This window comes from Hemicordylus capensis, chromosome 1 (assembly GCF_027244095.1).
Source record: "Hemicordylus capensis ecotype Gifberg chromosome 1, rHemCap1.1.pri, whole genome shotgun sequence".
Taxonomy (NCBI): domain Eukaryota; kingdom Metazoa; phylum Chordata; class Lepidosauria; order Squamata; family Cordylidae; genus Hemicordylus; species Hemicordylus capensis.
Window position 1 is genome coordinate 5,037,484 of NC_069657.1, and position 143,475 is coordinate 5,180,958.

The following is a 143,475-nucleotide window of genomic DNA, read 5'->3' on the forward strand; positions in this document are numbered from 1 at the left end:
CCCTAGCGGCTGATGGACAGACTACAGCTCCCATCATCCCCAGCTGCAGCTGGGATGATGGGAGTTGTAGCCCACCACAGCTGGGGAAGCCCGGGTTGGCCGCCTCCCAACTACAGCGTGCACGTGAGAAAGGCTGCAGCAGCAATGCCAACAGACAGAAGGAACCCAATCTGGCTGGCGCTGCAAGCCGGTCCCCTTTACCGCCAGGCCGGCTGCAAACGTCGTCGCCCGCCGCCGCCGCCGCCACGTCTCGCTGTTCGCAGCAAGGGCGGCGAGCTAAGCGGCTGCTGCTGCGGGCGGGTCTCCTGCGGCCCCTCCTCCTCCTGCTCTTGATTGACGCCTCTGCGGCCCGCCGGCTCCTCCCTCCTACTAGGAGGCTTCCTGCCGAGGCTGTTCTCGTCTCGGCCGCCAGGGGGCGAGCTGCCCGGGCAGGGAGGGAGGTCGGCCGACGCGCCTGCCCAGTCCGTCGGGGAGCGCGGCGGCCGCCGTCCAGGCCAGGGAAAAGCGGAGCGGCAGCGCCTGCTGCAGCCTGGAAGACCCGGATGTGAGCGCGGCGCGGCGGGCCGGGCCGGCAGGGAGGGCCGGGGAGGGGGCGAGCGGCGCCCCTCCCCCCAGTCCATCCCGGGGCGAGGAGGCGGAGGAGGAAGAAGAAGGGGGGGGCTATGCAGCCGCCGCAGCCGCCCCCCTACGAGTTCCTCAGCGAGGAGAACGGGCAGAAGTGGCGGGGGCTCCTCGTGCCGGCCCTGCGCAAGGTCAGTCGCCTCTGCCCCTGCGCCCCCCCCCGCGCGGCGTCTCCAGGGCAACGGGATCCTCCTCCCTGCCAATCCCCAGCCAGGTGCCCCCCGGCCGCGTCTTCCCATCCCCCTCGCCGCCCAGTTGGGTCACCTCAGGGAAAGAAGAGGGCGCCCCGGGGGCCCCGCCCCTTCTGGGGCCCCGCCCCGCCCTCTCCTCCGCCAATCGGCGTCTCCCTCCGCGGGGCCTCAGCCGGGGCGCGCCCCCCCCCGGCGGCACCCCTCCCCCCCTCGCAGGCTCCACTTCAGCCCCCAAGCCTCCCTTTGCCCGGGTGCCCCCCTGCGCCCCCAGCCCCACGACCAGCCCCCTGGGGTCGGGGCGCCTCTCAGTTCCTCTTAGTGGTCCCCATCAGTCTCCCCTCTAACAGGGATCCCCAGATGTGGTGGATGACAACTCCCAGCATCCCCAGCTGCAGTGGCCTTTGGTGAGGGGAGGGGTTATGGGAGTTGTAGTCCACCCCATCTGGGGATCCCTGTTAGAGGGGACACTGGTCCCCATCCCAGTCACGGGAGGCGTCTCTCCACCCCCCCCCCAATCCCCAGCACTTCCCCTCTCCTCTCCCTCAGCCTCTCCCCCACTCCCTAGGCCCAGGGCACTTTTCTAGGCAGCTGGGTGGCTCCTCAACCCAGTGTTGCCCTTTCAACTGTTGGGGTGCCCCTCTTCAAGAGGCTCTCCCAGGCAGCGAACCCTTCCGCCTCTCAGTTCTCCTCCAAGCAGCTGGATTTCCCCTCTCAGTGTCAGCTGCTTCCCATCCTCCTTCCTCACCTTGGGCCAAGAACTCCTTCCATCTGGCTTCAGTGCCCTTATGCTTGTTAGGGTCCTTCTCCCCACTCCACCCCCCGCCCACCCCTGGAGAAGGGAAAGGTAAAGTGTGCCGTCGAGTCGGTGTCGACTCCTGGCGCCTACAGAGCCCAGTGGTTGTCTTTGGTAGAATACAGGAGGGGGTGACCCTGGCCTCCTCCCTCGCAGTATGAGACGATGCCTTTCAGCACCTTCCTATATCGCTGCTGCCCGGTCTAGGTGTCTCCCATAGTGTGGGAAACATACCAGTGTGGATTCAAACTGGCAACCTCTGGCTTGCTAGGTAAGTCATTTCCTGCTGCGCCATTAGGTTCATAACCATGGAGAAAAGGAGATTTCAAATGGGATTTCCACATACCCAATGTGCAGCCTTCCCGATTACGGGAGCCCCCTTGCATGTCCATTTACATTTCCCTTCATCGCTGCTGCAAGATATTCCCCTTGAAGGATGGGGAAGCTTAGCATCTGCTTGCATGTGGAAGGTCTCGGGTTCAGTCCCTGGCAGCCTCTCTAGGTAGGGCTGAGAGAGAGTCCTGCCTGAATGGAGCAGCTCTCCATTCTGATATCTTCTCAGTTTTGTACATATAGATAATCTTGATTTTAACAGTGCACCTCAGAGTCCCTGTGCTTGCTCAAAGCATCTGAATACAACTGTTTTTCTATTGCGAACTTTGAATGCGCTCTGCAGCCCTCAATCCTTCTCCATCCAGACATAAGTGAATGCAGCTTCAAGTAGGATTGGGTAGAAATTGTACTGAAACTGTTAGCTTGATCTGAGTTGCTTGATGCTGACCACTGTTGGAGGCAAGAGGTGCTGGTTTAGGTGAGGTACTAAGTCAGGACCAGTATAACAGTTGGTAAGGCCTGCTCCTTGACATAGTTCCTTATGCGGACACCAATTCCTGAAATAGCTTTCTTAATCTAGGGTGGCTGACACTAATCGGTCACTAGTGGGATTTACCCTCAGTCTGTGGCAGAGATGGCTTGTGTTTTCTTGGCTCTTCAAGCAGTGGGTGTTAAGTAGTTGTTTTGTAACAGTGGTCATTTTTCAGGCAACATACACAACTCTCTGGATTGAGATTTTCCCTGTATACAAAAGTGTTCCATCAAAGCTGCCTCTTGAAAGAGGTTGTTGCATACCGTAATTCTGATTGTACCATTGTCCATACATATTTCTTTCTTCTGTAGTCTGTCTCCAAAACTGTGGGCCCTCTGAGAAAGGGGAAGGGAGGCAGGTAGCAAGTACCTTTTACAGTGTTTAAGAGAAAAGGCTGGGTGACAGAGCTGGAGGAACATGGGAACTTTTCAGATGTTCCAGATGTTCCTAAGAACATAAGAAGAGCCCTGCCAGATCAGGCCCAAGGCCCATCTAGCCCAGCATCCTGTTTTGCACTGTGGCCCACCAGATGCCGCTGGAAGCCACAGGCAGGAGTTGAGGGCATGCCCTCCTGCTGTTATTCCCCTGCAACTGGTATTCAGAGGCATCCTGCCTCTGAGGCTGGAGGTGGCCTATAGCCCTCTGACTAGTAGCCGTTGATAGACCTCTCCTCCATGAAGTTATCCAAACCCCACTTAAAGCCATCCAGGTTGTTGGCTGTCACCACATCTTGTGGCAGACAATTCCACAAGTTGATTATGTGTTGTGTGAAAAAGTACTTGGTTTGTTAGTCCTAAATTTCCTGGCAATCAGTTTCATGGGATGACCCCTGGTTCTAGTATTATGTGAGAGGGAGAAAAATTTCTCTCTATCCACTTTCTCCACACCATGCATGATTTTATAGACCTCTATCATGTCTCCCCACAGTTGTCTTTTTTCTAAACTAAATAGCTCCAGATGTTGTAGCCTTGCCTCATAAGTGTTCTAGGCTCCTGATCATCTTGGTTGCCCTCTTCTGCACCTTTTGCAGTTCTGCAATGTCCTTTTTTAGATGTGGTGACCAGAATTGTACGCAGTACTCCAGGTGTGGTCGCACCATAGTTTTGTATAAGGGCATTATAATATTAGCAATAGCAATAGCACTTACATTTATATACTGCTCTATAGCCGGAGCTCTCTAAGCAGTTTACAATGATCTAGCATATTGCCCCCAACATTCTGGGTACTCATTTTACCGACCTCGGAAGGATGGAAGGCTGAGTCAGCCTTGAGCCCTTGGTCAGGATCAAACTTGTAACCTTCTGGTTACAGGGCGGCAGTTTTACCACTGCGCCACCAGGGGCTCGTTTTATTTTATTAGCCGTTTTATTTTCAATCCCCTTCCTAATGATCCCTAGCATGGAATTGGCCTTTTTCACAGCTGCTGCACATTGATGAACACTTTCAAGGAACTGTCCACCACGACCCCAAGATCCCTCTCCTGGTCAGTCACCGACAGTTCAGCTCCCATCAACGTATTCTTGAAGTTGAGGTTTTTTGTCCTAATGTGCATCACTTTACACTTGGCAGCATTGAACCGCATTTGCCATTTTGTTGCCCAATCACCCAGTTCCATCTGTTTGTTTCTCATGAATATGTTGAGAGATGATACAGCTATGCCTCTCTTATTTAAGTCTGGGGAATTCTCATTTGTCATTTTGTTTGTTTAAATTGCCTTCAGTATTTGAATATTCTGTTTGAATATCCTATCTGGGAGAGGTAAACTTGTTTTTATAGGAAGCTCCCAGACTGCACGTGGATCAGTTTTCATAGACTAACAGATCTATGGACTCAGATTTCTATGGACTCAGACATTGCCTGTTCAGGCTTTGTCTTGCCTTCCCTCACCCTCAAGTCCAGATAATAGGTTTGCACAAAGCTTTGTAGTAAGTTTGTGTGCATATGTGGCACTAATTAATACACACACACACTCACACACACTACATGTTGCTTTTTTCCAGTCCAAGTCTGTTGTTTTTCCCCAGTCCAAGACTGAACTATGCAGGTGTTCTTGTGATGGCTGCAGGCATATGTAGGCCTGTAAAATTTTGTTGATGAGAGAGACAGCAGGGTGAGGGTGCTCCTAGTGCATCATTAAGGGATGCGTTGAAAATAAATTGGCAGATGGATAGGCGTTTTCCTTATTGTTTTTATCTGATTTTCATGTTGTTTACAAATAGGATGCCACCTGTAGTTGACAGGCATATCTTACCTCTCCTGCATCGTCTTGTGTTTTGTTGTATGGTTACCTGTAAGTCCCTCTGTATTTGGGATTGCAGTGTTCTGTAGAATAACAGTTGAGATCTTAATTTATACTTTTTGGCATACTGTGCAATCTCTCATCAGGTTGAGACCTGATCCACTAACAGTGTAACAGCAAGCATTGCATTTCCTTGGCCTATCCTGTAGGCTTCAAGAGGTTCAACAGTAGCCAGTTAAGCATGAGTCTGCTGACAGAATTAGTCTCTCAGCAGGTGAGTAACAGAAAGCAATATCGTCATTCTTCACACTCACATTTGAAGTTAACTCTGTTTATACTAAACTAAGAACTGATTTTGTGCCTGGCATTGCTGTCTTATTTTCAGGAGGTGTTCAGTGGCATTTTGAATAATTTGAACGATCAGAAAGCTACAACTGGTCCAGAATGCAGCGGCTCCTTTACTTATGGGTGCCAGAAAATATGACAGAGTAACACCTCTCCTGCAGTCATTGCACTGGTTGCCTATTCGCTACCAAGTTCAATTTAAGGTCCTGGTTTTGACCTTCAAAGCCTTGCAGGGTTTGGCACCTGTTTACCTACAGACCTGCCTCTCCTATCTAGTTACATCCCGTCCGGTCAGATGGCCCTTTTGTCAGTCCCCAATTTCCGAGAGGTTTGGGGAGCTAGAACCCGTGAAAGGGCCTTCTCGGTTGCTGCCCCACTGCTCTGGAATTCCCTTCCCCTGCAGATTCGTTTAACTCCTTCTTTGTCAATTTTTAAATCTTTATTGGAGACTTTTCTTTTTCGCCAGGCTTTTACCCTGTAGTTTATCTATTTCCGCCCCCCCCCCCGTTAGTTACTTTAGTTTTATTTAGAATCTAATTTTAATGCTGTTTTGTTTTGCATGTTTTTGTACACCGTCCAGAGTCTTCGGAGTGGGCGGTATATCAAATGTTTCAAACAAACAAACAAACAAACAAACAGTAAGACAGGCTGCTATTCACCAGAGGAAAGCCCCAAAAGCACATTAAAAACCACACATAATTAAGTGTCCAAACATTAAACATATTAATGTTTGAAAACCACACATCATTAATTGCCCAATGAGCTCAAATTCTTTTAAAGGCAGACTTTAAAAAAATTAATAATTAAATTTGTACACCGCCCCAAACATCCATCTCTGGGCAGTTTACAGCAAAATGAAACCAATTAAAACCTTAAAACAACCTAAAATCACAAGTCAGGTTAAAAAGCTTGGGTGAATAAATGTATCTTTAAAGACTTTTAAAAAGCTGTTAGGAGATGGGAGGTTCTTATTTCAGCAGGGAGTGCATTCTGGAGTATTGGGGTGGCAACAGAGAAGGCCCATCCCTGCATAGCCAGGTGAGCCGGTGGCGACTGCCGATGAACCTCTCTGGGTGCTCTCAGTGGGCAATGGGGCTCATGGCTAAGAAGACATTCTCTTGAATACCCTGGGCCTTGCTGTTTAGGGCTTTATAGGTTTGCCTGGAAACATTGGTATCCAGTATAGTTCTTTTAATATAGGAGTAATGTGGTCTCTTTGAGATGTCCTGGTGTTCTCAGGAGCCAGTCCGTATGCCCTTCTCAATAGTAAGATTGTCTGTTGGGTGGTTACCATATTAGTTTGTCTCGGAGGTACCAAGCTTGCAGGCCAACTTTTTTTCTTAATATCCTGCTGATTAACAACTTAGATAAATTGAAAGGTAAGAACTCACTGAGGCAAAAGAACATTGGTTGTAAACTTACGCAAAGTTACTCATGCTTCGGTCCCCTTGGAGTCAGGGACGGACATCTGGATCAAGGAAGCACATGCATAAAGAGGGACAGTGAGGACTCAGATGCGGTCCAGGCGTATCTCCCTGGTCTCCCTACATTTGGAGCTCTTGCCCAAGTGGGCAAAACATCCCCGCTCTGCCTGCACTCCAGAAACACTCTGGAAGAGAGGAAACATGTAGCTGAGGGTCAGGGATGTGCTTCCTCTCTTCCAGAGCGTGTGCAGAGCGGAGATGTTTTGCCCACTTGTGCAACAGCACCACAGAGAGAGAGAGACTGGGGAAGTTGCACGCAGCCCCCATTTGTGTCCCTGCAGTGCCTCTTCACACACACACACTTCATTAGGTTGTCAGCCAATGGGATTTATGCATGCATACATGAAAACTGAGTTGTATCCCTTATTTCTTTTAAAATAGCTTTACCAGTTATAGTAAATAGATTTCTTTTCACCAGCATGAAATGTCAGTATGTCAAAGGAAGACTGCAACCCTATGTCTTCTTAGCTAGGAGTAAGCGTAATAAGCTCCATCAAACACTTACTTTACTGGCTAAACATGCATAGCGATCACACTATAAGATGACAGGCCAAGAACCCATTGTCCGTGGATCCTGAGATGTCTTGAGTCGGCATGATCGTTTTCGGGAGATATTAGAAGAGGTTTTCATTTCACTTCCTCAGTTTTGTATTCTTGCAAAACTAGCTCTACGGCAGCATGGCTGTTGTGTTCACATATTTTTAATCTTTTTTGAACAGTTGAATAACACACTGGAATCTACTTGCACCCAGGGGAAATCTACCCTACACCGTCTTTTCAGCTGCCAGAGACCTAAAACATGGAAGCTGTAAAGGCTTGATAGAAGATGGCAGGGATGCACAGGGTGGAGAAGTTCATCGGGGGAAAGTTATGCAAATAAGGGAGCATGGGAGAGGCACAGTATGTTTTTCCCAGCTCATCATTGGCAAACTGAAAATGAAATGAAAGAAGCTAAACTTCCAGAACGCTGCTTACAGTGGATGCCACAGAAGTACCTAATATGATAATTAACTATACCACTGCCTCTCCCCAAAGTTTGATCATTTAACCTTATGTTCATCATCTAAATTCTGTATCCTCCTCCTTGATGATGTGTCTTAAAGCGGGATCATGGCTGGTGGCTTAAATAATTTCTGAACTGGTTAGAACATTGGAAATAATATCTTTGTTCTTATGTAAGGTATTATTGAATTATAACGTGCTTTGGCTTTCCTGTGTTTTTTACTGAGACCTGTTTAGATTCTTTGATTTCCCTGTATCTCTCTGGATTTGGTAGGCTGAAAAAAAGAGTCATTGCTAACTTTATTCCCATTCTTTAGAAAATGGGAAGCAATGAAAGGTTCCATGTTAAACATGTTGCTGAATGAATTATTTGCAATTATTTGCAAGTTGTAGCCCCAGACTTGACAATATGATAGAGGTGGCTCTCCCAGCTCTTTTTACGTTTCCATAAAAAGCAGCTGCAACAGATGCGCATGTGTGAGATTTGGATCTGGACAATGGCACTTAAAGAGTTAACCTTTCTTCCACTTACCATCTTCCTATGAAAGCCCCCCTTCTAAAACTGCTGTTTGCCCCATTAGGTAAAACTCATAGATATATGTGTTTTCCCTACCAAGGTAAATTTGGGAGAAACCAGACTCTTGGAATTAAGACTCAGAGTTTGCTATTACCAATGGCCGACATACTAACAGTGTACTGATGGAAGAGTGTTTTCCAACATGCAGGGGGAAGAGGTGATATTCACTGATCTCCCCTTCCCTCTGCAGCCCTCTGTGCTTTGCAACAAGATATCCTTGAGGGTTGGGGGACCCTCAGGGACTTGTTTCCAGGAGGCACTAGGCTACTGCAGAGGGAAGGGAAAAGTGGCAGAAATTGCCCCTCTGCAATGGAAAATGTTCTCCTGCCAGCAGGAGAACAGCCAGGATGTTGGACAGTATCTCTGTATCTTTTTCAATCTGCTTTCTGACTTTTTATTTCCCCCCCTGTGCTGGAGCTCATCAGTAGTGGATTAGACACTGAGCATGCTCGAGACAGGCCGGAAACAATTAGGTGCTACTTCCTCCTGCCAGAGGGTACCATCCCCAGTTGTGGTCCTGTCTGCTCGAGGTTTGCTAGGCTTAGAATTTTGCTCCTCATAGATTGCTACCTTTTCATTGATTTTCCTCCCTTTCCCTTAGTTTTTTCTCCCTTAGATTGTGCAAGAGCGGGAAGGGACCTGCCTTAGGTTTTTTGAATTTGAAAGTACCTTTTTTCATTTTGCAATTTGGCTGGTTTTGCTTTCATTTTTACTTGTTTGTTCTGTTTGGGCGCGGCATGACTTGGCTCTCTGTTCTCCAGTATGGAGTGAGCTCATGCTGAGGAACTCCTTCAGGGTTCCCTATTGGAAGGCCTCCGAGCCCCAGAGGGGGCTTCTCTGCCTTTGTTGCCCGAATGGTCCAGACTCCCCGTGACCGTTGCCAGGCAAGCCCAACCCACTCTGGCGGCTGCTGACTCAGTGGAGGCTGCATTCTTGCCCCGTAAAACTTTTAAGAAAGCCAAACACAGGAAGGAGCATAGCGAGCACAAGCCTAAGAAAGGTAAAAAGCTCTCCTCCTCCGTACACCTCAGCGAGCGCTTACTCATCAAGGCAGTGTGCAAGAGTATGAAACCTCATGCCAAGGACAGCGCGGCACAGTGATAAAAAAGGGGGAATGGTGACCATCGCCTGGTGGGTGACTCAATGGCGTCAAAGAGTAGCTCCCCTGTGGATGTTGCTGAGGGGGAACCGGCTTGCCCGTGCAGTCCCCCTGCATGGCACCCTGTATAGCTGGCTGGCAGCGGATCTCCCAAGAAAGTTCCTCTACCTTCTCCTTTGGGGCTGCAGGCTACTGTCTCTGGGATCCCGTCCTCCAATGATGCCATGTCCCTGGATCTCCGGCCGCCAGTGGCACCTTCAGTTAATGCCGCTTCTCGTGGCCCTATTACCCCCTCCCTTCCCGCCCAATGTTGCCGCTTGGCTCAAGGACTTTTTTGTGAGGGAGTGTGTTCCCCTCCTATCCCAGGCGCAAGCCCATCCACCAGATAGGGCTATGCCCCAGAGGCCCCATCGTGCCCTGCTTTTGGAACCAGCTGCTCCGGCCATACAAGCAAGGCCCCATGGGTGTTTCTCATCTTCGTCCCCTGATTCGAGCCCAAGGAGGGAGGCTATTCCCCTGCATGAGAGAGGACGATTTGTACTGTAGCCACCCAGGCTCAGACGCAAGCAATGTCATGTTTCTTCCTCTACCTCGGAGGATGAGCCTAGAGCTCCTAAATGCCCAGATGTCCCTGTCATATCTCAGCCATTAGCTCCAGCAGTACTGATGTTTCCACCCACTCAGCCCATTTCTGTGCCTTCTGTTTTTCCTGCTCCCCCACCCACCATCCTAACTTGGAATCTGAACTGTCTTATCCAGAACACATTTCCCCTAGTCAGACCAAGAGGAAGGAGAGTTGTCTGAGGAAGAAGCCACTCAGGTGGTTCCCATATCTCCTCACCTTTTCTACTCTGCTGACTTTGAGATCCTCTTATTCAAAGCTAAGCGGGTTTTTAATGATGTCACTCCGGCAGAGGTGGCGCAAACTTCAGAACTCGATCAGAATGTTTTTCCATCCTCCTCAGTTCCCTCCACCACGGTACCCTTCCCCAATCTATTCAAGCAGGTCATGTCGGTGGAATGGAAAAATCCGGCCTCTCTCAGACCTATTGGCTTTTACCCCAGAAAGCGCTATGCTTGTCCCCAGAGGTTATCTCCCTTTTGGCGGCTCCCTAGGTGGACCCTCCTGTGGTACAGATGGTATAAGGGACCTTGCTTAATAGTGAGTGCCAAGAGCAATTAATGTCTACCGAGGATAGAAAGTGCAACCTGTTACTTAAGAAAGTGCATGAGGCCTCCTCCGCGGTGATCAGGGCAGCCACGACTAACTCTATTTTTGCCAGGGCTTCCATTCTGTGGGCTAAAGAGTTAGTCTCTCTACTACCTCCAGGAAACTCTAAATTAAGACAAGGTATCAACAAACTAGCCAAAGCTGCTGTATTAATTGCGGACTCTAGCCTAGACTGCGTCCAACACGTTTCTAGGGCATTGGCCTCTGGTGTGGTTTTTTTACTCAGTTCCTTATGGCTAAAAAGTTGGCAAGTTGACTCTAAGTCTAAGTTTGCCCTTACATCTTCCTCCTGTACAGGCACTAACCTCTTTGGTCCCTCTCTAGACCAGCTTCTTGTGGAAACCAAGGACAAAAAGAAGGCTATGCCTTCCACCAGGAGGGATCAGTGGAGAGGTTTCCGTAACACCTTGTCTTCCTTTTGTAACCAGAGACAGCCTCAAACCTCTTCCGGCTTTCGCTCAGGGGACTTCAGAAATGCCAACTTTCAGGTTCATGAAGATATCAGTGGAGACAGCGTTACAGAGGATCTTCCAGAGCGCAAAACACCAGAACCTTCAGAGCCACTTCCCAACAGAACAAGCTGCAATGATGCCGTGCCCGTAGGGGGCAGGCTCCAGAGATTTGCCCTCACCTGGATGTCCACCACCCAGGATCAGTGGGTCCTGGAGGCAGTCTCTCAGGGCTACTCCCTAGACCTCTCACACATTCCTCCCGATTCATTCTTCATCACTCCATATTCAAAGCGAAAGGAGAAATATCTTCAAATGACCCTGGCAATCTGTTATCTTCTTCTGATTCAAGCCATCGAACCAGTGCCTTGGACACAAAGATGCTCCGGTGTCTATTCACTTCTCTTTCTCGTCCCCAAGAAGGATGGATCCTGGTGGGCAGTCCTGAACCTCAGACGCCTCAACAGGTTCATAACGAAAAAGAAGTTCAGGATGGAGTCTCTGCTGTCTATCAAAGAGGCAGTGTTGCTGAACAACCTCCTTGCCTTAGTGGACCTATCGGAAGTGTACCTGCATGTTCTCATCCTACCAGAGGACAGAAGGTTCCTACATATCTTCTACGACGGTCACCGTTATCAATTCAGGGCTCTCCCGTTTGGCCTCTCCTCTGCCCCTCAGGTGTTCACCAAGATAATGGTGGCCCTCATCACCCATCTTGGCCAACAGGGCATCTGTGTTTTTCAGTATCTGGATTATCTTTTGATCCGGTTGTCATCCTTCCAGACAACCCAGTCTCATGTCCAACTCACCTTGCAGTGTCTCAAGGACCATGGATTTCTTTTCAACCAGAACAAGAGCCACCTGCATCCATCCCAGTCACTCCAACACCGGGGGGCCATGTTCCACACGGTCCCAGCAGAGGTCTCTCTAACCCCCGACAGGCTTGCCAAGATAGTTTCCGCTCTGACTCCTCTCCTGAATGCCAGATCAGCGGCCCTGTTGCTCCTGGCTCAGATTTTAGGTACGATGGTTGCCACCATGGAATGCACCCCTTGGGCAAGGTGGCATTCCCGTCTGTTCCAATGGTGCCTCCTTCCCTTTCAGGATACCATCATGGCAGCGGCCCATCAACCAGTTCACCTTCCATTGTCGGTCAGGAAGTCTTTCAAATGGTGGCTCTCTCCTGCTCTGGAGAAGGGCATCCCACTGTCTGTCCCACAGAAAATATTGATCAAGATAGACGCCAGCCTGTCAGGTTGGGGCGCAGTTTGCGAGGGTCACCTGGCACAGGGCTGGTGGTCCACAACGGAAAAGAAGCAAAGCATCAACTGTCGAGAATTAAAAGCAGCCAGATTGGTTCTTCTCCACTTCCAGCACAGAGTTCGAGGCAGGCATGTCCTCATCCACACAGACAATACTACAAAGCCCACATAAACTGCCGGGCGGCGGGCATTCGATCCAGAGGCTTGATGGAGGAATCCAATCTCCTTTTCAAATGGGCAGAGGTTCATCTCCAGTCAATGACCGCTGAGCATCTCAGCGAGGTGAACAACCTTCAGGTGGACTGGCTCAGCTGCCAGTTGGTGGACCCGTCAGAATGGAGGCTCCACCTGAAATTCTTCTGTTAAATCTCCAGCCTGCTGGGCACTCCCCTTGTGGATCTAGTCACGTCTCCAACCAACACACAGACTCTACGGTTTATCTCAAGGTTCATGACTCCCCGGGGGAAGCCACAGACGTACTATCCTGTCCATGGCCCAGGGGTCTGCTTTATGCATTCCCACCAACAGTACTCAGAAAACTATGCCTAGAGAAGGTGGACATCATCCTGATAGCCCGGCACTGGCCCCATTGCTCATGGTTTGAGGACCTCATCAGCCTTGTTGTTCAGCCTCCCTGGCATCTCCCTCTGTGCCTCCTGTTGCAGGGGCCCATTTTGCACCCAGATCCGGGCTGGTTCCAACTTTGCGCCTGGAGGTTGAGCGTGCAAATTTGACAGACAAGGGATATTTCCCGAAGGTTCGGGATACCATCTTAGCTTCACACCGGCCATCTACCCAGCGGATCTATCAGGCTACCTGGGCAGCCTTTTCCTGATGGTCTCGCAGGCACTGCCTGGACCCAAGATCGGTAGGAGTTTCCGAGGTTTTGGCTTTCCTTCAGAATGGCTTGGACTTGCACCTCAAACCTTCTAGCCTGAGACAAGCTTCCGTGCTAGCCTCTGTCCTGGACATTTCTAACCTGGGTACTCACTCTCTGCATCTACACATTTCTCGTTTTCTCCATGGCACATCCAATCTGGCTCTGCCCCCGATCCACCATTTCCCTTCATGGAAACTGAAAAGTTCTTAATGCTCTTATATCACATCCCTTTGAATCCTTGGCTTCCATCTCTCTCCGGCTACTTTCCTATAAGGTCCTTTCCCTGGTAGCCATCACTTCCGCCTGCAGGGTTTCACAACTGGGGGGCCCTGTTGGTCCGAAAAGAGCTGTGTATGTTCCAACCTGATTCAGTGGTTCTGCGGTTAGACCCTACGTTTCTGCCTAAGGTCAACTCGGTGTTCCACTGCTCCCAAGATGTTATTCTACCCTCTTTCTGTCCCAACCCAACCCAAAGAGAAACTTTGGCATAATCTGGACGTCTGTCGGGCTTTGAAGTCTATATCAGCTGTACCAAAGTGTCCAGGTGCTTGGACGCCCTCTTTATTTCCTTTCAGCCCTGCAATCTGAGACACAAAGTGTTCAAGTCTACCTTGGCTGCTCAAATCAGAGCTTGTATCAGAGTTGCCTATGAGTCGCAGGTACTGCCCCTCCCTTGGGGGTTACAGTGCATTCCACTCGTAGTGCAGTGGAATCAGCTGCTTTCTCCACGCAAGCCCCTTATCTGAAATTTGTAGGGCGGCTACGTGGTCTTCTGCCACACCCTTTATTCGGCATTACAAGTTATCATCCTTCGCCTCTCCTCAGGTGTCCTTTGGCTGTAGGGTGCTCCAACAAGTGGTCTAAGACATCCAACCCTCCCTCCCTCCCCCCCCCCCCCGGTATTCTGCATACTGCTTGGGCATGTCCCACTACTGATGAGCTCCAGCACGGGGAAAAGGAATATTGGTCTTACCTGTGAAGGGTTCTTTTCCTCAGTAGCTAGAGCTCATCAGGCCCTCCCGGATGTCTGGTCTGGGAGTTCTTCTTGTCACACTTCTTGTACATCGTTTCAGGGGATGGGATGGTCTTCCGCTTTTGGGTGGAGGCAGCTCCTGGGGTTCTAGTATTAGGTCTTCTGCTTGTTATTGTTAATGTTTTCTCTGCTTCATGACTCCTGCTTTCCTCTTCTGGGTAATGCTCCGCTGACATTCCATCAGCCTTTTGCAGTTCTCTTCGCTGCAGTCCTAGAACAGCGGATGGCGCTCTCTGGCGGGAGGAACTAGCACCTAAATGTTTCTGGCCTGTCTCGAGCATGCTCAGTGTCTAATCCACTACTGATGAGCTCCAGCTACAGGGAAAAAGAACCCTTCACAGGTAAGACCAATGTTCCTTTTTAATTTTTGTGCAGGTTCAGCAGCAAGTCCATCCCAACCTTTCAGCTAAGGAAGATTCCCTCTACTACATTGAGGAATTGATCCTTCAGCTTCTAAACAAGCTATGCATTGCACAGCCACGGACTTTCCAAGATGTGGAGGTATGAATGGCAAAGCATGCTGTGGGGATGGCAAAACTGACTCTGTTTCTGTACAAAACAATGCTGGTTAGAAGAAAAAGGAACTTTAAAATCTCGAATATCATCCAAGATGAATCATTACATCTGTAAGCTATGCTAGAGAGAGCATGTTCAGCTTCCCTAAACTAACAGATTAGGTGCCAGAATTCATGCTTGCATAGTGCAGTGGCAGACATACAGAATTTACAAAGCCCTAAGTTTTAGAGATTGGCAGTATATGCAGTGGCCTTTATGGGAAGAATGCATTCACCAGTGTTGTTGCATAAGTTCCTGCCCAAATGGAGCATACAGAGTGTAGTGGGAGGGTGCTGCATTTGGAGAGCTAGTTTGCTTTGAAAAATGACAGTAAGCCTCCAAGTTCAGTGAGCTGCATAACTAGCCGTGCTTTACTGGGGTGGGACAGATACAGGAGAATTGATTTTTGGCTGCTTCCAGTGAGCCCTTGGAAGGATTATGATACCGGATATGCATATATTCTTGAGTCCTAATGTTTTACTGTGCTAGTCTGCTTCCCACCAGAGCAGGGAAAATTCACAGAAGAGCATTTTGGGAAGCAATTTGAAAGAAGGGCGGGGGTTGGGGGGGCGGTTTCCCTAGGAGCCAAGGGCAGGGCTGCATGGAAGGACTGCATTCAGTTCTGTTGTGACCACTGATAGGCCCTGGGTGTCTGTGTGTTCCTTGAGCTGTTTTCAGATCTCTTTCTTACGTTTGGGCAGGAGCGAGTTCAAAAGACTTTTCCTCACCCGATTGACAAGTGGGCAATTGCAGATGCTCAGTCAGCCATTGAGAAGCGGAAGCGAAGAAATCCTCTCCTACTACCTGTGGACAAAATACATCCTTTGTTAAAGGTATATTGTAGCAAAGGCTATCTGCTTAAAAAGAAAAAAGAAACCTGGTTGATTTAAAATATTATTTCTCTGCTCCTGGATGAGGAGATCTCATGTGGGTTATTCTTCCCATGTACTCAGGAGGCAGGACTATGCAAATTGACAGATGCTTTAATAGCCTGGGAAGGAGAACCCCACCCAGTTCGCTTAGTCCTGCATCCTGCTCCAGAGACAGCCTTTTCTTTCCTAGCCAAGCTTTCTCTTTTCTCTTTCTTACCTTTGTATATACATATTATTATTTTCTATACTTTCTCCACTATCTATTCATCTTTGTTACAAACAACAACACCACACACCACACACAAAACTCCACTTCCTCTTTTCTCCTCTCTCCTGTGTCTCAGCCCCTATGGCCCATATGCTCAAGAGGATCAAAATGTATCCTTCCCTTTCTTCCGAAGGGAAAACCGACCTCATCCTTCCCTCCCATAAGGAGACTTCACCAGAGCGTGGTGACTACCTGTTTGTTGACCACCAGCATGTCAACAGCCACAAGGTCCTTACCGGTGCATTTACAGGGAGAGGGTGGCCCGGATCACGGGGAAGGCCCATTGGGCATGTTTGGTTTAGGACTTCAGCCCAGGCTCAGCTGGCCTTCCCCACTGGCCCTCAAGGGCCCCGGAACTCCAACAGGCCTCTTACACCTCCACCGCGGCCTCTTAGTGCTGTGGTTGGAGTTCATGTCCCTGCTTCGCCCACCATGTGGCCTCCAATGTGGCCGCGCAGACTCTCTGGCAACGTCTCCATGGACCACCTGATGGAAGTCCTGGACCTCAGGCCGGACCAACCACAGAGGCTCCCTAGTGGAAGTGCCGCAGCCAGCACTCATCTGGCACCTCTCCATCACAGCACCCAGCAGGAGTGGCATGGCCATTAATCACCAGAAAAAGCCCACAAAAACAATTAAAGGGGACCAAACGAAGGTGGGAAGGAACCTCCTAGCCCATTCAACCAGAGCACACACCCCCACCCCCCTGGCGAGAGTCTGAAGGAGGAACACCTGATTCCCCATCAGAACCAGTGAAACCTGGGCCTTCTTGCCCGCCCACACACCCTTGTCCCTCTTACCACCCCCCCCCCCGGCTGCCAAATGCCCCTATACCTGCTCTCCCCTCACAAGTTCCACAAGCCTGATAGGCATTGTTTCAGTATATGATTGATAAATCCTCTAAACACTCTAAACATCGAGTCCAAGACAGGGACTCCTCCTCCTCCTCCTCCTCCTCTACTTCATCCAGCTCTCTTAAAAAAGCAAAGACGGAGAAAAAAAATCCAAGCATAAGAAATAATATGGACATAAAAAGGCAAAAAGGTCCAAGAAACAGAGTAAAGCCAAAGGGCTTCAAGGCTCATCTAACTCCTCAGCCATTTCAGTCTATGACTCCCCAGATCCACACCCTAGAGGTCTGATCTGGACCCACCAAATGTAAGACCTGTTCTTGAGGTGGAAATCCCAGATACAGTCCCAGATAATCCAGACACTCTCATCCGAGGGACAGAGGACCCAGATTCAGAAGTAGACTCTTGAGAAGGAGGAGAGTGATCGGATCACTAAAGCCCTGAATCATTCTCCAAGTCTTTCTGCCTTTTCATACCAGATGATTTCACACAGCTGTTCAACAAAGCTATCCATACCCTCAGGCTCCGGCAAACAGCTGCCCGGGAAACACTACAGAAGTACCCAAACAATAAGTGGGCACTTGTTGGAAGTGCCCGAACAACATGATATTTTCTTCCCTTTTCCAGATTGTTTTATGGATACAGTTAAACAGGAATAGGAAACACCAGAAGCAAATAGGAAGCCTGCTCCCCTCATTCATAAGTTGTATAGTTTTACTCACGAGGCTGCAGACATGTTTTAGGTTCCTCCCACTGATGCTCCCGTGATAGCTCTGTTGTCTGGTGCCATTCTACCTTGTGATGGGGACACCTCCCTCAGATACCCCAATGAAAAGTGGATGGAGTCAGCTCTAAAGAAGGGGCACGAGGCAGCTTCCTTATCTGTATGTGCCTTATGGCACAAGTGTCACTGGGTGGATGAGCTACTCCAGTCTCAGATCTTACTCGCCAAAAGCAAACACTTCTTAAAATACAAAAAGCGTAGGCTTTCATAGCCAATACCACATTGGATTCAATCTGTTTCTCTTCATGTTCCATGGCCTCTATGGTTGTAGTAAGGAGAAACTTGTGGCTTAAACATTGGCAAATAGACTCTGCTTCACACACTAAGCTGACTGCAGTGCCATATATTGCATCCAGACTATTTGGCGACAAAGGCCCTAAGGAAATACTTGTCAGCTAAGGACAAGTGGAAGGTGCTCCCCTCAGTCCTTTGCAGGGATGATGGACGCCAGCTACAAAGGCCCTCTCGTTCCTTTCAGCCCACCTTCAGACCAAGGGATAGAGACTCTAGACCTCAACATTCCTCCTGGAACAGACAACACAACAGTAACTTCTGAACTCCTAACCAACCACGCCAACCCTAACCCACCCTACCAGAGTCTAACCTCCCCCGCAAGTACTTCACTCCTTCCACTGGTGGACACAACCATCACGTCTCTCGAGGCAAGACTTTCCTGGATCATGCCAGAGTCATACTGATGACTGATCCCAGTCTGTCCGGCTTGGGGGCTCATTGAATACTCAACTCAAGGAAAATGAACTCCTCAGGAGCAGGCCCACAATATCAACTGGTTTGTACTCAGAGCCATCTTCCTAGCACGCCAGGCATTCTCCTCCAACATGTGTTAGTTCAAAAGGACAATATCACGACCAAGGCACTCATGAATCGCCAGGGGGGCACCAGGTCCAGATCTCTCCGCACTCTATTACTCCACTGGGTGAAGTCTTACTTGGCTTCCCTAACAGCTCACCATGTCAGCGGGTCTCTAAACACTCAAGCTGACTGGCTCAGATGCACTCGGCTGAATGGAGCCTCAACACTCATATGTTCCAACTACTGATACAAGTCTTGGGCCATCCTCAGGTGGATCTCTTTGCCTCACCACAAAGCTGACCAGGTTCTTCTCCCGATTCCCCTGCAAGGAAGTGGAGGCAGTGGATGCTCTATCCTCCCCATGGCCCTCGGTTCTACTGTTTGCCTTCCCTCCAGTACCAGTTCTCAGCCACCTATTATGCATAATTAATCTCCTCAGGGCTCAAGTAATCCTGGTGGCACCTCATTGGGCAGGCAGCCGTGGTCGCAGAAATACTATATCTCACCATTGGGGGTCCTGGTTCCTACCAGTCACTCTGGACCTTCTTCACCAAGGCCCAATCCTCCATCACAATCCAGTGTGGTTCAAGCTTGCCACTTGGTGACTGAGTGGAACATCCTGATATGCCATGGATACGCACATGATTTACTAGACACTATTCTCGCATCCAAAAGACATTCCACAAACCACATTTACTAGTCCACCTAGTGAGTTTTTCTCCCTTAGTGATGAAGTTAGAAACTCTCCAGGGAGGACTGCGGCCTGCTTGAGCTCCATTTCTTTCAGGATGGTTGAGATAATGGCCTCAAAGCTAACACGCTGAAACATCAAACAGCAACTCTTGCCAGTCTCCTTTCAACATCCTCTATGCAAGGTGTACACTCTCATTCACATCTTAAATGTTTCCTCAGAGACGCCACACTCTTTTCACCCCCTACTGTACACAGATTTCCATCCTGGGATTTACATAAAGTTTTATGAGTACTATATAAGGCACCCTTTGAATCCATACGCTCGATACTGTTACACCTTCAATCTCTTACGTTAGCTTCCCTCGTGGCCATCACATTGTCCAGATGTGTGTCAGAATTGCGAGCACTGTCCGCCAATCCCAACTTTTTGCATTTTTTCACTGGACTCAGTTAATCTAATTCCTGACTGACCCTTCCTTTCTAAGGTATCCTCTGTGTTTCACTGCTCTCAAGATACAGTCTTCCCATCTTTCTACCCTAAGCCCATCCACTCTTTGGAGAAAACCTGGCACATGCTTTATGTGAGCCACTGTCTGAAAGTGTACCTCTCTTGCATGGCTTCCTTCTGCTCCACTGACACTTTATTTGTTTCCTTTCTGCCTTCCTCGATGGGACAGAAAGTTTCCAATTCTACCATTGCCTGGTGGATTAAGGCCTGCATTGCATTGGCATATAAGGTGAAAAACCTCTGACTGCCTCTCCGCATCACAGCGCACTCAACAAGATAATGACAGCTGTGTTTCCTGCTAATGCTCCACTCTCAGAAATCTTCCAAACAGCCACTTGGGCTTCTCCATCCACATTCACTCAGCATTACAAGCTCAATTTTCATCATTCTTCTCAAGCAGCCTTCGGCAGATGTGTCCTCCAACAGGATCTTCTGTCCCAGTAGATGTTGATGCTCACCTGGGGCTCTTAGCTACAAGAACACAAGACCAGCCCTGCTGGATCAGGTCCAAGACCAATCTAGTCCAGCATCCTGTTTCACACAGTGGCCCAACAGATGCCTCTGGGGAGTCCACAGGCAAGAGGTATGAGCATGCCCTCCCTCTTGCTGTTGCTCCTCTGCAATTGGTATTGAGAGGCATCATGCCTCTGAGGCTGGAGGTGGCCCACAGCCACCAGACTAGTAGCCATTGACAGACCTGTCCTTCGTGAATTTGTCTAAGCCCTTTTTAAAGCCGTCCAAACTGGTGGCCATCACCACATCCCATGGCAAGCAGTTCCATAGATAATTATGCACTGTGTGAAAAAGTACTTCCTCTTGTAGGTCCTAAATTTCCCGACCCTCAGTTTCATGGAATGCCCCCTGGTTCTAGTGTTGTGAGAGAGGGATAGAAATTTCTCTCTGTCCACTCTCTCCACTCCATGTATAATTCTATACATCTTGATCATGTCTCCCTTTGGTCTCCTCTTTTCCAAGATAAAGAGCTCCGGAGGCTGTAGCCTAGCCTCATAAGGAAGGTGTTCCAGGCCCCTAATCATTTTGCTTGCCCTCTTTTGCACCTTTTCCAGTTCTACAATATCCTTCTTAAGATAAGGTGACCAAAACTGTACGCAGTACTCCAGATGTGGCCACAACATAGATTTGTATAATGCATGATATTAGCATATTTATTTTCAATCCCCTTCCTGATGATAATGGAATTGGCTTTTTTCACACCTGCTGCACATTGAGTCAACACTTTCAACGAGCTGTCCACCACGACCCCAAGATCTCTTTCCTGGTCAGTCACTGACAGCTCAGATCCCTTCAGTGTATATAAAGGTGGGGATTTTTGCCCCAATATGCATCACTTTACACTTGCTTACATTGAACCAGATTTGCCATTTTGTCTCCCACTCACCCAGTTTATAGAGATCCTTTTGGAGCTCTTCACAATCTGTTTTGGATTTCACTACCCTAAAAAGTATTGTGTCATCTGCAAATTTGGCCACTTCGCTTCTTACCTCAACTTCTGATTATTTATGAACAAATTAAAGAGCAGTGGTCGCAGTACTGATCCCTGGAGGACCCCTTCCTTCCTCCCTCCCTCCATTGTGAAAACTGTCCATTTATTCCTACTTTCCGTTTCCTGTCCTTCAACCAGTTACCGATCCACACATGAACCTGTCCCCTTCTCTCATGACTGCTAAGTTTACTCAAGAGCCTTTGGTGGGGAACTTTGTCAAACGTTTTTTGGAAGCCCAAGTCTTACTATGTCAACTGGATCACCTTTATCCACATGCCTGTTGACGCTCTCAAAAAAAACCCTCCAAAAGGTAGTGAGGCAAAACAGGCCCTTGCAGAAGCCATGCCTGTTCTCCTTCAGCAAGAACATTTCTTCTATATGTCTGGGCGTCTGCATCTATCTCTTTCTTTTTCTGCAATTTCTCTCTGTACCTTTGAACTTGTCTGCTATGACAAGTGGGTGGTTTTCTCCCCAGGCTGTTAAAGCTTCTGTTAATTTGCATAGTCCTGCCTCCTGGAGCATGTGGAAATTATAACCCACGTGAGATGCCCTCAAATTCAGCGGCAAGAAGAAGCCTTCACGGTGAGTAACCAATGCTCCTTTCTAATCAGTTTACCTGTTTCCCCCAGTCTCAAGTAAGGGTCGTTCAGGCTGACACAGCTAGGGATGTGCACGAACTGGTCCAAAGGCCATGCAAGAAGCGTGTAAACTGGTTCGTGCTGGTGCCAGTTTGAAGTTCGCCGGTGGAGGGTCTCCCTTTAAGGGTTGGGGGGTTGCACTTAGCCCTCTTGCTGCTTTCCCCCCGCTGGCGCTCCATTTAAAAAAAAAGTTTTCGGGGTGGCAGCATTCCTCCTTGCCGCCCCTGCCCATGTTGTTGCCAGGAAATACAGGAGGTACGGGCTGCCCGTGTGTTCGCCGCTGTGCGTGCCTGCCGCTCACATTGCACGTTGCGCAACGTGCGACGTGCGCGGTGGGTGTGCATGCACGGCGGCCAACACATGCGCAGCCTGTACTTCCTGTATTTCCAGGCAACAACAGGGGCAGGAGTGGCAGGGAGGAATGCTGTTGCCCTGAAAACCACTTTTAAAAATGGAGCGCTGGCGGGAGGAAAGCGGCGGGAGGTGTAAGTGCAACCCCACCCCCTGTCCTTAAAGAGAGACCCCCCACTTCCACCACCGACATTGAACCGTACCTCTGCGGTTCCGTACACATCACTAGACACAGCCTCAGGTCAAATGAAGTAGTAATAGAAGAGAGTGTTCCTAGGCATGTGCAGAGTACTTTACATTCCTCAGTGAAGAAACACAACCAGCTCCATTAATAAACAGACTGTCCACTTGTTTGATGGCTTTACAAAAAGCCACTATACAATCAGAAAGTGAAGCGTGGGTGGGTGGGAGGAAGTCAGAAGGGACAGAAAGGACCGATCTTTTTATCCTAAACAGAATCTTTTACATATAAGAAGTTGTTGTTCATAAATTCCCTCTCAAAGAACCAAGGCCTTTGGGTCTAGAATCCCTTTGCCAACCTGAAAAGTGACACCTGAAGCAGCATGCTTTTAAAGAAGAGTCCAACACTGGAAAGAACCCCCCAACAGCAAGAAACCACCAATCATTATATTTGAATAGCCATTCAGTGGCAGTCCAGTGGATTAAAAACCATGTACAACTTGCATAGATTAGTTTGGTTCAGCTCAGCAGGCACTGAGGCAGGAGGGTGGGCAGAAGGGGGAATGGAGCTGATTCTGAGAAAGCCCTCTTCAGAGGGGAAGGGGAGGGAGCCAGTAGAGGTTGGGGCTGCATCTTTCCCTTCCTGGGCGGGTGCAAGGGCAGGCGGGTGGGCATGTTCTGCAGTGGCGGTGGTTGCTTGTGCTGGATGCTAGTCTTCATATTATGGCATGGCCCCTCGGGATCATGCTGCCACCATCCTTTTCCAGCCAACGTGTCTGCTTTTGCTCATGTGAGTGCAGAATAAATGTGATTTTATACCCTTCCTTTCTCTCTTAATATTTTTGGAGGTTCTTGGTTATAAAATAGATTATCATGTGTCCGTCTACATTGTGGCTGTACTGGAATACATCTCCGCTGACATCTTAAAACTGGCTGGCAACTATGTTTTGAACATACGGCACTTTGACATTTCCCAGCAGGACATTAAAGTATCTATGTGTGCCGATAAGGTAAGGTGTCGACAGAGATCATGTGCTTATATAAGTCTTATAAGCATCTAGATTATGTTACTATAACTTTTAAACTGTTAAATAACTAATCCACCCCACTGTGATTAAAAACAAAAACACAAAGCCTTCTAATGTCATTTTTTGGAAAAGCAAATACCCTTTTAGGACACATTTATGTGTCATGAGAATCTGCACAGATATATTGTGAATATTTCCCCCACAAAATAGTAATGTTGTCTTTCTGGCTATGTTGAATCTAGTTTTCCCTCAATCCACTGTTTTTAGGTGTTGATGGATATGTTTGATCAGGATGACATTGGCTTGGTTTCTCTCTGTGAAGATGAGCCCTCTTCTTCTGGTGAACTCAATTACTATGATCTTGTCAGGACAGAAATTGCAGATGAAAAACAGTATCTGCGGGAGCTGAATCTGATCATAAAAGTATTTCGAGAAGCTTTCCTGTCCAACAGAAAGTTGTTCACACCTTATGTAAGTCAGCCTATTGCTAGGTTACCTGTTTTTCTATTTAAACGCTTATTTAAGCCCTTCAGCCATTTTCCTAATTGTAGCTCAAATGTATGGCAACAAGTCAAAAACATCTTCTCCCAACTTCTTCCCAGAAGCAGAAGGGACAGAACTGTCTTGGAGCCAAGACTCCTTTTATGGAGGAGAGTTGAGTTACCAAGACTAGAGAGTTAAATAAGCAAACTAAAGAGAGATTCAAGGAGAGGAGACATGTCAGACCCTTGTCAAGGGGAGGTGGTGATGCAAAATGAAGGAACGGCCAAGCTGAGTCGGGCAAAATGAAGGAGAAACAAGGCAAGGGAGAGGCAGAGGCCAGGGTGGTTTGCCAGAGGGAATATCTAACTTTGAAGCTTTTTAGGAGCCAGGCTGTGCTGCATGACCCATTCTAGCCTGTTGCTGTTAAGAGGATTCCTGGCTATTGTGGCTAGTCCCCTTACAAATCCTGGGGCCAGAGTTTGGTGGTGGAACCTAGGCCAAAGCCCTGCATGAAGTTCCTCCGGCCCCAACTTAAGGATGTGAGACTGATTTGGGTTTTGACAGGGATAGCAGCAGCATTTTAAGAATACAGTGCTCAGGGATGTGCACAAACTATGGTTGTGGGAATTTCAGTATTCAGAGGGACTCCTCTGTCACAGTCTCTAGAGTCAAGTAGTCTCTTTTGGCAATATCCACATGCCCTTTAAAAAAGGGAGGGCATTTTGAGTGACTGCTTCCAATCATTGGAATTCTCTACCTTCAGAGGTGAGTCTGACAAAGCCCAAACCCAATCATCTTCAAAGACAGAGTGAGGTCTTTTGATTTGAACAAGATTTTGTGGGAAATATATTTATTGTATTAATAAATAAAATAAATCTTCCTTTCTCCAGGGAACCAAAGCAGCTCATATCATTCAGACACATAAATGAAAAGTAGTGATGAAAAATTAATGCTTCACAACCACAATCAAACCCTAGTGTGCTGCAGCTGCAGTTGTAATGAATCTCCAAATCCCTTCCTATATGTTTCTGGGTGAAATACAAAGTGCTGGTTCTTGCCTATAAAGCTCTTAACAGCTTAGGCCCAGGCTATTTAAGAGAGCGCCTCCTTTGTCATAAACCCTGCCGCCTGTTATGATCTTCTGGAGAGGTCCAGTTACGGATGCCACCGGCTTGTTTGGTGGCGACCCAGGACTGGGCTTTCTCTGTGGCTGGCCCAGGGCTTTGGAGTATGTTCCCTACTGAAATAAGAGCATCTCCTTCTCTGTTGTTTTCAGGAAGACTCTCAGGACTCCTGTTTTCGCAGGCTTTTAATTAGAATTAATTTTAATAGTTTTAAAAACTTGTTTTAAGAACTATTTTATTATGTTGTTTTTATTGTCATGTATTTTAATCTGTAACTTTCAAATATTGTAAATTTTGTAACCACCTAGAGATTTACATATCAGGTAGTATAGAAATATGCTAGATAAATAAATAAAATAGGGAAGTTCTAAGCAAGCCCCACGGAAATGGAGCATCAGTGCAGAAGTTCTATACAATTCCCTCTAAAAGCAAAAGCCAATGCAGCTGGGGATTCTGGGAGCTGTAGTCAACAACATCTGGAAATCCCTGTTAGAGGGAACACTGGTCCTGTAGCGTTGCTGTGATTTCTTTTGCTTTACCCACACTTAGGAAGAAGGACTCCTCCAAAGATCAGAGTGGTCTGGGGACTATTTATATATGTATTTAAATATCTATATCCTGCCTTTTGGCTCCATGAGGCCCCCAAGGTGATTCTCAACAGATCAGTAAAACGATAAAGATGTCAATTAATTTAAAAATCTGAAAAAATAAAATAAAAACCATGAACAAGAACCAGCAGTCAAGGATTAAAAAAAAAAACACCCACAAAGGGAGAAATCAAATCAACCAAGCATAACTAAATAAAAAGGTGTTTATAATCCACTGAAATGCCAAAAGTGAGGGGGCCAGCCAGGCCAGCCAGGTCTCCCAGGTCAGGGGCATTCTCCTGTATCCCTGCTGGACAAATCCCTGTTGGGAATTAAGGCCCCTGATGATTGCAGTGGATGGGGAAATGATGTCCTTGGAGATGTGGGTGGCAGACTCATAAAAAGCGGTTGGGTCAGTGAGCTGTCTGTTGTCTTCCAGCCTGAAATGACCTATGTTATTATTTATTCTTCCTGTTCATTGAGTTCAGATCCTTGTATAGATGTATCCAACAGCTGAATGTTAGAATGAAGGTGGAGAAAAATCACATGCACATTCAGAATAGTTTTCTTTCTCTTCCCGCCTCATATACATATACAGGACATAGAAATGATATTTAGCAACATTGTAGATATCCACGAATTAACAGTGAAGCTCTTGGGGTTAATTGAGGATACAGTGGAAATGACTGATGAAAGCAGTCCTCACCCTCTGGCTGGCAGCTGTTTTGAGGATCTGGCGGAGGTGAGTTGGAACCACCGTTGAGGCTGTTATGCTGGGGAGCATGGCTAGTTCAAAGCTCTTGAAGGATAAAATGTATTTCTTTATTTTCAAAACTTCAACTGAATGATTAGCAATTAGCAGCCCTTTAAATGCAATTACCGGCTGCATTTAGCTCTTAACTCACTGCAAGCTTTCACTTAATTCACTCGGTGTAATTGGCAGTAAGCTTTTGAACAGCGTGATGTGTATTTGAGCCTAGGAAACTTCTTACTTGGGTAAGTAAGTAATTGCTCAAGTAGGACTTTTGATCAATTAAAGAAATCTTAGCAAATTAATTTTATGAGTTTTAGCTGATTAAACTTTCCGTCTAAATTTGCATATGGATAAAAATAATAGCAAAATGCAGGTGACAGGGAAGGCAGGATTGAACCTACCTTCCCCCTCAGGTGAGCAAAGAGCTCTTCTTCGGTGCCCCGGTGTGTGCCCACGTGATCTGCACTGCTCCTGGCAGTGCAGATTGTTGGAGGCCAGAAAACGGGTCCTGGCCTTCGGGTATCCCATAACGCACCACATGAGTGTGGTGGATTGGCAGATTCCCCTGTGAGTAGGATGCTCTAGGCACCTGACTCTGTGTGCGCTTGGGCTGTGTGCAACCCAGGCACACACAATCCTGAACCTGGGGTTGAGGGTCTGCTTGCACCCTCTAATCTTGGTTAAGGGCTGGGGTTAAAGGTCGGGCTATCAGGGCGGAAGTGCCAGGATCGGGAGCAATCCAGGTGCTCCACACAAGCAGCCCAATCCTGGCTGGGCTGCTTGTGTGAATAGTCTCAACATGTATTTTTCTCTCTTTAAAAAATTTGCTGCCCAGTTAATCTGGGGTGCCTTTTCCATTTTTTTGTTTAGTCCATTAGTCTGATTAATTGGTTAATGATTGCTTTCCTGCTTTTAGTTAGTTCTATTCCTTCTGCAAATATGTGTCTGTGCAAAACAGATTAGGTAGATGCTTTGCCCTACAGTGTCATTGGGTGCAATTGCTTTTTGGCTGCTGAAGCAACTGGTTGGTTGCAGTGGAGAACATGCAATCTTTGGCTGGGATTCCTCCCCCCCAGTTTACTAAAGTAAAGTCTGTTTGCTTTGCAGAGCTAATCTCTGCTACTTCCTTAATATGTGATGTAGAGAGTCTCAAGAGGTGTCTGTATTAAATGACCTGGAATAGACAGGGGGGAATTTATTATTTGTTTAGTTCGCATTACTTTTCAGTAAAACAGTATACTGTGAGGAGCTATTCATTTGCAGCAACTCACCATAAGGACACAGCACTTATTCCCTAAGTGATATACCTTGCCCTTTTGCACATTTGCACGGGTGGAGTAAAAGTACCCATTCCCTGTGGTGAGCTGCTACACACAAACCTGGTAATAATAGCATTGTAACTTGGGAATGATACAAAGCACCCAACATATGGAAGCAAAGCAGGTAAACTCGTATAGCATTATGCAATTATATTTTTCACACATCTCTGCTGGTGCTGTTGAAAGCACCCCAGTTCAAAATATATTTAAAGAGACCAGCACAACAGATACTGATGCACTAGGGGGATCCAACAAGACTTAAACTCAAGGCTTTTTAAAAATTAAGAATATCTATCAAAATATATATCTTAATAAAAAATACTCTGATGGTGAAAAAGGCCAGTTCCATGCTAGGGATCATTAGGAAGAGGACTGAAAATAGATATGCTAATATTATACAGGTTGAGTATCCCTTATCCGAACTGCTTGGGACCAGAAGTGTTCTGGATTTTGGACTTTTCTGGATTTTGGAATATTTGCATACTGTAATGAGATATCTTGGGCATGGGATCCAAGTCTAAACATGAAATGTTACTGTAAACTGCATTTATTATTTTAGGTTTTATTTAAAGTATAAAAACAAATAAGCATTGAATTTACGATAACTACAGGTAGCTGTAAATGTAATGAAAACTAATTGCGAGAAAATTTTCCATCGCCATGGTGGTTTCCGGATTTTGGAGCATTCCGGATTTGGGATGTCTGGATTAGGGATACTCAACCTGTAATGCCCTTATACAAATCTATGGTGTGGCCACATTTGGAGTACTGCGTACAGTTCTGGTCACCATATCTTAAGAAGGACATTTTAGAACTGGAAATGGTGCAGAAGAGGGCAGCCAAGATGATCAGGGACCTGGGGCACCTTCCTTACCTTAAGATCTTTACATGTGTTTGGACAATATCCCTATTTGCCCAACCTGCCCTGGGTTCTGTTCTGAAGACTTCCCACATCTTTTTCTTGGTAATGTTGACAGTCTCCACTCCAGCTAAAACTTCAAGAGACATTATTCAAATTTGACTTGATAGTGTCGCATTATTTATTTATTTATTTATTTTATTAAAACATTTTTATACCGCCCAAAACTTACATCTCTGGGCGGTTTACAACAGAATTACTGCTTAAAAGTTGGAGAATTAAAACTACTCCTGTTCTTGAAGCCCTGCGTATGATTTGCAGTTTCTCTAGATAATGTACATGTTTCCTTTCTGCTACTTTTCTGTGCATAGCATACTTTGAATGTTTACACTCTGTTCATAGGAACAAGCCTTTGACCCATATGAAACCTTGTCTCAGGATATCCTTTCACGAGTGTATCATGAACATTTTAATAACTTAATGGCTAAACCTGCTGTTGCTCTACATTTCCAGGTAGGAGGAAAAATTTATATACATCTTGTGGTTATGTACTACTACTGCTTCTTCTACAACAACTATACTATGTATTTGAATTACTCCTTATTCCCTGAATTGAGACTTTCCTTGTAGCCAAATACTTAGGTTTGCTTCTCTCTACCAATGTGAGATTCTGAGAAGTGAACAATTAAACTGAGTTTTCTCCCTCTCAGCCATGTCCACAAATTCAGAACCTTACCACCTACAAATATTGTACATTCATTCTCTGTTCTTGTTTAAAATCTGAAGCAAATAAAGCAACATGGCACAATGTTTAAAATCACCCTTTGTCAGTCTGTAATGCATGGGAATGCTGCCCAATCACTTTTTAAATAGTGACTAGGTGTACATGTTTTATTAGCTTCTTTGTGACAAAATACATTTCATTCCTTCCACTGATATTCAGACGCTTTTTAAATTCTGTCTTGACCCATGGCTAAAATGGAAATAAATTTGAACTGAATTGAAGAATACTACTATAAATCCTCATTAAAAATAATTTAAATCATTTTTTAAAGGAAGGAAGCAGAAAAGAGGGTGGGGGGATCAGACTCTCTAAAAGCACTGGAAAAATCAGTCTCTTCAGCCACTTAAAATGTTGAAGTAGGTGTGGGAGGGGAAGAGAAAAGCAAGAGAGAGAGAAATCTGTGCTGCATTCCAACTTGTTTGAATATTCATAAAACTCCTGACTTGCTTTGCCACCATGCCAGATTTGTTGAAGACCTCAAATGTTTTTGTGTTGCTCCACAGGAAGCAACTTAATTATAAAATCTCAATCTTAATCTTTATTAATACAGCCAATGGCCAGAATTACAAAAATACAATCATTTAGAATTAACAACTTCATTCCGAATAATACCACTGATATAACAGAATTTAGCAACATTGAGTAAATTCCCACCTTTACAATCCTTTAGAATTAAATTTAAATAATCCATTTCAGTTCTTCCTGGAAAAAAGTAAATTGAGGAGAGAGATATTTCTTCCTGATGTCACTATAAAATTGACAATGCAAAAGGACATGAGCCATTGAAACAATGGCTCATGTCCTTTTGCATTGTCAATTTTATAGTGACATCAGGAAGAAATATCTCTCTCCTCAATTTACTTTGTTTCCAGGAAGAACTTCTCCTGATCCACATGGACAAACATGGCATTCATACCTCCTATATCCTTTCCTCTTTTGTTTTTCAGATGACAGCCCACTGAAATAATGGTGTGTTTTTTTTCTCCTTCAGTCAATTGCTGATGGTTTTAAAGAAGCTGTACAGTACGTTCTTCCGCGGCTCATGATGATTCCTGTTTATCATTGTTTGCACTACTTTGAATTATTACAGGTAAGCAAATGTTCTTTGAAAGAAAGCAGAAACACAGCAGAGAACTCAAATCAGGTAGAATTTTTAATGGGCCCAAATCTGTTGGTGAAGTAAGAGTTTTCATGACACTCTGACATGTGTCATTCAATATAAATAGTGCCACATCTGTATTTTGTCATTTAAACTCATCTTTTTTTAATTTTGCACTGGAATTTAAAATAAACTTGCTCTGTTTGGCAGGTACTTACAACATCCCAAGAGGCAATAGTGTTTGTTCAGCTGGGTGGGCTAAGTCCATCTATAGAGAACCCCTTTTGCACATGAGCCCCATTGAAATGAATGCCACTTGCTGAAAATCATGTCTGTTTTGTTTCATTTATTAGGGGCTTATGCCTGTCTTTTAATCTTTAAATGCTCTGTACCATCTTCCTTTTTGAATGAGAGCCACATAATTTTCTTTCCTGAGTTTTAAGAGAATACAGGAGAACCCTGTTATTCATGGGGGTTCCATTCCATGGTGGTGGTGGGCAGATAGTGAATCCGCAGATAATGGGGCATTAAAGTGGTTGCAAATGGCGGGGGGGGGTTGGATTCCTGCACCGCCGCAAATTGCTCCCAAAATTGACACAGCGGGCCAAATGGAGTGCCCTACTGTGCTCCACTGCCCACAAGGAGACCAAAGATGCCTGCCAAGAGTAGAAAATGGGCCGAAAGTTGCTTTTTTTACCCATTTTTAAAAAAGAAAAGAAAATGATCTCCAAGGTCATTTCCCAGCCACCTCCGACTAGGGATGTGCACAAAACCGGTTTGCCTGGTTCGGTTTGAATTCGAACCAGGTTAGAACCAGGAGGGGGTGGTTCGGTTTTGGTTTTGCTCGAACCTCCCCCTGGTTCGAACCGGTTAGGACATCCAAAAATTGGTAGGATGGTACCTGCCACCCAAATCCCAAAGCAAGCGGACACACGTACGATTTTTTATGAATTTTTGAAAATTATTTTTATTTTTCCCTCATAGGGTATAATGGGACTTGAACCAGCCCATTATTCCCTGTTGTGGAGCACCCATGGGTGCCAACAACCACGCAAACCCTGAAGCAATTGGACACCCCTGTGATTTTTTAATGAATATTTGAAATATTTTTAATTATTTTTCTCATAGGGTATAATGGGGCCCGAACCAGCCCATATCCCCTATTGTGGAGCACCTATGGGCACAAAATTGGGGTGGGTGGTAGACAACCAGGGATGCCTACTATCCACAAAGTTCCAAGGCAATCGGACACTCCTCTGATTATTGGTGAATTTTAAAATTATTTTGGAATTCCTCATAGAGAATAATGAGGATTGCAGCAAATGTATAGCTTCACGTCGGAGAGAAAGGGGTGTCCTAGAGCGGAGTGTGGTGGGTGGTAATTCCCAAGGTGGGCAAGGAAGCTATCAGAATTATTTGAAAGGAATTGGGCAAAAGGCTGATTTTTAAGTGATTTTTGAAGTTTACGCGACTGAAATTTCTAAGAAGAAAAAGAAGAGTCAGGCTGGATTGAGTCCCAGACCTGTGCTATAATCAGAACCTCCCAACAAGCCAGAAGCTGACAAGAAAGCACAGAGGACTCCGAGTAGGGACCAGTATAGAGTCAGGTAGTAGATATGTTTTTCCAGTTTTTATTTTCCCTGACCTGCTCTATTAATAACTGTTTTGAATTTTTATTTTTTTTGCTGCAAAAGTAATGTTTTAATTGAACCAATTTTTCTAAAATTAATATTTCTTGTTATAAAAAAGAATTAGAAGCTTGTTGATTGTCTCCACCCCACGTCTATAAGCCTTTCTACACTACCGAGGGCTCTTTCTGTGTCTGTGTCTGTGTGTGTTTAGGGGCTGTTGTAGTGGACCCAGCTATACCAAAAGTCCACTTGGTGGCAGCAGTAAAAAGGTTAGGAGGAATAGAGGGCTGTTCCTCCACATGAGCTGTTCTTTCAGTAAAGGTTATCTTGATCCTTGCTCTCTTGTCCTGACTTCCGAACAGGATGAAGCATTCTTTGCTTTCTGAGGGTCTTACAAATGTTTAGAATTTATTCCTCCTCCCACCAACCCACCCCCTCATCCTAAACACATTTTCTTCAGTTTAAACAAACCTGATATCTCCAGGCTTTCTTCATATCTTTCATGTTTTAGGTTGCATTCACCACCTGGTGATACTGTATATGTGATGAGGATGCATGAGCCATATATCCCTTCTCTTTTTTCAAGATGAGTGATACTGGGAGTATGCCCAATCTCCCACCATCCCTTGATCTTAAAAAGAAGAAGGTGGTAGTGGTGGAAGGATTGTGGAAATAGGGGTATCATATAGTCATATTCTGTTGCAAGTGCTCTAGGTGTAATGGAGGAAATAGAAATGTCACTTTTCTTTTAGCTGTTTATTGATTTCTGATGAGATAGTAATGGAGAAAGATTTCTTCACCACTGTCAGATTGGCCCCAAAATGGGCTTGAAGCCTGTGTTCTGTTAGATTTGTCAGCTAGATAGTCCGGTGCTCTTGATATCCCATTTTGTCACTGAGTTCCATTTAAAAAAAACCAGGGTGCAACATTTCTTTTATAGAGAGGGCAAATTTGCTTGGAATAGAGTGTTACAGCCTGGCTCATCTCCACATTACACACATTTACCAGGGTATCAACAGGCCCACCAGCCATGCTAGCAGGAAAATCCTCCAGCACCATCAAAAATCCATTGGGATCCCTCAGTTTCCAAGGGCAGGCCATCCAAATAGGCCCCTCACCCCTGAAGGGTTGGGTAAATGCTGAAAGTCCAAACCCAAAGAGGTAGTGATCTGTCTGTGACATAATGTTAATTTCCCGCACCTTCAGATCAGTCTGGATTGGATCCTAATTTATACGAGTGGAATGAAGCTCATGCAAGGAGTCTACCTGGTCCCTTTCTCTTCGCACCAGCCTCCTGTGCCTCCCTAAAAGCCATTTTTGAGGACTGAAGAATACTAAACCGAATGGAGGCATCTTCCATGAGCAGAACTTCCTTTGCATTTTATTTTTTTTAGCAAGTCTTTAGTGCTTGAGGATATGTGGGTAGTGTCTGGTGAAATTCCAGAAACTGGGGCTTCAGTCCATCCTCCAAGTCTCTTCTCTCAGGATAGCAGGTTGGATCCTAATGTGTGTGAGCAGAATGAACTGGCACAAGGGAATCCTTCCCCTGCACCAAATTCTTTCCCAAGAGTCCCCTGACACTCATGAGAGTACTGGGTGGGGGAAGTGCAGAGGGTAATTGTGGAGAGGAAGGTCAGGGAAGTTCTTCTGCACAAGTGTCATTTGATTTGTGCAAGATAGGATCCATCTCTTTATCTCTCAATAGTAGCCATGAGGGACAGATTGAAGTTGCAGCTTCTGGGATTTCTGAGGACTGCCCGTGTGTCCTCAAGCTCTAAGGACTTCTTAATTAAAAGAGAAAATATCAAAAGGCCTAGAATCTTGAGAGGATGATTTTTTGTGTTTGGGACAATGGTGTAGCAGTCTAGAATGTACATGGCTTTGATGTTCACCTTCAGCCTCAGGCTAATCACTCTTGGTTACTTGTCTGCTTTGACATACAAACTGGGTCAGGGATGGCTGAGTTTATGAGCAGGCTGTTAAAGAGTAACTCATTTATCCAGTGGGAGCGGCTTGGGGTAGTTGTCCTGGAAAATCTCATGCAGTTTAGATTTTTGCTACCCGCCACAGCAGTAACTCATGCTATCAATGCATGTCTTTGTCCTATCAAAATATCTGTAACTGTCTCCCTCAATCAATGTCTCTATCCTTTCAGCAACTGCAAGAGTGTAGTGAAGATGAAGAAGACTGTGAATGTTTGAAACAAGCTATTACAGCGCTCCTTAATCTCCAGTGTAGCATGGAACGTATTTATAACAAGCATTCACCTAGACGCCGGCCAGGGTAAGGAAATTAGTCTTGGGGTCGATTTGGCATTCACAGTTTCTTAAGGTGTGTACCTACATATAAACAATGTGTTTGGGCAATATGTCTACTATGCATCTGTACACAAGGAACCTATACTGGCTGTTGCTCGCGGTCAACCATACATTGTGGTTGTGAACCACCTTCTGTATGGGGCAGTACAGAAATGTGCTAAATAAATAAAATAATCCATTCAGGGGCAAAACACAATATACTAATATATAGTATTTGAAAGGCCCCATTAGTCTGGGTAAAATACGGCTCTTAGGTTTTGAATGTACAAGAAAATAAAGTTTGTGGTGTTGAGTGTGTTGATGTGTCCTGCAGTCAAAATAAATACATGTTTGATAGCTTTTCCAGTTTATAACTGCCAACATTGGAAAAACTTAAACCTAACAAAGTTGTGCTTTTTAGGGAGCCAGTATTTTGGTTCTACAACCGCCAGGTAAGAAGCAAGCATCTGGCCATAAAAAAAATGAATGAGATCCAGAAAAACATTGATGGCTGGGAAGGGAAGGATATTGGTCAGTGCTGTAATGAATTCATAATGGAAGGGACATTGACCAGAGTTGGAGCCAAACACGAAAGGTATATATTCCTCTTTGATGGTTTAATGATCAGCTGTAAAGCCAACCATGGACAGTCTCGGCTCCCAGGCTACAGCAACGCAGAGTACCGGCTTAAGGAAAAAATAGTCATGAGGAAAGTCCATATCGTGGATAAGGATGACACAGGCGAATACAAGCATGCCTTTGAACTGGTTTCCAAAGATGATAACAGCATTGTGTTTGCTGCTAAGTCTGCTGAAGAGAAGAACAACTGGATGGCAGCGCTGATTTCCCTGCAATATCGCAGCACCCTGGACCGAATGTTGGATGTGGTGCTGTTGCAGGAAGAGAATGAACAGCCTCTGCGGCTGCCCAGCCCAAGTGTCTACTGTTTTGCAGTGGAGGACTCAGAGGAGAATATTGTTTTTGAGGATAACCTTCAGAGCAGGAACGGGATTCCCATTATCAAAGGTGGAACTGTGGTGAAGCTCATTGAAAGGCTAACTTATCACATGTATGCAGGTAGCCTTTCCTTCTTTCTACTTGTCAGATTTATTTATTTATTTAAAATATTTCTATGCCCGCCCAAAACTTGTGTCTCTGGGTGGTTTACAATTAAAATCATGTAATACATTAAATCAATTACCAATTAAAATAGTTTAAAAGATTAAAAACATTTAAAACCCAGGATTAAAATGATTTAAAACTATAAATCTAATTAAATTTGTGGCAACGTTTCATTACATGCTTGTTTGAAGAAGGGAACAATATTTAATTCTATCCAAGGTTAGAGGTGCTTAATTTGATACCATATTAAACTTAGTCTCTGCTTGTCTTTCTAGATCCTAATTTTGTACGCACTTTTCTTACTACATACCGCTCCTTTTGTAAACCACAAGAACTCCTAGGTTTGTTGATAGAACGGTAAGTTAAAAAATACATACCCTCAGTCGCTTTGTTTCACTTTAACATTGCTGTTATATTTGCCATAAGAAATCCTGCCACACTTCTGGTGGTGTATGCAATTAATCTATGTAAACACTGGCACATTAATTTTGGAGCAGCCTGTTCTAAGGACTAGCTTGAACTATTCTCCAGGGTCCATTAGGTGCTTAACTAAGGAATGCTTTTAAGCCTTGTATGAACAAATAAAGCTACTGAAGATTGGTTCTCCTTTGAACAAACTATTCCAACTGGGCTAGTAGACATGAAACGAGAATAGTGGAAAGAAAAAATGAAGAGAAGGGAGGTGCAAAATTTGGCCTGTAATCAGCCTAGCCTTGTTGGAATCCTTTGGATCTTAGCTTTTCAGTTCATTTTGTAAATACCCTATCTATGAAGAAGGAATTGAAAATGAGGGAAAGAAGGTGCAGAAAACATACTGTGTTGCTGTTTATGCTTTATAATGTCATCATGATATTCTGAGAAGCGCCTTTAAACAGCATCCAGATTGGCTGAACTAAGGCTTTTGCTTATCCCACCCAGCAGGTGGGAACAATTCTTCTCTCCAGCAGCAAATGCTGCACGAGGCAGGAGTAAAAAATAGGGGACTCGGCAGAAAAAGTTCAGCAGCATTTGAAGGGAAGGGAAAGCCAGGAAGAGCAGCAGTTGTGGTTTTTGTGTGTGTGACCATCCCCAGATTGTCACCTTTACCATTTTCCTACAGCACTGGGCATTCCATTCCATTCGTACAAGATGTCAGATCTGCTGATTATACATTGAGATACGCAGCCAGCTGTGATCTTGCAGCGAAACATGGCATGTACAGTGTGACCCTTGGTGCTGAATAAGGCTCCTACCCCAGTGTAGAAAGCGGGTGCCAGAACATTGTAATGGCTGAGATCTTGAGGGAGTGGAACCTCTTTCAGAGCTGTAAAGAGAGAGAAAAGCCTCTTGACTCTTACTATTTAAAAATATTTTACAGAAACCAGACTATTTCTGGCTATACTGTTGTTCACCTTTCAAATTCTTCTTCTTCTTACTAGATTTGAAATCCCAGAGCCTGAGCCAACGGAAGCTGATAGGCTGGCAATAGAAAAAGGGGAACAGTCGATCAGTGCAGACCTCAAAAGATTTCGCAAGGAATACATCCAGCCAGTGCAACTCAGGTTTGGGCTTTTTTCTCTCTTGTAGACTTCAGCTATAGCATCAGGTGGGGAAACACAGGGGTCGTGAGAGCCCAGAGTTCATCTTGTAGGAAGAACTTTGCTAAATCAGTTCAGTTTAGGAGTTCATCGTGGCCATGGCAACTATGGGCCTATCCCAATTAGTCCCAGGACCTATGCATATTGTTGGCCACATGCTGGATTTTGTCTTTTGCTCAGGTGGGGGGGGGGGGTGTTCCATGGGTGGGGTCTTCTGTACTTCTTCAACGTGGTCTCTGTGCTCAACACGATTGGGCTTTGCGCCTGCACAGAGACCTTATTGGAGTGTCTCCAATCTGAAAGTCTTCTCTCTGAAATGGGTTGTAGCCCTGCCCCCTCCAGTGTAGTACACATGTGTCTAGGCAGTCCTCCTCAGTCTTTCTTTGTCTGCCGACAGATTGACACCTTCTGTGAGTTGCTCCAAGCTTTTTTAAAAAAAGATATTCCCTACTATTACCCCTTCTTTTATTTCACTTCTCTCTCGCCTTTCCTTTTGAGTTTTTATTTCTTTCCCCACATCCCGCCTCTCCCCCCGCCCCTTTGGGCCCCTTCTTCCTGAGCTTTCCTTTTTGCTTATGGCCAGTAAAGTTACTTTGCGCACTGGGAGCAAGCATCTGTTTCATGGGCCTTGCCAAAGCAAAATAGGCAGCGACTGTGTCCAATGGTGGAGGGGAGCTTAGCCCTGCACCAGACACAAAATTTAAAAGTTTGTGTCTGGTACAGGGCAAAGCTCCTCTCCACCATCGGGCATAGTCGCTGCTTATTTTGCCTTGGCGAGGCCCATGAAACAGATGCTTGCTCCCAGTGCACAAAAGTTCACCAAGCAAGCTAGGAAAAACTGCGCCTCACGCCTTCATTCCTGGCTCTGGGTACAAGCACTAAAATCCTCTCAGGCCTTGGGAATGCAAGCCACATTGCATCCCTCCCAACAAGACTCGGGCTTACAGCCCCCCTCTTCCACTCCCTCTATTGGGGGTGCGGCTGCTCCCAGTCTCCGGCAGCTTGCAGAGCCCACGGCTCCTAAAATGTCCGCCTCAGCCCTGACGGCCTCTACTATCCCGACTACAAGTTCCACTGTTCCTGGTCACTTGAGCTCAACCGCTCCTTTTTGCTTAAAAGGAAGAAAGAAAGAAAACCTCGTTAACCTCTGCAGGAGCCTCAAGCCACAAAAAAGCAGCCTGCAGCCCAGGAACCAGCTCCTAGACCTAAAATTCCCAAAAGGTCACTTTGCAATCTGACCACTTATTGCCTCACTCGGACCCAATTCTCAATACCGAACTGCATTTTTTAATCCAAGGAACAGGCAGACCCAAACAAGCTGAATGACTGTGCTGAATGACTGTACTGTAGAACAGTTGGTCTTGGAACCAACCAGAGAGAAGGCGACCTTGGACTTAATCCTGAGTGGCACCCAGGACCTGGTGCAGGATGTGAGCGTCATCGACCCTTTAGAGAACAGTGACCATAGTGCGATCAAATTCAGCATACATGCGGGGAGAGAATCGCCAAAGAAGTCTTAACACAGACACTTTTAATTTCAGAAGAGGAAACTTCTCCAAAATGAGGAATATGGTGAAAAGAAAGCTGAAAGGGAAAATCAGGAGAGTCACTTTGCTCCGGAATGCATGGAGTTTACTCAAAACCATAATAAAAGAAGCCCAGTTAGATTGTATACCCAAAAGGAGGAAAGGTACCAACAAGACCAGGAGGATGCCAGCAAGGAAGGAGGCCATAAGTCAAGGAAACCATAAAAGGGAAGAAGACTTCCTTCTGAAATTGGAAGGCCTGTCCAAATGAAGAGAACAGAAAGGAACACAAACTCTGGCAAAAGAAATGCAAGGTGACAATAAGGGAGGCAAAAAGAGTGTTTGAGGAATATTTAGCTAAAAGCATCAAGGGGGATAACAAAAACTTCTTTAAATACATCAGATGCAGGAAACCTGCTAGGGAGGCAGTTGGACCGTTAGGCAATGAAGAAGTGAGAGGGATTATTAAGGATGATATGGAGGTTGCAGAGAAGCTAAATGAGTTTTTTGCATCCAGCTTCGTGGCAGAGAATACTGAACATATACCTGTTCCTGAACCAGGCTTTTTGGGGATGGAGGCTAAAGAACTGAGTCAGATAGAAGTGACAAGAGATAATGTTCTAAACTGTCTGGAAAAACTGAAAACTAACAAATTGCCAGGGCCGGATGGCATCCATCCAAGTGTCCTCAAAGAACTCAAATGTGAAATTGCCGACCTCCTTGCTAAAATATATAACTTATCCCTGCAATCAGGCTCTGGACTGGAGGACTGGAAAGTAGACAATGTAACACCGATTTTCAAAAAGGGATCCAGGGTTGATCCAGGAAATGACAGGCCGGTTAGTCCGTTCCAGGCAAATTGATGGAAAGCATCCTCAAGGATAAAATTGTAAAGCACATAGAAGAACAGGCCCTGCGGGGAGTGAGCCAGCATGGCTTCCGCAAAGGTAAATCTTGCCTCACCAACCTTTTGGACTTCTTTGAGAGTGTCAACGAGTGTGTGGATCAAGGTGATCCAGTTGACATAGTCTACCTGGACTTCCAAAAAGCTTTTGACAAAGTTCCTCATCAAAGACTCCTGAGGAAACTTAGCGGTCATGGGATAAGGGGACAAGTACATGTGTGGATTGCTAACTGGTTGAAAGACAGGAAACAGAGGGTAGGTATAAATGGAGAGTTTTCACAATGGAGGGAAGTAAGAAGTGGGGTCCCCCAGGGATCTGTACTGGGACCGGTGCTTTTAAATTTATTCATAAATGATCTAGAAGCAGGGGTAAGCAGTGATGTGGCCAAATTTGCAGATGATACCAAACTCTTCCGGGTAGTGAAATCCAAAATGGATTGTCAGCAGCTCCAAAAGGATCTCTCCAAACTGGGGGAGTGGGCGACAAAATGGCAAATGCAGTTCAATGTTAGCAAGTGTAAAGTGATGCACATTGGGATGAAAACCCCCAACTTCAAGTATACGTTAATGGGATCTGAGCTGTCGGTGACTGACCAGGAGAGGAATCTCAGGATCGTGGTGAACAGCTTGTTCAAAGTATCGACTCAATGTGTGGCAGCTGTGAAAAAGGCCAATTCCATGCTAGGGATCATTAGGAAGAGGATTGAAAATAAAACTGCTAGTATGAGAATGCCCTTATACAAAATGATGGTGCGGCCACACCTAGAATACTGCATACAATTTTGGTCACCACATCTAAAAAAGTACATTATAGAACTGGAAATGGTGCAGAAGAGGGCAACCAAGATGATCAGGGGCCTAGAGCACCTTCCTTATGAGTCAAGGCTACAACACCTGGGGCTATTTAGTTTAGCAAAAAGATGACTGCGGGGAGACAGGATAGAGGTCTATAAAATCATGCACAATGTGGAAAAAGCGGATAGAGAGAAATTCTTACCTACTTTATTTATTTATTTATTTATTAGATTTATATACCGCCCTTCCAAAATGGCTCAGGGCAGTTCACAACATGATAAAAACAATTAAAACAAATCAACAAAAACTATTAAAACACAATAAAACAGCTAAAAGCCCTGAAAATCAGGGCAACAATTTAAAACAATTTAAAACAGTTAATCATTTAAAACCCTGGAAGGCCAGGCCAAATAGGTAGGTTTTAAGGGCTCTCCTGAAGGACGGCAGTGATCTCAAATTACGAATTTCTGCCGGCAGTGCATTCCACAGCCCAGGAGCAGCTACAGAGAAGGTCTGCCTCTGTGTCGCCACCAGACGAACCGGTGGCAACTGGAGTGGGACATAACATGTCTACATAACACTAGCACCAGGGGTCATCCCTTGAAATTGATTGCCGGGAAAGCTAGGACCAACAAACGGAAGTACTTTTTCATACAATGCATAATCAACTTGTGGAATTCTCTGCCACAAGATGTGGTGACAGCCAACCACCTGGATGGCTTGAAGAGGGGTTTGGATAACTTCATGGAGGAGAGGTCTATCAATGGCTACTAGTAGGAGGGCTATAGGCCACCTCCAGCCTCAAAGGCAAGATGTCTCAGAGTGCCAGTTGCAGGGGAGTAACAGCAGGAGAGGGGGCACACCCTCAACTCCTGCCTGTAGGCTTCCAGTGGCATCTGGTGGGCCACTGTGTGAAGCAGGAAGCTGGACTAGATGGGCCTTCTTGGGCCTGATCCAGCAGGGCTATTCTTAAGAATTGGTTCTTCTGGTGATTCTGTCTATGCCCTGGTGGATACCTGGAACAGGGAACTTTACTTGGCAGTAGACACAATCACTCCTAAGCGTCCTCTCCAACTCGATTCAAAAGTAGCTCCATGGGATACAGAAGAGCAACAGGAGCTGAAGTGGCAAGGTAGATGACTAGAGCACAAATGGAGGAGGACTCATTTTAAGTTTGATAAGATACAGCATAGAGCCCATTTGAAGTAGATCCCTGAGAGTCGCCTAGTCTCTGAAGCTATACTAAAAATAATAATCAGTATTGGTGTGCAATCTAAGGGAAGTTTTAAATTTTATCAGGTACAAAATATAACTTATCAAGAGGTGGGCGAACCTTCATCAAGGTTGGCATAAATATGTCGGTTCTTCGACGTGGTCTCGTGTCTTCTAAACATATGGGCTATGCGCCTGTGCAGAGACCACGTCGGAATCTAACCAGCTCGATTTCTCCTGTTTTGGGCTGTTACCCAGCTGCTATATGTGGCTGAGCCACGCCTCATCCCCTGAGTCTTTCTTTGAATGCGCTTCAGCGAACATAGTGGTGTCTTTCCGCTCAGCAACATGTTGGCTCTGGTAGTCTGGCTGTTTTTCTCCTGTTTTCTTCTACTTTCTCCGTCTGACCAGATCCGGTGGTTAAAAGTTTCCTGAAAGGTCTGCAACACTTGTTTCCAGACGACCCGGTCATGTCGCTGGCCTGGGATCTGTCCATGGTTCTGGCTGGTCTGCTGAGGCCGCCCTTTGAGCCTTTGGCTTCTATTGACCTTCGTCTCCTGACTTGGAAGGTCACTTTTTTGGTGGCTGTTACCTCTGCCAGGCGGGTTAATGAGTTGTGGGCCCTGCGGGCTGACCAACCGTACCTGCTGTTCCATAAGGACAAGGTGGTACTCAGGATGGGTGTCAAGTTCCTGCCTAAGGTGGTGTCCATGTTTCACCGCTCGTCCCCACTCACTTTGCCCGTGTTCTTTCCGAATCCTTCATCGGATGCAGAGAGGCAGTTGCACCGTTTGGATGTACATAGGGCTCTGTCCTTTTACATACAGAGATCTGCTGAGTGGAGGAAGTCCCCCTCTTTGTTTTGTATGATGGGCCGCAGAAAGGGCTTTAGGTCTCTGCCCAATCCATGTCCCGGTGGATATTCTCCACTATTGAATTGTGTTATCAACTGGCCTGTAAGCAGTTGCCTGCCCCTGTGAAGGCTCACTCTGTTAGGTCTGTGGTGACCTCTGTGGCCTTTGATCGGGCGGTCCCGTTGGACACTATCTGTCAGGCAGCTGCTTGGGCGTCACCCCATTCATTTATTCAGCAATATGCTATCGATGTTAGAACTCGTAATGATGCTGTATTTGGCAGGAGTGTCCTGCAATCGATTTTCAGTTGAGCTGCTTGTCCTGAAATAAATTATTCCTTGTTGTTTACCTGTTGCCTTTGTTTTCCCTCCTCCTCCTTGGGTGCTTGCTTGTTATGCGCCCATATGTGTAGAAGACAGACCATGTCGAAGAACTACAGGTTACTCACCTCTAACGTTGGTTTTTCTCCCCTTGTGAAAGAATGCACGCTTGAGAAATGCACCTTTGCTAAAGGTCCTTGAAAATGTAATGTCTGAAGGTTCCTGCCTTTGCCATAGCTGAGTGCCTGCCACATACTGCATACCTCTGTCCCTGAGAGGACATCTTCTGGGAAGATCCCATACATCACACCTCCAAGACAGATGGCAGCTTGCGTGGTTGTTAACAAAATGGTTTTCGTGGCTCTTTAAACAAAATTCTGATTTTTCAGGCCTGCATTTCTTTCTTTCCAAAGTAACATGAAATGGTGCCTTAGGATTTCCTATAAGAATGAGAGTACTGTGGTTCAGTTGGGTCTTGTCTTCTCTTGAAGATTAAAGCCATTCTGGGAGAACTCTGTGCTCAGAGTCTCTGCCTCTGTCTCTGCAGAGGGTTTTCCATTTTGTTTGATACAGTAAGGGCTTACTTCTTTTTTTGAAGGAAATGGCGTTGTAGTGGCTTCTCAGAAAATCAGGAAATGCCATCGTCAGCCTCCACCCCCTGGTACTTGTCCTTTTACTGGTTACACAATCAGCCTGTCTCAGTCTGTGGGTTTGTAAAAACTGAAATGGTGATATGTCTGTTTCACCATGCCCTCCCCTTTCTTTAGGATATTAAATGTCTTTCGGCACTGGGTGGAACACCATTTTTATGATTTTGAAAGAGATCAGGAGCTACTTGATAAATTGGAAGCATTTATTGCCAGCGTGAGAGGTATGTGACTTAAGTGGAACTAATTTTGTTTAAACTCAAACTCTTCATTTCAGCTGTCTTGTAGATTAGTGCTTGATTTCTCACATTCAACTTGATAATTCTGAGAGATTTCTATTCCTTTTTTTATTAATGTGTAATATATATAGGTTGCAGAGTTCATCTTTTCATGGTAAAGAAATTGAATTTTAGCACAGAGTTGTGATTTAAAAAACCCCACACATGCCTGTCTATTTCTAGTTGTGCACTGCAATCCTGACTAAGCGGTGTAGACTGCTACCACATGAGCATGATCTGCTCTTCTGCTTTTTCTAAGAATGTTTGGCTTGGATGTAAAACATCAGATGTGTTCTGATAAGCACATGAAAACTATTCCAGGATCTCCAGATAGCATTAAGCAATAAGGTCTTGTCTTCATTTGCTTTGCAGAACCAGTGTTGGCTTAGAAAATCTGTTCCTTTCACATTTTTCATTTTTGTAAACTTGCCTTTTTCCTGACTTAACCCTCTTTTAGCAAGGAAGGCTTGCTGTATTTCAGGCTTGTTAGCAAATGAATATGTGCCTTTGCTAAAGCATATCTAAAGCATCTGTATGGACTTCTCAGCATGTCTAATGTCTTCCAGGCAAATCCATGAAGAAATGGGTGGAATCCATTGCCAAGACTATCAGGAGGAAAAAACAAGCTCATGCAAATGGCGTTAGCCACAACATAACTTTTGAGAGCCCCCCACCCCCAATTGAGTGGCACATCAGCCGCCAGTTTGAGACATTTGACCTCATGACGTTGCACCCCATAGAGATTGCTCGGCAGCTGACCCTCCTAGAATCTGATTTCTATAGGTAACATGCTGTTTTGTTTCCTGGGTCACATAGTTTGAACAGCAAAGCCCTCTGTTCTTTTCAGATTTATTTAAAACACACTTTAAATGGTATAAAGCAGTACTAGAAATAAATATAGACTGAAATGACCACATACCTGCATCTACCTAGTGAATATAAGCCCTGATATAAGCATTTGTTTGTGTTATTTATGTCATGTCCCAGTGGAGTATGATGTACTGGTGGGGCATAGTGGCTGGGCTGCGCTGCGAAGGCAACAGGCCATAACTCAGGGATGGAGCACATACTTTGCATGCAGAAGGCCCCAGCTTCAGTTCCTGGCATCTCCCATTCAAAGGGTCTTGGGTGGCAGAGGTGGGAAAGATAGCCTGAGATCCTGGAGAGCCACTGCCACTGGGAGGAGACAGTCCTGGGTGGCATTGGCCATTACCCTGACTCACTCTAGAGTAGCTTCCTCTGACCCAGGAAGTTCCTTGTTTCAGTCTTCAGATCTTCTGCCTTCTCCATCAGCAATATGAGGATAGCCATACTGATGTAGTAGATAGGTTAGTGAGATAGTATGTGAAGTACTTTGTAGTGTTCAAAGTACTATGCAAATGCTAAGCATGCAAAATACTAGTTGGTCATTTCTAAAAGGAAAGGATGAGTAAAAGTGTGAGAGAGTCCATCTTGCTTGAATAATCTAATTTTTAGTTGGTCCATACCATATGTTCTTTAAGTGATGCAAAATAAGTAGGATTTTTTTGGGTGGGTTTTTTTAAGGCCAGGGATGATGGAATTGACTAAAAGCTCAAATTTAGAAGACTCGGCATCCTATGATGTATGACAGACTTTCCCCCTCCCACCTTGACTATTGGAGAGTTGCCTAGAAAGATAAGAGGCAACGGTCCACAGCAGCTGACCACATGATCACAGTATTGCATGTCTAGGCCATCGAGTATTACCTGAGTAGCATTAATGCCTGGAGTCTTCCTCAGCTTCCTGAATCTGTTATTTCTCTCCTAATGTTTCAGGGCTGTTCAGCCATCTGAACTTGTTGGGAGTGTGTGGACGAAAGAAGATAAAGAAATTAACTCTCCAAATCTGCTGAAAATGATCCGGCATACAACAAATCTTACTCTTTGGTTTGAAAAGTAAGTGCAGGTGTGATTCCAAGGATTTATATTAAAAACCATTTAGGTTGCTGCTGTGTGAAGCTTAACTTTGAATTATAAAACAGATTTTGAATGATTAAAATTCTCACTACTTGTTAAGTCTAAACCTTCCTCAACAATACATGAGGGGTGGCCATCTCACCTGTTCCAGATTGATCTCATTACTTCATACAAAATAACTGGTGGCTTTCTTCCCACACATTTCTGCAGCAGTTCTTGTTTCCATCACTGGAAATAACTTTGGTTATTTGCAGAAGTAGAAGAATTTTGTAATCTGGGATAATAAACCATGTCCAACAAGGCTATCTATTCAAGTTTGTTTTGTACCACTCTTGGGTGGGAAGGGTGAGAGTTGCCCCCCTTTCTCTAAGGCTGTCCTTGTGAAAACTGCCTTTTAAGCTCCCTCACACGGGAAAACAGTTGGGTTGAGAGCTGTGCCTGCTCACAACTCTTCTCTGAGTTTCCATTTAAACAGCTTTCATGCCAGGTTCCCAATAACAGATTGAACAGGTTGTGGTTTGAGGGTGTATAATGTAACCACTTCACTGAAGCTGAGCTGGGTGTAGATCTGGTCAGTGCCTGGATGAGTGGTTGCCTAGGAACCTATGTAAACTGCCCTGAGTTTTGTGATGGATTAAAGATGGGATATAAGTGTGTGTGCGTGCCAGTAAATAAGAGTACATTTTAAAGAGTGGATTGTTGGCGCAATTACAGAGAGGAAAAATAAATGCTCTTTAAAAGTTCTGTCTGCACATGAGACTGATACTACTACTACTACTACTATGATGGATATTCATATACCACCCTTCAACCAAAGTTCTCAAAGTGGTTTACATAGAAAAATGAATAATACATAAATAAGATGAATCCCTGTCCCCAAAGGGCTCACAGTCTGAAAAGAAACATAAGGTAGATACCAGCAGCAGCCACTGGAAGGATGCTGTGCTGGGGTTGGTTAGGGCCAGTTGCTCTCCCCTGCTAAATAAAGAGAATCACCACTTTAAAAAGATGCCTTTTTGCTCAGTTAGATAGGTGCATCCTTTTGCTTGCAGACATAAAACAGCATCCAGACTAGTTAATCAGGACTAAGCACTATTGAAATCAGTGGGACACGTTATTCATTACTAACTTAAGTCTCATTAATTTCAATTTAGCCATGACTAATTTAGTTTGGATTGATTATTTATTTATTTGGTTGGTTGGTTGGTTGGTTGGTTTCTATACTGCCCTTCCAAAAATGGCTCAGGGCGGTCTACACAGAGAAATAATAAATAATAAATAAAATGGACCCCTGTCCCCGAAGGGCTCACAATCTAAAAAATAATAATAAGCTAGACACCAGCAACAGTCACTGGAGGTATTGTGCTGGGGGTGGAAAGAGCCAGTTACTCTCCCCCTGCTAAATAAAGAGAATCTCCATGTTAAAAGGTGCCTCTTTGCCAAGTTAGCCGGGATTAAGTTAGCAGGGATTATGTCTGTAGACTTTCTTTTGCACAACTAAAAATGGGATGCATCTCAATACTGGTGTGACATGAGTGATGATGTGTTGGAATAGGATCAGGCGATCCGAGTTCAAATGCCTGTTCAGTCATGAAGATGGACTTGGACAAGTCGCTCGCTAGCCTTATTCACACATTATGTTCAGTGTATGGACAGTCTGTGTACAGTGTACAACTGTGTTCTCTCTAATTTTTTTCATCTGTGTGTGGAATGAGTTTTGTTCTGGGCAGCAGTATCAAAGCAGTGTGTGCACACATGCATTTAGAGAGGGGCCTTCCTGATTCAACCTGAGCAGGATCTAAAATTTACTGAGTGGACATAAAAACAACTTGTGAGTGTGCGCATGTGTGCACACCTTAGAGAGAACACTGGTGTATATACAGATCTCTGCACACATACAGTTCTCACATTACGCTCCACGTATGCACATCAGTACACTTCCTATCTTTACCCTGCTTTGCAGGGGGCAGGTTTGTAACCGGGTTCACTTTTAAATGAACACATGCACAGTCAGTATACCTGTACAATGTGATGGCTGAATAGGGTTACTCTCTTGACCTCACCTTGTGATGATAAAATGGATAAAATGTTAGAGGTTATTGATTTTTACCCACAATAGGTAAAACAGCAGAGCACTAAGGAATGAGCACACACTCCAGTTACAGAGTAGGTAGCAGAGGATGGTTCGAATATTGCAGCTATTTAAAGAAAAGACATGGAGATCCTTGTATGACTAAACACTAAATATTTATTGGTTAAATACACTTAGATAGGAAAGATCTATCTCTAATCTAAAGGACTACATAGTGGATAGGTAAGGAGAGAGAGAGATATGTTTCCATCTGCTCTCTAGGAGGAAAGGAAGGATTGTGACTCAGCACAGGAAGTGGTGCAGAGTCAGTTCAGGGGTCATAGAGCAGGGACAGAGAGGGAGACCCTGACTCACTGTCTCTACTCCCAATGCCCCTAGTGGTCATTAGGACAGTTGGTGCAAAAGGTCAATGCACTGGAAGTTCATCTCCAACATAAAATCCCACTGTATAGCACACTAAGCTCCTTGGAGGAAGGGCAGGATACAGACATAACTATTATTACCTAGCAAAAATCTGTGAATTCTCTCTCTCATGAAATAGGTGTATAGTGGAAACTGAAAACTTTGAAGAGCGAGTGGCAGTGCTAAGCAGGATTATAGAAATCTTGCAGGTTTTCCAAGACTTGAATAATTTCAACGGTGTGCTGGAGATAGTCAGTGCAATGAATTCTGTCCCTGTGTACAGGTTGGATCACACCTTTGGGGTAAGCTTTGTGGTGTAACCATTGCTTTAAAACTAAAACAGCCCATGTGGGGTAGCTTCTGAAGTGTAGTACAAATGTGCATTTTTATTTTTTTTTGGCTTAAGAAAAGTATGTGCAGTTCTGTGAGAAGGAGGAGAGGGTAGAGATTGCAGTTTCAAAATAAAGCAAGGAAGTTATCCCTCAAGAAACAGACAGCAAAGAAGGTGAGAGCCTGGGATAACTATAGTAACGTCAGCATTTTTAAAAATTAAATGAAGAGTCATCTTAGTAGGTCATTAGAATGTAAAACAAGGCTGTAGCTCAAAGTTGTTGCAAATATTTTTATAACTCTTGTTTACTTTTGGTGATCTGCCAAACTGAGCCCTGATATATTGTGACTTTGTGGGCAGTCTATATTATAAACTTCTATATTGTTTTTCATATGTGATATTTTTTACTGTTTCCTTGTGTGTCATTTTCTTTATCTGAAAAAATAACTTTAGCAAGCTTTAGAGCTGACTGTGAAACCAAATTTGTTTAATAATCAAATAGGCAGAATGTAAAGTGTGGATAACAATAACTTTAATAATGTAGTGCCCGTGTGGTCCTGTGTACATTTTGAATACATAAAGAAATAAACAGAACAATAAAGTGTTATAAAGATTTTATTCTAGCTGGTGCTGACTTCAACCATCAACATTTCCTACAAGATAGAAATGTGGCTTTATTTCTTCTTCATTAATCAGGCACTGCATGAGAGAAAAAAGAAAATTTTGGATGAAGCTCTAGAATTAAGTAAAGATCACTTTAAAAAATACCTTGCTAAACTCAAGTCAATCAACCCACCTTGTGTGCCTTTCTTTGGTAAGTTGCATGACAGGTAGAGTTTGTTTGCTGTGTTTCTTTTAAGGAACATAATCGGAGGCGATCTCGAAGGTGTATCTAAGATAAATTTATTCCTGAATGCATTTTGAGTTAACATTTATTTATTTAGTACATTCCTTTACTGCTCCATACCAAAAAAAAAAGTGCCTGGGCAGTTCACAATCTAAAAACAACCTTTAAAACATTAATAAGATTAAAATAATTTAAGATACAAATAAAACTCTAAAATCTGAAGCTTTAAAACTATAAACTAAAAGCCTGACTTTATTCCCAAAGGTTGATGGATTCAGCATTTGAAAGAAAAACCAAAAAATGCACCATCTAGGTGCACTGGAAGATGTCTTGGATGGAGTCAGACCACTGATCTCCTTAGCTCAATATTATCGATTTGGAATAGCAGTGACTCTCCAGGATTTTAAACAGGGATCTTTCCCAGCCCTACCTGGAGATGCTGCTGGGTCTGAACCTGAAAACTTCTGCATGCAAAGCAGATGATCTACCACTGAGCTACAGGAGAGCTGGTCTTATGGTAGCAAGCATGACTTGTCCCCTTAGCTAAGCAGGGTCCACCCTGGTTGCATTTGAATGGGAGACTACATCTGAGTACTGGAAGATATTCCGCTTAGAGGATGCCATTCTGGGAAGAGTATGTAGGATCTGGATAGTGGTTCCAGACACTCTGACTTGGTATATGGCAGCTTCCTATGTACAGTCCCATTGAGTTGGTACAGTAGTCAGCATTAGTCAATAAGCTGTCTTGTGTGCACCTTTAAGGTCTATCCTTTTTTTTCTACTTTTTGTCCATTGAACATAAGAACAGCCCTGCTGGATCAGGCCCAAGGAAGCCCATCTAGCCCAGCATCCTGTTTCACATAGTGGCCCACCAAATGCTTCTGGAAGCCTATAGGCAGGAGTTGAGGGCATGCCCTCTCTCCTGCTGTTACTCCCCTGCAACTGGTACTCAGCGTCATCCTGTCTCTGAGGCTGGAGGTGGCCTATAGCCCTCCAACTAGCAGCCGATGATAGACCTCTCCATGAAGTTATCCAAACCCTTCTTAAAGCCATTCAGGTTGTTGACTGTCACCACATCTTGTGGCAGAGAATTCCACAAGTTGATTACGCATTGTGTAAAAAAGTACCTCTGTTTGTTGGTTCTAAATTTCCTGGCAATCAATTTCATGAGATGACCCCGAGTTCTAGTGTTATATGAGAGGGAGAAGAATTTCTCTGTCTCCACTTTCTCCACACTATGCATGATTTTATAGACCTCTATCATGTCTCCCCTCAGTCATCTTTTTTCTAAACTAAATAGCCCCAGGTGTTGTAGCGTTGCCTCATAAGAAAGGTGCTCTAGGCCCCTGATAATCTGGGTCGCCCTCTTCATTTTCTTTAAGCCATAAAAGGATGATAAAACTGTGACATAGTTTTAATAAGGCTTCCTCCTCTGTCAATTGAGGTAGTAATTTTTGTGCTGAATAATTGTCTTTATGGATTTTCAGGTGTGAAAAAATAAAGTAGTAAGGCATTTACACACTCCAAAAGCATTACATAAAGTGCTTCACTGATATTATTTAGCTGTGACCTTTACAACAGTTTTGTGAAGTTGGTCATTATGTCCATATTTATTATTTTATTATTATTTTTATTAATTTAATTTATATACCACCTGACTCTAAAGGCTCCAGGCGGTTCACAAAAAGACAAACAAAACCAGCTATCAAAACAGTAATTAAAATTTTAACATGATCAGAAATTACTGCAATTAAAAGTTCTAAACAGCAATTAATTTTTTAAAACATTCAGAAATTACTAAAGCCCTGGCTTTAAAAATGTTACTTTATTTAATATGAGAGCCGAAAGTATGCATAAGGCTACCTTGGAGGTGAGGTTCACATGGAGACTTCCTGGTTTGTCGCTGTCTTTCAGCCACTCAGTTACACATGAAATAACTTGATATCTCACACTCAGTTGATTTTTCAGAAGGCAAGTGCTGTCATTCTATCCTTTGTAGTACTGGTTGTGAAGAAAAAAGATGGCATGAACATGATGGTCTAAAACCCTTTTCCTTCCTTCCAATTAGGAATATACTTAACCAATATTCTGAAGACAGAAGAAGGGAATCCTGACTTTCTTAAAAGACAAGGGAAAGGATTAATCAACTTCAGTAAAAGGAGGAAAGTGGCTGAAATCACAGGAGAAATCCAGCAGTATCAAAACCAGCCTTACTGTTTACAGGTCGAACCAGATATACGGGTAATTGGAGCGAATCAGTGTGTGTTGTTGCGTGTGTCGGAAGGTGAAAGAGAATATTTTGGTGGTGACAGCTGTGGAGTTGAGGCTGGACTTGGTAGTTCCTTAGAGATCCATGTTCCGAGCTGTACTTGCCCTAGGTGTTTGTTGGAGAAATTAATAATGCCCAAGCGGAGCACAGGTCTGCTCCATTTGGGGCATTATTTGATCGGGTGAAGTGTCCATTGCTATCTTTAAATGGATGTTTGTTGAAGCGATGGGAAGCCCAGATAGGAGGAGGAATCAGCTAGACCAAAGGCTTGTTTGGATGATACATTTGAACCAGCCCCATTCACCACAGGATTAGTGATCATCCTGCCCTCTCTTCCGGTATGGTCCCCTTCCATGATCAGGAGAAGGGGAAAGGCATCCTGGGAAGGGGAGGGGCTGCGAGGGTGCAGTTGGCTCAGATGAATTGTCCAAATTGGCCCAAGGGATCGTTCACTGTTCTTCTCATACTAAGTTATCAATGGGATGCAGTGCCCCAAATCTTGAGACACCCCAAACAGTGTTCCCTCTAATTTTTATCTTCAGTGATTGGAAACAGTTTCGTTCTGGATGGCAGTTTCAAGGCAGTGTGTGCACACACCTCTCTCTCTCTCTCTCTCTCTCTCTCTCTCTCTCACACACACACACACACACACACACACACACACACACACACACCCTCTCTCCACACATCTACATGAAACCGCTGGGAGAGATCATGAGGAGGTTTGGTGTGGGATGTTATCAATATGCTGATGACACCCAGATCTACTCCATGTTGACCACATCAGGAAATGGCATATCTTCCCTAAATTCCTACCTGGAGGTAGGGATGTGCACGGAACTGCATGAGGCAGGCTCAAAGATGGCAGGGGTGCTGCTTTAAGAGTGGGGGAGGGTGCACTTACCCCTCCCGGCATCCATTTTTGTCAAAGCCCATCGGGGCGGCATTGTACCTTCCTGTCGCCCTATTGCCCCCGTTGTCTGGATATAACCGCTGGTGCGTCAGATACTTCCAGCTATATCTGGGCAGTAGAGAGGTATGCTGCCACCTGATGGGCTTTGACAAAAATGGACGCTGGAGAGGGGAAAGTGGCGGAAGGGGTAAGTGCAGCCTCCCCCACTCTTAAAATTAGACACCCCCTGCCGTCGAACTGGCGGAACCACCGGTTCCGTTCACATCCCTACCTGGAGGCCGTAATGGGCTGGATGAGGGATAACAAACAGGTTGAATCCAAATAAGACGGAAGTACTGACTGTCGGGGGTCAGGACCCGGGAGATGGTTTAGATCTGCCTGTTCTGGATGGAGTTACACTCCCCCTGAAAGATCAAGTACGTCGCTTGGGAGTGCTCCTGGACCCAAAGCTCTCTCAGGTTGAGGCATTGGCTAGGAATGCTTTTTATCAGCTTTGGCTGATATGTCAGCTACTTCCATTCCTAGAGGTGAATGACCTTAAAACAGTGGTACATATGCTGGTAACCTCCAGGCTTGACTACTGTAATGCGCTCTACATGTGGCTGCCTTTGTACATAGTCTGAAAACTACAGTTGGTACGTAGTCTGAAAACTACAGAATGCCAGAGCAAGATTGGTCTCTGGGACAACATGAAGGGACTACATAACACCGATTTTAAGGGAACTGCACTGGCTGCTGATATGTTTCCAGGTGAAACACAAAGTGGTGGTTACTCCCTATAAAGCTCTTAAGAGCTTGGGTCCAGGCTATTTAAGGGAGCACCTCTTTTGTAATGAACCCTGCCGCCTGTTACGATCTTCTGGAGAGGTCTGGTTACGGTTGCCACCAGCTCGTCTGGTGGCGACTCAGGACCTGGCTTTCTCTGGCTACCCCAGGACTTTGGAATATGCTCCCTGATGAAATAAGAGCATCTCCTTCTCTGTTTGTTTTCAGGAAGACCCTCAAGACTCTCCTGTTTTAATTAGAATTAATTTTATATAAATCTGACACATTTTATTGTCTTGTGTATTTTAATCTGTGTTTTTTAAATTTTGTACACTCCCTAGATATGTACATATCAGGCAGTATAAAAAGATAACAAATAAATAAATGCTGTGCTGCATTTATTTCTGCCCTCCGCTCCCACCTCTCTTCTTCTGCAGCTTATTAATCAGCACTGAAACTAGTTATTCATTACTAAGCACCATAAATATGCCCCATAAATATGGAAGGAAAAAGAAGTGTATTATATATTTGATTTTGTATTAGATGCTGCTGGCCAATTTCCTTTATCTGCTTTCTTTTTTTAATATTAATTGATAGTTAAAAGGGCCTTATAACAAAATAATATTTTTGTATTTAGTAATAAAATTAAATTATAATAAATTAAAGTTTTGTTTTATGAAAGAAAGAAAGAAAGAAAGAAAGAACTCCCTGTTGTCTATAAGTTTTATTTAAATTTGAATTCATCCTTGCTTTCTTGCTCTTATCCTGTAAAGACCGTTGGCTTTGGGGATGGAATCATTTTATTTTTTTAGCTGTCCAATACAAACCACTTTCAGAGCATTTTAGAACTTAAGAATGGCCATGCTGGATCAGGCCCAAGGCCCATCTAGTCCAGCATCCTGTTTTACACAGAGTGGCCCACCAGTTGCTGCTGGGAAGTCCACACAGGCCCTTGAAAAGAGGTATACAATGATGTCATACAACAAGTGCAGAGGAAGAACTAAAAGTGCACATACACTGATGGAAAACATGAAAATATTTAAAATATTAAATATTTTGCATGTAAGGCACATTAACCAAATATAGCAATTAAGATATTAACTCAGTTATATATATATATATATATATATATATATATATATATATATATATATATATACACACACACACACACACACACACACACACACACACGTATTTTTATACCGCCCCAAACTTGCATCTCTGGGTGGTTTACAATTAAAATTATTTAAAACATCAAATCAATTAAACAATTAAAATCATTTAAACATTAATGATGTTTAAACTTTTTGTTGTAAACCACCCAGAGACGTGAGTTTGGGTGGTATAGAAATTTTATTTATTTATTTATTTATAAAATAAAATAAAATAAAATAGTTAGCATTAAATCATTTAAAACCCACATTAAAAATTAAAACCATGCATCTAATTAAAAAACTTGGTGAATGAATGTGTCTTCAGTGCCTTTTTAAAAGTTGCCAGAGATGGGGAGGCTCTTATTTCAATAGGAAGTGCATTCCAAAGTTCAGTGGCTGCAATGGAGAAGGCCCATTCCTGAGTTGGTGGCAACCGCAAACGAACCTCTCCAGATGATCTCAACAGGCAGTGGGGCTCATGGCAAAGAAGACGTTCTCTTAAATACCCAGGGCCTAAGCTGTTAATACCCAGGGCTTTATAGGTAATAACCAGCATCTTGTATTTTGCCCGGAAACGTATCAGCAGCCAGTGTAGTTCTTTCAACACAGGAGTAATATGGTCTCTCCTAGATGACCCAGAGACCAACCTGGCTGCCGCATTCTGTTCCAACTGCAGTTTCTGGACTATGTACAAAGGCAGCCCCACATAGAGTGCATTGCAGTAATCCAGCCTAGAGGTTACCAGCATATGTTTGAGGTTGTTCATCTTAAGAAATTGGCACAGCTGGCATATCAGCCAAAACTGATAAAAATCACCTCTGGCCACTGCCTCAACCTGGGTCACCAGGGAGAGGTTTGGATCCAGGAGCACCCCCAGACTGCATACCTGTTCTGGGTGAGTGTGACCCCATCCAGAGCTGGCAGATCAAAATTGTTTCCAGAGTTCCAGCCCCACACAATAAGAACCTGCATCTTATCTGGATTCAGCCTCAGTTTGTTATCCTTCATCCAGCCCATTACTGCCTCCAGGCAGGCATTTAGGGAGGTTATGCCTTCTCCTGATGATGTTGATATGGAGAAATAGATTTGGGTGTCATAAGCATATTGATAACACCTTGCACCAAATCTCCTGATGATCTCTCCCAGCGGTTTAATGTAGATGTTCAACAACATTGGAGACAATGTGGAACCCTGAGGGACAACATACAAAAGTTCAGATTTGGAAGAACAACAGTCTCCAAGAGACACCATCTGGAATCTGCCCGTGAGGAAGGAGAGGAACCACTGCAAAGCAGTGCCTCCCAACCCCAATCCCCTCAGATGTTCCTGAAGGATACTATGGTCAATAGTATCAAAAGCTGCCGAGAGATCCAAAAAGACCAACCGAGTCACACTTCCTCTGTCAATTCCCAATTGAAGATCATCCATCAGGCTGACCAAGGCAGTTTCCACCCCATAGCCCACCCAAAAGCCAGTTTGAAATGGGTCTAGATAATCAGTTTCCTCCAAGACTGTCTGAAACTGGGAGGCCACCATCTTCTCAGTCACCTTGTCCAACCATGGAAGGTTGGAGACAGGCCTGTAATTGCTCTGAGGGATCCAAGGCAGGCTTCAGAAGTGGTCTAATGTTTGCCTCCTTTAGACAAGGAGGCATCCTGCTCTCCCTCAGAGTAGCATTTATAATCTCTGCCAGGCCCTCTACAGCAGCCTCCCTGCCAGATAGTATAAGCCATGTTGGACAAGGATTAAGAGGGCAAGTGGTAGGCTGCACCATTCTGAGCAACTTGTCCACACTGGACACCTTGGCATCAGACTTTTTAACAAGTGGAGTTAGAATCTAAGTTGGCCAGAATACGAGATATTTTGTCCACAAAAAACTAATTAAAAACTTCACAGTGAGTAATTGTTGGTTCCAAATATTGATTCAAGGGGGAAGGGACACACATTAGCCCCTTCACAACCCTGAACAACTGCCAGACGTAACCTTGTGGACACGATACGGGAGGAAAAGCATCGCTTCTTTGCCGCATGTATCTCCTGAGCATAGATCTTCAAATGTGCTCTATGTTGTAGTCTGTAGGATTTGAGTCGAGTCTTTCTCCACTTGTGCTCTAGTCATCTACCTTGCCACTTCAGCCCCTGTAATTCTTCCATATACCAAGGGGCCAGTTTTGAAGTGAGTCAGAGAAGACGCTTAGGAGCGATAGAGTCCACTGCCCTGGTAAGTTGAGTATTCCAATTCTCCACCAGAGTGTCAACAGGGTCACCAGCACAGCCAGCACTAAATCCCTCCAAGGCTTCTTGGAATCCTAATGGATCCAATAACTTTCTCGGGCAGAGCATCCTAATGGGCCCTTCACCTCTGCGGAGGTGGGTCATGGTCGTGAGTCCAACCTTAACCAGACGATGGTCCGTCCACGACAATGGGGAAATTACAGGAGTTCCCACCCATGGAACTCCACCCTGTTCAGAGTGAAAGAACCAGATCCAGCGTGTGACCAACATTATGTGTCTGACCCGAGGCTACTTGGGATAGGCCCATACTTGTTGTGGCTGCTATGAACTCCTGAGTCGCCTTGGACAAATTGGTCCCAAAGTGAACATTGAAGTCCCCTACCACCACAGGCCTGGGAGACTCCAACGCCAAGCCTGAGACGAAGTACATCAGCTCAGTTAGGGACTCCATTGGGCAGCAGGGAGATCGGTACACCAACAGAAATCCTAGTCTATCCATGGTCCCCAAACTTAGGTACACACATTCAATATGGTCAGACACTTCCACAGGGATCCTGGCAAGGGAGATATTATTCCACAGCCACTCCACCTCCCCACTCACTTCCCCTACCCTGCTCCTCAACAGTGTACCCTGGAAAGAGAAGCTGGGACTAGACTGGGCCACCAGCCTCCCCCAACCAAGTCTCTGTGATACATACCAGATCGGTCCCCTCATCCAGAATCAAATCATGGATGATTTCTGGTTTATTCTGGACCGATCTGGCATTAGAAAGGAGCAAGATGAGGCTCTGTGGGTGGTTGGCATTGCTTTCCAAGGTCAAATTGCTGGCAGGACAGCCAGAAGGGGAAACAGCAATTAAGTTATTGATTTCTCTTCCCCTGCAATGCCTTGCTGACCTGTTAACCTTACTTCTATTCCCCGCAACTCTTGGAATAGCTGCCTCATAATCAGTGGATACACCCCCTGTCTCCCCATCTCCAGACAGACCCAGACACATTAAAGCTCAACTCACCCAGGATTTTAAACAAAAGCCAGTTTAAAATAACCACTGACCTTTACACACCATGAGGGATCCTGAGCCAAACAACCTGACCCTCGCCCTCGTTATTCCCCAAAGAGGCGGCCCCCTTTGGTGTCGCCCCTTTGGTGGTAGGCCCAGAACCTCTGCTGGGCAGCCTGTTTCACACAGTGGCCCATCAGATACTGCTGGAAGCCTACAGGCAGGAGTTGAGGGCATGCCCTCTCTCCTGAATACCCTGCAACTGGTATTCAGAGGCATCCTGTCTCTGAGGCTGGAGGTGGGCCACATCAACCAGTCAGTAGCCATTGATAGACCTGTCCATGAATCTGTCTAAGCTCCTTTTAAAGCCATCCAAGCTGGTGGCCATCACCACATCCTATGGCAAGAATTCCATAGATTAATTATGCACTGTGTGAAAAAGTACTTCCTCTTGTAGGTCCTAAATTTCCCGACCCTCAGTTTCATGGGATGCCCCCTGGTTCTAGTGTTTTACTGAATCAGGTCACCTATGAATGATTTAGCACCAGGTTCCCCACGAATGTGCGGTGTGCTACAGGCGAGAGGCGGCCCCCTTCCGGCTGTGCTTCGCTCCTGAGGTGGTCGGCTCTCCATATTGAGCTGCCCCCCCGGGAGGGAGGGGCCGGCTATCCGATGCCAACCGAGGCTCCACAGTTCAGAAAGGTGCAGAAGGGGGCAACCAAGATGATCAGGGGCCTAGAGCACCTTCCTTATGACGCAAGGCTACAACACCTGGGGCTATTTAGTTTAGAAAACAAACGACTGTGGGGAGACATGATAGAGGTCTCCCAAATCATGCATGGTGTGGAGAAAGTGGATAGAGAGAAATTCTTCTCCCTCTCACATAACACTAGAACAGGGATCATCCCATGAAATTGATTGCCAGGAAGTCTAGGACCAACAAACGGAAGTATTTTTTCACACAATGCATAATCAACTTGTGGAATTCTCTGCCACAAGATGTGGTGACAGCCAACAGCCTGGATGGCTTTAAGAGGGGTTTGGATAACTTCATGGAGGAGAAGTCTATCATCGGCTACTAGTCAGAGGGCTATAGGCCACCTCCAGCCTCAAAGGCAGGATGCTTCTGAATACCAGTTGCAGGAGAGTAACAGCAGGAGGGAGGGCATGCCCTGCCTGTAGGCTCCCAGCAGCATCTGGTGGGCCACCTTGTGAAACAGGATGCTGGACTAGATGGGCCTTGGGCCTGATCCATCAGGGCTGTTCTTATGTAATTTACCCGGCACCAAAGTTATGCTGACCAGCCTGTAATTTCTTGCATCCCACCGGATCCCTTATTGAAAATTGGAGTCACATTGGCTACTTTCCAGTCCTCTGGTACACAGCCTGATTGTAGGGACAAGTTATATATTTTTGCTAGGAGATCGGCAATTTCATATTTGAGTTCCTTCAGAACGCTTGGGTGGATGCCATCTGGCCCTGGCATATTTGTTAATTTTTAGTTTTTGAAGACATTTTAGAACATCTTCCCTTGTCACCTCCAATTCACCCAGTTCCTCAGCCACTAAACCTGAAAAACTCAATTCTGGAGAGGGTATATAGTCAGTATCCTCCGCCGTGAAGACAGATGCTAAGAACTCATTCAGCTTCTCTACAATATCCTTATCCTCCTTAATAATTCCTTTCACACCCTCATCATCTAAGGGTCCAACCGCCTCCCTGGCAGTTTTTCTACTTCTGATACATTTAAGGAAGTTTTTGTTATTCCCCTTGACACTTCTAGCTCTATGCTCCTCAACCTCTCTCTTTGCATCCTTTATTGTGTCCTTGCATTTCTTTTGCCAGAGTTTCTGTTCCTGTTCTCTTCATTTGGGCAGGACTTCTGAAAGAAGTCTTCTTCACTTTTATAGCTTCCCTGACTCTGCTTGTTAGCCACGCTGGCATCCTCCTGAACTTGGTGGTACCTTTCCTCCTTCTTGGTATACATTCCAACTGTGCTTTTAGTACTGTGGTTTTAAACAAGTCCCATGCTTTCTGGAGTGATTTGACACTCCTAACTTTCCCTTTCAACTTCCTTCTTACCAGTCCCCTCATTTTTGAGAAGTTTCCTCTTCTGAAGTCCAACACATCTGTGTTGGACTTCCTTGACAATTCTCCACTCGCATATATGCTGAATTGGATCACACTATGGTCACTGCTACCCAATGGTTCTGCAACTTGCACCAGGTCCTGGGCACCACACAGGATTAAATCCATAGTCGCCATCTCTCTGGTTGGTTCCGCGATTAACTGTTCTAAGGCACAAATTTCTAGCACATCTAGAAATTTGGACTCTCTCTCATTACCTGAATGTGAATTTATATGTAGGTAGTTGAAGTCACCCATTATTACTGCCCTGTAGGGTTGCACGTTTTGTATTTTTTCTATTTCAATTTGTACCAAATCCAAATCAACCCCATTTTGTATTTTGTCCAAAACTAAGCCTCCGAATCACCCCGGTTTTGTTTTGTGTCCGAATTAATCCGAATCTGAATCTGAATTAATTTGGATTTAAAAATGGGTCACATGACCAAAAGAGTGGGTGGGGGTTATAGTGCCCAATGAGTGGAAGCTACTATAAAAATTTCAAAGGAATTGGGCAAACGGCTGATTTTTGGTGAATTTTTGAAGTTTGCATGTCTTTCAGATTTTCCCCATAGGGTATAATGGAGGTTTCAGGAAAAGTATAGCTGCGGGCGGGGGGTGGTGGTGGTGGTGGCCCAGAGTGGAGTGTGGTTGGTGGTAGTGCCCAGTTGGTGCAAGGAAGCTACCACAATTTTTTCAGAGGAATTTGGCAAAGGGCTGATTTTTAAAGAATTAATGAAGTTATGCGTCTTTCATATTTCCTCATAGGGTATAATGGAGGTTTCTGCAGTCCCATAACTCCACTTGAGGGGCACTGGGGTGGCCCAGAGCAAGTGGTGGTGTAGTGCACATGGGTTGCCAACCCATGAAGTACAAGGTTTTGTTATTCTAGAGGTGTTCTGAGAGTAGATTCTCTGGTAGCATATGAGAGTGGATTCATGGTTTTTCATTAAAAATCTCATTTGCTACCAGAGAATCTAAACTCAACACCTCAGAAACAACAAAGCGCAGTACCCCAATGGGTTAGCAATCCAGGGGGGTGGTTGGCACCCTCTGTTCAGCAGCACACAAGTGCCCCCCAAGTGTAGTTACGGGGCTGCTGAAATTACCATTATTCCCTATGGGGGGGGAAGCTTAAATACTCAAACATCCCCAAATCACAAAAAACCATCCCTTTGATCAATTCCTTTGAAATCTGGGTGATGGCAGGCACCCCTTGGGGCACTTCCTCCCAACCCACTGTTTTGCCCCAGCAGACCTCTTTCTGCCCCAAATCTTCCCCAAAGACACACACACTTAAAAATCAGCCCTTAGGCCAATTCCATGGGAGTCTGGGTTGCGGCAGGCACGCCTTGGGGCACTTCCACCCAACCCACTGTTCTGCCCCAGCAGACCCCTTTCTGCCCCAAATCTGCCCCAAAGACACTGCAACTTTGACAATTCCTAAGAAAGCAGTCCTTAGGCCAATTCCATGGGAGACTGGGATATGCAGCAGGCTGGTCAGCGAGGCTAAGCAAGGGCATAAATCCTGGAAAATGGCAGCTCCCCTGGGAAAGTGGAGTCAATGGTGGAGGGTAGGGGCAAAGGATGATGGAACAGGCAATGAATGGAGCTCTCTCTTCACCCACACATGCAGCGGAAAGGAGGAAATGGTGCCCTACACCAGCATACAGTGAGGGAAATGAGTATTTGATCCCCTGCTGATTTTGTCCGTTTGCCCTCTGACACAGAAATGACCAGGCTATAATTGGAATGGTAGGTTTATTGTAGCTGTGAGAGACAGAATAACAACAAACAAACCCTCAAAAGCCCAGTGCCCAAAAGTCAGCGATGGATTTGCATTGTAGTGAGGAAAATAAGTATTCGATCCCTTCACAAAAGATGTCTTAGTACTTGGTGGCAAAACCCTTGTTGGCAATCACAGAGGTCAGACGTTTCTTGTAGTTGGCCACCAGGTTTGCACAGAACCTAGGAGGGATGTTGTCCCACTCCTCTTTGCAGATCCTCTCCAAGTCAGAAAGGTTTCGAGGCTGATGTTTGGCAACCCGAACCTTCAGCTCCCTCCACAGATTTTCTGTGGGATTAAGGTCTGGAGACTGGCTGGGCCACTCCAGGACCTTCATGTGCTTCTTCTTGAGCCACTCCTTTGTTGCCTTGGCTGTGTGTTTTGGTTCATTGTCATGCTGGAATACCCATCCACGACCCATTCTCAATGCCCTGGCTGAGGGAAGGAGGTGCTCACCCAAGATCTGACGGTACATGGTCCCGTCCATCGTCCCTTCGATGCGGTGAAGGTGTCATGTCCCCTTAGCAGAAAAACACCCCCCAAAGCATAATGTGTCCACCTCCATGTTTGACGGTGGGGATGGTGTTCTTGGGCTCATAGGCAGCATTCCTCCTCCTCCACACACGGCGAGTTGAGTTGATGCCAAAGAGCTCGATTTTGGTCTCATCTGACCACAACACTTTCGCCCAGTTCTCCTCTGGATCATTCAGATGTGCATTGGCAAACTGCAGACGGGCCTGTACATGTGCTGCCTTGAGCAGGGGGACCTTGCGGGCACTGCAAGATTTCAGTCCTTCACGGCGTAGTGTGTTACCAGTTGTTTTCTTGGTGACTATGGTTCCAGCTGCCCTGAGATCATTGACAAGTTACCCCCGTGTAGTTCTGGGCTGCTTTGTCACCGTTCTCATGATCATTGCAACTCCACGAGGTGAGATCTTGCATGGAGCCCCAGACCGAGGAAGATTGACAGTTATTTTGTGTTTCTTCCATTTGCGAGTTATCGTGCCAACTGTAGTCACCTTCTCACCAAGCTGCTTGGCGACAGTCTTGTAGCCCAGTCCAGCTTTGTGCAGGTCTACAACCTTGTCCCTGACATCCTTCGACAGCTCTTTGGTCTTGGGCATGGTGGTGAGTTTGGAAGCTGAGTGATTGCTTGCTTCTATGGACAGGTGTCTTTTATACAGGTACTGTAACAAGCTGGGATTAGGAGCACTCCCTTACAGAGGGTGTTCCTCATCTCAGCTTGTTACCTGCATATAGTGAAAAGACACCTGGGAGCCTGAAATCTTGCTGGTTGATAGGGGATCGAATACTTATTTCCCTCACTACAATGCAAATCCATCGCTGACTTTTGGGCACTGGGCTTTTGAGGGTTGGTTTGTTGTTATTCTGTCTCTCACAGCTACAATAAACCTACCATTCCAATTATAGCCTGGTCATTTCTGTGTCAGAGGGCAAACAGACAAAATCAGCAGGGGATCAAATACTTATTTCCCTCACTGTATATATTCCTGGTGCAAACTCAGTTCTCTCTTTCTGGAAACGGAAAATAGAGCCATCAATTCAATAAAGACAGCTGAGTCTAAACTCCAACTGGTTTCCTTTCCAATGAAAATCTGAAATTTAAAAATCTGTTAGTCGGGATGTCTTCCTGTATCATGTTATCTCTCAACCCCCCCCTCCCCATATTCCACTTATAGACTTCTCAGTGTATTAATAATAACCCAGCAAGTGTATGCTTTTTGCTTTAACCAAGCATAAAAGCTTGTGCCTCCCATATACCTTGAAAGAGACTTGCAGAGCGGTGTCCTTGCTGGCATTTTGTTTTGTTTTCTGCAAGGGCTTAAATATTTTAAATGCAAACAGGACACAGGGCACGTGGAATCTTAATCATTACACACAAAATAATAAAGAGGGAGGAAAACGGGGGGGGGGGGGCTGTAAGAAGTCTCTCCAAGCGCTCCCAGCAAGAAGCTCCGGATATTGTTACTTAGAGTTGACAATGGATTGGCTGCTCTCAGCTTAATCATTTCATTCTCAGCACACAATTGCATCACAATACAGCTCATTTCTCTTAACTAAATATCATTCATGCCATTGCCCAAGGAAATGTCTTCAGAAGCTGTGTCCCTTTTTGCATATCTTATCTTCTGCTATGCTAATCCTTCTGACAAACACTCAGTCAGTTGCTGCTGTGTCAGAGACAATAAGGACAATTTGCAATGCAATGCTGATTGAGCTCCGAAGTAAACAAAATTTGGATCCGAAAGGAGGTCATTTCAGTTTGTAAACGAAAATTATCGCGGAGGTCTAATTCTGGTTTTGATTTGTAGACAAATCATCCGAAATTGCCATTTCTGGACACAAATCGATTTGTGCCCGAATCGAAATGCACAAGCCTACTGCCCTGTCTCTCTTTGATGCTTCTCTTATTTGTTTCTCCAACTCCAGGTCACTCTCAGCGCTTTGATCCAGACAGTGATAGCACATCTCTAGTAACACATTTCCTTTCAGTCCTCATAATGTAACCCATAATGATTCTGTGGAGGACTCTGGTCCACCTAGGTTTTCTAGCTTATTGGAATCTATCCCTTCTTTTGATATACAGCACCACTCCTCCCCCAACCCTCCCCTCCCTGTTCCTTCTATAGTGTTTATATCCAGGAATAATTGTGTCCCACTGGTTCTCACCATTCCACCAGGTTTCTGTTATACCCAATATATCTATGCTTTCATTAGTAACTAAGTACTCCAGCTCACCCATCTTGGCTCGGAGGCTTCTGGCATTGGTATATAGACACCTATATGCCGGGTCCCTCACCTGGTGTTGGCGTGTACTATCCCCCTTACCATCATTTGATCTACTTGGCAAGCTGTCCTGTGTTTCCTTCTGCTCAACTCCTGGCTCTACTGTGTCTCTTTCTGGTTTATCCGAAACATGTTCATCCTCACATCTTAGGGGATTTTGCCAGCTGAAGCAGATCGCACCCTCTTCCCACTGGCAATCCGCTAGGCGTCACCCAGGTGGTGGTGGTCCTCCTCCTTCTCCTCCTCCTTCTCTGCTAAAGATGCCTCTGATTACTGGACATCCAAGTTGGCAAAAAGGGAAATTATACAATTTGTTGGAAGTTATTTTTGTCTTTTCAGAGGTTCTTTGAAAATCTCAATCCAATGGGAAACTTACCAGAAAAAGAGTTTACGGACCACCTGTTCAACAAATCACAGGAAATTGAGCCTCGGAACAGCAAGCCCCCTAGATATGTAAGTCTCTTGAGATATACAACATTCTATGTGTGGGGGCTTAATTTGCACTAAGGGTGGGATAAGCTGTCTTTTTAAGCAAAGGTGTAGTTAACTATGTGCCTAAAGGGAGAGGTGGCAGTACCTCTTCAGCAATTTTTCCCAAGCTGGAAAGAGCATTGGGTTGTATTGTAGATACTTCCCTGTTCCTAGAAAGGCATGAGAGGCATCTGCAAAAGCACTGGAGTTCTCTTTCCAGCATTAGAAAGGGAGTTGTAGGATCCAGGAATGGGAGGAGGATGAATGCTGTCAAGGAGGAAGGAAGAATGGAGAAGGGAGGATGAGCTAAGGAGTAAAAAAATAAACAAAAGTCCAAGTGTTGACTTTTGTACAACAAAGAAATACTATGCAGTGTCAACACAAAGTGATTTTATGGTGTTAAATGCTCCTTTTAATGTGGAATGCCCTGAATTACTGATGCGGGCAGGAATCTGTGTTTTTGTGTTAATCTGAGGTTCAGAACACTTTTTTTGGTCAAAAGAGAGTTCAATTTCAAACCAAAATTGCATTTCTGAATCTTGCTTCAGGGCTAAAGAATATTTCAAAAGCATTAAATTAAATGCAGTTTGTAGGCAGATACCATTGATTTGTTAGCAAATGAACATGTTGTTCTTAATGCTTGATGCCTTAAAAGATGCCTTAAATGTGTAACCAATTTTCATACTGATTTTGCTTGTTGAAAAGTTTGCTACACTGATTAATTTTGCGGTCCCTCTGAGCAGAAGGCAAAATAGCTCGGAGCCTAACAAGAGGAGGAGGGAAAAAGGACTATGAAACAGCATCTTTTTGTCTCTAGCCCAGGAAGACGACATATTCTTTGAAGTCTCCTGGAATAAGGCCCAATGCAAGCAGGCATGGTTCTATGTCTGGCACTCTGCGGGGCCACCCAACACCTCTTGAGAAGGAGCCCTATAAGATCAGTTTCAGCAGAATCACTGAAGCGGAACAAGAGTCCACAGTGTCCGCACCAACCTCGCCAAGCATACCATCCACTCCTCCGGTGTCTGCATCTTCAGAAAGTGTGTTCCTAGAAAATGATCTGAACAGCTCTTTCGGTTTGTATTCTGTGTAGCTAATAGCTTCGGTTAACTCGCTGTCCTGATAAATAGACCTGGGTGTTTTCTGTTGCATTTGTGGGTTTGCTGCTCTGCCACAGAATGGGAAATCTTCTAGGGTGGTTGGTGAAGAGGAATTTGCTCCCCTTACTTCTGTGAAGTCTGATGGATGACTTGATATATTTTGGAGATTGCCTTTTTGTTATCCATTTCAGGCCCGATAGAAGTAGTTGTCCTGGTCCTTTTTAATGGCTAGTTTTACTGACCTAAAGTTTCAGACAATATGACCATCACAACATATTTCAGACAAAATGGCCTTCATGCCAATAACTCCAGGTCAGTTTCTTCCTTCCTGCCTTGCAGAATGTTGACAACCCAGTGAGTTTGATTCTCCTCACTGATTTCTTGTTACACTCATGCTTACTGCTTTCAAGTCTCAGATTCCTCTGTAAATCTCAAAACCCTTCTTCACTTGACTCTGAGATGCAAGGACAACAACAGAAAGATTTAAGAAGGCATGTCTGGATTGATTTGGGTCCTCCCTCCCCACACACTTGGCATTATTCTCTGATTAAAAATTTGTTCTGTGCTTTAAGACTCCCTGCCAGTCCTCTCCCCCTCCACTCTTTTCAACGTGCACTTTGAACTGCTAGATACGTTGATCATGGGCTTCATGGAAATTATCTCTTTCTGCACCTCTTTCCAGGTAGCAACAACAGCATATTTGCTCCTGTCCTTTTACCACAGTCAAGTGAGTATCCAGCTACCCTTTTAGACTTCTGCAGGTTTTTGCATAATAATAAGGAAGTACAAGCATTAGGATAATTTTACTCTTAAAGAGCACCTAAGGTATGGAAAAGAAGAGCCACAGCCCCATTAAAGGAACCAGCTCTAGATGCCTTCTAGGGGGGTGGCCTTCTGCTTGGAGAAACAAGAATAGCTGAAAAATGTATGGCAGGCCGGCAGGCATGGATTCCTCAGGGTTTGGATTTTGGCCCTCCTTTCCTCACCCCCCCCCTTTTTTGAACAAAATTTTTATGGACGTGAAACTGAACTTAGGCAAAGGTAATTTTTGTGCACCATTTCACTATTTTAAAAGCATCCGAGATTCAGATATTTTTAAGAACATAAGAACAGCCCTGGTGGATCAGGCCCAAAGCCTAACCAGACCAGCATCCTGTTTCACACAGTGGCTCACCAGACGCCTCTGGGAAGCCCACAGGCAAGAGGTGAGGGCATGCCCTCTGTCTTGCTGTTGCTCCTCTGCAACTGGGATTGAGAAGTATCCTGCCTCAGAGGCTGGAGGTGGCCTATAGCCACCGGACATGTAGCCATTGATAGATGTGTCCTCCATGAATTTGTCTAAGCCCCTTAGTCAGATGACTGTACTCCCCTGTAAGAAATGTTGAAATAATAGAGACTGCTCTCTGACTTGCCAGGTGAATCTAGTCAAGACTTGTCAGGTGAATCTAGTCAAGAAGTGAGGCCTAAATAAAACAATGGTAAAGAACAGTAGCAATTAAATAGATACTTTTTATTCCATTGCCAAGAAAGCGCTCTTCTCTCTTTCCTCCTTCAGAGTCATTCTTCAGTTCGTGTGGGAGTTTGCATAAATTAAGTGAAGAGCCACTGGTTCCTCCTCCTTTGCCTCCACGCAAAAAGTTTGACCAGGATTCTTCTAACTCAAAGGTATGGCTTCTGCTTGGCAGAATCTTCTTAGGAAAATGTACTTTTAGATTGCAGACATCAAGGGTCTTAAAGCTGTATGAAATTTGTCTCCCTGCTCTGACTCTCTGCTTTACCTTGATCTCTCTCGCTCTCTCTCTCTTTTAACGTGCACCAGTTTCTTTGATGCTACAACAGCTTTATGTTAAAGAGCACTTAATGGTGCTCCTGTGGATCTTGAAAGACGCCTTCCAGGACTGTCTTTTGTTTGTTTGAGTTACTAGCTTTAGGAAGGGTAGTGTTTATTTGTGTGTCTGTGATCCCATTCAAGCTTGGAATGTATTCGAAATTTGCCAGTTTGAGAATATTTGCCTTTTCTTTTGGGGGGTGGGGGGGTGGGGAAGGTAGTGTGTAGAGTAAGTTCATGATTAGGAAGAGATTAGGAGACTGATACAGGTTCCTTGCTTTAAATGTACTGTGTTCTTGCATGCAGGAGACGTGAGTCCATTCTGGGTTGTTATCTTTTTGTGTTCTAGGGCAGCTCCAGATCGGACGATGATCCTCCTGCTATTCCACCAAGGCAGCCACCACCTCCAAAGATACAGCCACGAGTCCCAGCGTACACTGGTCTGTTTGATCAGCCACTGCATAGCCCTCCCCCGCCGCCACCAAGAGACCCTCTACCCGACACCCCTCCTCCAGTGCCCCTTCGTCCTCCAGAGCACTTTGTGAACTGTTCGTTCAATCTCCAGCCACCACCTGTGGGGCGTTTTCACCGAGATCCCGACCGGCTCTGGGAGTCAAGCACGTGTCCCAACTCCCCCAACACTCCAAGCACCCCTTCGCCTCGGATTCTGCGTCGCTGGTGTGTGCTCAGCCCGAATCCCAACAACCTTGCAGCTCCCCCAGTCCCTCCGCGTCACAATTCCAGCCCTCAGCTACCAAAACTGCCACCAAAGACTTACAAGAGGGAACTCTCCCACCCTCCTTTGCACAGACACTCTTTGCTAGAGAATGCGGAAACTCCTCAATGACCTTCACCACAGTAGTCATTGACACTGGAATTGTAGCTGGAACGTTCCCATGTTCTTTTAATTTATTCCAATAAGGCAGTGTATTTGAATGCTATGGCAAGTCATGCTTGTACCCAGAGTGCTGTTGATCATGACTCATTCTAAAGTCTTGGAACAGCAAGAACAAACACACCTCCTGGCCTTTGTCTTCACAACCACAGCGTTCTCCTCAGGTGATCAGTAGCACTGCCTTTTCATCATCCTCCTCCTCCTCCTCCTCAGTGCCGATCGTTTTGCCAGTACCAAGAGTATAGATTTTGCACTGTAAATGACACACTACACTAATTTCAAACTGACGTCAGTTCATTGCACTGAGCCCCCCCCCCCCCAAAAAAAGGTTTGCTAGTGGGAATTCCCCCCACCCCACCCCCAACTGGAGCACGAGCAGCCTTTTCTGCATTTTTTTAAAAAAGGGGGCATGATTCACTGGGAAGTTCTTGAAGGAGGCACATTGAAATGAGCAGGCGTCTCACCAGTCAACGGTGCTCTTGTTCAGCTCCTGTTCATTTCCATGAAGCTTATCTGGGAGAACTTCCCAGAGGATGGAATTCCCACCCAAGCATGAAGATGTATATCATGTTTCTGATTTTTTGTTTTGTTTTTAACCTCTTTGGCCACTTGCCTTTTTATTCCATGAACCCTAAGAGGTTTGTGAATGACCATTATTACTGCTGTTCTCAGAAATTAGTCAATATCATGTCATAATTTCCATTGATTTTGCTGCTGAAGATGACAAGAAAAGGACAAGTGATTGAAGAAAAACAGAATGCACTATAAGAGGCGTTCATTTGCAGAGAGAGCAAAGGCTGCCTCACCCAGTTATTGAAGAGTATTTAGCATGCTTCAGGTTTAGTTGTGCCTTTTCCCCGTTTGGGCAGGCAGAGGTATCTTCAGTGAAAAGTTGCCTGCTGTTTTGGTGAACAAAGCTATTATGCCATATTATGTACAGTTGTTTATAGTGTATATTTACAGATTAATAACCTGTATACATTTCTGTGACTTGAGGCCTATTCTGCAGTCTGTTACTCCTGTACACAGTTAAAAGCATTTCCCTACACACCAGGAACAAATTTTTGCCTTCTGGACTCAAAATAACTTCCTTTTAGATACTCACTTTCATTATGTGGAGTCCCTTTTGGAAACATGGTGTTTAAACCAGCAAATGCCGAATAATTTTTATTTTGACTTTTTAAAAACTTATGAGAGACACCTTCCTTTGGCCAGCAGGACTCTGCATTCTTTAGTTGAAGCTGGCAAACTAGAAGAGTCTGGTTCCAAGTACTGTAGAATCCAGAAGCCTTTTCTTGACTGGTTTGTGGCCTTTTTCCTGTGCTTTGTATCAGAGTTCTTAACCAGATTAATAAATCAACTCAGTCTTAATTTTTATGAGAGTGTAGTCAACTTATGTGTTCCTTGCAAAGGATGTTTACAGGTGTAAGGAGCGGGAGGAAGAACAAAGTCTTCCTTGCTGGTTTGGGCCAGAAATTGCAGCCTGAGACATTTTGGTCCCAGAAATGGAGAATCCAAATGGCTGCCACCCTGTACCTCTGATCAGGAAAATATAATTCAATACTTGACGATTTGCTGCTGCCAGAGGCATAGCTAGGGGAGAGGGGACCTGTGATCATCCCTCTCTCTGGCGGCCCCCCAGAGTGAGGGAGATAATGAAGAAAATAGGGATGGAGTTGGAGGGCCCTCAGCAGCTGAGGGCCCGTGTTCTTTGAACCCTTTCGCTCAATTATAGCTACGCCCCTGGCTGCTGCCTTTTTAATGGTACTCAGGTTATATAGGAAACTGCTTTACACAGAGTGGGATCATTGGTCCATGTAATTCAGTCTTGTCAACATTGACTACCAGCAGCTCTCCAGGGTCTCAGATAGGTCTTTAGCAGCAATGCCTGGTGGTGGCAGGGACTGAACTTGGTATCTTCTGCCATGCAAAGAAGATGCTGTTCCACTGAACTATAGTCTGTCCTTGGGGACAGGGATACTTTCTACTCCCACTTGAGGCGGGTCACCTTGTGTTGCCTTCTACAAACTCAAGTTGGGACTTTGAGCTGGCTAGGAAAGTAGCAGCTCCTTTTTTGGAAATGAGCTCTCAACAGCTGCTTCTGGCAAATGATTAGTGCTTATTATTTATTTATTTATTTATTTTATTAATACTGTGGCATCCGTGCCCATGGTGCCTTACAGAGGCAACATAGAGTCCTGCTCCCAAGGAGCTTACAGTCTAAATTAGACAGTGGGGAACTAGGAAGGGGAGATTGAAAGCAAATAGTGTTATACATGCTTAAAGCTTAGTTATTGGCTCACATACAGTGGGTATGGAGATGCTGAACTTGAACAGTTCTGTATGGAGGAGTGGGCAAATATTGCTCCGTCTAGATGTGCAAGGTTGATAGAGAAGTATCCCAACAGACTCAAGGCTGTTATTAAAGCAAAAGGTGGTTCAACAAAATATTGACATTGGGGGGGCGGGGTGATCCTTTTTCAATCTCAGTAATTCTTGTTTTTTATTTCTGACACTTTTTCTGGACTGTAATTGTGATGTTTTTCAGTTGGGTGTTATAGGTTGCATTGGAGAAGTACAGCTGGTGAAGGGAATTTTCTTTGTGTTTTCATTTCAGGATGTAAGGGAACCAGAATTTAAGGTCTATCAAAGGGGGTGATTCTTTCCTATACCCACTGTAAACTTGCTAACAGTATTAGAATAGGAAGCCTGTTGCAGCAGCGATGACACAGGAGCGACAAAGCCTCGCCAAGTTCAGGAGAAGTGAGAATGTGGTTTTGACTTCTGGATCCCGCACATGTCCCCCACTCTTCCATGGGTGGTGCGCTGTGCTGCATGTGAGCCAGTGTTGGGAATGAGAATTAAGCGCCTAAGCCAAGGCATGTGCCATGTGGGGAAGGTGTTTCCAGAAGGGGCTTGAAGGAAAATCGAAAGAGCGGACGCCATACATGGTTTGTAGGGCAGTTCTCCTCTGGCTTCTCCAGCCCTGGCTGTGGTGTTTGGTATCTGTTAAGCCCAACTAGGCTCTGTGCAAGCAGTCACGAACAAGGCAGCAGCACCCCCTTGGCAAGCAGGCAGGCAACTCTCTTAAGCCTAGTTTCTTTGAATGTGTGCCATGCCTACGTGGTGGGGCGGCTGAGCAGATGCGCAGGGAAGAGACGTGGCTCAGCAGGCCTCTGATGGCCAGGCCTACCCTGTGCACAAAGGGGGCGGCGTCCCAGTTGCATGCAGCAGCCGCTGCCGCACCTGAGAGAGAACGCAAGAACAGCCCTGTTGGATCAGGCCCAAAGAGGCCCATCTAGTCTAGCATCCTGATTTACACAGCGACCTACCAGATCAGCCGTGGAGCGAGGCTGGCGGCGGCCCCTGGCTCTGCTCCCCTGAGACACGGGGCCTGCTAGCCCCACCTGCACATCTGACATCAGATGTGGGGGCGCGGTCTCCCTCCCAAATGTTTGGAAGGCAGATCACCCGTGCTGTGTTGGGCCAGAGCTGTTCCAGCTGCACTGCCAATGCAGTGCAGGCCAATCTCCCATTTGGTGGTGAAATAACGCCCCCGTGTCTGATGTCAAACGTGGGGGGCGTGATGGGGCTGTGAGGCGTGGCCCCTGATTGACGGCGGCCCGGGTTCTTTGAACTGGTCTTGTAGTGGCAAGCATGACTTGCCCCCTTAGCTAAGCAGGGTCTGCCCTGGTTGCATATGAATGGGAGACTTGATAGGTGAGCACTGCAAGATATTCCCCTCAAGGGATGAAGCTGCTCTGGGAATGGCAGAAGCTTCCAAGGTCCCTTCCTGGCAGCATCTCCAAGATCGGGCTGAGAGAGACTCCTGCCTGCAACCTTGGAGAAGCCGCTGCCAGTCTGTGAAGACAATACTGAGCGAGATGGACCCATGGTCTGACTGACTCAGTATATGGCAGCTTCCTATGTTCCTAACCTGTTTGCCCAATGGTGGCTCCGTCCCTGCACCAGATGCCACGGGAAGCCACAGGCAGGAGTTGAGGACATGCCCTCTTCTCTCCTACTGCTCCTCCCCTGCAACTGGTACTCTGGCATCCTGGCTCTCTTGAGGCTGGAGGTGGCCTGTAGCCTTCCGGCTAGTAGCCTTTGATAGACCTCTCCTCCATGAAGTGATCCAAACCCCTCTTCAAGCCCCCATCCTGGTGGTGGGAGGGGAGGGGGCTTCCCCCTTGCAGATGAGCCAAGCAGGCCAGGGCCAAAAGCGGAGGCTGGGCTACAACTCCCGCCCTCGGCAGCCCTCTGGCTTTGCTGCTGCTGCTGCTGAGAATGCGGGGGGAGTTGTAGTCCAGCAGCCGCCTAGTCGTTGCTGCCGGCCCTGCTGCTCCGTGAACTGGAAGGGGCGGCGGCAGCAGCGGAGACCGGGCTCACCCCGCCGCCCGCGAAGGGAAGGTGGGGCCGCTGCCGTTGAGGCCCGCCCCTGAGAGGCGGCAGCCCTGCCAGCCCGGCCCGTGGCGCGCTTGCTGGCTGCTTCTGCTGCCGCCGCGGCCATGGCGTCGTCGTCGTCGTCGTCGTCGGGCCCGGCGCTGCTGTTCGAGCGGGAGCTGGCGCGGCGGGGCGGCCGCGGCGGGGAGCGGCTCCGGCTGGCGCAGCGCTCGGCCGGCGGGACGGGCTCGGTGGTGTGGGACGCCGCCCTGGTGCTCGCCCGCTTCCTGGAGAAGAGCGCGGCGGCCGAGGAGGAGGAGCTGGAGGGAGAAGCAGCCGCCGCCGCCGCCCCCGGCCCAGGCCGCCGCCGCCTCCTTCCGCTCCGGCGCAAGGCCGTGCTGGAGCTGGGCGCCGGCCCCGGCCTGGTGGGCCTCATGGCCGCCTGCCTCGGGTGCGTGGTGGATCAGCCTGCCCCTGCGGGGGGGGGGGGGAGGGAGCGAAGCCAAGCGGGGTCCAGCGGCGCCGCCCCACAGGCCTCTCCCTCGTCGGATCGGAGGGGCCCGCGTGCGAGTGGCGGGCCGCTGCCGCTGCCGCGGGGCAGGCAGACACTCCACCGGGCGAGGGAAGCTTTCCCTTTAGGGCTCCTGCTGCCGGGAGCAGAAAGGGGGCTGCCCTCTGTGAGGACCCGGGCAGGCCTCCCATTCACACGCACGCGAACACACACGCGTCCCCTCCCTCGCCCCCGCTCCCCGCCTCTCTCCTCAGGCTCTGCCCCTTGCTCCCCGCCCCTGGGATCACCTCCTCCCGCCACCCCCAAGATCGGGACCCATTTCCCTCGCTCCCTTCAGATGTGGGTGTCGGTGTCTCCCCTGCGCCTCGAATGCTTGGGAGGCTTTTGAGCTGGAAGGGAAACGGAGAGAGCCGAGCAGCCTCCGAGCCCCGCTTGCGGCCCGACGGAGGCGCTTGCCTCTCAATCCAGCCCCGGGGCAGCTGCAGGAACGCTTTGCGGACTTGCGTTTTAAGGCCGCTGGGTTGCAAGCAAAACTATACCGCATCCAAACCAGGGGCGTTAAGCTTGTGTGTGTTTTCTTGACAGGTGCAAGGAGTCAGCCCTGAAGTGAATTAAAATGCCCCACCACCTTTTCTTTTGCAGAGCAAATGTTACCGTTACGGATCTCGAGGAAGTTCAAGATCTAATAGAAATGAACATTGAGAACAACCAGCATCTTCTCACGGGGTCCATTCGAGCCAAGGTATTGAAATGGTTCGTATGAAGGCTTCATTTTGCAGTTTTCTGTTCCTTCTGGAGATGGCACGCCAGTTGTCTTTGGCGGGGGTCAGTTTTAATTGCAAGAGCACAAGCATTGACACAATCCGCCCTGTGCCTGTGAACCTGGGAGTTTGCTTTCAGTTCACTTCAGTTCTGTGCTTTGACTTGAACTGGCTGAACACTGTGTATATGTTTGACTTTTTAAAGGTTCGTTATCCATCGTTCGGATGGAGGCAGGCTAGAAGTTTAGGTACGTTAAGCCATTTTACTTTTAATATAGTGGGAGTTCTGTCCTGCTCTTCTTCTTGTCAAGGGGTGAAGAAGTGACAGATTTCCTTCCTGCACCGGATTACATATTGATGGCAGACTGCATCTACTATGAAGAGGTAAATGCTTTGTTTCTCCCCATCCCCTCAAATTATAAAGGGAATTGTAGTAGGTGGACATCCTGAGAAGGGTTACTCTCCTAGGGGAGATCCTTGTAATGGAAATGCTTCCGCTAGTATCAGGGTGGATTTGATTTAAATCAAATCTGTTTAAATCACTAGTTAGAAAGACTAGCTTTAAATCATGGTTTTTTTCATAAAGACTCATTCTTACTGGTATAATCTTAATATTTACAACCAGATGAAGGTTTCATTTTTGGTCCTCTTCTAGATAGAAAAATTGCCCAAAATAATCTTACAAGAGCATGACATTATGAATGGATTAATTGAATTCATTTACCAAGAAATTTAAACATTGCATATATACAGCCTCATGCTACATAATTAAAAACTAATCCTTATTTCATGATGAATAACCTTTGGACTGTAATGTATCTTAAATAGAAAACTATCTTTAGATAGATTTTTTCCCTCAAAAAGCATTTTATTTTAAAAATCCGACTTAAATTAAAAAAAATCTGATTTTTTAATTATTATTTTTTAAAAATCATTGATTTTTATCCACCCTGTCTAGTATGCAAAGTGTAGGAACCTGCAGTGAGCGAAGAAGATAGGGACATGGAGATTTATTTTGTCAGGTCTGCGGGATTTCCCACAGCTTCAGGTCATGTGCAGTGGATTGAAGTGTCCCTTCCTAAAGCCTCTGGAGTATAGGTGCTTATTTTAAAAACTCTAGCTCCAGAGTGGCTCTTCATTATCTTTTTTTCTTCGGCACCAAGCAGAATATTGAGTTGGGCAGCTCCTGAGGCAGCTCATCATCCTGTATTGCAGGCAAGGTGTTGTATGGCCTTGAAAGTGCAGAGATGTTTCTCTGGCAGCCTGGATCTTGGTGACAGGATGAATCTGCTGTATGGGAGGTGAGACAGCGAGTTCTGTCTGAAGCACCCAATGGTCTGTGGTGGACTCTGCCCATGCCAGGGGAAATTCTTGGAGGCAACACCCCCATATACACCTGTAGATGTTTGGTGTTTTGGTTCTGGTTTTTGCAGCTTCTTCTGGGTGCTCTCTTGCTCCTTACCTGCTATGGGATGTCTGAGAGAGATTCTCTCTATTTAATTTGGATTTCTGGGTCTTTGCCTGAATCAGGCAGAGCTGCTCTGAAAACAAATGGGGAGCATAGCCTTCCTAGGCTGATGAAGGCAGGTGAGAAGTGCCCGCAACTGGTGGAAATGGAAAATGCAGCTTCAGCCCTGCTGCCAGAGAACAAGGGAGGGCCAGCCCTTCTCAGGATGTCCTCCTGTCTTCTGAGTAGAAAGATGATTCACATTAAGTCCAGTGTTCTGTTTCAAGTGACTTGGGAGAATAGTCTGTGGCACGTTGCATTACTAAGTTCCAATTGGTGGCTCTCTTATTGGCCTGGCGTCTGGGATTTCTTCATCCCTAGTGTTACGGTATAGTCAGCCTAGAGAGCTAGTGTGATGTCTGAGTGTAGAATCTATGATAGCAAATTAGAGTGGATTCGTGGTGTCTCATTGAAAATCTCATTTGCTATCATAGAATCTACACTCAGAATACCTCAGAAGCAACAGAACCCTGTACCCCATGGGTTAGCAACCCATGGGGTTGGTTGGCACCCTATGTGCACTACACCACCACTCGCTCTGGGCCACCCCAGCACCCCCAAGTGCACTTATGGGGCTGCTGAAAGCTCCATTATAACTTATGAGGAAAAACCTTAAAGACGCATAAACTTCAACAATTCACCAAAAAACAGCCCTCTGCCCAAATCCTTTGAAAAAATTCAGGTAGCTTCCTTGCCCCTACCCGGCACTACCACCAACCCCACACCGCTCTAGGCCACCCCTTTCCCCCCGACGTGAAGCGATACACCCTCCATTTTACCTAATGGGGGAAAACCTTAAAGATGGGTGAACTTCAGAAATTCACCAAAAATCAGCCCACTGCCCAATCACTCTGCAATTGGGGTGGTAGCCTCCACCCATTAGGCACTACCACCCCACCCCACTCTTTTGGCCCAGATCACACTTTCTGCCCCCGATCTGACCCAAAGACACTAAAACTTCAAAAATTCACCAAAAATCAGCCCTTTGCCCAATCCCCCCGAAATTTGGGTGGTAGCCCTCACCCATTTGGCACTACCACCCTTCCCTACTATTTTGCCCCTGGGACCCGTTTTTTAATCCGAATCGATTCGGATTCAGATTCGGATTAATTCGGATCCGAATCGAATCAGGGGTGATTCGGATGGGCCATATTCGGAGACAAAACAGAACAGGGGTGTTTCGGTTCGGATCCGAATCGAAACACCGAAAATCCGAATTGCACACCCCTACAGCTTGCATTTGAGAGCTGCTGTGTGAGCTCCCTTTGTGAAATCAGTTCTCTTTCTTTAAAATGGAAATAATCATTACTTTCTTGTTGGGGCTGCTGTGGCATGAATTAGCATTTTGTACATTCAGAAGTGGTTGCCTTAAGAGATCTTCTGTGTGTATGTGCAAGAACTTCCAGGCAGTGTCCCTTCTAACAGAGATTCCCAAATGTTGTTGACTACAACTTCCACAATCCCCCAAACAAAAGCCATTGCAGCTGGGGATTCTGGGAGTTGTAGTCAACAACATCTGGGAATCCCTGTTAGAGGGAACACTGGTCCCAGGGTGCTTCAACTGCACTCATCACTGACTTGAGTCATTTGCAAACCACATTGTTTCCTTGATGGAGCTGAGGATTTAGCCCACTAGAGATGATAGCCCTCCTATTGTTTACATGATTGCTTGTGGAGAGGCCACTGGGGTATGAGAGAAGCAGGTCAGCAACCCCTGATCTTGCTAAAGGTTTTGGCTTGTGCTCACCACTACTTGTTCTCAGGTAAGCCACAAACAAACTAGAGGTTCCAGTGAATTCAGGGATAACTGATGGTTTGAATGGGCCCTCAAGCGATTATCATATGGCGTTCACTAAATATGGCAGTCTAGCTGGAAAGTGTCTAGCTTTTTGGTATGAACTTGGTTAGCCCTTTAGATGCTAAAATACAATAAGCAGTGAAATGAAGTTAAATGACAAGACACTTGTTTTGTGGATAGTCACTGGAGCCATTGCTGAAGACCCTGAAGGACCTGGCAGGCCCTGAAACCCGCATCCTTTGCTGCTATGAAGAAAGGACTCTAGGGAAGAACCCGGAAGTGGAGAAAAGATTCTTTGAGGTGAATTCTCCTTGTGCTCCTAACTGAGCATGTCTTGGTGGAGAAAAGTCTGGTTGTAGCCCACCATGATTCCATGAGTTGGCAGAAGGGTGGGATTTTTTGGTCAAGATTCATCGGCTGCAGTATCAGAGTTATTGTTAGACTAATGTCGTTTTCCTGGGATGAGCATAGGAAAAGTGAATCTCAGTGGGGTCAAGGATCTTGACACTTTTTGATTCTGGTGTCATTTAAAATCACAGCTGCTTCAAAGGGGTTTTGAGTTGGAGAAGGTTCCCCTGGATGAGCATGATGAGGAGTACCGGAGTGAGGACATCCATATCTTTATCATCCGAAGGAAGAAAGTGGTAAGGGCCGTTGTAGTGTAGCTTTTGTTTTCCTTTTTTATGATGGTTTTTTGGTGTTATGGTTTTTACTGTTTAATTGCTTTTAAGGTTTTAAATGTGATTTTAATGAAACTTTATTGTATTTTAACTTTTGTAAACTGCCTTGAGGTTCATTATGAAAGGAATTATAAAAATTGAACAATAAAATAAATTAAACAAATGTGCTGGCAATAGGAAGATGTTTGTCCATATATGCAATAGTTTTGCTTGCTTTTGAGCAAGTGTTGGGCAATGCAAGATCTTTTCCATAGTTGGAATCCTGTTTAGCCTATTTTGTTAGGGTTTTAGTAGGGAAGTTCAGAGTGTTTCGAGCTCAGAATGTTCTGCTTCGAAACAGGCCATTGCAAGTGTTCTGACCCGAAACGCCCTTCAAATGAACCCTTCAAACAGGCTCAACCGGTTGTCTGACTGAATGTTCAGGGCATTTGGAACAGAACACAAATGCCTGGAACATTCCATCAAAACAACCCATTGAGCCAGTTATTCCGACAGAACGGCCCTTCATTTGAAGCGCATTCTGTTTTAGGTTCAAACACTCGCAATGGCCCGTTTCGAGGCTGAAAGTTCTGCGCTTGGAACGTCCTGCACATCCCTAGGTTTTAGCCCATCTGAAATCTCATTTCTGTGTCTCCTTCATCCTTGCCACAGCCCTATGATTGGTCCAGGGCAGATGTAATTCTGGTTCCTTGCAAACTGGGAACCCAACTGTACACCTTCCTGTCCCCTCCAGTACAAGTTATCCATCCTTTCCCTTATTAGCCTGAACTGTAGTTTATTACATGCATACTGGCCCTAAAGATGGCTAATGGTAGCCAGGTTCCTGCACCACCACAGTTTGCAAACCCAATTAAAAACATGATTTCAGGTGGTAGTTTACAAGAGAACCGTGGTTGGCTTCACTGAGACAGAGCACTAAGCCATACTTAAGGCTGATGTGGGAAGTATTAGAAAGGGGCCAGATCTGCAGGACAGAGAATGCTGCTTGGTGGGCCTGATACAGGATACACTTGACAGTTGCTTTATGTTGTGCTGGAGAGGCTGCTGTCTACCTAGTGCTCTTCCTTTCTGATGTTTTAATACCTTGTTTTTGTTCTGAGTCTCTTGTAATCTATTGTTACATCTATACACCGCCTTCCATAAAATATTTCAAGGCAGTTTCCAGCAGAAATATTAAAAAATAATAAAATCAGTAACAAAACACATGCAACAGTAAAACCAAAAAATACAGCTCCCAGATCAGCACCAATAGTAAAAACAGCATCCCTGCACTGGGCAAAAGTAAAGTGTGCCGTCAAGTTGATTTCAACTCCTGGCGCCCACAGAGCCCTGTAGTTTTCTTTGGTAGAATACAGGAGGGGTTTACCATTGCCGCCTCCCGCGTAGTATGAGATGATGCCTTTTAGCATCTTCCTATATCGCTGCTGCCTGATATAGGTGTTTCCCATAGTCTGGGAAACATACCAGTGGAGATTCGAACCAGCAACCTTCTGCTTGTTAGTCAAGCATTTCCCCACTGCACCACTTAAGACCTGCATTGGGCAAACGCCTGATTAAATAGCCAGGTTTTTAGTTGTCTCCTGAAGGCAATGAGGGAGGCTGAGGAACAGATATCCCCTGGGGGCAATTACTGTGAAGGCCCTGTCCCATGTGCCTGACAATCGAGCCATAATTGATTTTTTTAACCATTAATTTAACATAAAAGGAATTAGGTTAAAACTTTGTAAGTTGCCTTGGGACCAAAACTGGTAAAGGTAAAGTTTGCCATCGAGTTGGTTTCAACTCCTGGCGCCCACAGAGCCCTGTGGTTGTCTTTGGTAGACTACAGGAGGGATTTACCATTGCCTCCTTCCATGCAGTATGAGGCCTTTCAGCATCTTCCTATATAGCTGCTGCCCGATATAGTTGGGAAACATACCAGCTGGGATTCAAGCCGGCCACCTCTGGCTTGATAATCAAGTTATTGCCCTTCTGTGCCATTAGGTGGCTGCCAAAACTGGTAGAAAGGGTTTATAAATTGGGGGAAGGGGTTGGGATCAGTGTTCCCTCTGAGAGTGGATTCCCAGATGTGTTGATTCCAGCTTCCAGAAACCCCAACTGCAATAACCTTTGCTTGAGGATTATGAGAGCACAATAAAAAAAATGGGACTACGACTAAATGTAAAGAAGACAAAACTAATGACAACAGGTACAGCAACCAGCCTGAGAATTGATAATGAAGGCATTGAAGAGGTGGATAGCTTCTGCTTTTTAGGATCTACCATCAACAGTAAAGGATCCAGCAGTCAGGAAATACGCCACAGACTAGCACTTGGTAGGGTTGCAATGAAGGAAAGGATATTCAGATGCTGTGATGTGTCTATACCAGGCCTGCTCAACTTCGACCCTCCTGCAGATGTTGGCCTACAACTCCCATAATCCCTGGATATTGGTCCCTGTGCCTGGGGCTTATGGGAGTTGTAGTCCAAAAACAGCTGGGGGGCCTAAGTTGAGCAGGCCTGGTCTATACCTACAAAGATTAAAATCATTAAGACAATGGTTTTACCTGCAATACTCTATATATGCGAAAGCTGGACTTTGAAGAAGCAAAATAGAAAAAGCATTGATGCTTTTGAACTTTGGTGCTGGAGAAGACTTTTGAAGATACCATGGACAGCCAGGAAAACAAACAAATGGATCATAGAACAAATCAATCCAGAATTTTCACTCGAGGCACAAATGACCAGGCTCAAACTATCATACTTTGGAAACATTCTGCGAAGACTCCGCTCTCTTGAGAAGTCCATTATGCTGGGGAAAGCTGAAGGAAAGAGAAGAAGACGGTGGCCAGCAGCAAGGTGTATGGACTCGATGACGACAGCCATGAATTCACCACTGAGAGACCTGAAAGGCCAAGCGGAAGACGGAGCGTCCTGGAGAGAATCTCTCTATGTGGTCGCTAAGAGTCGACTCCGACTCGACGGCACTCAATCAATCAATCAGTCAGCAGCACCTGGGAACCCCTGTTGGAGGGAACACTGGTGGGGATTTGTGCTGGAGAGGGGAGGAGCCCATCATGTCCCCACAGCTGCTTCCTTGTGTACAAATCACCGTTTGCAGGGAGCAAGTGTTCCTTCTGTACCAGGCTGTTTGGGGTCTCATTTTACAGACTGAGGCTGTGCGAAGGAGGCAGTTTGGGCTCTCCTCACTTTTAGCTTTTCACACTCGCCAGCCTTGCAGCACACGTTTGGCAAGCTGCAGCTGGGCCAAAGCTCCATGCAAGAGCGGTCCCTGGCCCAGTCCCTGACTGAAATCCTGCTGCCAGTCAGTGTAGACAGCAGTGAACTAGATGGACTCATGGCCTGATTCAGTCAAAGACCGCTTCATATGTCCGTTCTAAGGAAAATAGCTAATTCTAGTGCTATGCAAGTCAATAATGATCATCAGTTGCTGGATGTTGAAAACTAGCACCCTTTTCTTTTAGCAGTTGATACTACCAGATCCCATCTAAGCACCAGCTAGTGCAGGCCTGCACAGCTTTGGCCCTCCTGCAGATGTGGTCTACAGTTCCCATCATCCCTGACCTTTGGCCACTGTGGCCGGGGATGATGAGAGTTGTAGTCCAAAACCAGCCAGAGAGCTGAAGTTGTGCAGCCCTCAGCTAATGCACAGTTGCTGCTATCCTGTTATCACTTCACACATTCCAGGTTAGCATGGTTTTTTTGTTTTTGTTTTAACATATTTTTATAACACCCAAGACTTGCGTCTCAGGGCGGTTTACAACAAAATAAAAACAGAAAGTAAAACATTAGTTAAAACAAAAACAAAAAGTTTAAGATTACAACAATTTAAAAATTTTAAAACAATATTTTAAAACAGCATTTAAACCATTAAAACAATATTTAATTAAAAGCCTGGGTGAACAGATGTGTCTTTAAAGACTTTTTAAAAGTTGTCAGAGATGAGGAGGCTCTTATTTCACTAGGGAGTGCGTTCCAAAGCCTCGGGGCAGCAGCGGAGAAAGCCCATCCCTTAGTGGCCACCAGATGAGCCGGTGGCAAATGCAGATGGACCTCTTCAGAGGTTGGCTCTGAGGACAGAATCTGGGCCCAAACTTGAAGACTGCAGATGCTCATTGCTGGGAGTGTATTTGGTTCTGTTGGTCACAGCAGATTGGAAAGATGGTCCAGGATCAGATATCTAGGATAGTCTGGCATCAGGTCTGCATTTGGGAGAATCCAACCTTTGCCATGCAAGGGTTGTGTTGTTTCAGGCAACAGATTGCTCCTGAGCCCTCGTTTATCAGCTCCCTGCCTACCTCACGGGATTGTTGTAAGAGAGAGCGTGAGATTGTAAAGCACTTTGCAAAACAAGCACTTTATTATTGAAAAGAAATTAGGACCCCTGTTGGTCTCAACCATGTTGTCCTTTGCGTAACGTATTTCAGAATCCTCCATCGTGACACCTTTTGGATGCTTTGTGTCTCTCCTGCTTTCTGATGCTCTGCAGCTGGTGGGAACTGTGGAGAAGAGAGGGAAGAAGGGCATGTTTGCTGAAACAACCAGCATTTCTTGGTGGATCCTTCGCAGAATGTCTGTGTTTTCAAAAGTGGATCAATGAGCACCATGTTTGAGAGCTGCAGATGCAAACAACCCAAAGCTCTCTTATCTGTCCACATGGGAGCTGGTTACAGGAGAAGGACCACTTGGGGATCAGATGAGCATAGATTTCTAATGCACAAAGTCAGAGGAAGGGTACATTTGTACTTCTTATCTAGCCCTCTGTTTGGAGGATGATCTGTTTTCTTAAACTGTTACTAGAAATTTATAATAAAGTACATTGACATCAAACTCTTCCTGTTTCTTATACACTATCCTGGAAAGTTCCCTGCACTCATGCTATGGTTTGAAATGTTTCTGCTGATACTGATCAAAAGAACATATTAAAACATAACAAGATCCACATACAGGTGATTGTGAGGCTGGTGGCCTCTCAGCTCCAGACAGTCCTGGAGGAAACTGATTATCTAGACCCATTTCAGACTGGCTTTTGGTAGGGCAATTGACTAGTTGAAACTGCCTTGGGTGACCTGTTAGATGATCTCCAATTAGGTCTTGGCAGAGGGAGTGCGACTCTGCTGATACTTCTGGATCTCTCGGCAGCTTTCAATACCTTCGGCTATGGTATCCTTTGGGGGCACCTGAGGGAGGTGGCACTGTTCTACCGTGGTTCCATTTCTACCTCTCGAGTAGATTCCAGATGGTGTCGCTTGGAGACTGTTGCTCTGTAAAGTGAGAGTTACTGTTACAAGGCTCCATACTGTCTTCAATGCTCTTTAACATCTCCATGAAACCTCTGGGAGAGAGCATCAGGAGATTTGGTGCTGGGTGTTATCAGTATGCTGATGACACCCTGATGTATTTCTCCTTATCAACTTCATCAGAAAAGGACATAACTTCCCTAAATGCCTGCCTGGATGTGATAATGGACTTGGCGAGGGATAACAAATTGAATCCAAATAAGAAGGAAGTATTGATTGTGAGTGGTCAAGATCTGAGAGATTGTTTAGATCTGCCAGTTCTGGTTGGGGTTACACTCCCCCTGAAAGATCAAGTACGTAGCTTGGGAGTGCTCCTGGACCCAAAGCTCTCTCATATTTCTCAGGCTGAGGAAGTGGCCAGGAGTGCTTTATCAGCTTTGGCTGATACATCAGTTACACCCATTTCTGGAGGTAAAGTATGAGACAGCTTTCAAAGTGGTGATTCTCTTATATTTAGCAAGGAGAGAGCAACTGGCCCTATCCAGCCCCAGCACAGCATCCCTCCAGTGGCTGCTGGTGGTATCTGCCTTATGTTTCTTTTTAGATTGTGAACCCTTTGGGGACTGGGGACCATTTTTATTTATGTATTTTTCTTTGTAAACTGATTTGTGAACTTTGGTTGAAGAGTGGTATATAAATATTCATAGTAGTAGTAGTGCATATTTATTTATTATTTATTAATTATTTATTACATTTATAAACCACCCCATCCAAAGGCTCTGGGCGGTGTACAACAAATTTAAAAAGACCTAAAAACACACACCATTTAAAACACAGTTCTAAAAAGAATTCAAAAACCATTTAAATAACCATTTAAAACTAATTAAAATACTTTAAAAAAAAATTACAAACCTTGGAAGGCCAGGCCAAACAAGGAAGTTTTTAGGGCTCTCTTAAAGGCCGACAGCGAGCCTAAACTGCAGATATCCGCCGGGAGTGCATTCCATAGGCCAAGAGCAGCTACAGAAAAGGCCCAGTTCCGAGTTGTCACCAGACTTACCGGAGGCAACTGGGGAAGGACCTCTCCAGATGACCTCAACGAGCGATGGGGATCATACCGAAGAAGGTGCTCTCTAAGGTAACCTGGACCCAAGCCATTCAGAGCTCTAAAGGTACTAACCAGCACTTTGTATTTCGCCCGGAAACATATCGGCAGCCAGTGCAGCTGTTTTAAGACAGGCATAATATGGTCTCTCCGGGTTATCCCAGAGACCAATCTGGCTGCCGCATTGTGAAACTAACTGAAGTTTCCAAACTACGTGCAAAGGCAGCCCCACATAAAGCACATTGCAGTAGTCGAGCCTGGACGTTACGAGCTGCTGCACCACTGTTTTGAGATCGTTCTCTTCAAGGAATGGACGCAGCTGTTGAATCAGCCGAAGTTGATAGAAAGTGCTCCTGTCCATAGCCTCCATCTGAGATACTAGGGTGAGGCTTGTATCCAAGAGCACTCCCAAGCTATGCACCTGTTCCTTCTGGGGGAGTGTAACCCCATCCAGCACAGGAAGATCTAACTCATCCCTTAAATTCCAATCCCCCACAATGAGCACCTCCGTCTTGCTTGAATTTAGCTTCAATTTGTTATCCCTCATCCAGCCCATTACTGCCCGTAGACAGGCATTTAGGGAGTGAATGTCATGTCCTGCTGTTGATGATAAGGAGAAATAGGTTTGGGTGTCATCAGCATACTGATAACCTCCCGCACCAAATCTCCTGATGACCTCACCCAGAGGTTTCATGTAAATGTTAAAAAGCATTGGTGACAGAATGGAGCCCTGAGGCACTCCATATAATAGCTCCCGTTTTGAAGAGGAACTGGCACCAAGTTCCACCATCTGGAATCTGCCTGAGAGATAGGAGCGGAACCATTTCAAAGCAGTGTCTCCTATCCCCAATTCCCCCAGGCAATCCAGAAGGATACCATGGTCGATGGTATCAAATGCTGCCGAGAGATCCAAAAGAGTCACACTCCCTCTGTCGATTCCCCAGTAGAGGTCCTCCATCAGGCCGACCAAGGCAGACTCAATCCCATAGCCCACTCTAAAGCCTGTTTGAATGGGTCTAAATAATCGGTTTCCTCCAAAGCTTTCTGAAGCAGGTTAGCTACCGCTCTCTCAATCACCTTGCCCTACCATGGGAGATTAGAGACTGGCCTATAACTATCCATTACTCTGGGATCTAGGGAGGGCTTCTTAAGGAGTGGTCTAATCACTGCCTCTTTCAAACAAGGAGGCATCCTACCCACCCTTACCGATGAGTTAATGATATTAACTAGGCCCTCTCCAACAATTTCCCTGCTAGATAGAAGCAGCCAAGTCAGGCAAGGATCCAGAGAACACATGGTAGGCCACACCGCCCCAAGCAGTTTGTCCACGTGATCAGGTATCACAGATTGAAACTGATCCTATCTAATAATATTATTATTATTATTATTATCTAATATTGCAAGAGGGATTGCTGGACACCACTTTAATAGACTCTGCAGAAACAGTGGTGTCCAAGTCAGCCTGAATACAAGAGATTTTGTCCGCAAAGAACCCATTAAAAGCATTGCAGCAGAACAAAGACCCTGGGGATTGGTTCAAATTGGAAGGAGCCTGAATCAGACTCCTTACAACTCAGGACAGCTCTGCTGGATGCAAACCCACAGAAGCAAATGTGCGCAGAACAGAATTTTTTTTGCCGCACCCACCACCTCCACATAAATCTTCAAATGGACTCTATGCTGTGTCCTGTCACATTCAAGCAGAGTTCTCCACTTGTGCTCCAGTCGCCTACCTTGCTTCTTCAGACCTCGCAACTCCTCTGTATACCATGAGGTCACTTTTAAAGCAGGTTGGAAGGGACGCTTAGGAGTGAGCGTGTCTACTGCCCTGGTGAGTTCCCTATTCCAGGTTCCCACCACAGCATCAACAGAATCACTGGCAGGACCAACATTAAAACCCTCCAAGGCTTTTTAAAATCCTACTGGGTCCAGCAGCCATCTCGGGCAGACCAGTTGGGTTGTGGCTGTGAAACCAATCTTAACCAGGTAGTGGTCCATCCATGACAATGGGGAAACCACAGGATCTCACACCTACAGAACACCCCCCTGATCTGAACAGAAGACCAAATTGAATGTGTGGCCAGCAACATGAGTTTGTCCTGAAACTAGTTGGGATAGGCCCATAGTTGTCATGGCCACTACAAACTCCTGAGCCGCACCAGGCAAGTCAGCCTCACAATGGATGTTGAAGTCCCCCAGAACAAAAAGTCTTGGCAACTCCAACACCAATTCCAAGACCAGCTCCATCAGCTCAGTTAGGGAGTCAGTTGGGCAGCAGGATGGATGATACACGAACAGAATCCCCAATCTTTCCCTAGTTGCTTCAGACCCACTCAATATAAAAGAGGAGAGCTGGTCTTGTGGTAGCAAGCATGACTTGTCCCCTTAGCTAAGCAGGGTCTGCCCTGGTTGCATATGAAAGGGAGACTAGAAGTGTGAGCGCTGTAAGATCTTATTCCCCTCAGGGGATGGAGCCACTCTGGGAAGAGCAGAAGGTTCCAAGTTCCCTCCCTGACAGCATCTCCAAGATAGGGCTGAGAGAGGTTCCGGCCTGCTACCTTGGAGAAGCCGCTGCCAGTCTGTGTAGAGTAGACAATACTGAGCTAGCTGGACTGATGGTCTGACTCAGTATATGGCAGCTTCCTATCCTCTATAATAAAGAGCCTGGCGTGTCTGTTCGTGTCGCCCAGGCGTGCGTCCGTGTCTCCCTCGGCCGTTCTGGGCATGCGCGGAGCGCATGCCCAGTACTGCCGAAGCAGAAACGGACACAGGCACCAGGCGGCCATGTTGTTCGTTTGCTTGCCCAGCAAGGAGAAAGACGGAGGAGGCCAGAGGCGGCGGTGGGTCTGGATCGGCCGCGGGGAGGGGAGCTGCGGTGGCGGTGGGTCCGGCCTGGCCGCAGGGAAGGAAGAGACGGGCGGGAGGAGGAGGTGGCGAGGGAAAACGGCGGAGCTGCGGCCTTAGCCAAAGCAGGCGGAGGGTCAGGCCGCGAAGTGGCGGAGGTGGGGGAGGGCCAGACCGCGAGGCGGCGGCGGCCGGGGCCAGCCATCCAAGGGCCCGGACCGGCCGCGGAGGCCGGCGTCGGTGGGTGGCACTCTTGGCATCAGTGGCGGAACTCTCCGCCCGGCCGCCCACAGCGACGGCGGTACTCTCGGCCCGCCTGCCCGCGGCGGCTCTCTTTTAGCGCCCGTTAGGGCGACGGGCCTAGGACTATGTGGGAAGGAACCAGGCAGCGGGACTTTCCCGGTAAGAAGAACTTTCAAAATGTAGGGAGAGGGGGAAGAGCAGGAGGGAGTGGGGGAGGGGGGTGGGCAAGAGAGGCGGGGGGAGGGGGAAGGGCAAGCAGGGTGGGGGGAGGGAGGGAGAGTGGGGCAGTACTCTCAGAAAAGGGCCCCCACTCATCTCCAGATAGGAGCTAGATGGACCCATGTTATAAGAAGCTCTCCAGGTTCCCAAGTACAGCTGTTACATGGAAAGTAGGCTCTTACAAACGTATCTATACAACCCTACTAGCGCCCATTATTTAAACGGGCTTAAAAATACTAGTGTTCCTATAAGTCAACTGTTGCACAGGGGCCCTGGTAAGGGAAATTTGTATCTTTATGGACCACTTCTCTCACACACAAACACACACACACACACTTCCCCTAGCCTGCTCCACAACAGAGTAGCCTGGTGGAAGAAGCTGGGCCCAAACTGGGCCACTAGCCTCCCCTATCCAGGTCTCAGTTATACAAGCCAGGTCGGCTCCCTCATCCATGGTCAAGGCATGGATGATTTTGGTCTTATTCTGAACCGACCTGGCATTGCAAAGGAGTGAGGCTAGGTTCTGTGGGTAGTTGGAACTGCTCCCCGAAGCCAGAGAGCTGACAGGGCAGCCGGAAGTGGAAACAGTCACTCAATTACCAGTTTCCCTGCCCCTGCGACGACCAGCTGCTCTGCCAATGCCAGCTATTCTATTCCCCACCACAACAGTAATAGATGCCCCAGAGCTGCCAGATGCACTCCGCGCATCATCCTTCCTAACAGAACCCAAACACATGACAACAAAAGGCCTGGCGGAACCCAATAAAAGGAGCACTAACAATATTCAACCCAGATCTCCAACCACACCTTAACACCCCGACCCCGACCCCAGTCCCACAGCGAAGGCCCGGCACCAAAGGCCAGCCCCCTTTGGCGGCCGCCTACAGGTGGGCCTCCGGCATGCCTTCCTGCAATATATGCTCCCAAGAGCTCCAGAAATCTCCCCTCTCACGAGAGATCTCTGGTCCTTAGGGACAGGTGGAACAAGTCAAGCGCCAGGCAGAAGGCACAGGTGGAATAGGAGAGCAATCAGACTGCCCCAAGCTGGTTCTTCCAGAGGTCTGGGGTTGCAAAAACAAACCTCAAGCGAGACAGGAATGCGCAGGCAGGGTGTTCGTCAGGAGAGGTCAGGGAGCGGACAGAATCTACCCCGCTTCCTCTCTTCACCCTCTCTGACTTCCAAGCCTGGAAGTTCTATGCTAATGACCTCCAGCTTTGACGACTGTAATGCATTCGACGTGGGGCTGCCTTTGTACATAGTTCGGAAATTGCAATTGGTACAGCAGCCAGGTTGGTCTGTGGGAGAACCCGAAGGGACTATATAACACTGATTCTGAAAGAATTGCTCTGGCTGCCGATATGTTTCCAAGCAAAATACAAAGTGCTGGTCATTTCCTATAAAGCCCAGAATGGCTTAGGTCCAGGCCAAGTACTTAAGAGACCACCACCTTTATCATGAACCCTGCCGCCTATTAAGATCATCTCAGGAGGTCCAGTTACAGTTGCCTCCAGTTCATCTTGTGGCGACTCATGGCCGGGCCTTTTTTGTGTCTGCCCCGGGGCTTTGGAATGCACTCCCTGTCAATATGCTTCTCCATCTCTGATTGTTTTAAAAAAGAAACACCATTAAAACACCCTTGTTTTCCTCAGGCTTTTGATTAAAATTAATTTTAAACTGTGTTTATCCTGTGAAATTATTTTAATTGTTTCACTCTGAATTGTTTTTATTCTGTGAAAGTGTGTTCTTGCTTTTTACATGTAGATGTAATTTGGATTGTGTACAGTGCCTAGAGATGCCACTTCACTCCAAAATGCATGGAGTTTATTTTCAACCACAATAATAGAAGCCCAGTTAGAATGTATACCAAAAAGGAGGAAAGGTACTACGAAGTCCAAGAGGACGCCAGCATGCCTGACAAGTAAAGTCAGGGAAGCTATATAGGGGAAGACAACTTCCTTCCAAAATGGGAAAGCCTGCCTAAATGAAGAGAACAGAAAGGAACACAAACTCTAGCAAAAGAAATGCAAGGTGACAATGATGGAGGTGAAAAGATAGTTTGAGGAGCATATAGCTAAAAGCATCAAGGGGGATAGCAAAAACTACATCAAATACATCAGAAGCAGGAAACCTGCCAGGGAGGTGGTTGGACTGCTAGATGAGGGAGTGAAAGGGATTATTAAGGAGGATGTGGAGATTGCAGAGAAGCTAAACGCGTTCTGTGTGGTCTCTGTTTCCCACACATGGGGCTTCGGTGCCTGCGCAGGGCCAGGAGGATTGGAAAGTAGCCAATGTGACATGGATTTTCAAAAAAGGATGGGGGGGTGGTGGTCCAGGAAGTTACAGGCTGGTTAGATTAATGTCTGTTCCGGGCAAATTGATAGGAAGAATTCTCAATGAAGGGAAGTAAGAAGTGGTTTCAGTGCTTCTCAATTTATTCATAAATGATCTACAAGCTGGAGTAAGCAGTGAGGTGGCCATATTTGAAGATGACAACAAACTATTTAGGGTAGTGAAATCTACAACAGATTGTGAGGAGCTCCAAAGGGATCTCTCCCAACTGGGAGAGTGGGCAACAAAATGGCAAATGTGGTTCAGTGTTACCAAGTGTAAAGTGATGCATATTGGCAGGGGGATGACCCAACTTCACATGTATGCTGATGAGGTCTGAGCTTTTGGTGACTGACCAAGAGAGGGATCTTGGGGTTGTGGTGGACAGCTTGTTGAAAGTATTGACTCAATGTGTGGCAGTTGTGAAAAAGGCCAATTCCATGCTTGGAATCATTAGGAAGTGATTCTAATGCCCTTATACAAAACTATGGTCCCGTCACATTTGGATTACTGTATAGAGTTCTGGTCAGCATACCTCAGAAAAGACATCATAGAACTGGAGAAGGTGCAGAAGAGGGCAACCAAGATTGCCAAGGGCTTAGAGCATCTTCCTTATGAGGCAAGGCTACAACACTTGTTGCTTTTTAGTTTAGAAAAAAGATGACTGAGGGGTGACATGCTTGACTAGGTAGACCTTGGGCCTGATCCAGCAGGGCTGTTCTTATGTATATATCAGGCAGTATATAAATATAAATAAATAAATAAATAAATACAGATCCACATGTGTGTACCCCATTTTGTTTTTTTAAAATGGGACAAAGAACAAATGGGCAGCGATGTCTACAGAATATTAACCAGTTACAATCTGATGTACTTGTAGGTTTACGCAGCATGATTTGTGAGGGGCCCTGTTCGCAGCCACTGACCAACTTGGGCATATCAGGGGCACGGGGACAGAATCCTAAGCCACGCCCAGGGGCGTAACTACCATTAGGCAAGGGGAGGCAGTCGTCTTGGGGCCCCACAGCCTCGAGGGGCCCCCCAGAGGCACATCACATGACTTCCCACCCACCCATGTTGCACCCCCTATGAATTATGTTGAGTCTCTTGGAGATTGGCAGGAGCAGAGAGTACAAAAACTAGATTCAATGTGAACTAGATATTCACCGTATTCATAATGGGGATGTGAGTGTGAGTGCACAATATATTGTGAAGTGTGTTTGTGTGTGTATATCAGCGAGGGGCCCATTTTAAAATCTTGTCTCTGGGCCCCCTCCAACCTTGCTATGCCCCTGGCCACGCTCCCTGCGTCTGATGTCAGATGCAAGGGGTGGGGCAACCAACATCTCCCCACCACCCTTCCTACCTTCTCCTTGGGCAGCGGCTGCCCCCAACTATCTGGCTGCCCCTGCCCTGCCGCCACTTCTTATCTTGGCCTCTGGGATGTGGGGGGTGAGCCGCGAGCAGGCCCCCCCCCATGGCGGCAGCAGGCGATGTGGCTGGTGGGCCTCTCTGGCTGCCCTGTGCGCCTGCGCAGTTTGAATATGGATGTTGTATGCCCATGTTGTCATGGGCATGGGATGGCCATAGATGAACTGTGCAAGTGGGCAGTTTGGCCAGAGAGGCTTGCCAGCCACAGCACCTGTCGCTGCTGTCATGGGTGTGTGTGTGTGTGTGTGTGGCCTGCCCCGCTCGGCTCACCCCCCACCCCCCGGAGGCCAAGATAAGCAGTTGTGGGGCAGGGGCAGCAGCAGGGCAGTGGTGGGGCAGCCTGCTTGGGGGCCCTCTGGGCCCAGAGACATTTGCCCCTGCTTGTCCAATGGCTGCTACACCCATGCAGGGACAGTATCTCTTAAGCAGGTAACTGTCCTTAGTTGCAGGGCATGGAACTGCGGGCAGAGTCGGGCCTTTGAGACTGGTGTGGATCACCAGGTTGCCACCGTGTGGAGAGCGTTCCTGAAGGCCTGGAGGGTGCCCCAGAGAGGGTTCTAGCTCAGTGACACACCCAGCCCAGGCGTTGCCTGCGCAAAGTCCAGCCTTCAATCACTGCCATCCTGAGGTTAAAAGGAACTGAAGCAGCCGGTCTGGGGCAAGTCTTCGTCTGAGAGGCCATCTATGCTGACAGACAAAGATATTTCCCCAGACTGGCTGCTTCAGTTCCTTACCCTCAGGATGCCAGTCAAATCCTGGCAGCAGTCACCAAGCCCACTGTTCTGATGCAGTATACGCAGAGCTGCTCCGACACCCCTGGACTTTGGGGCAGAAGTCCAGGCCCTCCACACACCCTGGGCCCCCCAAATCTTCTTTAGTCTGTTCTGGGTGGTGTGGTTTGTGCTCTCAAGAACCCACGTGTTAAAAAGTGATGCTTAACTTGCAGCAGGGGGGCCTCCAAAAGCCTTTAGGTCCAAGGTCCCAAAATCACCTAGGTGCACCTCTGAGTATAAGGCAACTCCATAAGTTCCTCTAAGGCTCGTTTGTGGCAAGTCCAGCGGCAGAGAGGGAATGCATTTGGAAAACAGGATGGAACGAATACTGAGAATGCTTGTTTGGCTCACCCACCCACTGGTTTTATTTTGCATATTAACCTGCCCACATTGAGCAGATTTGTGGTCATAAAAAAGGGCTAGTGAGCAAATCAGATGCCTCGTTTGGCCCAGCAGGGCATTGGTACGCTGTCTTGTCTGGATTCGGTGTTAAGTTGGCTTGAAGTTGCCTTCATTCAGTCTTCAACTCAGGCCGAGAGACTAAAAAAAACACAAAGTCCAAACAAAATATGACAGGCTTTGTCTCACCAGAGTAGTTGTCCAGTTTTTCCCATCCAGGAGGAGGCAGTGTAGGACAACAGAATACTCATTCATCTCTCTCAAACTGCCTACAACTTTTTGGAAAAGTAGGCATATTCATTACTACAAATGTCTATTGATTTTATACCAGCTTAAATATATTTAATTGTTTTTAGGCAGCCTAGAAGCAAATGAGACTTGTTCAGATATACAGCAGCTTTCATTGTGGCTGGCTGAACACCATAGCACCAGCTCCAGCTAGCATTGATCTGGAGTATAATCTTGCCTCGTGCCCCATAATACGTACAACCACTATAACTGGAGTGAATCAGAGTAGCTGTGTTGAATTCTGCATTACACCACACCAGTCAGCGGCAGTTGTATCCCCTGGTGCCCCTTGCTTTGTGGTGTCCTAGGCAGCTGTCTAGTCTGCCTGTGTGAGAGGAGAGGAGAACTGGTCTTGTGGTAGCCAGCATGACTTGTCCCCTAAGCTAAGCAGGGTCCACCCTGGTTGTATTTGAATGGGAGACTAGAAGTGTGAGCACTGGAAGAGATTCCCCTCAGGGGATGGAGCCACTCTGGGAAGAGCAGGAGGTTTCAAGTTCCCTCTCTGGCAGCATCTCCAAGATAGGGCTGAGAGAATCTCCTGCCTACAATTTTGGAGATGCTTCTGCCAGTCTGTGTAGACAATACTGATCTAGATAGACCAAGGGTCGGACTCAGTATGTGGCAGCTTCTTATAATATTTGTATGTGTGGAAGGAGGCCTGACCTTGCCCTGGCCAGTGTTTTGGTGCCTGAGTCTGCCAAAGGGTGAGCTCATGGGCCTGCTTGTAGGACTTTGTCTCCCAAAACCCAGAGCAGCCGCCAAACTGACAAGGGGCCCTTTGTCTCTTTGGTTCCTCTCCCTTTGGACTCCAAGGAATTTAAACCAGTTTGAGTGAGTCTGTCTCTGGCAGATTTCCTACAGAGACTGCAACATCAAAGGGCGTGCATGATTTGCTGTAAACATTGCTTGCAGACCTATAGACTCGCTTTTGTGATTATTTTTCTTCTGCTAGCCTCTCCCTTCCTCTTAACTGCCTGTCCCCTCCACCACTGTCTAAACATGAATTGTGGCAGTAACTGTTTTTTTGCTAACAGTTGTAAAATCCCACATGTGTGGAGAGTGGTGCATTAAAATGATGGGGTTTTCATGTCCAGTAGTGGCTCGTCCTAATGAGCCTGGTTGGAGGGAGGCACCAAAGAAGGCAGTTCCGGTTGCTCCTCTATCCCCCACCCTGCCCAAAGGCTTCAGCCTGCCTGCAGGCTGGCCATTCATCTGGCAGAGCGGTATGGTTAACTGTGCAGCTCTACCTGATGGATGATCAGCCTGCAGGCAGCACAGCTCTCAGGTGAGACAGAGAGAGAGGAGCAACCCAAGCTGTTGGGAAGCAGAGGCAGCTGTGTCTCCTTGGGCACCTCCTTGGCTTATTAGGACGAGCCACTCCTGTTCATGTAACAGAAATGGATTAAGGACCATCTGGATGGCAATCTGAGCAGTGCCAGTGCTTGTACTAGACTTACCTGTGAGCGCACAGGTGCCTTTTAAGGGTGTGGCCTGAAGAAAGCCTCTTCCTCATGCCCTCAATGAGGACTGGCAGAATCAAGCTGTAACCTGTGGGAAAGAAGATACCTTAGTGGAGATGGAGAGTAGCACAGAGAGAAATTTTTCTCCCTCTCTCCCATAACACTAGAACCTGGGGTCATCCCATGAAACTGATTGTCAGGAAATTTAGGACCAGCAAACGGAAGTACTTTTTCGCACAATGCATAATCAACGTGTGGAACTCTCTGCCACAAGATGTGGTGACAGCCAACAACCTGGATGACTTTAAGAAGGGTTTGGATAACTTCATAGAGGAGAGGTCTATCAACTGTGGGCCTCTGAGTACCAGTTGCAGGGGAGTAACAGCAGGAGGGAGGGCATGCCCTCAATGCCTGCCTGTGGGCTTCCAGCGGCATCTGGTGGGCCACTGTGCGAAACAGGATGCTGTACTAGATGGGCTTCCTTGGGCCTGATCCAGCAGGGCTGATGTTATGTTCACTGTATGGAGATCAGTGGTTTGTGTGACTGAGGATCCCATAGGTTCCTCAGAAGCTTATCCTCTTTCTTAATGAGAAAATTAGGAAAGGCAGACAACTCCCCTGAAAGACAGCTGGCCCATCACTCCTGAGTTTTCCCTGCAACATGATCTAGAAGCTTCCACAGCACTTCCAGGTTCCTCATTGGCTTCTTCCTGATAAAGCACACGTCTTCAGGCATTCTCAACCTTGGTCCCCTTGATGATCTGGACTACAACTCCCATCATCCCCTGACTTAAAGGCTGAAGCCTTTGGCTACTGCAGCTGGGGATGATAGGAGTTTGTAGTCCAGCAACATCTGGAGAAGCAAGGCCGTGAACCCCCCAGCATATTTGTTCCATCTGATAACCTGCTGCCACCTGGTTGGATTTAGTTTGAATTTTAATTTTGCTGCGTTTAATGATCTTGGGTGCATGGAGGATTTTAAAAGCCGTGTACAAATTCTATAAATAAATGTGCAAGGCAAGTGTCCTCTGAAGTGTCCTGCTTTCAAATAGAAAGTTTGAAAGCTGCTGCCGTGACAGGGCCCTAGGAGAGGTATCTGTTTGCTAGCCCAGTCAGTGCCTCGGGGAAAACATCGGCATGTTTACTGAATGGAAATGTCAGATGTCCCAAGTCTGTGGACGCAGCCGTGAGCAGCGGCCCGTCACTCTTTCCATGCTGTCCTCTGCCAACCCAAATTGCTGCGACCTGCTCACAGGCGCGGTGGTGGAAGCTGGTGGCTGCTCCCAGCGCTGGACCCAGCCGCCTGCCCTTCACAATTCCAATGCCTTCCCAGTGGCTCAGGGACAGCTACCACCAGGCAGTTGCGGTCTGGAGTTGGAGTTGTGCGAGAGCCACACTGTGAAACGGGACGTGAGATGGAGGATATACCTGGCAGTGCCACCATTAACAGCACCCAGAAAGTTAAAATCTATTTCCGAAGGCACAGACACCACCAGGAAGTTTTCCACACGGGGCTTTTAAAGCCCTTTAACTCGCATGTCCTCCAGAATGGAGGGTGTGTGTTAACATATTGGCCAGATGTTCCTGCAAGTTATCAGGGAGCGGTTCACACACAATTTGGGTTTTTCACTGCACGTTAAGAGTGTAGCCCGATTTATATCCAGGGTAAAAAAATCCACTTCTTGTGTCGGTTTTTTGGGACAACTTTGAGTTCACAGTAAAGCCTCCCAGGAAACTCGTGGAAAAGCCTGCTGTGTGTAAACCTAACTATGTACACCGCTCTGGGCTCCTTGGAGGAAGAGCTGCATATAAATGTAAATAAATAATACATACATAAATAAGTCCCTGGCAGCAACAGATCTATTTCAGGAAGTAACAAAGCACTATTGCATGTTGCAGACCCTCCAATATTTCACAGACAAATATTGGGACATGCTTGTAGCACACAAATTCTCACGCCAAAGATCACTTTGCAGCCTCCCCTCTCCCTGCCATCTCGGTGTTCCCCTTGTTGAAGGCTCCCTTCTGCCTACTTTGTGCTATTTTCCATTTTTAAAAAGAGTTTAATTACTTTATATTCTACAACAAATCACAACTTGGGGTGGGGATGTATAAACAGGAATATGCATATATCTACATATTGAAATAACGTCCCAGAGAAAACTATCATAACATATCTAAATAATTAATCAAATACCACCATGTACACACACACACACACACACACCCCTGTGAAAATACTCCGATTACCTCCAATAATTATAGCTAAAAAGCATGGCAAATATATTTAAAATAAAATTAAATAAGTTACTTTATGCTATTTTCATTCCCTCTGCAATAGATTGTCCAGTACTAATTTCAAAGCCTAGAAAGTGTGTGTGTTCTTTAGGTGTTTTTCGGATGCACTGGAAAGACGTTGCCTTACAATTTGTTGTCAGCAGGTCAAAATGTCCTGCAGCAGCTGCTATTTGTGAAGACAGACTGTGCACAGGATGACGCCCTTCGTATTCATGTGCACACATTGATATACAAGTGTGCAAAGTCAAGAGACACCCTTCTCCACTCCCTACGCCACCCCCAACTTTAACTTCCAGACCGGGGCGGCGCAAGGTACCCCAAAGATCCGGGCCCTGGGCCCACAGCCCGCCCCCCCCCCGCTTTGATAATTCCACTCATCCATGCATGGCCCCTTCACTGAATAATGACACCTGCCTCCTCCCCAAAGCAAAACAGGGGAAACAAGGGCTGCATTGGGGGGCTAAAGTGTCTGTCTTGTTCCTGGCACAGCACATTTTAGGGAGGAGACGGAGACAAGAAGTGATTGTTGCTGCAGCATAAGTGACACCCCCCCCGGAAAAGAGGTGGCTGATGATATTTGGGGCTCTGAGCTGTTCATTGGGGGTGCGAGCCCTCCCTGTGGGCCACCCGCTCATGACAACTGTGCGTCCAGAGATACTGGGGAGGGATGGAACCGTGAGAGACAGCAGCAGCAGCAAATGAACAAGGCACACACACACACACACCCCGCCACAAGAAAATAAGGGGCTAAATGTTGGACAGCGACGAACCAGGGACGAAGACCAGGAACTAAAGCCCAGCAGCATGTCTGAATGTATGGGGAATTCCTTGGGCCACGTCTGTCTGCACTCAGGGAGTGGCCATGGAGCCCTGAAGTTGTGCCCTCCTCCAGGCCTGCAGGCTAAGGGGGTGCCACAGTCTCAGGGCTGCGGCTGCTGCTCTGTTGCTTCTGCCAAGAGCCGGGCAAACGGGGACAGCCCGGCTGGGGCCAAGGACTCCGTCCAAGGCAATTCCATGGTGGTGAGAGCAGGCTCCTCCTCGCAAGCCCCTCGGGGTGGCCACTAACATCGCCTGCCTTCTTGGCTAATTGAATGACACCATTGTGTGTCCTTCCCTTCCCATTGTTACAGTCTTGGCAGCAGCAGCAGGGGGTGACCGGGAGGAGGGAGGGGCGGGCCACGGCAGCAAGGCCCAACCACTGCAGCTGGGTTGTGTCTGCACAAAAGGGGGGAAACAGGCTGCTCTTCCTGGGGAGGAGAGGAGAGGAGAAAGCAGACGAGGGCTTTGGGAAGCTGCGCGTGGGGAGTCAAGGCGGAGGACATCTGAAAGGAACCCCCAACATGACAGTTCTCTTCCCAGGACAAGGCGGTGGGCACTGTTCCCTCTAACAGGGATTCCCAGATGTTGCTGACTATAACTCCCAGAATCCCCAGCTTCAATGGCCTTGGGCTAGGGATTATGGGAGTTGTAGTCCACCAAATCTGGGAATCCCTGTTAGAGGGAACACACGGCAGGGCTGGGGGGAACCTCCAAAAACTCAGATATTGGCTCCTCCTCTGTCATCCACCCCATCCCTAACACCTAGCCCAAGGATTCTCATCACTCTGGGGATGATGGGAGTTGTAGTTCAACAACATTTGGGGACCCAAGATTAAGAACCCCTGCTCTAAATTAAAAATTCCCAAAGACGTCTGCCTTTCCTTATAGGGAAGGTGCTCCAACCTTTTGCTAATTTTCATGGGCTTTTTCTGCACTTTCCGCAGCAATCAGATCCCCTTTTTGAGATAGGGGCCACCAGAACGGAATACAAAGGTCCAGAATCATGGGTTTATGCAGCATTACAATGCCCACGTTCCCCAGCAAGCCTTTGCCTCCCCCCACTCAGTCCCTGCTCGTGACGGAAACGAACCCCAAAGATGCACGACTTTGCCTCTTTGCTGGCTGCTACCTTTGCCTCCTCTTTACTGTCCTCCTCTTGCTGCGTCGTTCCCGCTGTCCCAACGGCTGTACTACTAACTCCCTTGCTGCCCCCTTTTCCTAGAGTCCCCTCACCAATTCCCTCTTGCCATTGGCTCAGCTTTCTCACCCTCCGCTGGAATGAAGCCTACATGAAGCCAGAGCCTCTCTCCTTGTTGCCAGTCCTTCCTTGCTGTCTGTCTTTGCCTCCCTGCTCCTCTGCCTGGCATTGGTTTCTCCCCACTGTTGAGATTCAACTTGTAAGCTCCTTGCGGGCAGCTGGGGACTGTCATTTGCTCACCTTACTTGCAAAGTACCACTAGTAGCATAGAAATCGCAGCAGCAGCAGCAGTAATTAACAACGCACTGTGCGGCAGCACAGTTTTGAGATATCTTAAAGGGTTTTTAAAAACATGCATGTATAGTAATCCACATTTTAGACTGTAAACTTCTCAGGGCAGGGAACTGTCTCTTATGCTCTGTAAAATGCCATAGGCATGGATGGTGCTGTAATAGACATCCTAATAATAATGCTCCTGTACAGCTCCTGGCCATTTCAGTGGGGCTCGTGCAGAACTTCCGGGAGTATTGAAACTGCAAGGGTCAGATGATGGGTCTCCCTGCTGTGCTCCTGCCCTTAAGGACATCCCAAATGGCTGCAGGAATTTGGGTTTCACCTCTCGCATGCATGCTTGTCATTTTCAAGCTGAGGAAGCAGGCACCAGGGGTCCAGCCAGAGGAAAAACTTGAGGTGCAACATCTCACTTAAATTGTTTTTTGTGGAGAGGAAAGACACTTTTGGGGTGAAAGATGGGTTATTGGATTTGGTGGGGGGGGAGCTCAGTAAAATGAGGGGGCTGCTTAGGGGTGGGACATATGCACCCCTGCAGGTGGGCATAGTCAAAAACGTTGTTTGTGGGAAATCATGACAAGCCCTTTTTACAGTCCACAGTCCCTGTCATGTCACATCACCCACCAAGGCACTTTCCAGACTAGCTGCTCAACAGCAGCAAAATGCCTCCATTCAGGAAAGTCGCACTGGAAACATAAACCGCAGAGGGAGCAGTCTCGTGGAAACTAACAACCCGAAAAAACCAGCAACTTCCTTACGCCAGATATACAACGCCCAAGCTCTATATTGCAGCGATTAAATTCGAAACAAGGCATCGGAAATGTGAGCGGCACCCTGCTGTCCATGTAGGGACTGCGGTGTCACAATGCAGGAAGCATGGAAGCACACTTCCGAGATATGGTGTGACCCCGTTGCAGGGCCTGATCTGGAAAGAGCCGAAGAGAAGTTAAGATGATGCTGTACTAACTAAACTCTGCTCAGGGGCTGGGAAGCATCTTCCCCTCTGCTGCAATCATCAGTATGTACAGCATTGAAACACCGGCCTAGAAACAGAGTCTGTGAGAGTTTCCTCATTTCCTGAGCCTGTGCTGTGTCAGACATCATGTACGGCTTCTTTGTCATAGGCGGGAAACAATGAGATCCTTTGAACACGGCACATATGCTCTGTGCGGGGCATTGCATATCTCTTGGCCACGGCCTCCCTCCCAGGCTGAGCAGATTGCAAGCCTGCAAGAACAGACTCTCTTGTTCATGCACAAACACACACATGCACAAGCCCACTCACAACACATGGTCTGCAGTGATGTCAAATGTGAGTGCTTATGCGTCAGACAGGAGAGCTAGATTGGTGTTGTAGCGGTGCAGGGTCTTAGCTGGGCAGTCTGGAGGCAATGCCCAGTTCATCCCAACTGAGACCAAACCTAAGTGTGTGTAACTGAACTTTTAATTATTTATTTGTCGTTAATCTTTTTATACCACTGTTCATTAAAACAATCTCAAACAAGATAAGACTATAAAGGTTACACAATAAACATATTAACTTGGAATATAAAAATACAGATCTAATTAAAAATTAAAAAAAAAACATATACAATGAGACTATAAAATACAGAGCGGCAGCAACAAAAAACAGCCATAAAAGTCTGGGTAAAAAGACTTGCTTTCTAAAAACTGTGATGGAGGCTGAGGAGCGGGTACATTCCAAAGTCTGAGAGCATTCCCGAGTCTGGGGGTCGTAACTGAGAAGGCCCTGTCCCGCATGCACGACAGCTGAGCCTCCCTCATTGTCGGCACCCAGAGCAGAGCCCCCTCCAATGACCTTGTCAAGCGGGCAGAAATCCTTGGGAGCAGGCGGTCCCTCAGGAATCCTGGGCCCAGACCGTTAAGGGCGTTGAAGATCAAGACCAGCACCTTGAATGGGACCCGGAAACACACTGGCAGCCCATGAAGCTGTTTCCAAATGTAACATTCTTAGCCCATTTATCCTCCCAGCTTTCTTCCCCAGCGTGCCTTTGTTGGCTCCACTGTGCCAAATGTTAGATTGTAAGCTCTTGGGGGCTGGGACTTGTAATCTTGTTCTTATCCTGCTAAATGCCGTGACCATTGATGGCACTATATAGTTAATGGTGTGTGTGTGGGCGGGGGGGGGGCAGCATCCTTCACCTTGCTGGTCGGGAAGTGGTATAATGGTGTCTCCACTGCACATCCTTGATTGATTGATTGATTGATTGTTCAGTTTTTATACCGCCTTTCAATAAGGCATCCCAAGGTAGTTTGCAAAAGTTAAAACACAACACTCCCTAAAAAGAACATTTAAAACCCTCAAGCCAATTAAACAGTAGAAACCATAAACTACCAAAGACAACAACCAGCATAAAAAAGGCAAACAGAAGCAGGAGAGCTGAGAGCGGTTATCCCTCGGATGAGCTCGTGCCGAGGCAGTGACATCATTACGTGATGTCATTATAATGCAGCCAGCAAAGGGAAGCAAGCCGGGTTTGGCAGGGAATGGAGGCCGTGGTGGGCAACCAGCAGTGGTGGCCGCGGGTGAGTGAGTGGAAGCCAACAGTGGGCGGGGCCCTGGCCGCAGTAGTGGTGGCCCACCAAAAATGCTAGACATGGGCCACTGCTGCCAACGCTGTTAGGCCACCACTGCCTTTCTTCAGCACTCCTAGGACAAGAGTTCTCCTTCCTTTCCTACCAACATGCTAGCTGCCTTCTCCCTAGAAAACGCTGCAGGAAGCTGTCACCTGAGAGGGCTGTCTCACAAACTGACAAGCATTTTTTGTTGACTTGTCTGCATTTCCAGCCACATTAATATGCCTTGCTGTTGACTGACACCACTTCCTTTTGCTGCTGAAAACACAGAGCCGTGTGTGGTGGAGACAGCCCAGCGGCGAAAGGAATCCACGGCAGGTACTTGGCCTAGCACAGCGGCTGCAGGCTTCCCTAATCACCTTGGATGACTACACAAAAAGACCTTGAGGAGGCGTCTTTAATCAGTGCTCGACAGAAAACCCAGCAAACACGCCAGTCAAAAACTGCATTGCTTCAAATGTGGCCTGAACAGGTTGCGTTTGCTCCATTTCATTTTTTGCTGGTATCTTTGCTATCATGTTCCAGGGCACTTTTCAGACTGAACCCTGCAACGGGGTCACGTCATATCTCGGAAGGGTGCTTCCACACTTCTTGTGTTGTGACACTGCAGTCCCTACGTAGACAGCGGGGTGCTGTTCACATTGCCAACGCCTTGTTTCAATTTTAATCGCTGCGATATAGAGGTAGGACGTCGAATATCTGGGGTAAGGAAGTTGCTGTTTTTTCGGGTTGTTAGTTTCCACGAGACTGCTCCCCCTGCTGTTAACGTTTTCAGTGTGACTTTCCTGAACGGAGGCATTTTGCTGCTGTTGAGCAGCTAGTCTGGAAAGCGCCTGGGCTGGCCTATGCATGGGAGTGCTCTCCTTAGGCTGTGGTCTGTGGCATGGCCATTAGTGGGGGGCGCTGGACACCAGTGGGCAATAACTTGGCACTTTATGCCACGTATCTGGAGTATACCCTAAAAACACAATAAAAGATAAAGCAGATAAAAGCAGAACAGCAGGCAGAATTAAAACAAGATGATTGTTTTATTCACTCACTCTCAGGCCTCAGTGAGTAGTTCCAACCGACCTCAGGACATAAGAACAGCCCTTCTGGATCAGACTCAAGACTCATCTAGTCCAGCATCCTGTTTCACACAGCGGCCCACCAGATGCCTCTGGGGAACCCACAGGCAAGAGCTGAGGACATGCCCTCTCTCCTGCCATTGCTCCCCTGCAACTGGTACTCAGAGGCATCCTGCCTTTCGGGCTGGAGGTGGCCTGTAGCCCTCCGACTAGTAGCCGTTGATAAACCTCTCCTCCATGAAGTTACCCAAACCCCTCTTAAAGCCATCCTGGTTGTTGGCTGTCATCACATCTTGTGGCAGAGAATTCCACAAGGGGATAATGCATTGTGTGAAAAAGTACTTCTGTTTGTTGGTCCTAAATTTCCCAGCAGTCAATTTCATGGGATGACCCCTGGTTCTAGTGTTATGTGAGAGGGAGAAGAATTTCTTTCTTTCCACTTTCTCCACACCATGCATGATTTTATAGACCTCTATCATGTTTTCCCACAGTCATCATTTTTCCAAACTAAATAGCCCCAGGTGTTGTAGCCTTGCCTCATAAAGAAGGTACCTTAGGCAAGATTTTACTTTGCAGAAGCCATGCTGGTTCTCCCTCAGCAGGGCCTGTTCTTCTGTGTGCTTTATAATTTTATTCTTGAGCATGCTTTTCATCAATTTGCCTGGAGCAGACGTTAAGCTAACGTTACTGGATTTAAGTATAGTCTTCCTCCACTCTCTGGCCACTTCAGCTCCTGTAGCTGTTCAGTGTACCATGGAGCAGTTTTAAAGAGGAATGGAGAAGACACTTAGGGGCGATAGTGTCTACTGCCCTGGTAAACTCCCTATTCCAGGTCTCCACCAGGGCATCAACAGAATCACCGCCAGAACCAACTCTGAAACCCTCTAAGACCTCTTGGAATGCTACAGGATCCAACAGCCTCCTTGGGTAGACCATCCTAATAGGTCCTGCACCCCGAAGAGGTGGGTTGTGACCACGAACCCAAGAGTGGTCCATCCATGGCAATGGAGACACTCTAGGAGTCTCCACCCACAGAACAGCACCCTGATCTGAGCAAAAGACCAAATTGAGAGTGTTACCAGCAGTGTGTGTTGGCCCTGTGACCAATTGGGACAGGCCCATAGTTGTCATGGCGGCTATGAACTCCCAAGCTGCACCAGACAAGCCAGTCCCAACGTGAACACTGAAATCACCTGACACCAAAAGCCTGGGCGACTCCAACACCAACTCCGCAACCAGCTCCGTCAGGTCAGTCAGGGACTCCATTGGGCAACAGGGTGATCGGCACACCAATAGAATCCCCAGTCTATCCCGAGTCCCCAGGCCAGGTTACAAACACTCAATATGGCCCAGTTCTCCCCCCCCTACCTTTTATTGCTATAAGGTTACAGTATATAAACATAATCAAGGATGAAAATAATTTATTTATAGTTAAATTTCTATACTGTCTTTCATTAAAATCATCTCAAGGCTTTCATTAAAACAATCTCAATCTCTTCTCCAACACAGGAGAAGAGAGAGAAAAAGGATTTTTTTTAAAAAAACAACCACCTTCAAGGTTATGTTTCAAATTACGAACAGTTCATTGAAGTTCAACCAAATTGCTAAGAATTCTTCTTCTTTACCTTGGCAATGAAAAAACCCCAGTTCATGCAGACAAAGAACACATATCAGTAAGTAATCCAAAACTGTCATTCAGGAGTAAATTTGTCCTTCCAGTATTGTATTATAATCCTTTTGGCAACACCCCAAGCATGGAGAATCCACAGTTATTGATGTACAGTGGTGTTAGATTCCATATGCTGGGGATATACCCCAGCAAAATATGAACGTCTTTAACGGACAATTGTAACTGCAATGTCATATTGACTACGTTATGAATTTCAGACCAAAAACAGTGCAATAACTGGACAGGACCAAACCATATATGTATTATTATTTTATTTTATTTTATTTTATTAATTATTTATCAAATTTGTACACCACCCCAAACTTTTGTCTCTGGGCAGTTTACAATAGCATAAAACCAGTTAAAAACATATACAAAAAAGTTAAAACAATTTAACAATTGAAAAACAAACAAACCAGAAATTCAAACCCAAAAAATTTAGGAAGCTGAGAAAGCTTGGGCGAAAAGATGGGTTTTCAGGTGTTTTTTGAAAATTGCCAAAGATGGAGAGGATCACATCTCAGCAGGGAGCGTATTCCACGATCTCGGGGCAGCGACCAAGAAGGCCCGTCTCTGTGTAGCCACCAAATGAGTTGGCGGTAACTGGAGATGGACCTCCTCAGATGACCCCAATGGGTGGTGGGGCTCATAATGAAGAAGATGCTCTCTTAGATACCCAGGGCCTAAGCCGTTTAGGGCTTTATAAGTTATAACTAGCACTTTGTATTTTGTCCAGAAACCTGCTGGCAGCCAGTGTAGCTCCATCAGTAAAGGCATAATGTGGTCTCTCCAAGATGACCCAGAGACCAACCTGGCTGCCGCATTCTGAACCAACGGAAGTTTCCGGACTATGTACAAAGGCAGCCCCACGCAGAGCACATTACAGAAGTCAAGTCTGGAGGTTACCAAAGGGGTAACGAGGTAAACATTCCCTTGTACAAATTACACCTCCAACATATAGCAGTCTGCACCATCCTTTATTAAACATTCTCTGAGTAGTCCAATAGACACGGTATACAAGTTTCTGTTGTATTTGCCGCATTTTAAGATCTAAAAAGGCATGTTTCATTGCCTTCAATGTGACCTGCCATTGGGTATTCAAGATCATTATTCCAAAGATCTCAGATATAAGATCTTGCCCAATATGGTCCCGTTCTCTCACAGGGATTCTGGTAAGGGAAATGTTATTCCAATGGATCACAGCCATTCCACACACACACACACAACCGCCTCCCTTCCCTTAACTTGGTCCACCACAGAGAACCCAGCAGGGAGGAGCTGAGCCCATACGGGGCCGGTAGCCTACCCCATGAGTACCTCCGTCTTGTTTGGATTCAGTTTCAATTTATTATCCCTCATCCAGTCCGTTACTGCCTGTAGGCAGGAATTTAGGAACGTTATGCCTTTTCCTTATGGTGATGTCATGGAGAAATAGATTTGGGTGTCATCAGCATATTGATAACAACCTGCTCCAAATCTCCTGATGTTCTCACCCAGTGGTTTCATGTAGATGTTAAAAAGCAGCAGAGATAGGATGGAGCCTTGAGGGACCAATGTTCCCTATAACAGGGATTCCCATATGTTGCTGACTACAACTCCCATAATCCCCAGCCAAAGGTCATTGCAGCTGGGGATCCTGGGACTTGTAGTGAACAACATCTGGGAATCCCTCTTAGAGGAACAGTGTGAGGGACACCATACAATAGCTCTCATTTCAGAGAGCAACTATCTCCTAGCGACACCATCTAGAATCTACCCAAGAGATTGGAATGGGACCACTGCAAAGCAGAACCACCTTCAAATGATCCAGAAGGATACCATTGTTGATTGTATCGAAAGTCACAGAGAGGTCCAAAAGAACCAACGGAGTCACACTCCCTCTGTCCATTCCTTGGTAGAGATCATCCAACAGGCTGACCAAGGCGGTCTCCACCCCATAGCCAGCTCTAAAGCCAGTTTGAAATGGATCTAGATAATCAATATCTTCCAAAACTCCTTGGAGTTGATCGCTGTCACCATCTCAGTTACCTTGCCCACCCAAGGGAGGTTGGCGACGGGCCTATAATTATCCATCACTGAGGGCTCTAGGGCAGGCTTCTGAAGTAGAGGTCTCACAATTGCTTCCTTCAAACATGGAAGCATCCTGGCCTCCCTCAGGAAGGCATTTGTGATGTCAGCTAGGCCATCTGTAACAGCCTCCCTGCTAGATGTTATAAGCCATGTTGGGCATGGAGCCAAAGGACAGTTCGAACAGCTCCAAGGAGCTTGTCCACATCCTCTGGAGTTACGAACGGAAACTAATCCATTCTAACTGAACCAGAAGAATTACTGACACCTCTGCAATTGACCCTGCCATAACCATGGAGTCCAAGTCAGCTTGAATGTGAGAGATTTTATCTGCAAAAGAAGTTGTTAGAAGCCTCACAGTGGGAGGTTGAAAAATCCAAATCTAAGTTCAGAGAGGAGGGAACCGGAGCCAAACCCCTCACAACTCTGAACAACTCCGCTGGACGTGAACTTGCGGACACAATGCATGCAGAATATAATTGCTTCTTGGCTGCATGTATCGCCACAGAATAAGCCTCCAAATGGTCTTTATGTTGTGTCTTAAGAACATAAGAACAGCCCTGCTGGATCAGGCCCAAGCAGAGGCGGAGCCTGACTGCCGGCGGCCTGTGTGTGGCCACGGCAGCTGCCCTGCTGACCCCGCCTCCACGTCTGACGTCAGACGCAGTGGCTAGCCACGCCCCCGCACCTGATGCCAGACATGGGGGGGGGGCATGGTCTGGCTCCTGAACGGCGGGAGTTGGAGTTTAATTCCCAAAGGGGCCGTGTGGCCCCTTCGGGAGCTAAACTAAGGCTGGTGCTGCTTTTGCAGCGCAGCAAGGAGCGGCTCTTCTCTGCTAGGGAAGAGCCACTCCTGGCTGCGCTGCGAATGCAGCGCCAGCCTCTTAACTTCTGAAGGGGCCACGCGGCATGGTGCCAGCCTTAGTATAGCTACCAAAGGGGCCGTGCGGCCCCCACTCGGGAGCTAAACCAGCATCCCTGGGTCTGACATCAGACGCAGGGGGCGTTTCGGGGCCATGAGGCGCGGCCCCTGATTGGGTATGGCCTGGGTGCTTTGAACCCGTTGGCCCAATGGTGGCTCTGCCCCTGGGCCCAAGACCCATCTATGAGGTCATACTTTGGGGTGTGTGATAGATCTCCCTGTTCTGGATGGGGTGCTGCACTCCCCACCAAAGGAACCGGTATTTAGCTCAGGAGTGCTTCTGGACCTGGACCTCGCTCTGGATTCTCAGGTGGAGACTATGTCCAGGAGCACGTTCTATCAACTTCAGTTGATACGACAGCTATGTCCGTTCCTTGAAGACGATGATCTCAAAACTGTGGTGCGCTTTCTGCTAACCTCTAGCCTAGACTACTGCAATGCGCTCTTTGCAGTGGGCTGCCTTGTATGTAGTTCAGAAACTTCAGTTGGTCCAAAATGCAGCAGCTAGATTGGTCTCTGGGGTTTCTCAGAGAGATCATGTTATGCCTGTTTTAAAACAACGGCATTGGCTGCCAATAGGTTGCTGGACAAAACACAAAGTGCTGGTAATTACCTTTAAAGCCCTAATTGGCTTAGGACCGATTTACCTGGGAGAATGCCTCCTTCTACATGATCCCCACCGCACATTAAGGTCATCAAGAAAAGTCCGTCTCCGGATGCTGCCTGCTCATCTGGCAGTGGCTCAGGTGTGGGTCTTCTCTATAGTTGCTCCTAGGCTGTGGAATGCACGCCCTATGGACATTTGTGCTTTAACATCTTAACCAGCCTTTAAAAGAGCCCACACGACACGTTTTTTAAGCCTGGCTTTAAATGGTTTTAAATAGTTGTTTTAATACTATTGAGAGTTTAAGAACATATGAGCAGCCCAGCTGGATCAGGCCCAAGGAGGCCCATCTAGTCCAGCATCCTGTTTCACACAGTGGCCCACCAAATGCCCCTGGGAAGTCCACAGGCAAGAGATGAGGGCATGCTCTCTTTCCTGCTGTCACTCCCTCATGCTGTTTAAGTTTTAATTTGATTCCTACTCTTTCTTATGGGTGTGTGATCAGAGAGCATCCATACATAAAAACCCCATCCTCCAAAATGGTTTGTCTTGATTTATCTGTGAACCCAGTAGGGTGAAGAGCTTTTAACACAGAAGCCAGCATGTGGAGATATTTCTGACGGACACGCTCCTGCAGGCACCAGTGAATACCCAAGAGCTTGGAACTCCCTGGAAACTAATTTCCAGCAATGCACCAGAGCAAGACTTCCTCTTTCTTATGGAGGTGATTCACACTTCTTGGCTTCAGGCTTTGGGGTAAATGTTGAGTGAAGCCACTTCGAAGGACACTCGCGGCATTGAGGGAAGCAGCCCCTCCCCTCTGCTCTTGGCTTTCGTTTTCGCAGGTACACATGGCAGGCGTCAGTGTTTTCCTTCCTAGCCAATTGGGGTGGGGGGAGAGTTCCTTGCAAGGAAAGATCTGCATTTCTGAAGAGAACATGCCTCTTATCATGCGAACAATTCTACATCAGCACCTCTCCCTGTTTGCTCCAGTGTTTTCAGAAAAAGTAGCTTAAAAACAGCATATTAAAAATCTGGAAATACCTGGAGATAAGCTAGAATTTGCATCACAAAGCCTGACTTGCGTGTGAAGTGGGTCCAAAGATCTTGAAGGGATTTTGGGGTAAGTTTGGCTGGTGTGTCCCTCCCGAAGGAGATTCGGGACAGAAGCCCTGTCTGTAAAACCTCATGGTGACTGCTGGGACTCTACAGCCTCAGTTCCAGTTGATGTGTTTTAGAAAACCAAAGTAACTCCATTTTACTCAGAATACCTCACTCTAACTTAAAGTTACCCAGCCCAGCTCAGGCCAGCTCAGGGACATCACGGCCTCACATGATCAACGTCATTATCTCTCTCCACTAAATTGTATCTAAGGAAACTTGGTTCTCACAGGATTCTCACTGTTCTTTGCTGACAGTTAAGAAAACAGGATGTAACCAAATAAGGAGTGATCACCAGATGAACAATGAATCATTCGCATGCGTACTAGATACTTAGTCCACCATTTTGTTGCCACGTATACTATGTCTAGGGTATCAGCATCATTCAGATTATTTGTATAAATGTAAGATGCACCTATAACCAATTTGTAATCAGTTTGAGAGCGTAAAGCCCTCTGATTACCTGTTGCAACTGCAGTGCAATAAATTGCCTCTAATTGATTCCCACTGAGTCTGTTTGATTGGCTTAGGGCGGACCCAGGACGAACTGGAATTCACATCACATGTACAGTCCCTTCGCCAGCAAGTAAGAGCTCCCCTGAGTTCAGTGGGACTGACTCCCTAGTAAGTATATGTATAGGGTTGTTTTCTGCCTTGTGTAGACTCTGAGCAAAAGGTTGACCAAGGCCCTCAAAGAGACAAGTGGAAATGGAGTGAGGTTGGAGTCAACAAGTTTAATCACAGTCTCCCAGGACTGTGTGCATGCACGGATTCTTCACGGAAAGGATAAGTGTGTGGCTCTCTGTGTGCAGAATTCAAAACTCTGAGAACTGCCCACAGACGATCAACTACTAGAGTACCTCCTTGACCCTACCTGTTCTCCCTTCCTGCCCACTATGCCTGGAACAGTCTCCTAGAACACCTGCCTGGGGGAGTGGCCACCGCAGCTCAGAGGCCTGTTGATTCTATCTAGCAGTCTTTTATGTTTTGCTAATTAGAACTTTGTCCCAGTGGGGACACTGTAGAGAGTGTGGGTGGTGGAGTCGGAAAGGAAAGGGAGGGAAAGGAGAAGGAGCAAATGGAGTTGTTTCTGAATGGAGCTTAGTGAAAGAAACATAAGGTTCCTTTGCACTTATGAGAGAAGCAGCTATGAAACATTTGTGATGAGATTTTGAACCAGCTATGCGCTTGAGCCGGCAAAGCTTGTGGATGTTCCTGCAACCCCTTTGCATTGCATTACTGGGCCTGCATTCCTGAACTGCTTTCTATTATCGCTGCTGTTGATGGTTTCTCCAGCTTCCGGACCTGCACAACCCCGGAAGGTACTTTTTCCTGATCAACCAGGACTCTGCTGTTCCCTGGGTGCCCACTGCAGCATGGCTCAGATCCCACCACCACCTTTTTACTTGTCCACCCCAGGAGAACCTGCTCTTCCCTGGAAAACTGAAGTCCTATTTCTGCAATTATCTCCTCATCAAGACTTACTACTCGGGGATCAAGTCGCGCGACCCCAAGCGTAGCCAAATGAATCGCCAGACTTATGGACTTTGCTTTCCAGGTGGAATGTCTTCCAAGCCTTTGGAATACAACCAGGGGTGCATCTAGGTCATGTTGGTGCCCAGCCATGACCGGAGAGCGATGCTGGGCCTGCCGTTCAGCCCAGCATCTCTAACGGACTGTGAGTCACGCCTGCGCAGTTGTGAGAGCTCATCACAATCCCATGACGGGCTTGCGACGAGCTCTCACAACTGCACAGGTGCACCTTGCAGGTTGTTAGAGACACTGGGCTGAACGGCAGGCCCAGCATCGCTCTCCGGTCACTACTTCCAGAGGGGAGTGAGGGGAGGAGGACTGGGAGACTGCCACAGCCATGGAGGGAGGGAGGGAGCGTTTGGAGGCTTCCCCCAGGCGGCAAGGACCAGGCCAGATCCCCGTGGCCCGGTCCTAAGAACGCCTCTGAATACAACCGCCGATTGTTTAGCTCACCTTCCACTTGCAGGCCAAGAGGAGATTACAGAAGAAGAGGATACAGGAATAGTAATTGCGCAAAGAGCTTCATGCACTCATGGAGTGATCACATCTTCTGAGCGGAAAGCGGCCCTTGGTGCTGATCAAGTGCTACTGAACTTAAACTTCACATAACTATTGGGTGGCCCTGCAGAAACAGAGTAGCTGAATATCTTCGACCATACATGCATGTACTGTAGCAAGTGAACTGTCCCTTCTCAATGAGCTGGTGCTGAGGATTGATCATTTGGTGGTGCCAACTTTCTTACAAGAAAAAGTGATCAAAATGGCCCATGAAGGTCACCTGGGCATGTACTTGACTAAAAGGCGAATCAGAGAGGTTTTTGGTGGCCCAGTATGGACAAACGCATTGAAAATGTAATCGGGCACTGTATGGCTTATGCTATGTGTGACAAATAGCAGAAGACTTTTACCACCCCCTTGACTCCTGTAGAGTATCCCAATGGTCCCTGGGGAAAGACCTGGGCACTTTCCAGTTTAGCCACTCAACAGCGGCAAAATGCTTCCATTCAGGCAAATTGTATTCAAAACATAAATAGCAAAGTGCCCAGCAGGGGGAGCCGTCTTGCGAAAACTAACAACCCAAAATAACAGCAGCTTTTTAATACTGGGTATACGATGGGGGTCCAACATTGAGAATCCCTGCTCTAGAAGATATTCCCTACTTGCAAGAACCTCTAGTACGGGAAGATGAAGTTAGATCAGCACTCCAGTCATTACCAAGTTGGAAGGCTACAGGAATTGTTGGAATAGCTACAGAAATATATCTCTGGGCTCCTTAGAGGAAGAGCAGAATAGAAATGTAAAAATAAACAAACAAACAAATAAATGAAATGAAATGAAATGAAATATGGCAGGCAACAGAAGAAGAACCAGTCAAGGCTCTAACCAAACTTTGCCAGCAAATTTGGAGAATGACACCGTGGCCAACAAATTGGAAGAGGTCAGTCTACATACCCATGGCAAAGAAAGGAGACTTAACAGATTGTGCAAACCGTCACACAATATCTTTAATTTCACATGCTAGAAAAATAATGCTCAGGATCATCCAACGCAGATTAGAGCCCTACAGGGAAAGGGAAATGCTGGATGTTCAAGCTGGTTTCAGAAAAGGCCGAGGAACAAGATACATCATTGCTGATGCATGCTGGATAATTGAGAAAGTCAAAGAATACCAAAAAGAAGTCAATATGTGCTTTATTGACTACAGAAAAGGCTTTGATTGCGTCGACAATATCAAATTGTGGAATATCATTTTTAAAATGAACATCCCAGAACATCTTACTGTTCTCATGAGAAACCTATAAACAGGACAGGAAGCCACAGTCCAGACAGAACATGGTGATACAGTCTTGTTCCAGATTGGCAAAGGAGTAAGACAAGGCTGTATACGTTCTCCTTACTTATTCAATTTATATGCTGAACATATACTGAGGGAAGCTGGATTGGAAGAAGATGAGCGTGGTTTTAAAGTTGGAGGAAGAAACATCAATAACCTGCGCTATGCTTATTTATTTATTTATTTATTTATTTTTAGCACATTTTAATACCGCCCTAACCCAAGGTCTCAGGGCGGTTCACAACTGATGACACCACTCTGATAGCTTAGAATGCGGATGATCTGCAAGCTCTAGTAATGAAGGTCAAGGAGCACAGTGAAAAAATGGGACTACGACCAAATGTAAAGAAGACTAAACTAAGGACAATGGGCACAGCAACCAGCCTCAGAATTGATAATGAAGACATTGAAGTGGTGGATAGCATTTGCTTTTTAGGATAGACCATCAACAGTAAAGGATCCAGCAGTCAAGAAATATGCCACAGACTAGCACTTGGTAGGGTTGCAATGAAGGCCTCGGAAAGGGTATTCAGATGCCATGATGAGTTTATACCTACAAAGAGTAAAATCATTCAGACAATGGTTTTCCCTGCAATACTCTATATATGCGAAAGCTGGACCATGAAGAAGCAAGATAGAAAAAGCATTGACACTTTTGAGCTGTGGTGCTGGAGAAGACTTTTGAGGAGACCACGGACAGCCAGGAAAACAAACAAATGGATCCTAGAACAAATCAATCCAGAATTTCCACTCGAGGCACAAATGACCAGAATTTGCTTTGCATTTATCAGAATTTGGACACATGATACAAAGACCCAGCTCTCTTGAGAAGTCCATAATGCTGGGAAAAGTTGAAGGAAAGAGAAGAAGAGGACGGCCAGCAGCAAGGTGGATGGACTGGATTACAACAGCAATGAATGCACCACTGAGAGACCTTAAAGACCATGTTGAAGACGGATCGTCCTGGAGAGAATCTCTTTATGTGGTCGCTAAGAGTTGACACCGACTTGACAGCACTTAATCAATCGAGAGAGAGAGTGGCAGAGAGACATTTTTCTCCCTCTCTCACAACACTAGAACCAGGGGCCATCCCATGAAACTGAAGGTCGGGAAATTTAGGACTGACAAGAGGAAGTACTTTTTCACACAGTGCATCATTAATCTATGGAATTCTCTGCCACGGGATGTGGTGATGGCTACTAGCTCAGATGGCTTTAAAAGAGGCTTAGACAAATAGGTCTATCAATGGCTACTAGTCTGGTGGCTGTGGGCCACTTCCAGCCTCAGAGGCAAGATGCCTCTGAATACCAGTTCCAGGGGAGCAACAGCCCGAGAGAGGGCAGGCTCTCACCTCTTACCTGTGGAATTCTCAGGGGCATCTGGTGGGCCACTGTCTGAAGCAGCATGCTGAACTACAGCAGGGCCGTTCTTATGGTTTTATTTCCAGGCCAGACCTGACAAAGCTCCCTCTTCCTTAGAACAGAAGCAGAAGCTGCCCTGGCCCTCTCCATAGTGCAGGTTCTCCTGGTTTCTGAGTCCACGTAAGTTGTTGAGAAGGAAACCCTAAGTGGGAGGGGGCTGTGTGGAGGCCCAGCTGGCAAAGCCAAAATCCCTGATCATGACGGGGAGCCAGAGCAAGCCACTCCCCGAACTGCTACGATGGGGGTACGGGTGGGGAAACAGCCTGCGAGGGACGGCTCTCTATATTTGGACACTGGCTGTCAGGTCCTGAATCTCCCTCTGGATCAGGGCTGGCTAGTTAGGGCTTGAAGACTGCAGTGGCCAAGCCAGGAGAGGAAAAGAGGAACCCCTTGCCTTCTGGGGGGAGGGGGATGCTTGGGGTCATAACAGGGGGGCGCCCACTGAGGCATGGGAGGGTCTGTGGCCAATCGCAGCCCCTACCTCCTTGTGCTTCACCACTGCCCTTGCTGAAAGCAAAAGGCAACAGAGGCATAAGATCAAATAAGAGGTACTTTAGCCTCCTGCTTCAGCTGTGGAAGTCACTGCTGCTGCAGGAAGGTACGTTGGCTACTAGCACAGATGTCCTTTATTTGGAGATAATGAGATTAAAACCTGGGGAAGAGATTGCTCAGTCAGTGGCTCCTGGCCAAGAGAGCCAAAGCACACAGCCTTCCTTTTTTGTTGTTGCAAGAACTTGTCTCTGTTTACTAGATATTGGGGGTGCTGACTAACAGTAGGAGGCAGAGGCTGCCGCCCTGCCCACGGCACCTGGCTGGCTGCGTTGTGATGCTGAGCTAGCCGGATCACTGGTGGTGTGTCTCAACTAGGCAGTCTGTGTGGCCTCGAGTGGCCTTTGCCTTTTGTTGTGTGTGGATTCCCCCTCTGGTTTTGTGACTCACTTTCCCCACCCCAAATACATGGATATTTGCAAGGCAGCATCCAGGCTGAGCTGGCTTTTGCTGCGGGTGCAGTTTCCTTTCAGTCCCCCCACAACACTCACTCAGAGGCGCCTGAGTATTATCCCTGCATTGATGAATGGGGACAAACAAGGACGAGCGGGTGGGGCAGATGGGAACCGACTCCTCGTGTGGCTCTAGCAGAATGCCCCCCCCCACTCCACTGTAGGAAGCCTCAGAGAGAGTCCAGTCCCCTCCGCCGGCTGACGGGAACACAATCGGTGGACAAAGAGGCCCCAGACGCACTGCAAGCAAGGCAGGTTGGATTGAAATGATGGCGCAGGTCCATCCAGCAAGAGAGAGACGTGAGGGATGGGCATGGGCTCCAAAGGATCAACGGAAGAAGGGCTGTTCCTAGACCCCAGTCTGCAGCCTCAGATAAGAAGCAAGACCCATCCCCAGTCAATCAAATACATCCCAGCCTGGCAAGAGAGACCCAAGCACATCGGCAGCAGGAGCATTTCCAGTCCTCAGGCTTTACTGTGGGTTAGGGTTAGGCTTGACTACAAGTTCGAAGCTGCCCACAAAAGCCAACGCAGAAAGTGGACTTTTTGACCTGGGACATTTTTCATTGCTCTTACACGCAATGAAAAACCAGAATTGTGTGTATGAAGATAGCTGGCACCGCACCCTGAGAGCTCTCGGGATGTGGAGCCGGGCTACACCCATTCAAATCTTCAGTGACAGGATTGGTGACTGTGCTATAAAGTAAAGTGTGCCATCAAGTTGGTGTCAACTCCGGGTGACCACAGACACATGTGATTTTCTTTGGTAGAATACAGGAGGGCTTGACCATGGCTTCCTCTGGCGCAGTACGAGATGATGCCTTTCAGCATCTTCCGGTATCGCTGCTGCCCGATAGAGGTGTTTCCCATAGTCTGGGGAACATACCAGGGTGCTTTCCAGATTAGACCCTGCAATGGGGTCACGACGAATCTCGAATTGTAACAGCGCAAGTGTGTGTGAGAAGAACCAAGCCCATTAAGGGTATCTTGAGGCAGATATTTAAGGTCCAAATCCTTGTCAAGTTGATTAAGAAAGTCACATGCTTGGATAGAAAGCCTGTGCCCCTGAACCTTTTATGTCTTCATAGTGTGAGAACAGAACAAGGAAGGAGAAATGCAGTGAGCAGGAATGGAGGAGGAGTATCAGCCTACCAATCAGAGGAAACCAGAGCAGAAACCAGAAGGCAGCTTCCTGTGTGCTGGAGATACAGCATGGAGATATACATATAGCATGAAGCTATGTGCTGAAGATGCAGCATCCAGCAGCACCATGATTGACAAGCCTATCAGTGGCTACTAGTACTGATGGCTATAGGCCACCTTCAGCTTCAGAGGCAAGATGCCTCCTAATACTGGTTGCAGGGGAGCAACAGCCGGAGAGAGGGCATGCCCTCACCTCTTGCCTGTGGGTTTCTCAGAGGCATCTGGTGGTCCACTGTGTGAAACAGGATGCTGGACTCTAGGGGTATTGGGAATAGAGATAGTAAGCAAGGGTCTTCCTCTTTCTTGCCCCATTCTTCTTCTCTCTCTCTCTGCTCTGGTTTCTCTCACACTGTGAAGACATAAAAGGTTCAGGGGCACAGGCTTTCTTTCCAAGCATGTGACTTCCTTAATCAACTTGACAAGGATTTGGACCTTAAATATCTTCCTCAAGATACCCTTAATAGGCTTGGTTCTTCTCACACACACTTGCGCTGTTACAACCCGAGATTCGTTGTGAACCTGTTGCAGGGTCTAATCTGGAAAGCACCCTGGTATGTTCCCCAGACTATGGGAAACACCTCTATCGGGCAGCAGTGATACCGGAAGATGCTGAAAGGCATCATCTCATACTGCGCTGGAGGAGGCAATGGTAAACCCATCCTGCATTCTACCAAAGAAAATCACAGGGCTCTGTGGGTGCCAGGAGTCGACACCAACTTCATGGCACACTTTACTTTATAGCACAGTAATCAATCCGAGTCAGACCCTTGGTCCATCTAGCTCAGTATTGCCTACACAGACTGGCAGTGGCTTCTCCAAGGTTCCAAGCAGGAGTCTCTCCCAGCTGTACCTGGAGATGCTGCCAGGGATTGAACCTGGGACCTCCTGCATGCTTCTGCTCCTCCACTGAGCTGTGGCTTCATCCATCCCCATTGTGTTAGCCTGTGAGCATCAATATCCTGTGACTGCAAATTCCTTTGTCCAAAGAGGGCAGCTTTGATCTGTCCTGATTGGCTCTCCTGATACTTCGTCTAATTGAGGGATCCCAAGTTCTGTTCTGACGAGGGAGGGAGAAAAGCTCCCCCCCCCACTTTCCCCAGAAGCAGCCGTGGGGGGTGGCAATGCTGACTCTGGAGCTGGCGGGGAATGAACATCTTGATATGCTTCCGCAGTTTAAATGGGGGGTGCTCTAGCCACATACAAACATCAGAACAGCCCTGCTGGATCAGGCCCAAGGAAGCCCATCTTGTCCAGCATCCTCTTTCACACAGTGGCCCACCAGATGCCTCTGGAAGCCACAGCTTGGAGTTGAAAGGGGCATGCCCTCTCTCCTGCTGTTACTCCTCTGAAACTGGTACTCAGAGGCATCCTGCCTCTGAGGCTGGAGGTGGCCTATAGCCCTCCGGCTAGCAGCCAATGATAGACCTCTCCTCCATGAAGTGATCCAAAGCCTTCTTAAAGCCATCCAGGCTGTTGGCTGTCACCACATCTTGTGGCAGAGAATTCCGCAAGTGGATTATGTGTTGTGTGAAAAAGTACTTCTGTTTGTTGGTCCTAGATTTCCTGGCAATCAATTTTATGGGATGACCCCTGGTTCTAGTGTTATGGGAGAGGGAGAAGAATTTCTCTCTATCCACCTTAAGTGGCGTGGCAGGGAAATACTTAACCCCTGCTAACTGGGCAAAGAGGCATCTTTTAACCTGGTGATTCTCTCTATTTAGTAGGGGGAGAGTAACTGGCCCTCTCCACCCCCAGCACAGGACCTCCAGTGACCGTTGCTGGTGTGTGTCTTGTGTTTCTTTTTAGATTGTGAGCCCTTTGGGGACAGGGCGCCATCTTATTTATTTATTGTTTCTTTGTTTAAACCGCCCTGAGCCATTTTTGGAAGGGTGGTATAGAAATCAAGCAAGCAAGCAAGCAAGCAAGCAAGCAATTAGATAGATAGATAGATAGATAGATAGATAGATAGATAGATAGATAGATAGATAGATAGATAGGGTTGCCGGTTCAAATCCCTGCTGCTGATATGTTTCCCAGACATATGGGAAACACCTATATTGGGCAGCAGCGATCCAGGAAGATTTTGAAAGGCATCATCTCATACTGTGTGGGAGGAGGCCATGGTAAACTCCTCAGGTATTCTACCAAAGACAACCACAGGGGTTTGTGGGCGCCAGGAGTCAACATCGACTTGATGGCACACTTTCCTTTAATATATTATTACTTGCCCAGAGCCTCCAGTGGGTGGCAGGCTGCAAATAAAACCAAATGCCTCAATTAAGACACGGACATATTTCTGGCAAAGACACCTGTTGCTCACTCCAAAGGGCGGCAAGCAGCTGTTGCCGAGAACTCCTTTGTGCCCTGAGGGATGAGAAGCATCCTGGTGCTTTTAAGCCTTAAAGTCCAAAGCCTTCTCCTTGGTGGGCTCTGATGGGCCTGCTGTTTAATTAATGCTGTTTAGCAGCAAGCCAAATGGCTGCAGAGTGAGCAATGAAGGGGGCGCCAATGTTTCCTTGCTGCTAATTGCTGTCTCTGCCAGGCGTTGTTGCTTGTAGCTTCAGTACTCACCTTGGAAAAAAGCTCCCCTTGAACTGAAATTATGCAGGTATAATATAAGCACAAGGAAATGAATTTGCTCCCCTGCCTCTCTCTTCCCTCCCTCAGTCAGAATCTCTTGTGTAGGCAGTTCAGGGGCAGAGACCTTTTGTTCCTGTTGCTTGTATTAGTACATTTAGAGCACCATGTACTCTTGTCTTGAGAGAAAGACTCTATGAATGTCACACAGCTTACCCCGCAGGGCTGTTGTAAGGACTGACAAGATAAGGGATGCGTGTAATCTCTGGGGAAATGCCATTTACTTTCCCCAAGTGCCATATTGTCTCCAATGTTTTTCAATGTCTACATGAAACCACTGGGAGAGATTGTCAGGACGTTTGGTCTGGCATGCTATCAATATGCTGATGACACCCAGATCTATTTTTCCATACCAACTTCATCAGGAAATGGCATGACACCCCCTAAGTGCCTGCCTGGAGGCGATATTGGGCTGGATGGGGGATAACAGGCTGAAGTTGAATCCAAACAAGATGGAGGTACTGTCTGTAGGGGGTCAGGATCCGAGAGATAGTTTAGATCTGCCTGTTCTGGATGGGGTTACACTCCCCCTAGAAGATCAGCTTCATAGTCTGGGAGTGCTCCTGGATCCCAAACTCTCACAAGAACTTAAGAAGAGCCCTGCTGGATCAGGCCCAAGGAAGCCCATCTAGTCCAGCATCCTGTTTCGCACAGTGGCCCACCAGATGCCACTGGAAGCCTACAGGCAGGAGTTGAGGGCATGCCCTCTCTCCTGCTGTGACTCCCCTGCAACTGGTACTCAGAGGCATCCTGCCTCTGAGGCTGGAGGTGGCCTATAGCCCTCCAACTAGTAGCAGTTGATACTCTCTGATTTCTCAGATTGAGGCTGTGGCAAGGAGTGCTTTTTACCAGCTTCGGCTGATACGCCAGATACCTCCATTTCTGGAGACAAATGATTTTAAAACGGTGGTTCATATGCTGGTAACCTCTAGGCTTGACTACTGTAATGCACTCTATGGGGGGGGGCTGCCTTTGTATTTAGTTTGGAAACTACAATTGGTTCAGAATGAGGGAGCCAGATTGGTCTCTGGGACAACACAAAGGGACCCCATAACACTGATTCTAAAAGAACTGCACTGGCTGCCGATATGTTTCCAAACGAAATACAAAGTGTTGGTTGTTACCTATTAAGCCCTTAATGGTTTAGATTCAGGGTACTTAAGAGAGCGCCTGCTCTGTCATAAACCCTGTCACCTATTAAGATCATCTGGAGAGGTTCACTTATGGTTGCCACCAACTCGTGTGGTGGCAACTCGGGACGGGGCCTTCTCTGTGGCTGCCCCAGGGCTTTGGAACTCGCTCCCTGCTGCAATAAGAGCACCTCCTTCTCTGTTTGTTTTTAGGAGGACCCTGAAGACGTACCTATTTCCCCAGGCCTTCAACTGATACCAAATTTTTAAATTTTAATGTGTTTCTATCTATTATGATTTTTATCTTTTTATGAATTTTAAATGTTTTATATTTTATGTTATGTTTTAATTCTGTACACTGCCTAGAGATTTCAATATTGGGCGGTCCATAAAATCAATCAGTCAAACAGTTTAAAGACCAAGTATTTGATATTTGTTTTTGTATTGCCAAAGTGGCAAACAGTCATAAGACAACAATATTAAAATACAAGAAGGGCAGCTTGACAGCAGAAGTCTGAGCCAAAGAGCCCCCCAACTTGTCAAATTGGGTGTGGTGGAATAAAAAGGGTTTTCATGCCCACCTGAAAAGAGAGAGGGCAGGGCAGCTTGAACATCCTGTGGGAGAGACTCTCTGGGTACAGCTGCAGAGAAGGCCCTGCCCTGAAGCCACATCTCAGACAGCGCTGGCACAGAGTGCAGAGCCTCCCCCAAAGATCTTAGCAGGCAGGTGGAATCATCGGGGAACAGGTGGGCAGTCAGATATCTTGGGACCCCAACCACAGCCCACGAACTGTGCAGCAAAACACGAGCAGTGGAGCACCTGCAATTTCTGCTGCGTTTGTGTAACCATAATTTGAGATCATTGCTGTCCTTCAAGAGAGCCCTTAAAACGTACTTATTTGGCCTGGCCTTCCAGAGTTTTAAATGATTGTTTTAAACTGTTTTACAGTGTTGCCCTGATTTTCAGGGCTTTTAGCTGTTTTATTGGTTTTATTGTGTTTTAATAGTTCGATTTTAATTGTTAATTTGTTTTAATTGTTTTTATCGTGTTGTGAACTACCCTGAGCCATTTTGGAAGGGCATTATATCAATCTAATAAACAAACAAACAAACAAACAACCATGGCTAGGGCTGGTGTGGAACTCAGCACAAATGCAGGTCTGTGATGTGACACCCATGATGGGAAATAATGAACGTTGCATTATGCAACTGCATTTGCGCAACTCTAAGTCAGAGCAGAATTGTCTTCTGTCCCGCCGACCACTCCGGCAGTAGGTTACATGCATGTAATGGGGTGTGGGGGTGTGCCACCACCCACATTTCATGGTGCAGAATGTCTGTGCATGCAATTACCACCACCGGAACTGATTCAAAGTGCAGACGGGCCTGGCCAAGGGCTAGGTGGCCAAGGGGTAGCCCGGCCAGCCACAGAGGGACTGGGGCGGGCAGGCAAGAGGGTGCAGAGCCATTAAGAACATCAGGACAGCCCTGCTGGATCAGGCCCAAGAAGGCCCATCTAGTCCAGCATCCTGTTTCGCACAGTGGCCCACCATTCAACACTCCCCACCCCCAAGCAAAAGCTTGTTTCTCTACTGGCCTGGCTCTCTCTTGGAGTCCAGTCCAGTCAGCCTCAAGGGACCACAAGCCCCCCTGCAGTAGTTATGGCCCAGAGTTCCTCGTGAAAGTACGGCGGGGGTGGGGGGGCTTAGCGGTCTCTTTGGTTTGCATGCTGCTCTGTGGGGCTAAGGGGCATGCCTCCACCTGTCTTCCACTGGCTGGAAAGGGTTTCTTTGGCCAAATGTCCTTCCCCCTCCCCCTGCAAAAACCCCAGTGGTTGGGCCTGGTCTTCCATGAGGGTTGCCAACCAACCAGAAAATAAACACACTTGTCTCACACACACACACACCCTCGCCCAGGCAGCTTTTTATTTTATTCCGCACCCACCCACCCCCCCCGGGCCAGTTGCCAAAATGTTATGCAAGTCAGAATTTGGAGCTAACCCTGAGCAGCCAGTAGTGTGCGCTGGAGAGGTCAGGCAGCAAGCACAAGCGTGTGTGTGTGGGGGGGGGGGGCATCTAGTTTTGCATCCTGTCTCCCAGAGTGACCCACCAAACACTCTCAGGGCGCCCACAGCCAGGGCAATACGGCAATAGCTCTCTTCCATTTCCTGGGGGCTCATGACCACTGACAGAGCTGTCCTCCACCACAAACTGGTCTAACCTCCCTTTCCAGTGGTGGTGGTGGGGGTTCTCAAACCTGTTCCCCAGCTGTTGCTTGACTACAACTCTCATCATGCCCTGCTACAATGGCCTTTGGCAGTCCATCATCACCTGCTTTACACGAAAATCACCTGCTCCCATGAAAACAAATCCCACAAGTTCATTACTTTGTTTTAATCATCTACAAGTCTCTGTTCAAAAACTGACAGCATTAAAGCCTTTCAATTTACTGACAGGTATATAAAGGCACCGTGCCGTATGAAGGAGTGCTTGGTTTTGTCTGGGGGAGAGAAGTTGGGTTCCCTCTCGCCACCATCCCCAGCACAAACATTTTGCTTGAAGCCCCAACTCTGTCCTGACTGTTCTCTGGTCCCGATCTACCCAGGGCCCGACCCAGACACAGGAATCTCTGAATTAAGGAAGTGGCCACACTGCCCCTTCCGCACCCATTTCTTCCTCTACACTTTGCAGTTGGCTGTGATAAGATTCATCTACAGAAAGGGAAAACGACAAGGAGGCAGGAAAGCCAAAAATGTCGGGCATGGCAGAAACTCGGTGGGCAGTCATCTCTTTTGTCCAGCACAGGAAACAGACGGACAAGTCACAGCAGCACAATTCAGTATCCTGAGAACCTGAGTTTTAATTTAAAAACCTAAATGAACAAACAAACAAATGCAACTTGTCCGCCGTTATCATCCAGAAGCTGCAGATGTGGAGAGTTTTAGTCCAATGGTACTAGAATTGATGGCCCATGTTTTGTTCTACTGTGTTTTTCATAGAGATACTCGTATGTCCTTTATTGCTCTCTTTTAATTAATTAAAGTACATTTATATACTGCCCCATACAAAAATGTCCCTGGGCGGTGCACAATATAAAACCATTATATAAATCTTCCAGGCCGTTCAGATGATTTTAATGTACGCTTCCTTCTCTCTGGTCAGGATTCTGATATTTCATATCTAGTAGCCAAATTTTATGTAGTAATTAATAAAAATAGGCAGGATATAATTTCGAATGGAATAATTGTTTGATAGGTATATTTCACACATTTATGTAAGTAGTAATTAAATAGATTTATTTGGTTGCTATTTGTTAAATGATTGTTAGATGTCGCTATTTTTTGCTGGTCCGAGTCCAGACATCTGAGGACTTGAGAACTGTTGTCTTACGGGGTTTGAGGAGTGAAGGCAATGGCTGCATTTGCACATAATGCGGAACAGCAGGTCCAATGGAGCTGCAGTTCTGCCCCACCCCCACTCTCCTGTCCGAATTCAGATGTAACGGAGAGCAACCTTTCTCCAGTCAGTGAGATTGCAGAGAGCAGGGAACTGGCTGTGCAGGCTTCCTTCTTGCTTGAAGGATAGCCCTCACAGCCAATCACAGCCAGAGAGAGGAAGGAGCTTCCTCCCTCAACTGGATGAGCGGGACCAGAGTTTCACGCATTCAGATGTAACGGGGGGGGGGGACCTCTGCCCTATGCAACCCAGCGTTACGTGCGGATATGGCCAATCCCTGATTTTCCTGAGGGCTGCTTGGTAGGATTTCCCCCTGCTCTGAGGTGCTGGTGGTGGGCAGTAGTGGCTCATCCTAAGGAATTGGGGGGGCGGGGCAAAGGAGGCAGCTCGGGTTGCTCCTCTCTCTCTTCCCACCCTGCCCAAGAGCCATGCTGTCTGCAGGCTGGCTATTCGTCAGGTAGAGTTGCGTAGTAAACCATACCTGACGAATGGCCAGGCTGCAGGCAGCGTGGGAGAGGAAGGAGCAACCCAAGTTGCCTCCTTTGGCATCCCCGCCCACCTGGGCTCCTTTGGGTGAGCTAGTGGTGGGGAAGGATCAGTGCCTCATGCATCTCTCATTACCCAATCCAATGCAAACAGAAGCAGGATCAATTATGCCCAGAACCGCTTTAAAAGCTTCCAATGAGCGAGCATTCCAAATAGGTGCTGGGGTTGAGCCATGACACAAAGGCTTGCCTTTCCCTGCTGCTGCTCCAGATTTATTATATTATTATTTATACCTCACCCCTTCAGGGCACTACTGCTTGGGATGGCTTACAACATTAATAAAACATATACAATATCAGCTAAAAAATTAATAAGGTTAAAAAGTTAAAAGACCAAGCTAAAAACAATTAAAATAAGTTTTAAAACTGAAATTAAAAGTTTTCAGTAAAAATCTAAATGTAAGGTTCTACCCACTCCTGGGTAGAGGGTTCCAGACGGCCTCAGAATCATGGCCACTGGAGGAGCGCTATCCCACCTCCCGGCAATCTGCTCCTCTCACAGACTGCCCCAGGGAACAAACTGCTGCCTCCTGCTCTCCAAGGGAGCCATCAAGCTCCTCCTCCTGCCAGCTCTCCTCCTAGACTGGCCCCTCATCACTGGCCAGCTCTGGTTTATGTAACCCTTGGCAGGTGGGGCAGGTCTCGTGAGAACTCAGGCCGAGATCTCGCGTGAGTTGCCCCTGACGATGGGCATCTTCAAGTGATGGTGTGCCACTATCCTGTGGGGCCAGGCAGATGCTCCCTGGCCAGGGCAGACAGCCACCTCCGGGGCTGCATGCTTGGGAGGGACCAACACCGGCCACCCTGTGAGTGTAGGTTCCTGAGTGCAGATTCCCAAGTGCTGGCCCAATCTCTTGTGGTGGCCCGCGGCCCATTGGGGGATCTCCAACACGAAACAGTAAGAAATCTACCAGATAAAAGTAGAGGATAAGATATTTAAAAATCTCTCTACGGCTTTTTATGTCTCTTCTGTTTCCTTCTCATTGGTTCCATCTAGTGACACTCTTTGCCTCTCAGACATGGGCTGTGGATGGTTCCGGCCATTAAGCATAAAATTGCATCAATCCAAGCATGGCATTGAAGGCAGCGATTGCCAGGCCCTTTGCAAACTGCCTGCTCACTGGAGCTGCTAAGCAGCCTAACTCCACACAGACGCCAGCCGAGGGCACCCGCTTACTCTTGCCAGAGTCCTGCTGAAACTGTGGTCCATGTTTCGACTCCCGCTGCTCCTACAAAAGGATGCAGAGAAGTCTGTTTCCCACCGGCATCTCTTTGGTGGGGGAGAATTCACCATTTTCTGTTGTGTTGGGCAACTGCATATTTCTCTAGGACCTATTCCTCCAGGGATGGCAATGGTCAACCCCTCCTGTACTCTACCAAAGAAGACCACATGGCTCTGGTTGCCAGGAGTCAACACCAACTCAACGGGACAGTTTTACTTTTATCCCTCCAGAAGTCTTCATATATTTTCACATGAGATTGCGGGGGAAATAGACCAGGGATGTGTGTATGGAGGTCCTGTGCAGGTGTCTGACATCTGTGATGGACTGGGTATGGAGGACCAGGCTGACGATTCATCCTGCTAATGTGGACATATTGCTAATCGAAGGATCTGTAAATCCAGGTGTTCCCAACCTTGGGTTCCTAAAGATGGTTGGACTACAATCCCCATCACTCCCAACCATATTGATGGCCCTTGTGGCTGGCAATGATGGGAGTTGTAGTCCAACAATCTCTGGGGACCCAAAGTTGGAAATTCCTGAGCTAACCCATGGTAAGGTGTGCAGTTTTGTTGGATGGGGTTGCATTCATCCTCAAGAATTAGGGTCAGAGCTTAGGAATACCTCTGGATGCTTAGGCCATTGTGGTGACCGGGAACACTTTTTACCGCCTTAGGCTGAAACAACAGTTGTGCCCTTTCCTGGAGTGAAGGGACCAGGCTGCTGTCACCCATGCAATAGTAACATACAGGTTAGATTTCTACATAGAGCAGCCTTGGAAGACAATGTGGGCATTTCAGTACATCCAACATGAACATAAGAAAATAAAAACAGCCCTGGTGGATCAGGCCCAAGGCTTCTCTAGTCCAGCATCCTGTTTCACACAGTGGCCCACCAGATGCCTCTGAGAAGCCCACAAGGCAAGAGGTATGTGCATGCTCTCTTTCCTGCTGTTGCTCCCCTGGAACTGGTATTCAGAGGCCTCTTCCGTCTGAGGCTGGAGGTGGCCCACAGCCACCAGACTAGTAGCCATTGACAACCCTGTCCTCCCTGAATTTATCTAACCCCCTTTTAAAGCTATCCAAGCTAGTGGCCATCACCACATCCCGTGGCAGAGAATTCTATAGATCAATTACACTGTGTGAAAGAGTATTTCCTTTTGTCGGTTCTTAAATTTCCCAGCATTCAGTTTTATGGGATGACTCATGGTTCTAGTGTTGTGAGAGAGGGAGAAAAAGTTATCACTGTCCACCCTCTCCGCTCCATGCATAATTTTATACCCCTCGATCATGTCTCCTCTTAGTTGCTTCTTTTCCAAGGTAAAGAGCCCCAGATGCTGTAGCCTAGCCTCATAAGGAAGGTGCTCCAGGCCCTTGATCATCTTGGTTGCCCTCTACAGCACTTTTTCTAGTTCTACAATATCCTTCTTAAGATACAATGACCAGAACTATACGCAGTAATCCAAATGTGGCCGCACCATAGATTTGTATAAGGGCATTATTATATTAGCATTTTTATTTTCAACCCCATTCCTAATTATCACTAGCATGGAATTGGCCTTTTCCACAGCTGCCGCACATTGAGCTGACACCCTCACAGAGGCGGATTAACGTAGTAGCAAATGTAGCATTTGATATGGGCCTCGCGTTTTTGAGCGCCCCGCATGCCCGGCTTCCAACTGGGAATTAAAGTTAAAACTTTACCTGTTTTATTTGGTCCATGTTAGATAAAATATCCCTTTTCTGCTAAATCTGCCTTTTAAGAGAAGGCCCAGCACAGCATCTGTCCAGTGGCTGTTGCTGGTGCCTACCATATTTTTCTTCTTAGAGTGTGAGCCCTTTGGAGACAGAGAAGCATCTATCCACTCTTTATTTTTCTATGTAAACCACTTTGAGAATTTTGATTGAAAAACGGTATATACATGTTCACTGTTGTTGTAGTAAGTGTGAGTTTGTGGCTTGGTCTCTTATAATCCAAAATATAGCAAATGAAAAAAATTGAATTACTTCACTATGCAAGTAAATAATTTAAGTTTTAATATTTATGTGCATTAAAAAAAAAATTTAGGGCCCCTTTATAACATATGCTACAGGCCCCGCACAGGCTTAATCTGGCCCTGGTGACCCTCAACAAGCCCATGTTCCCTCTTCTGGTCAGTTACCAACAGCTCAGACCCCATTCGTGTATATGTGAAGTTGGGGTTTTTTGCCCTAGTATGCATGGCTTTACACTTGCTTACATTGAACCACATTAGCCATTTTGTTGTCCATTCATCCAGTTTGGATAGATCCTTTTGAAGCTCCTCACAATCTGTTTTGGATGTCACTATCATTAATAGTTTGGTGCCATCTGCAAATTTGGCCACGTCACTACTTACCCCAACTTCTAACTCATTTATGAACAAGTTAGAGCACTGGCCCCAGTACCACTCCCTGGGGGACCCCGCATCTTACTTGCCTCCATTGTGAAAACTGTCCATATATCCCTACCCTCTGTTTCCTGTCCTTCAACCAGTTACCGATCCAGACAGGAACCTGTCCACTTATCCCATGACTGCTAAGATTACTCAAGAGGCTTTGGTGGGGAACTTTGTCAAAAGCGTTCTGGAAGTTCAAGCATGCAGCCACAAGGAGAGCACCTGGAGGTTGTTGAACAGAGCATGTAACTCTGGGATTGTTAACTGGTTGCTGATTTGTTTCTGGGCCCAATTCCAAGTCCTGTTTTTGACCTTGAGAGTCCTAAATGGCCAAGCGCCAGGATACTCCATGGACAGCCTTCTTTCACAGGAGACTCCCTGAGCACCAAGATTGAATCAGAGGCCCTGAGCTGGGTGTCATCTGCTGTCCAAGGTGCGGTAGGTGTGTGGGTATAACAGAGACTTGACCCTCACAGTGCCTTGGTTCCACGGTCACAGCTGGCTTCGGGCCATCTATGAAGACGTGATCCTTCAGAGGGCTTTAGGAGTAGGAGCGAGCTGATAGGGGCGCAAGCACCATCCCTTTTATGGTGCTTCTGCTGCCACGCTCATTTTTGGCAGTATTATTTTTGCTTTCTTTCCATGGTCGTTCCAGAATGTTTTTGAAATGGTTTGACATCATTGTTGGCCGTTGCAGGCGGAAGATCGCCACCCAATGGGCCACAAGCCTTCAGATGCAAAGGCTCATTGCATCCTCAAACAAGAGTAATTGTAGTCCAGCACCCCCGTTGAAGCCAGAATGGCTGCTCGCTTCTGGTGTCAGCACCTGTGAGGAAAGCAGCAGAGGGGGAATGGGCACGAAAGGTAGCCCTTTCACGGCCTGCCCTTTCCCCTGCCCCGGACAAACTGCACTCTCCCCTGGCTTTCCCCCCTGACATGATGTGTGTGCACATAACATGGATTTGGGGGCTGAGGTGAGAGAATTACACACCACGATGCCTTTCATGCAACGTTCCCATCCATTTTTGTTTTTAAATTAAAGCCTTTCCCTGCCTGCCAAGGTTTCTCTCAAAATCAACCCCCTAGCCCCAGGATTCTCAAACTTGGGTCTGCAGAAGTTGTTGGACTAGGCCACCACCCATCACCCCCAGCAGCCAAAATGGCCACAGTGGCTGCAGGTGATGGGAGCTGCAGTTCCACAACATCCAGGGAGCCAGTCGGGTCTGAGAACCCTGCGGCCCCCGGGCCTCCGCTGGACTGCAGGAAGAAGAAAAGTAGTCTGAGCGAAAAAATTATCTTGCGGGGAAGTATCTAAAGATGTTCCCTGCCCTGATCCTGACTGCAGCCTCCACTGGCTGCTTTTCATTTGAAATAGGGGGAGAAATGGCAGGGGACGTTACAGGACTCAGCGCAGCTGCCCCCCCTGCCCCCCAAGTGTCCTTCAAAGAGAGAAGCCCTGAAGTAGCACCCTCCTGAACTGGGCCCCACGCCTTGTGCGAAGCACTGGAAATAGGGCACACAGGTTCCCCAGAGTCACACGTCAATGAGGCTGGTGGCAGGAAGGAAGAAGGTCTCTCTCTAAATTTAGAATCCAGGACCGGGCTCCTGCTAGAGCAAAGGGAGGCGGGTTCCTATTTCTTACTTTCATTGCAAAATTTCCAAGAAAATTTTTGTGCCAGCTGCTGCTGAACTCTTGCAATGCAAAATGGAACAAAAAGTCCCTGGTATGGCTTATTGAGACCAGGGATGGCTAGAATCTGTATTCTTGGGGGCTGCTGCTATAGAGTTAGCCATGCTCCTCCATCCTCAGCTGGTAGCGGCTTCTCCTATTGATTGGGGGTGGGGGTGGGGATCAAAGGAAGCAGCCTGGGCTGTGGCCCCCCACCCCTCATCCCACCTCACCTGAAAGCCATGCTGCCTGCAGGCTGGCCATTCATCAGGTAGAGCTGTGCAGTTAACCGTGGAGTTCTGCCTGACAAATATCCAGCCTATAGGCAGCACAGCTCTTCGGAGAGAAGAGAAGAGAAGAGAAGAGAAGAGAAGAGAAGAGAAGAGAAGAGCAACCCAAGTTGCCTCTTTTTGTGCCCCCCCAATCATTAGGATGAGCTGCTATTGCCCTCAACTCACCTTACATTAATAAAGATTTTCTGAGCATTTTTGTCCCCCCCCAACCCCGCAAGTTTAAAAAGAAGAATTCAGAGAAACCAAGCGACAATGCGGTTTGCTCCCAGTCCCCTGTAAACACAGACCAGAGGGATGTAGTGGAGAAAAGCATCCTCCATTTCTTTAGGTGGAGAAGGAACAGGTAGTGAAGTTTTGCCTGCAAGATGTGCAATTCTTGCTTGCCACCCCAGATGGAAGGGAACTCCTGCATTGGTCTTTTTCTCTTGCAGAGTGGAGCTGTTTGCTTGACTCTTGCTTCAGATTTCCTCCTTCCTCGTGGGCCTTTATGGCGTAGGATTGCATGACATGGATTAGAAGGTCTGAAAAATATTAACATGGCCCATGTCAGCAACATGCCCCAGACTAGGGAATTAGCTTGGAAAAAATTACTCACGGTATGTGGCGCTTCTGGTTTGGTGCCTTCTGCAGCGCCTTCTTTCAAGTCTTTCTACACATGTGCATCTTCTGCTGCTCACAAACTCTTCATCAGCTTTTCCATCTCATTCCCACTGAGTCCTCTTATTTACTCCTCCTCCTCCAAGCTGAAGAAAGCAGAGAATTCATATGTTGTGTTAGCCCTGCTAACGGAGCCAAGAGGCACCTTTCAAAGTGCTGATCCTCTTACATTTAGCAGGGAGGAAGCGGCTGTTCCTACCCAGCCCCACCAGCGTAGCATCTCTCCGGTGGGCGTTGCTTCTGGTGTCTGCTTCGTGTTTCTTTTTCGACTGTGAGCCCTTCGAGGACAGGGAACTATCTTCCATCTTTCTCTATGCAAACCGCTTTTAAAACTTGCATGCTGAAAAGCATTATATTTCTAAAGATTCAAATAATAACAGATGATGCTTTGTACTGGACAGTATAGGAGAATTTATCCCCTTTATCATTTTCCCTCTCAGCCTTGCCTGGCCAAAATTTAGGGGTTGGGCTGTTCTGTCTAAAAGGAATGGGCCTTTTGGGCGGGGAATGGGAAAAAGTTTATTTCCATCTTACCAACTTGAAATCAGCAATTGCAAATGTACAATTAAAATATCAGTATCTTGATTTCAGTCTTTGACCAGCATAGCAATAGCAATAGCAATAGCACTTACATTTATATACCGCTCTATAGCCGAAGCTCTCTAAGCGGTTTACAATGATTTTAGCATATTGCCCCCAACATTCTGGGTACTCATTTTACCGACCTCGGAAGGATGGAAGGCTGAGTCAACCTTGAGCCCCTGGCCAGGATCAAACTTGTAACCTTCTGGTTACAGGGCGGCAGTTTTACCATTGCGCCACCAGGGGCTCATTGCTAGCATAAATGTATAAATAAATAAATAAATAAATAAATAAATAAATAAATAAATACTCTGTGTAAACCACCCTGAACCATTTTTGGAAGGGTGGTATAGAAATCAAATAAATTAATAAATTAATAATAATAATAATAATAATAATAATAATAATAATAATAATAAAACAAGAAATAATAATAAATACATCAGGAGAGTTAGAAAAATCCTCAAGTCCAAACTCAATGGCGGGAACACCATACAAGCCATAAACACCTGGGCTATACCTGTTATCAGATACAGTGCAGGAATAATAGACTGGACCCAGGCAGAGCTAGAGATGCTGGATCGTAAGACCAGGAAAATAATGACCATCAATCATGCTCTACATCCCCGCAGTGATGTAGATAGGCTATACCTCCCTCGCAGCTCAGGTGGAAGAGGAATGCTGCAAGTCCATCAAACAGTAGAGGAGGAGAAAAGAGGCCTTGAAGAATATATCAAGGACAGTGAAGAAGATGCACTTCAAATGGTCAATAACGAGAAACTATTCAACACCAATGAAAGAAAGCAGGCCTACAAGAAAGAACAAGTCAAGAACCGAGCAGAAAAATGGAAAAAGAAGCCCCTGCATGGTCAATATTTGCACAATATAAGTGGAAAATCAGACATCACCAAGACCTGGCAATGGCTTAAGAATGGTTACTTGAAGAAAGAAACAGAGGGTTTAATACTGGCTGCGCAAGAACAGGCACGAAGAACAAATGCAATAAGAGCAAAAGTCAAAAAATCCACAACAAACAGCAAGTGCCGCCTTTGTAAAGAAGCAGATGAAACCGTGGACCACCTGATCAGCTGTTGTAAAAAGATTGCACAGACTGACTACAAACAAAGGCATGACAAGGTAGCAGGGATGATACACTGGAACATCTGCAAAAAATACAAGCTACCTGTAGCCAAAAATTGGTGGGACCATAAAATTGAAAAAGTTGAAGAAAATGAAGATGTAAAAATATTATGGGACTTCCGACTACAAACAGACAAACATCTGGCACACAATACACCAGATATCACTGTAGTCGAGAAGAAAGAAAAACAAGTGAAAATAATCGACATAGCAATACCAGGGGATAGCAGAATAGAAGAAAAAGAAATTTTAAAAATCACCAAATACAAAGATCTACAAGTTGAAACTGAAAGGCTGTGGCAGAAAAAGACCAAAATAATCCCAGTGGTCATTGGCGCCCTGGGTGCAGTTCCAAAAGACCTTGAAGAGCACCTCAACACCATCGGGGCCACAGAAATCACCATCAGCCAATTACAAAAAGCAACTTTACTGGGAACAGCCTATATTTTGCAACGATATCTATAATAACCAACAGTATTGATGATAAAATTCAGCCATCCTAGGTCCTTGGGAAGGACTCGATGTCTGGATAAAACAAACCAGTCAATAACACCTGTCTGACTGTGTAAACAAGAAGTAATAATAAAAAATAAAATTAATATCTATGCTGGACATGTTATCTGTCTGCTCTCTCTCTCTCTCTCTCTCTGTCCATACACGTGCATATATATACGCACACAGCAGACAGACAACACGCCCAGCATGGGTTAGCCATTGCTAAAAAGGACCCATACTCTTTAAGGTTGCTGTGTGACCCATGCATTAGGTTTTTAGTTTAGGTTTCTTGGGAGCAGGCAGGGGCTCCCTGATACTGAAAGGGGTGGTAATAATGTGCCCACTCTCAAAAGACGCCAACGCTGAGCAGGAAAGGCCAGGCCAGTTGACAGCCTTCTCATTGGGGGGAAACCAACTGGGTGTGTGGGAGGGCAACCCGGGCACCCAAGAGCAGAGGCCTCCCCCTGGACCTGGAGGGCTGCAACTCCTGGCTGGCTTGCCTGGGGATAAGCCCCATTCAACACAGCAGGACTTACTTCTATCTAGTTATCAGTCGGCCTGCATCGGACGGAGCTGCGGGTGTCGGGCAAGGAAGGGGTGCAGGTGCCGCTCCCCCCAGCCCGACAGGACCACCAGCGGCTGCACCTGCCGGAAACAGCCCCCCTCTTCGCGGGCTCAGGCCCCCCTCCTGTGTGCCTGGCCATTTTATCTGTCCCTCTGTACCAGGGCTGCACAACTCCAATGCTCTAGTGGGCCAGAACCATCCACAACTTGGTGTGCGGGGATCGAGGTCAATTTTTAGAACATTACATTAAAATTAAAAATATTATTAGTTACTTGTGGATCCATTCCCCCTGTCAATGGACCCATAGCTTCAACCAAGGACAGTGAACAGAAAATAGGTCCTGTCCCTGCTCCATCAGTGGGGCCCCTGGAGTGCCTGCCAGCCCCAAATGAATGCCAAGTCCTCTCAGCTCTCTAAACCGCCGTTGCTTTCAGGCTGCAATCCTGGGCATGCATACATGGGAGTAAGCCTTGCTGGGAACACCATGGAACATATTTATGAGGAAACATGCATAGGACGGCGCAATTAGGCAGTTTCCAGATCCTGTGTTGCTGCAGGATACCTGAGGGCCAGTAAAATAGCCCCTGCGTGCCGAATCCAGCCCCCGGGCCTTATGTTGTGCAGGCCTGCTCTGAACTTTGCCTTTCCCATGCATTAGTCTCTCCTCTTGCCTCCCCCCACGGGCCAAACTTTGGCTGGACTTCTTTATTTTTCACATTTGTAGACCCCGCCCAAACTCCCATCTCTGGGCAGTTTATAAATGACCTAATCTGTTTTCCAGATTAAAAAGGCTCTTTGGGGCAAGGACTTGCCTTTCCCCTCCATGTTGTTTTGCAAAGTCGTCTCCTATACCACGATGGCTTGATAGAACTGTGAAGCGTTGGGTGAGAAAGCAGCCTCCAGCCTTTTGCCCTGGAGGACCGGCACCCACTCCCTCACCCCAAGCCAGTCTCTCCACATCAGTGGGCCGCTGCTTAGCAGTATGGCTGTTTGAGCAGCCCCCTCATAGAAGGCCCTGGCAGAAGCTTCGGAAAGCACCAGGGCCAGTTGATCACCGCTGGTGGTTCCCACTGAGCTGAACTGCTGGCTATCAGCTGCAAAGCACAGATCACGGAGGAGCTGCCCCCTGCAGTCCTAACCCTAATACATCTTCACACCCTCCCTTGAGCTATCATCACTGGGTGACTCTGGGCCAGGCATGTATCTCTCAACCTAACCTACCCCACAGGGTTGTTGTGAGGATGAAAATAAGCAGGAACACTGCTCTGAGCTCCTTGGAGGAAGAGCAGGATATAAGTGTAATCAATCAACCAATCAAGCAATCACTACCCATATATGCATTTGGGAGTAGGAGAACCAAAGCACTTTTGGGGCACTTCTACAGCCTTCGAACCAACATCTCCAGGTTTCTCCCAGAACACTTTGGTCCCTCCCAACCCCAAAATCAAGCAGCTCAGACGGCCAGTTCAGTTGCAAGGTCAGCTGGATGGTTTGTACGTAGACCAGCAGCATCCACAACCTGGACCCAGGCACACACCATAAAGCACAAGACACCAGCTGCACCAAGTATCTACGCAGCAAATAATCTCCCGCCTTCAGTCGTGGGATTGGCCACTGACTGGGTATCTTGCTGCACAGAGCAGGGCTAATGTAGGGCCTGCTCACTTCATCTAGCCAGGCCTCAGTCACACCTGCTAGATCAGTTCCCCGCCTTGATTCTGAAATCATGGAGAAATGCGTTTTTATTGTTTTCTGCTGGCATTGACCAACACCAAGATTGAGAGAGAGAGATGGATGGATGGAAGAGGTAGACCCGAGTTCCCTTGGCTCCACCTCATCCCACCCCAGTTCTCCTCCCCTGCCTTCCATTCATCCTTTGCCCCACCACAGCCTCAAGGCAGCTCTAACCTGCTGCTCTCCTTGCCATGTTCATTGTGCAAACCCCTTACAACACTGACATTAAAACCTGGCCATTATAATCCTCTAGGAAGCAGGTCAGAGGCATTGCTGGTGGTGGGGAAGCCTACCAAGGAACATCTGCCACCACACGAAGCACTGTCCGGGGGCACACCCAGCACTGTAGGTACAGCAGAGGTAGGGGGCACAAAGGAGATTCCCCCCAGCTCCCCCTGGAGGCTTGGCAGACAGGGCTTCTACCCTGAATCTCCTTCAGGAGAGTGTGTGTGCGTTCACACACCAGCCAGACTTCGAGATCCTTGGAAGCACTCCACACACAAACCGGGCTTTGTCTTGCTCATTCTAGCTTATCTCTGTGTATTTCCAGGTTTTTAAACTTGCCATGTGAACTTGCATCAAAACCAAACCAGAGTGCAGAGGGGAGGGGCTGCTTCCCTCAATGCCGCGAGTGTGATTTGAAGTGGCTTTGCTCAACATTTACCCTGCAGCATGAAGCCATGTGCGGATAATGGCCTGGGCACCCTTTCCTGCATGCCTTCGAGTTAGGGACTCCTCCTTTCAATCTGGTGAAGTACAGACAGTCCCTGCCAGTGGCGGGGCAAAGAGCAAAGACACAAAAGAACGCAGAGTCCTCAGCACAACTAGGACAGCCTAGATACATCATGCTCAGATAACTGGAAAGCACAACCAGCCACCCGCAAGCAGCAGTGTTTGCACTGAGCTTTAATGTCTGCAAAGAGCTTTGCATAGGGCTTCTCCATACAACTAGTGGGTATTCTCCCCATCTACTGAGGGTGGGCGCTCAGGCTGAGAGAGCTTGCGAGTGAGTTCACAGCAGAGGCCAGATTGCTGAATGAGGGATTTAGCATTAAGGCCAATCATAATCTTGACATTTGTAAAGCGCTTCAGGTCTGCCAAGCGCCTTCTTCACTAGCATTATCTACAGCTAGCATGGTAGAGTAGTTAGAGTGTGGGACCAGGACCAGAAAGACTCGTTCAAATCCCCATTCAGCGAGGAAACTCACTGGGTAACTCTGAGCCTGTCACTCATCTCTCAAGAGCCTAACCTACTTTCAGGTTGTTGTGAGGATAAATATAACTACGTGTGCCACTCTGGTCTTCTCTCAGAGGAAGAACGAGATCTAAATGTAAAAATAAATAAAGAAACAGATCTTGCCATCTTCGTGAGGGGGTGGGCGGATGGTTGATCCGGATCTATTGCTAGCTCCCTGGATGACATACCATAGATCTGCAAGACGTTCTGACTCCCACAGTTTAACAATTGTGGGTCAGATTGGTCATCCTGGAGCTGATCACTCATATCTCAGCCTCACCTGTAAAATAGGATTATTAATCACTTGCCTTAGACTACTCCTTTTGTGCAATGTCTCCAGCCAGTTCTAGAATCTTGCGTACCAATTCTTGGTCTGTAGAAACGGAGATGAAGATCCCATGCGCATGAGGAACATAGGAACATAGGAAGTTGCCATATACTGAGTCAGACCACTGGTCTATCTAGCTCAGTATTGTCTACACAGGCTGGCAGCAGCTGCTCCAAGCCTGTAGGCAGGAATCTCTCTCAGCCCTATTTTGGAGATGCTGCCAGGGAGGGAAACTGGAACCTTCTGCTCTCCCCAGAGCGGCTCCATCCCCTGAGGGGAAGATCTTGCATTGCTCACATATCAAGTCTCCCATTCATATGCAACCAGGGCAGACCCTGCTTAGCTAAGGGGACAAGTCATGCTGGCTACCACAAGACCAGCTCTCCTCTCTCCATTCATAAACAGGCTGTCCCCCTGCATGGCTCGGAGGGTGCAGCAAGTCATTGGCTCCATGTCTGTGATGCCATTTTGCACTTGGCTCCTTTGGGTAGACCTCAAGGGTCCAGTAGAGTAGAAGCCAAAAGTAGACCCCACATGCCTGGAATCTGCCCTTCCTTCCATGCAACCATTCTGTCAGTTGAACAAGTGCTATAGTCCCTGGAGGCAGAAGGGAAATTCAAACCAGTGTCCTTGTGGCTATGGGACTGAGCTGTGAACCAGTCGTTCAGTAGGGCACCCATATGGCCTGCTCTGGTCCGTTTGGCACAGGAGCCACCACAGTGATTAGCTGATCCAGTGCCAGCAGCCCATAATTGCACAGGCTCAAAACAGCAGATCTACACGGCTGACTTAAAAAGTGGCTCCGTAGACATGCCCCTGCCTCAGAGAGCCTGCCTGGGAACAGAAGGCAAGCAGCTGGGGCAGGCAAGTGGGTTGACTCGGTGTGCCTCAGCCAGGGAAATCTGAGCATCTCAGCAGAGTTTGATTCCCAATGCTCTTTGAAGGAAGTTGCGACTGTTAAAATGCTCTAAAACCAATCTATGTTGGCCTTATGTTTAAGGATCGGTGTACACACACTTTTCACACCCTTGGATGCAAATACGTAAAAATTCAGGGTTGCTCAGTGCAGCGCTGAATGGGACAGCCCAGAAGGAGTGGCTGGCACGCTTCGAACATCAGCAGAAGAACATGCTGGCTGGGTGGTGACTGGAAAGGGGGTGGGTTGGCTTTGCTTTGCTGCTGCTGCTGCTGCTGACCCAACTAGAGGTGGTCTGCAATGTCAAGACGAGACCTGGTTGCCCCTCCTCCCCATGTTGGGGATTGTATTGTGTAATTTCTGCTGCTAGAAGTGTATTGGCAATCGCTATTGACAAGGAAGCTTGGGCTTGACCAAACCTTTGCATTGGCCTGAGCAGAGGTGTAGGCCTCTGTCCTTAAACATGACCTTACAGAAATGTGTCAGTCAGAAGCTGTTTGTGCTGGTAAATTTCATAAGTAGAGTAAACAGATAGTGAAGCAAGAGGCGTACAACATGACTCCTAGTAGTTAAAGACTGGGGGGGTGGGGGGTGGGGTTTCCACGTGGACACAGAAAGACCAAAAAGCCGCAGGTGACACATAAGCCGGTTTTGCATGTAATGTGAAAGCGGAGGTTGACAAACCTGCAGTTTCAGTTTTAAAGTGTAAATCGCGTCACAGACATTTGTCCAACCGCGATCCAGCAACCTCCGGTTTCCGGAGAGGGGAGCCCCCTCTCTTTCTGGTCCGCCGCGGCCGATCCCGGCAAGCTCTGTCGTGCTTGTGTCGCACCAGACTGTGGGCAAAGTGTCAGCACGTCACGAGAGTGGCTGCGATTTGCCACGACCTTGAAAGGGGCGTGCCGAGCGCAACCACGCCTTTTCAGAACAGTCTGCCTGCCCTCGGCATGGAAAGGGCATTTAAACCCCTTGAAATTGTTGGAAGTGAAGGACTCAAAGACAATGGAGGACAGACTAGTGAGTCAGAGGGCTAGAGGGTCAAGACATTGGTCATCCCTTCTCTACTGCTCTGACGCTATCTCTTTGGAATGTAGATTGCTAATCTCAGGAACACTTCCTCTCCCTTCTCTTCCTGTTCCTTCTCCCTTGCAACATGCAAGCAAGCTCCTCTTCCCTGCACCAGCTAGCTAGATTAGAGATCACATCTCCTCACTTTCCTATCTAGAATGGAGTTTTCTAATAAATGCTTTATATATTGATTTGCAACTATGAACTGGCTCCAAGTTACTTTACTCTCAGCATACACGCATGCCAAACTAAATTCCACTGTGTTGTGCCTCTGTGCACTCTGCTATAATGAAAAAGGGATTCTCCTACCAGAGAGAATTCCCAACAGAAATGCCATGCCAGTGCTGCTCCTGACAGCGAATGCACCACCCGCCTCCAAAGAACCCCACAACAAGACTGTCCAGCACAAACACAATTGGGGGTGTGTGTGTGACTGGGGGGGCATTATTTTCCTGTTAGGGAAGGGAAGGGAACATGGAGGGGATATGTGTATGAGGGAGGGCAAAGGATCAGGGCGGGGGAGGGGGTCTGTCCCGCCATGTCCTGGGATGCTCTTGGGAGGGCTCACCCCAGCAAAGCAGTCCATGCAGCCCAAACCACACGCCTGCTCCCCTGGCAGCTTGCTGCCGGTGGACTAGTATTCTCATGAGAGGGCCAGTCTACATGGGAGGACCATTGGGTTGGACATCCTTGGTCTTCCATCAGACTGTGCGTTCATGAGTAGAGCCATCTCAACAAAGGGGCCCCCTCTTGCGTGGGGCCTCCACTCACTCTGGTTAAAGATAGAACTTTTGCATTGCAACCCCCTTCTCCCCTGGGAAGCCTCGCATGGAACCAAAGGAGATTGTGACGCTCCCTGTGTTAGAGCCTAGCCTTGTGTGCGGACAGGGGGAACACCGGGAACGAAGATGGAGACAAAGATTTCCTTCTGGAGTGCTTAAGTGGGCTGGGTCTTGGGGGCACTGCTCTTCAGTGGTTCCGGTCCTACCTCACTGGGCGATTCCAGTTGGTGTCGATTGGGGGTGAGTGTTCTGCATCCTGGCCTCTTTCTTGTGGGGTTCCACAGGATTCGGTCCTTGCTCCATTCTCTTTAACGTCTACATGAAGCCACTGGGCTTGGCCATCCATTGGTTTGGGGTACGTTTTCATCAATATGCTGATGATGCTCAGCTTTATATCTCTACCCCTGGCCAAACAGGTGATGCCGCCCATGTGCTGGCTCAGTGCCTGGAGGCTGTCAGGACCTGGATGGGCCAGAACAAGCTCAGGCTCAATCCCTCCAAGACTGAGTTGTTCTTGTTTATTTTGCAATCTGGCCAATTGCCGTGCCTTATAAAAAAATATATTTTTAATTGTTGTTGGTATTTCTGTTGTTCACCACCTAGAGTCTTTAGAGGAGGTGGTATATAAGAAGTGTCAACAAACAAACAAACAAACAAACAAACAAACAAACAAACAAACAAACAAACTGCAGGATTACAAACCAACCAACTGGGGTACCCATCCCTGCGGCTTTCCTGCACAGAGCAACCTGGCTCAATAGAGAGCCCCCGTGGCCTGACACTCTCGTGAGAAAGCTGTACATGGGAGAAGGGGTTGTTTTGTCATCACACATTATTAGAGATTCTGCCCAACACCCCTGTCCCCACAGTTAGTTCTTCTCGTGAGTTGTGAGGGGGGCGTTCCCATGGCCTTACACGCTCATGAGTGAGTGGTCTGCTCAGGTTCAGTAACCATAATGATCACAGAGGAGGAATCTTCTGTATTGACAATTCTGTCCCTGTTGCCTTGCCCTACTCATGAGTAAGCCTAAGGACCACACAGGTACCCCCAAGGAAAAGGGGCTGGTTCCCCCCTTCCCCAACATCATTGTGGGGGGAAATAGACCTTAGCCATTCAAGAATCCCTGGTTGGGGCTGACTTAGAAACCCGCCCCACCCCGCCCCATTTGTGTCCACCCCAGTGCTCTAAAGGGGTGCCCAGCTGATGTGGCCACATGGAGTGTTTGTGCTTGTGAAGATACGTCATTGAAGCTTTACTGACGGGGAGCAAAGCACTTTGTGCCCATTCTGTCATCCTGGACCCTTGCTTGACTGCTTTCCGGGCATGGAGAGCAAGCGACAGAGAGGGAAGAGGGAATGCCCCTGTGTGACTGTGATGCTTGACAGGCTGACGAGCTTGGGGTGCGACACGGCGGCAGCCCCTGCATTGCTGGATCGGAGGCAGGAGGGAAGGGGCTGGTGCTCAGAGAGACAGCCAGTGAGGAGTGCTGCAGGCATGGAGCAGGTGCGATCCTGGGCAGGTCTGTACCTCTGACTCTATGATTGCATGGAGCCGCAGTTATGGGCGCCAGCTGCATCTCTTCCTCGAGAAGGCGGATCTGGCCACAATTAACCACACTTTAGTCATGCCATGGCTGGATTTCTGTAAGGTGCTCTATGTGGGGCTTCTCTTGAAGAATATTTGGAAACTGCAGCCAGTGAAAAATGCGGCAGCTAGGATTTGGTCTGTTGCTGCCCGCTGGGATCACAACACACTCGTTTTAAATGAGCTGCACGGGCTGCCAGTTTGTTTCTGGGTCCAATTCAAGGTGCTGGTTTTGACCTTTAAAGCCCTTAACAGTTTGGGATACTTGAGGGACCACCTGCTCCCAACGGTTGCTGCCCGCTTGACGAGGTCATCGGGGCTGGGGCTCTGCTCCATGTGCCGACAATGAGGGAGGCTCAACTGTCAGGCACGTGGGACGGGGCCTTCTCCGTTGTTGTCCCCAGACTCCGGAATGCTCTCCTGGTGGCCGTCCGCTCCTCCATCACAGTTTTTAGAAAGTGTGTGAAAACGTGGCTTTTTGCCCAGACTTTTATATGATTATTCTTATTGCTGCTGCTTTGTATCTTGTATGGTTATATTGCACTTGTTTTTTTTTTTAATCTTTTAATCAGATCTGTATTTTTATATTCTAGCTGATATTTTGTGCAATTTCTGTTTTCACATTTGTTCACAATGTCTTGTTTTCACATTTGTGTGAACCGCCTTGAGATTTTTTTAAATGAAAGGTGGTATTTAACAATAAATAAATAAAACTAGCAGACCCAGCGCATAACATCTGTGCCGCTAGTTTGTCGCCATGCTTTCCTTCCCCTGCCGGCACCCGCCTCTTCTCACCTTTCCCTCCCCACCTGCTGGGAGCACTTTCCTTCCCTGCCAGGTGCCCAGCTAGGCTCTTTTCAGCAGCGCGGCTCCTGTTCTCACCTTTCCCTCCCAGCCCACCAGCCCACCAGCGCTTTCCTTCCCCGACGGGCGTGGCGTGGCTCTGCCACTCGCCTGGCCGGGCTCCTCTTGGCATCGCAGCTCTGCTGCCCGCCTCCTCTCAACTTTCTGTCCCCACCCACCACTAGCGCTTTCCTCCCCACCACCACTTTCTCCCACTTTCTTACCAATTGCAGGGGAGTAATGGCAGGAGAGAGGGCACGCCCTCAACTCCTGCCTGTGGCTTCCAGCGGCATCTGGTGGGCCACTGTGCGAAACAGGATGCTGGACTAGATGGACCTTGGGCCTCCCGGTGGCCAGGCCAGGACCCTCCTCCTCCTCAGCCTGACGGCCACTTCACCCATCGGCTGTCTGCTTCCTTCTAACCCTTGCCACTCGCCCTAACCCGAACTCATTCGCCACCCGCCCCGCAACCTTCTGGGCCAGTTTGCTTCTCCCCCTGCCTCTCAGCGAAAGTTCCTTGTGAAAGTTCAGCGACTCTCGTGAGTTTTCCCCAATGCATTCCCCTTCATCCTCGCATGGACTGTCTTAGTGAAATAAATATATAGCTAAATGGCACTGTCCACATTCAGACATAAAGCTTCAGTGGCCAAACCTCTGGTTTTGGTGGTGAACCTTACGGAAAACTGAAGGTTCAAATTGGAGCTTGGCAAGAAAAACTGTGGGACGCTTTTGCTGTGAAACCACGGTTGCATGCATTCGGATGCAACGGAGTTCCAAGCTCTGCCCCGTGTAACTCCGGTTTCACGTTACGTCCAAATATAGCCATAGCTAACGTAAAGGAAAGCAACATGTATCAGGTACATGAGCAGGAGGGAATGACCAATTAGGGGTACACAGAACTGGCAAACCAGCTATGACGTAGCAGAACAAGACAAATCAGGAGAAATCAGATTTCAAAACACCTGCAATTAGAAGTAAACAGCTATGGCTGGGGAAATTGTATAAGAATGATTTGTGTTAGATTGTACAGGGTCCTCAGATTTCATGGGAAGTCTGTCAGCTGACTGAATTACCTTGTTTCTGTTGCATTCTTTCCTTGATTTGTGGTGAGTCCTAATAAATTGTTAGGAGGGGAATAGTAAGGATCTCTGAGTCATCAGAGTAAATACCTGGGAAGACCCTTTCTTTTGGACCAAAGTGTCTCTTCCGAGGTTGAAGAGACCAAGCCCAGAGAGATACACTCAAGTTATTTAAATAAAATCTCACAGCAGCACCATCAGCAAAGTAGTGGGGCGGGGGGGGCACTTCCTTCCTTCTTTCCCAGTTTCTCTAGGTGAATTGCAAGTCACTTCCTTTCTTTGACAATGTTGCTGGGGAAGCGGAGGAAACAAAGGGGCCACCCCACCTCCGAACAGAGAAGGGAAGAACTCTGTGCCCCTTTAAAGGAGGCCAGGTGGGAGGGACAGCTGATTTGCAGAAGGAGAGTAAGTCGAATGAGAAAGTGTCAAATTAATATACTTGACTGACTCTAAGACAGGACACAGAAGCCAGCTTTTCTCCCCGATAAATTTGGCACAGGTTTCTTTCTCATAATGCACACAGTCCTGCTAAGGAGGAGGCATTCCAACTTGGAGGCAATTTCCACACACCTCTGTCCAGCCATTGCGAAACACAAACGGGTGGCTGGGTGTGTTTCAGGTAGGGTTTGCACTCATTAAAGGATCAAGCAGGAGTAGCACACAAACGCCCTTTACGAGAGGAGTCAGCTTCAACCTCCCTCGGCGTCCCTCCTGCTCCTGCTCCTCCTCCATGCTGTAACAACAAGCACTTCCTAGTAGCTCTGTCTGTATCTTGTCACTGTGTTCTTGTTCCTGACTCCTGCCCCACCTCTCCTGATTAGTTCCACATACAAGTGGCTCTCGTTACCCGTGGTCTTTATGTGTGGTTGTTAAATTTTTATACCACCTTTCATTAAAACAATCTCAAGGTGGTATTGTCCCAACACCAACAGTTTCGCATTTCTGTGGTTGTGCAATGGAGAGCCAATGATCTCCGAGGTTATTTCTGGCCAACATTTTGCTGAAAGGAGCCATTTTGTGGCTCTCTCTCTCTCTCTTTTTAAATCCTGCAACCTTCCACAGAAAAATTGCTGAAATTGGGTTTGGGGTGGGGCATTGCTGGACACCTGGAGACCCACAGAGCATGGTACAGCACGTGAGAGGGCTTTCTCTGTGGTGGCCCCAAGGCTGTGGAGTGCCCTCCCCTCTGAGGTG

At 46.9% G+C, this 143,475-nt stretch overlaps 2 protein-coding genes and 1 long non-coding RNA gene across 5 annotated transcripts; 2 read left to right on the forward strand and 1 right to left on the reverse strand.

Annotated features, from left to right (window-relative positions):
* The first annotated feature begins 398 nt into the window (after positions 1-398).
* On the forward strand, positions 399-69,624 carry SOS2 (SOS Ras/Rho guanine nucleotide exchange factor 2). Its single transcript, XM_053247571.1, has 23 exons — positions 399-752; positions 14,447-14,572; positions 15,328-15,459; positions 22,937-23,098; positions 23,384-23,587; positions 25,909-26,052; positions 28,645-28,755; positions 30,018-30,116; positions 33,912-34,039; positions 34,475-35,130; positions 35,451-35,532; positions 36,594-36,716; positions 43,131-43,234; positions 43,855-44,071; positions 45,085-45,204; positions 47,859-48,021; positions 48,747-48,864; positions 50,966-51,138; positions 64,295-64,408; positions 65,244-65,502; positions 66,209-66,253; positions 67,082-67,191; positions 67,704-69,624. Exons 1-23 carry the CDS (start codon positions 663-665, stop codon positions 68,199-68,201), a joined length of 3,978 nt encoding a protein of 1,325 aa, XP_053103546.1. The 5' UTR covers positions 399-662; the 3' UTR covers positions 68,202-69,624.
* A 2,898-nt stretch (positions 69,625-72,522) lies between these two features.
* On the forward strand, positions 72,523-82,718 carry VCPKMT (valosin containing protein lysine methyltransferase). 3 transcript variants are annotated; one of them, XM_053247586.1, is made up of 6 exons: positions 72,523-73,083; positions 73,786-73,896; positions 74,183-74,288; positions 77,390-77,509; positions 77,749-77,853; positions 82,316-82,718. In XM_053247586.1, exons 1-6 carry the CDS (start codon positions 72,758-72,760, stop codon positions 82,328-82,330), a joined length of 783 nt encoding a protein of 260 aa, XP_053103561.1. In that variant the 5' UTR covers positions 72,523-72,757; the 3' UTR covers positions 82,331-82,718. The 3 variants fall into 3 exon arrangements, with proteins under 3 accessions (XP_053103561.1, XP_053103563.1, XP_053103574.1); XM_053247588.1 differs by having other exon boundaries at positions 74,216-74,288; XM_053247599.1 differs by lacking the exon at positions 74,183-74,288 and having other exon boundaries at positions 73,786-73,885.
* Positions 82,719-92,484: 9,766 nt separating this feature from the next.
* Positions 92,485-97,558, reverse strand: LOC128346900 (uncharacterized). The gene is made up of 3 exons (XR_008317281.1): positions 97,288-97,558; positions 94,217-94,307; positions 92,485-92,612 (listed from the first exon to the last, which is right to left on the reverse strand). It is a non-coding gene; the product is annotated as an uncharacterized LOC128346900 (long non-coding RNA).
* Positions 97,559-143,475: the final 45,917 nt, after the last annotated feature.

Coding starts and splice junctions, on each gene's coding strand:
- SOS2 (XM_053247571.1), top strand. CDS start 663: ATGCAGCCGCCGCAGCCGCCCCCCTACGAGTTCCTCAGCGAGGAGAAC. Junction 35,131..35,450: donor AACTTATCACATGTATGCAG/GTAGCCTTTCCT, acceptor TTGTCTTTCTAG/ATCCTAATTTTGTACGCACT. Junction 48,022..48,746: donor GGTTGGATCACACCTTTGGG/GTAAGCTTTGTG, acceptor TTCATTAATCAG/GCACTGCATGAGAGAAAAAA.
- VCPKMT (XM_053247586.1), top strand. CDS start 72,758: ATGGCGTCGTCGTCGTCGTCGTCGTCGGGCCCGGCGCTGCTGTTCGAG. Junction 73,897..74,182: donor CGAGCCAAGGTATTGAAATG/GTTCGTATGAAG, acceptor CTTTTAATATAG/TGGGAGTTCTGTCCTGCTCT. Junction 77,510..77,748: donor TGGAGAAAAGATTCTTTGAG/GTGAATTCTCCT, acceptor TTAAAATCACAG/CTGCTTCAAAGGGGTTTTGA.